We start from the raw sequence: 121896 nt of genomic DNA, 5'->3' as shown, positions 1-121896 counted from the left end.
TGCCTCGCCAACAATCTGTCCGTCCTTCTGTTTTTGTTATTTTAAGTATGTGTTAAAAGTATGTTTTGGTAATTACCATATGGTATGGTAATTGCCAACAGATGTATATTGAAACTATGGAAATCAGACTCTGCTCCTCAGTTTGAGACTTGGTTAAGAGAATTAATGGGCATCTTACACGTAGAGAGGTTGAGATATGAATTGTCTGGCAACCCTCAAAAGTTCTTCAACATATGGAACCCAGTGCTGCAGCATATTAAGGGCAAGTAAAACTATCCCCTCAATGCCACATGTTTTTGTACCTTCTTTGAATCCAGCAGTGAAAATACTGAAATATTTGACTTGTGAAGATTACCTTGCCTCATGTTTTTGTGCTTTTGTCTTGTCACATTGTAGTTATGTTTTTTTTTTTTTTAATGTATTTTTATTTATTTATTTGTTTGTTTTTGTTTGTTTGTTTGTTTTCATGATTATGTAGGGAAGGGGAGGGATGGGGTTTACTGTTGTTATATGCATTGTAATCAATTATAAAAACTAAAAAAATTAAGAAGAAAAAAAAAAAAAAAAAAAAAACAGTATGTTTTCGTGTTTCTTGGTTTGTTTTATGTGGGGGGGGGGGGGGGGTGGGGAATTGGAGGAAACCTTTTTTCAATCTCTTACCTCGACGGAGATGCGATTTTTCTCCGTACCGTATCTCCGTCCCCACTGCGGCCGAGCATCGAGGAGTTGCCGGCCTTTAACATCGCGGAGCTTGCGATCCTTTGCCGGGGATCGACTGGAAAGCTCCAACCCCCGCGGGGCCCGTGGACTCTAACATCGAGAAGCCCGCAGTCTCTGGAAAGAGGAGGCCGACTCGGGAGCTCAATGCCGCGGAGAGTTTAAACCATCCCGAGTTTCGATCATCCCGACGCGAGGGTTTGGACAGTCGGCAGCTGCGACTGTGGAAAGTTCATTAGCCCCGACCACGAGTGAACAAAGAGGAAGGTGATTGAACTTTATTACTTTCCATCACGGTGTGGAATGTGGAATCCACTGTGGTGGATGTTTATGTTAAATCTTATTTTACGTGGCTGTGTGTCTTGTTGCTTTTCACTTAGTATGTCTGTATGGTTACTCAAATTTCACTGTACCTTAATTGGTACACGTGACAATAGACTGATCTTGTGATCTTGAAATCTCTTGAAATCATTCGTTCATTCATTCCTTCCTTCATTCAAATACTTAGATGCAAGATGGATATCTGTACACTGCGAATGGCTCGATTGTAATCATGTATTGTCTTTCCGCTGGCTGGTTAGCATGCAACAGAAGCTTTCCACGGTACCTCGGTACACGAGACAACACACTAAACTGAACGGAGACACTTAAAGATGACGTTGGAATACATTCAAGACCGCCAAGGCCGAATCCACACAGCCGTCAAAATTTGAGTGGGTCAAGCTGTCTCCCCCGATCACAAGGAGCGGCTGGAAGCTGAGGGTCATTTGCCCTGGATCGTTGGGGACGGCCTCAATGACCTGAAAGAAAATCACAAATATATATAGATATATATGTGTGTGTGTGTAAGAGGAACTGCAGATGCTGGTTTAAACCGAAGATAGACCACAAAAAGCTGGAGTAACTCAGCGGGACAGGCAGCATCTCGAGATAGAAGGAATGGGTGATGTTTCGGGTCGAGAACCATCTTCGGACTGAGAGTCAGGGAAAAGGAAAACGAGGGATTATAGACGGTGATATTGAGAGATGGAGGACAAATGAATGAGTGATATATAAAAAAACAACGCTGATAAAGGAAGCGGGCTCTGGGCCAGGTGAAACTGAGTTATACCGACAATGAAACTCAACAGGACGACAGTGAAACTAGTACGACGACTAGGGTGGGGGAGGGGCGGAGAGAGAGTAAGAGCAAGGGTTACTTAAAGTTAGAGAAATCAACGTTCACACCACTGGTAGGCACAAAAAGCTGGAGTAACTCAGCGGGTACAGACAGGCAGCATCTCTGGACAGAAGGAATGGGTGACGTTTCGGGTCGAGACTCTTCTTCGGACTGGTTAGGGAGAAGGGAACCGAGAGATTTCGACGATGATGTGGGGAGATAAAGAACAATGAATAAAAGATATGCAAAAATGTCACAAATATATGTATATATATATATAGGCGTGAGTTCGATGGTACATTATTGCCACGTGTACCACTGGTGCAGTGATATTCCATTTTTGGGATACAGTTCAGCAGAAGACTGAAGAAGGGTCTCGACTCGAAACGTCACCTATTCCTTTTCTCCAGAGATGCTGCCTGAGTTACTCCGGCATTTTGTGTTTACCTTTGGTTTAAACCAGCATCCGGCCAAATACCCGCTCTGTCTCATTGGTGCTTTCATCAGCACTTTTATGCGAAATTGTCAACATCTATATACTAAAACTCTCGTTTGTTTGTTCGTTTGTTCGTTTGTTCCTGCACTACAGCCAAATCGGTACACGATAGCGCGGCAGTTTTAGGCCCACCTTACTCACCGTCGTCCTGTGGTCGAATGGAAGAAGTTTCATTGAAATCGGAGTTATATTTTTAAAGTTATTCACATTTTTAAGTTTAAAAAACAGCGCATGCATAGTTGGGGCTCCGTTGATCTGGGAAGGAGGCGGAGGGAGGGGTGGAGGGACGGAGGGGGGAGGGAGGGGAGGAAGGAGGGTGGGGTAGGGAGGGAGGTGGAGGAGAGGGAGTGGGGAGGGGGGAGGAGGGGAGGGAGGGGGTGGAGGGAGGGGGAGGAGGGGGGTGAGGGGAGAGGGGGAGAGGGGAGGGGGGGAGTGGGGTTTGGAGAGGGTTTGCACCAATGCAGGAGAGGCAACCCTGGTGGGGAGGGGGAGGGGGGGAGAGGGGGAGAGGAAGAAGGGGAGGGGGGAGGGAGGGCGAGGGGGAGGGAGGGGGAGGGAGTGGGGGGAGGCAGGTGAGTGAGAGGGAAGGGGAGAGTTAGCGTGGAGGGGGAAGGGGGGAGTGGGGGAGGAGAGGGTGCTGCACCAATGCAGGAGTGGTTTGGGCCCAACGGGTCCACTTGGTCTAGTAAAGTATATAAAATTGTTTGAGCCCTCAATTTTTGTCAAGTAGTTTAGACGTAGGGATCTGTAGGCCAATTGGCTTGGTACGATTGTAAATTGTCCCTAGTGTGTGTAGGGTAGTGTTAGCGTGCGGGGGAACGCTGGTCGGCGCGGACGCTGTTGGCCGAGCGGCCTGTTTCCGCGCCGTATCTCTAAACTAAACTAAACTAAAATGAGGGCGGCACGGTGGCGCAGCGGTAGAGTTGCTGCTTTACAGCGAATGCAGCGCCGGAGACTCAGGTTCGATCCTGACTACGGGTGCTGCACTGTAAGGAGTTTGTACGTTCTCCCCGTGACCTGCGTGGGTTTTCTCCGAGATCTTCGGTTTCCTCCCACACTCCAAAGACGTACAGGTATGTAGGTTAATTGGCTGGGCAAATGTAAAAATTGTCCCTAGTGGGTGTAGGATAGTGTTAATGTACGGGGATCACTGGGCGGCACGGACTTGGAGGGCCGAAAAGGCCTGTTTCCGGCTGTATATATATGATATGATATGATATGAGAGGCCCAGATTTTATTCCAGATCAGAACTGGAGAGCTCGACTATGGCCAAGTTACCTGTGAGAATCTCCACTTGTGGCACTTGACGCTTGTGGGCGTTGGAAGTCCTGGCAGGACCTTCTGCAGTTGATCGAGGATCAGAGGCTCCACATCGTCCTTGTCTTTATCCACGTTTTCAGCTCCAAATTGAACGGTGGTGTGAACGACCAGCGAGGGCCCAACTTCAGGGGACTCTACACGGCCCATCAAAAGGAAGGGTGCAAACAATTATTGTGCCTGAAGTAAGGGTCTCGACCCGGAAGGTCACCTACCTAGGGCAGCGCAGCGGTAGTGTCACTGCCTCACAGCGTCAGAGATCCCCGGCTCGATCCTTTAGAAGGATGAGAGGGGATCTTATCGATTATTAAGGGGTTGGACACGTTAGAGGCAGGAAACATGTTCCCAATGTTGGGGGAGTCCAGAACAAGGGGCCACAGTTTAAGAATAAGGGGTAGGCCATTTAGAACTGAGATGAGGAAAAACTTTTTCAGTCAGAGAGTTGTGAATCTGTGGAATTCTCTGCCTCAGAAGGGAGTGGAGGCCAATTCTCTGAATGCATTCAAGAGAGAGCTAGATAGAGCTCTTAAGGATAGCGGAGTCAGGGGGTATGGGGAGAAGGCAGGAACGGGGTACTGATTGAGAATGATCAGCCATGATCACATTGAATGGCGGTGCTGGCTCGAAGGGTCGAATGGCCTCCTCCTGCACCTATTGTCTATTGTCTATTGTACCTTCTCCCCGTGATGTGCTTGTGTTTCCTCCGGGTGCTCCGGTTTCCACCCGCACTCCAAAGACGTGCAGGATTTTAGGCTAATTGGCTTCTGTAAATCGCCCCCAGTGTGTCGGGTGGAACTGGTGTACGGGGTGATCGCTGGTTGGCGGGGCGCATCTCTAAAACAAAAACTAAAACACACGAAAACTGAAAATGTACACGTTCTCAAGAGAGGCTGCCTGACCCGCTGAGTTACTCCAGCACTTTGTGTCCTTTTGTGTTAACCAGCGTCTGCAGTTCTTTGTTTTTACACAAATTCTTCAGATAGTCATGATTAAACAAGGATAATTTGTCAGAAGGATCCCGACCCAAAACGTTACCTATCCATGTTCTCTAGAGAGGCTGCCTGACCCGCTGAGTTATTCCAGCACTTTGGATCTTTTTTTTTGTAAACCAGCATCTGCAGTTCCATGTTTCTACACTTTGACTTCTCTGATTTCTTTCAATACGGCCGAAAGATTTGATAGGAACCTGAGGGGTGGCCTATTGACACAGAGGGTGGTTGGTGGGTGTATGGATCGAGCTGCCGCAAGGAGGTAGTTGAGGCTGGGACTATCGCGGCATTTAAGGAACATATAGACAGGTGCAATGACAGGACAGGTTTAGAGGGATATGGGCCAAACGCAGGCAGGTGGGACTAGAGGGTTTTTTTTGTTTTAGTTTCAGAGATACAGAGCGGAAACAGGGCCTTCGGCTCACCGAGTCCGTGCCAAACACGTATGTCTTTGGAGTGTGGGATGAAACCCTCGCAGGTCACTGGAATATAGAAGGATGAGAGGAGATCTTATCGAAACATATAAGATTACTAAGGGGTTGGACACGTTAGAGGCAGGAAACATGTTCCCAATGTTGGGGGAGTCCAGAACAAGGGGCCACAGTTTAAGAATAAGGGGTAGGCCATTTAGAACTGAGATGAGGAAAAACTTTTTAAGTCAGAGAGTTGTGAATCTGTGGAATTCTCTGCCTCAGAAGGCAGTGGAGGCCAATTCTCTGAATGCATTCAAGAGAGAGCTAGATAGAGGTCTTAAGGATAGCGGAGTCAGGGGGTATGGGGAGAGGGCAGGAACAGGGTACTAATTGAGAATGATCAGCCATGATCACATTGAATCGAAGGGCCGAATGGCCTCCTCTTGTCTATTGTCTATTGTCACGGGGAGAACGTACAAACTCCGTACAAACAAGCACCCATGGTCGGGATCGGACTGGGGTCTCTGGTGCTGCAAGGCAGCGACTCTACCGCTGCGCCACCGCGCCGCACTAGTTTAGATGGGACATGTTGGTCAGTGTGGGCAAGTCGGGCTGAAGGGCCTGTTTCCACGCTGTATCACCCTAACTCTAAGCACCATCCGGAGGTGCGGATAACAATGGCGTGGCGCATCTGTTACCACGGGATACCTTTAAAATGTCCGCTCTTCACCTGTTGTTACAGAGAAGAAGAATGGCAGAACTGACCTGAACTGCGCTTCTTACTATCGATGGAAATGAAGCGTACGCAGGGATTATCAACGATGTACTTTGCTGCCCAGGGCACCTCAATCCGAGTGCCTGCTTCGTAGAATAGGGCCAACGCAAACCGTGAGGAGAATCTCACAGCTTCTAGCCTTTGCCTTTGTGACTCGCTGAGAACTGAGGGAAGAAAGATGGGAGAGGTTGTGACTTAAAATCAATTAGTTTGTTGACGACAGATGCAATTAATCTTTAGTTTAGTTTAGTTTAGCAATACAACGCAGAAACAGGCGAGTAGAACAAAAAAAAGATGAAAGCGCTTTATTTAATTTAGTTTAGAGATAAGTTCATAACTTATAGGAGCAGAATTAGGCCATCAGGCCCATCAAGTCTCCTCTGCCATTCAATCATGGCTGATCTGTCTCTCCCTCTCAACCCCATTCTCCTGCATTTTACCCATAACACCTGGCACCCGTACTGAAGGAGCCATTTTGCTTATCAAGAATCTGTCAAATCTCCACCTTAAAATTATCGATTGATTTGGCCTCCACAGCCTTCTGTGGCATTGACCTCCACAGATTTGCCACCCTCTGATTAAAGAGATTCTTCCACATCCCCTTTATAGACAATAGACAATATGTGCAGGAGGAGGCCATTCGGCCCTTTGAGCCAGCACCGCCATTCAATGTGATCATGGCTGATCATTCTCAATCAGTACCCCATTCCTGCCTTCTCCCCATACCCCCTGACTCCGCTATCCTTAAGAGCTCTCTCTTGAATGCATTCATTGAATTGGCCTCCACTGCCTTCTGAGGCAGAGAATTCCACAGATTCACAACTCTCTGACTGAAAAAGTTTTTCCTCATCTCCGTTCTAAATGGCCCACCCCTTATTCTTAAACTGTGGCCCCTGGTTCTGGACTCCCCCAACATTGGGAACATGGTTCCTGCCTCTAACGTGTCCAACCCCTTAATAATCTTCTAGGTTTCGATAAGATCCCCTCTCATCCTCCTTTCGGCCCACCGAGTCCACGCCGACCGGCGATCCCTGCATACTGGCACCACCCTACACACACCAGGTACAATCAACGGAGTAGGAAGGAACTGCAGATGCCGGTTTAAACCGAAGATAGACACAAAAAGCCGGAGTAACTCAGCGGGACAGGCAGCATCTCTGGAGAGAATTCCTTCGACACGAAACGTCGCCCATTCCTTCTCTCCAGAGATGCCGCCTGACCCGCTGAGTTACTCCGGCTTTTTGTGTCTACCTTCGGGACAATTTACACTCATACCAAGCCGATTATTTAACCTACAAAACCTGTACGTCTTTGGAATGTGGGAGGAAACCGAAGACCTCAGAGAAAACCCACGCAGGCCACGGGGAGAACGTACAAACTCCGTACAGACAAGCACGGCTTGGTGCGGGATCGAACCCGGGACTCCGGCGCTGCAAGCGCTGCAAGGCAGCAATTCTACCGCTGCGCCACTATGCCGCCTGAACTAGTTTTGACTAGTTTAGTTTAGCTTAGAACTACAGTGTGCACCTCATATTTCGCTTGGGTAGCTTACAACCCAGTGGAATGAACCTCTAATGAGTATGAATCCTCTAATTTTACGTTACTTACACAAACACTCCCCTCCACCCGACACCTTCATCCGTTGAAAGTCGGTCAACCAGTGCCACGGTTGCGCAGTTGGCAACGAGGTATCGCCCTTGGGATCACACCGTCCAGAGCCAACAATCGTTGCCAGCCCTGTCTTGTCCCCGGCCTTTTCTTGCTTCCAGTCCCTCCCCATCTACAATCAATCTGAAGACTTTTTCCCAACCCGAAAGGCCACCAGTCCATTTTCTCCAGAGATGCTGCTGAGTCACTCTAGCATTTAGTGTCAACTAGACCAAGTGGACCCGTTGGACCCAAACCTCTCCTGCATTGGTGTAGCACCCTCCCCCTTCTCCCCCTCCCTCCACCTCTCCCTCCCCCCGCTCTCCCTCCCCCCGCTCTCCCTCCCCCTCCACCCCGCTATCTCTCCTACCTCCCACCTCCCCCACCCTCCTGGACAAGTTTCGATCGCCTAGCTTGGGGTCGGAGAGGAATTTCCCGGATTTATTTCCCAAATTGGCCTGGGTTTTTATCCGGTTTTTCGCCACTCCCAGGAGATCACACGGTTCTTTTGGGTGGGAAGAAGGGCGATAGTGGGAAGGGGGTTGGGGTGGGATCAGCCATGATCGTATTGAATGGCGGAGTGGGCTCGAGGGGCCGGTTGGCCTACTCCTGCTCCTATTTTCTTGTGTTCTTGTGTATTAGGCTTGTATTCACTGGAGTTTAGAAAGATGAGAGGGGATCTTATAGAGACATATAAAATTAGAAAAGGACTGGACAAGATAGATGCAGGGAAAATGTTCCCAATGTTGGGCAAGTCCAGAACCAGGGGCCACAGTCTTAGAATAAAGGGGAGGCCATTTAAAACTGAGGTGAGAAGGCACTTTTTCACCCAGAGAGTTGTGAATTTGTGGAATTCTCTGCCACAGAGGGCAGTGGAAGCCGAATCACTGGATGGATTTATGAGAGAGTTAGATAGGGGCTAGTGGAATCAAGGGATATGGGGAGAAGGCTGGCACGGGTTATTGATTGTGAATGAACAGCCACGATCACAATGAATGGCTGTGCTGGCTCGAAGGGCTGAATAGCCTCCTCCTGCACCTATTTTTTTTTAGATTTAGATTTAGAGATACAGTGCAGAAACAGGTCCTTCGGCCCACCGAGTCCGCGCCGCCCAGCGATCCCCGCACATTAACACTATCCTACACCCACTAGGGACAATTTAAAAAAAAACATTTGCCCAGCCAATTAACCTACAAACCTGTACGTCTTTGGAGTGTGGGAGGAAACCGAAGATCTCGGAGAAAACCCACGCAGGTCACGGGGAGAACGTACAAACTCCGTACAGTACAGCACCCGTAGTCAGGATCGAACCTGAGTCTCCGGCGCTGCATCCGCTGTAAGGCAGCAACTCTACCGCTGCGCCTATGTTTCTATGTCTTTGGGAGGAAACCGGAGCACCCGGAGGAAGCTCACGTGGTCACGGGGGGAGAACGTACAAACTGCACGCACGCACACGCAGACAGACAACACCCGAGGTCAGGATCGAACCGGGCTCCCTGTGCCTGTGAAGCTGGGGCTCTACCAGCTGCGCCACTGTGCCGTCTGCATTACCAATGCTTCATAGCAATGCATTATCGAGCGCTTATTGATGAGACTTGGGTTGAAATCCAGCCGACAGATGGGGTGGCGACGCCATGCCTCTGATGGGTGTTAAGGGTCAAATATAAATTGAGCTTAAGTACTATCAAGTCAGTTCTCAGGAGACACGGTCTATTGTGCACGATCCACACTGACAATTCACCATCAACACTGAACAACCGCTTAAGCCCATCAGGCCCTTAATGTATTTGAAATAGGTTAGCAACAAATGTACGTCTGCACCGCTAGATTGACTATGAAAGCCCACAGTATTAAAATTTTATTGCAGCAATAAACATCTTGCTAATAGGTGGTGAGATCATAATTGGACAACAAGGATAGCGCAGAGCCGAAGATAGACACAGAAAGCTGGAGTAACTCAGCGGGCCAGGCAGCAGCATCTCTGGAGAGAAGGAATAGGTGACGTTTCCAGTAGAGACCTCGAAGAAGGGTCTCGACCCGAAACGTCGCCTATTCCTTTTCTCCGAGGATAGAACAGCTGATGGAACTCAGAGACAGAGAGAGAGAGAGAGAGAGAGAGAGAGAGAGAGAGAGAGAGAGAGAGAGAGAGAGAGAGAGAGAGAGAGAGAGAGAGAGAGAGAGAGAGAGAGAGAGGTCTTTAGACTTTAGAGATACAGCGAGGAAACAGGCCCTTCGGCCCACCGAGTCCACGCCGACCAGCGATCGCCCCGTACATTAGAAACATAGAAAATAGGTGCAGGAGTAGGCCATTCGGCCCTTCGAGCCTGCACCGCCATTCAATATGATCATGGCTGATCATCCAACTCAGTATCCCGTACCTGCCTTCTCTCCATACCCCCTGATCCCTTTAGCCACAAGGGCCACATCTAACTCCCTCTTAAATATAGCCAATGAACTGTCCTCAACTACCTTCTGTGGCAGAGAATTCCACAGACTCACCACTCTCTGTGTGAAAAAAAACGTTCTCATCTCGCTCCTAAAAGACTTCCTTCCCCCTTATCCTTAAACTGTGACCCTTTGTTCTGGACTTCCCCAACATCGGGAACAATCTTCCTGCATCTAGCCTGTCCAACCCCTTAAGAATTCTGTACGTTTCTATAAGATCCGTTGGCACCGTCCTGTGCACACAAGGGACAATTGACAATTTTAACCAAAGCCGATTAACCGCACAAACCTGTACGTCTTTGGAGTGTGGGAGGAAACCGGAGCGCCCGGAGAAAAACCCACGCGGGTCACGGGGAGAAGGTACAAACTCCGCACAGACAGCAGCCGCGGTTAAGATCGAACCCGGGTCTCCGGCGGCGCTGTAAAGCAGCAGCTCAACCACTGCCCAACCTGTCAGCGTCAGCAAATCTGAAGGTGGCAATTGTTGCGTGAAGGGAATACTGAAACACTCTGGTTCGGTATCAACGGCAAATCAGATCTACTTTAAGCGGAATGGTCAAAGGACAATGGATTCTTTTTTTGCATACAGTCCAGTAAAGTATCGCCATACCCGAACACAATCCCCGATTGGTACAAACTGCTTTAGAAAAGTGGATGGGCGCAGCGGTAGAGTTGCTGCCTTACGGCACCAGAGACCCGGGTTCCATCCTGACCACGGGTGCTTGTCTGTACGGAGTTTGTACGTTCTCCCCGTGACCCGCGTGTATTTTCTCCGGTTTCCCCCCACTCTCCAAATACGTACTGGTTTGTAGGTTAATTGGCTTCGGTAAAGATTGTAAATTGTCCCTAGTGCTTGTGCACGGGGATCGCTGGTCGGCGCGGACTCGGTGGGCTGAAGGGCCTGTTTCCGCAGGTACATGTGGAAACAAGGTACTGCCGATGCTGGTTTATACCACATATAGATACAAAGTGCTGGAACAACTCATCAGGTTCGGGCAGCATCTCTGGAGAATAAGGATGGGTGTCGTTTGGGGTCGGGACGTTTCGTTTCAGTCTGAAGAAGGGTCCCGACCCGAAACGTCACCCATACCTTTTTCTCCAGAGATGCTGCCTGACCCGCTGATTAACTCTGGCACTCTGTGTCTCTCTATAGATTAGTGCGTGGATAGGACGGGTTTGAGGGATATGGCCACATATGCAGGCAGGTGGGGACTCGTGTGGATGGGCACGTTGGGCGGCACGGTGGCGCAGCAGTAGAGTTGCTGCCTTACAGCGAATGCAACGCCGGAGACTCAGGTTCGATCCTGACTACGGGCGCCGTCTGTACGGAGTTTGTACGTTCTCCCCGTGACCTGCATGCGTTTTCTCCAAGATCTTCGGTTTCCTCCCACACTCCAAAGACGTACAGGCATGTAGGTTAATTGACTGGGTAAATGTAAAAATTGTCCCTAGTGTGTGTAGGATAGTGTTAGCGTGCGGGGATCGCTGGGCGGCGCGGACTCGATGGGCCGAAGGGCCTGTTAGATAGCCTGTATCTCTAAATCTAAAAAAAATAATCTAAAACTAAAGTCGAACCGATGGGCCGGTTTACACACTGTACGCCTCTATGACTGTACAACACAGTGTAGCACAGGCCATTCGGCCCACAATGCCCGTGCTGAACATCAGGCCAGGGTAAACTAATCTCTATCTGTGTGTGATCCACGTCCCTCCATTCCCTGCGCATTGAAGTCGGATTGTGGTGTTACAGATTGTGTTGAACAGCTCGGTGAATTTTACCGTTCCTCCCCTGCCAAGCTACCTTTAAATGTTGATTTTATACAACTTGGCAGAGTGACGTAGGAAGTCAGACATTGCTTCACAGCTTGGCTTGAGTATCACGACTTTCAATTAAATAATAAAACAGATGTTTGTGTGGATGAGCACCCAAAGAACGCCGTGCACGACTACATAGGACAGGCACAAAAAGCTGGAGTAACTCAGCGGGACGGGCAGCATCTCTGGGGAGAAGGAATGGGTGAGGCTTCGGGCCGAGACCCTTCTTCAGACTAGCCCGAAGAAGGGTTCTGTTCTCGACCCGCCAGACTGGACCCGAGACGGGTCTGAATAGACAATAGACAATAGGTGCAGGAGGAGGCCATTCGGCCCTTCGAGCCTGCACCGCCATTCAATGTGATCATGGCTGATCATTCTCAATCAGTACCCCGTTCCTGCTTTCTCCCCATACCCCCTGACTCCACTATCCTTAAGAGCTCTATCCAGCTCTCTCTTGAATGCATTCAGAGAATTGGCCTCCACTGCCTTCTGAGGCAGAGAATTCCACAGATTCACAACTCTCTGACTGAAAAAGTTTTTCCTCATCTCCGTTCTAAATGGCCTACCCCTTATTCTTAAACTGTGGCCCCTTGTTCTGGACTCCCCCAACATTGGGAACTTGTTTCCTGCCTCTTAAGTGTCCAACCCCTTAATAATCTTATACGTTTCGATAAGATCTCCCCTCATCCTTCTAAATTCCAGTGTATACAAGCCTAGTCGCTCCAGTCTTTCAACATATGATAGTCCCGCCATTCCGGGAATTAACCTAGTAAACCTACGTTGCACGCCCTCAATAGCAAGGATCTCGACCCGAAACGTCACCCATTCCTTCTCCACAGAGGTGCTGCCCGACCAGCTGAGTTACTCCAGCTTTTTGTGTCTATCTTCGGTTTGGATTTTAGATTTAGATTTAGAGATACAGCGCGGAAACAGGCCCTTCGGCCCACCGGGTCCGCGCCGCCCAGCGATCCCCGCACACTAACACTATCCTACACACACTAGGGACAATTTTAATTTTTTTTTCCATTTGCCCAGCCAATTAACCTACATACCTGTACCTGCCAGCACCTGCAGTTCCATCCTGCACAAGACCGCATGCATGCATGCACATTGTGTGTGCATTTACAATTTTACGTTTTTTTGGAAAACGGAGAGCAGATTCTCACATCGGAATGGCACCTCTGGTGACAGAACGGTGCTGTCAATGAACAACTCTAATTTCATTCACGTTTGTACAGCAGGGAGGGCAGCGGCCAATTTACACACAGCTACGACCCATAAATAATAATGAGCGCATGACCTAATAATGTACATTTCTTATTTGGTTGAAGGATAAATATTAGCCAGGCCACCGGGAAAGGACTTAGGGGGTGGCACAGAGAGCAGTGGTTCTGGGGCCTCACTGCCCCGCCGATCCCGGTTCAATCCCAGGGTGTGGGATTTGCAGGCTATTTGGAGATACAGCCTGAAAACGGGTCACTGAGTCCGCGCCGCCCAGCGATCGCGACTGGACAGCACGCAATATAAAAGCTTTCCACTGTAAGCACTGGGCAGCGCAGTGCTGGCGCAGCGGCAGAGTTGCCACCACACAACGCTTGCGGCGCCAGAGATCCCAGGTTCGATCCCGACCAGGGGCGCTTGTCTGTACAGAGTTTGTACGTTCTCCCCGTGGCCTGCGTGCGTTTTCTCCGAGATCTTCGGTTTCCTCCCACACTCCAAAGACGTGTGGGAGTATGCAGGTTAATTGGCTTGGTAGATGTAAAAATTGTCCCCAGTGTGGGTAGGATAGTGTTAATGTGCGGGGATCGCTGGTCGGCGCGGAATCGGTGGGCCGAGGGGCCTGTTTCCACGCTGTATCTAAACTCAGTACACATGACCATAAACTAAAGTAAACTAAACTCAGTACACGTGACCATAAACTAAACTAAACTAAACTAAACTCATAGGTTTGTACGTTATAGGAGCAGAATCAGGCCATTCGGCCCATCAAGCCGACTCCGCCATTCAATCATGGCTGATCTATCTTTCCCTCTCAACCCCATTCTCCTGCCTTCTCCCCATAACCCCTGACACCCACACTAATCAATAATCTATCAATATCTACCGTTGAGCCACTGTGCCGCCCCTTGTTCGGGTCAACTACCATGTTTCTGTGTAGGAAGGAACAGCAGATGCTGGTTTATACTGAAGTCACACACCACATGCTGGGGTAAGTAACTCAGTGGGTCGGGCAGCATCTGTGGAGAGAAGGAATGGGTGATGCTTCGGGTCTAGACCCAAAACGTCACCCATCCCTTCTCTCCAGAGATGCTGCCTGTCCTGGCAGCAAATCTCTCTCTCAATCTGTCCCTTCTCTGGGGCAAGTAATGGAGAAATGGGGCGTTTAACTCCCCCCTCCCCCTGCCCCCCACCTCTTCAGACTGAAGAAGGGTCTCGACCCAAAGCGTCACCCATCCCTTCGCTCCAGAGATGCTGCCTGTCCTGCTGAGTAACTCCAGCATTTTGTGTCTATCTTCGGTTTAAACCGGCATCTACGGTTCTTTCTTACACATACTTCTATCGGGTCGCCCCTTCACCTCGGACATTTGAGAGAAAACAATGCAAGCCGCCACAACCCCTCCCTATAACTCACACCCTCTAATTCTAGCAGCCAAACCTCTTCTACACCCACTCCAAAGCCTTCACATCCTTCCTGCAATGGAACGACCACAACCGCATACAATCCTCCAAATGCGGCCTAACCAAAGTCCTATAAAGATGCTGTGAATGTCCGAGGAAGAGTCTCGACCCGAAACGTCACATAAGGTGAAAAGGTCATAAGGATTAGGAGCAGAATTAGGCCATTCGGCCCATCAAGTCTACTCCGCCTTTCAATCATGGCTAATCTATCTCTCCCACCTAACCCCATTCTCCTGCCTTCTCCCCATAACCCCTGACACCCGTACTTAATCAAAAATCTATCGATCTCTGCCTTAAAAATATCCACTGACTTGGCCTCCACAGCCTTCTGTGGCAAAGAATTCCACAGATTCACCACCCTCTGACTGAAGAAATTTCTCCTCATCTCCTTCCTAAAAGAACGTCCTTTAATTCTGAGGCTATGACCTCTAGTCGTAGACTCTCCCACTGGTGGAAACAGATGTGCAGCACTTTGGTCAACGTGGGTTGTTTTTAAATGTGCTATACAAATAAAATTGACTTGACTTGACTTGACTCTATCCAAGCCTTTCACTATTCTGTATGGTTCAATGAGGTCCCCCCGTCCCCTCATTCTTCTAAACTCCAGTGAGTACAGGCCCAGTGCCAACAAACGCTCATCATAGGTTAACCTGCTCATTCCTGGTCAGCCATTCCTTCTCTCCAGAGGTGCTGCCTGAGTTTCAAATTATACTATCCATCCCGTTCCCTGACAAGACTCCACTTCCATTGGACTTCATGCTCGGCAGGCAGCAAGTCTCTCTCTCAATCTGTCCCTTCTCTGGGGCAAGAAACGGATCGTTTAACCACCCCTCCTCTCCCCCCCCCCCCCCCCCCACCTCACCCCCTCCTCCCCTCCCCCCACATCCTGTTCCCTTGCCACCTCCTCTAAATATTGAATCCAACCCGTTCTCAGCTGGCCTCACAACAAACAAAATGAAACTTAGATTGAATTTCCTGTGACTGAGTTTCTATGTATATATGATCTCCATCGGGCCTTTCCAGAGTAAACAGCTTTTCGACTCGAAAAACAGGGGGGGAAAAAACGCGACGGGCTCCAAAAGAAGCCGAAAAATTGCATTTTGTTCAACGGGAGAGAGAGAGAGAGAGAGAGAGAGAGAGAGAGAGAGAGAGAGAGAGAGAGAGAGAGAGAGAGAGAAAAAAAAATAAACCTAAATATAATGTCGTGTGGGAAGGCAAATGTTCTTCAGACTGTGCTGGAGAATTTATTTCCTATCCCGAGCTCCCTGGCAGGGCCTAAAGTCAACAACGCTGCCAAATGGACTTGTTGCGTAAGGTTTTCCTATCACCTGTGATGCTAAAATCACCGGGGGCTGCCTCTTGCCACCGCTGAAGTCGAGGAAGATGTCATGTCCCACCCTTTACTGTGACTCCTTGCCTTACAAGGTTGACAAGCCGGGGCTGCCTTGCCCTGGGTGTCACACCAGCCATTGGCCAGCCTGTGCTTGTTTTAACTGCTTGCCAGAAATAAATAAAACTGAGTAAATTGATGTCTTACCAAAGGAAACAAAACCGGAATGCTCCTTTCATCTCAGGCCAGCCGCTGAATACCGAATGATTTTTATTACACACAGGTCCTTATTCAAGGTTTTTTTAACATGGGTGCTCCCACGTTGGCAGTTTTCAGTTCAGCTCGGTTTTCGAGGTGCAGCGTGGAAACAGGCCCTTCGGCCCACCGGGTCTGCGCCGACCGGCGGTCCCCGCACATCAACACTGACCCTGCGCACACCAGGGACAAATCTTCATATTTACGCCAAGGCAATTAACCGCAAACCTGTGAGTCTTCGGACGGCGAGAGGAAACCGGAGATCCCGGAGAAAACCCGCGCAGGCCACGGGGAGAACGTACAAATTGTACAGACAGCACCCGTAGTCATGATCGAACCCGGGTCTCTGGCGCTGCGAGGTGCTGTCACCCAGAAAGCCAATGGAATGTTGGCCTTCATAACAAGAGGAGTTGAGTATAGGAGCAAAGAGGTCCTTCTGCATTTGTACAGGGCCCTAGTGAGACTGCACCTGGAGTACTGTGTGCAGTTTTGGTCTCCAAATTTGAGGAAGGATATTCTTGCTATTGAGGGCGTGCAGCGTAGGTTTACTAGGTTAATTCCCGGAATGGCGGGACTGTCATATGTTGAAAGACTGGAGCGACTAGGTTTGTATACACTGGAATTTAGAAGGATGAGAGGGGATCTTATCGAAACGTATAAGATTATTAAGGGGTTGGACACGTTAGAGGCAGGAAACATGTTCCCAATGTTGGGGGAGTCCAGAACAAGGGGCCACAGTTTAAGAATAAGGGGTAGGCCATTTAGAACAGAGATGAGGAAAAACTTTTTCAGTCAGAGAGTTGTGAATCTGTGGAATTCTCTGCCTCAGAGGGCAGTGGAGGCCAATTCTCTGAATACATTCAAGAGAGAGCTAGATAGAGCTCTTAAGGATAGCGGAGTCAGGGGGTATGGGGAGAAAGCAGGAACGGGGTACTGATTGAGAATGATCAGCCATGATCACATTGAATGGCGGTGCTGGCTCAAAGGGCCGAATGGCCTCCTCCTGCACCTATTGTCTATTGTCTATTGTCTATTGTTTGTCCATCCCGCTCGGTTTTAATTTCTATTGAAAACAATCTTGTTTATTCTTTATGTGTAGGAAGGAACTGCAGGTGCTGGTTTAAACCGAACATAGACACAAAAAGCTGGAGTAACTCAGCGGGACAGGCAGCATCTCTGGAGAGAATTGTCTCGACCCGAAAACGTCACCCATTCCTTCTCTCCAGAGATGCTGCCTGTCCCGCTGAGTTACTCCAGGGTATTTGCGTCTATCTTGTTTATTCTTTACTACAAGCTTGTCAGTGCCTTTCATGGATTATCGAGGTCCATTAACGCGACAAAATAAATGAAGAATTACAAAAGATTTCGAGTAAAATCTTTACAGAGGAGGCATTACGAGAATTATCCCAGGGATGATTTGAGTTAACATATGATGAGCATTGGCCTGCACTGGGCCTGTACTCGCTGGAGTTTAGAAGGATGGGGGGGGGGGAACCACATTGAAACTTAACCGAATAGTGAAATGCTTGGATAGAATGGACGTGGAGAGGATGTTTCCACTAGTGGGAGAGTCTCGGTCCAGAGGCCACAGCCTCAGAATAAAAGGACGTACCTTTCGGTAGGAGATGAAGAGGAATTTCTTTAGTCAGAAGGTGGTGAATCTGTGGATTTCATCGCCACAGACAGCTGTGGAGGCCGAGTCAATCCATATTTTTTTACGGTGGAGATTGATAGGTTCTTGATTAGTACGGCTCTTAAGGGTTACGGGGAGAAGGCGGGAGAATGGGGTTGAGAGGGAACGATAGATCAGCCATGATTGAATGGCGTAGTAGACTTGATGGGCCGAATGGTCTAATGCTGCTCCTACAACCTAAGAACTTAATTTGCTTTAGTAAAATTGTAAATTGTCCCTAGTAGACAATAGACAATAGGTGCAGGAGGAGGCCATTTGGCCCTTCGAGCCAGCACCGCCATTCAATGTGATCATGGCTGATCATTCTCAATCAGTACCCCGTTCCTGCCTTCTCCCATTACCCCCTGACTCCGCTATCCTTAAGAGCTCTATCTAGCTCTCTCTTGAATGCATTCAGAGAATTGACCTCCACTGCCCTCCGAGGCAGAGAATTCCACAGATTCACAACTCTCTGACTGAAAAAGATTTCCCTCATCTCAGTTCTAAATGGCCTACCCCTTATTCTTAAACTGTGGCCCCTTGTTCTGGACTCCCCCAACATTGGGAACATGTTTTCTGCCTCTAACGTGTCCAACCCATTAATAATCTTATACGTTTCGATAAGATCTCCTCTCATGTAGTGTGTCGGATGGTGCTCGTGTACTAGTGTACTGGGTGATTGCTGGTTGGCGCGGACAGGGTGGGCCGAAGGGCCTGTTTCTGCACTGTATCTCTAAATTCTAAAGTCTAAAATTCCAAAGGCTCTGATATTTGGGTCAGTTCCAGTTTATTGTTCTTTTTGTTCTTAATGAACAACGATTATTAACAATGTACTACCACACATATTTCATCTGGCTTCCCTAAGTGCACAACAGACATCAAAACGTGAGTAAACCTCGTCTGGTCAGGATTAAAGGTCAGAAAAGGTTGGAGCTATTACGGTGTGATATTCTTTCAACCACAGTACTGAGGTGTTAACCTATTTAAAGTAACTAGGCTGACATCTGTACCAGACAAGTTAACAAAGGATCAGGCAAGGCAAATCTGCAAGTGCTTCGTCTGTTCTCAGGTCCCAAATTCAAAAATAGATTCTTCAGGTCATAAGGTCATGACTAATAGGAGCAGAATTAGTCCATTAGGCCCATCAAGTCCCCTCCGCCATTCAATCATGGCTGATCTATCTCTCCCTCCTAACCCCATTCTCCTGCCTTCTCCCCATAACCCCTGACACCCGCACTAATCAAGAATCTATCTCTCTCTGCCTTAAAAATATCCACTGACTTGGCCTCCATAGCCTTCTGTGACAAAGAATTCCACGGATTCACCACCCTCTGACTAAAGAAATTGCTCCTCATCTCCTTCCTAAAAGAACGTCCTTTAATTCTGAGGCTATGACCTTTAGTCCTAGACTCTCCCACTAGTGGAAACATCCTCTGCACATCCACTCTATCCAGGCCTTTCACTATTCTGTATGTTTCAATGAGGTCCCCCCTCATTCTTCTAAACTCCAGCGAGTACAGGCCCAGTGCCTGCAAACATTCTTCCCAACAACCATCAGGCTCCTGAACACCACACAACACCAACTGATGAATTATAGCCTGTCTTGGGTTACACTAAGGACTTGGTTTTTTTTTTGCATTAATATTGGGGCTATTAATTTACTGATTTTTTACAATCTATATGCATTGCATTTATGGGCCTGTTATGGAGTGCTGGAGCAACTCAGCGGGACAGGCAGCATCTCTGGTGAGAAGGAATGGGTGACGTTTCGGGTCGAGACCCTTCTTCAGACTAGAGTCAGGGGAGAGGGAAATGAGAGATATAGACGGTGATATAGAGAGATATACAGAACAAATGAATGAAATATATGCAAAAGAATTAACGATGATAAGGGAAACAGGTCATTGTTAGCTGTTTTGACAGGTGAGAACGAGACGCTGGTGTGACTTGGGTGGGGGTGGGATGGAGAGAGAGGGAATGCCGGGGTTTCTTGAAGTTAGAGAAACCTATATTCATATCACTGGGCTGTAAGCTGCCCAAGCGAAATATGAGATGCTGTTCCTGTTAGGCTGCTGCAAGTACGAATTTCATTGTTCCATTGTTGTTACTATTGACAATTAAACACTCTTGACTATTGATAGAGACAAAAAGCTGGATCAGCTTTTTGCTCAGCTGATCAGTGGGTCAGACAGCATCTCTGGAGAAAAGGAATATTCAGTCTGAAGAAGGGTCTCGACCCGAAATGTCACCTATTCCTTTTCTCCAGGGATGTTGTCTGACCTACTGTGTCACTCCGGCATTTTGTGTCTATCTTCGGCTTACACCAGCATCTGCAGTTCCTTCCTACACTCTTGGCTACTGACTCCCTTGACTATTTCTTCACAGCCCAGGGAATATGTGGTTTTCAAAAGCCTTGGTGAGGCCACATTTGGAATATTACCTTCAATTTTGATCACCCTCTATCGGAAAGACGTTAACCTGGATCGGCTGCAGTGAAGATTTACGAGGATGTTGCCAGGACTCGAGGGTCTGAGCTACGGGGGAAGACGTTGAGCAGGCTGGGACTTTATTCCTTGGAACACAGGAGGACGAGGGGTGATCTTATAGAAGTGTGCAAAATCACGAGGAGAATGGATGGGATAAATGCACAGAGTCTTTTATGCAGAGTAGGGAAATGATGAACCAGAGGACATAGATTTAAGATGAAAAGGGGAAGATTTAACAGGAACCAGAGGGGCAACAAGCTACTGTTTTCCTCTGATAGCCTGGCAGAGCTCATCAAACAAGGTATAAGCTAGAGAATCATAGGCACAGGCCCATCGGCCCAACCTGCCCACCCCAGCCAACATGTCCCATTTACACTGGTCCCACCTACCTGTGTTTGGCCCATACCCTCTAAACCTGTCCTATCCATGTACATGTCCGAATGTTTCTTAAACGTTGCGATAGTACCTGCCTCGATTCACCAACTCTGGGCAAGAGACTCTGTCTACCCGATCTATTCCTCTCAAGATTTTGTACACCTCTATAAGATGAGATCCAGAACAGTCTTGTGTAGGAAGGAACTGCAGATGCTGGATTAAACTGAAGATGGACACAAAAGGCTGGAGTAAATCAGCGGGACGGGCAGCAACTCTGGAGAATAGTCTCCAGAACAGTCCCCGTGTGTATAGCTCAGAACCACATCAATAAAGTGTTCACTCGAAGAAACAGAGAGCTAAGCCTCTCTGTTTTCAAAACCTGCCTCAATCCAATATATACGGAAAAATGTGAGGTGTTGCATTTTGGGAAGTCTAACTTGGGCAGGACCTACACAGTGAATGGAAGGGCTCTGGGGAGTGTTGGAGAGCAGAGGGATCTAGGAGTGCACGTGCTTGGTTCCTTGAAGGTCAAATCGCAGGTCGAGAAGGTGGTCAAAAAGGCGTTTGGCACATTGGCCTTCATCAGTCAGAGTATTGAGCATAGAAGGTCATGTTGCAGTTGTATAAAACGCTGGTGAGACCACATGTAGAGTATTGTGTTCAGTCCTGAGCACCATGTTAGAGGAAATATGTTGTCAAGATGGAAAAGGTACAGAGAAGATTTACGAGGATGTTGCCAAGACTAGAGGGTCTGAACTATAGGGAGAATTTGAGTAGACAATAGACAATAGACAATAGGTGCAGGAGGAGGCCATTCGGCCCTTCGAGCCAGCACCGCCATTCAATGTGATCATGGCTGATCATTCTCAATCAGTACCCCGTTCCTGCCTTCTCCCCATACCCCCTGCCTCCGCTATCCTTAAGAGCTCTATCTAGCTCTATCTAGCTCTCTCTTGAATGCATTCAGAGAATTGGCCTCCACTGCCTTCTGATTCCACAGATTCACAACTCTCTGACTGAAAAGGTTTTTCCTCATCTCAGTTCTAAATGGCCTACCCCTTATTCTTAAACTGTGGCCCCTTGTTCTGGACTCCCCCAACATTGGGAACATGTTTCCTGCCTCTAACGAGTCCAACCCCTTAATAATCTTATACGTTTGGTTCTAGTAAGCTAGGCTCTAGTGAGTAGGCTAGGACACTATTCCCTGGAGCGCAGGAGGACGAGGGGTGATCTTATAGAAGTGTACAAAATCATGAGAGGAATAGATCGGGTAGATGCACAGAGTCTCTTGCCCACAGTATGTGAATCGAGAACCAGAGGACATAAGTTTAAGACGAAGGGGAAAAGATTTAATAGGAATCTGAGGGGTATATTTTTCACACAAAGAGTGGTGGGTGTGTGGAACAAGCTGCCAGAGGAGGTAGTTGGGGCGGGGACTATCCCAACGTTTAAGAAACAGTTAGACAGGTACATGGATAGGACAGGTTTGGAGGGATATGGACCAAACGCAGACAGGTGGGATTAGTGTAGCTGGGACATGTTGGCCCGTGTGGGCAAGTTGGGCCGAAGGGCCTGTTTCCACACTGTATCATTCTATGACTCTATGACTATAATATGTCATTGTCATAGAGTCACACAGCACAGGAACAGGCCCCATGGCACAACTAATCTATGCCGACAAAGATGCTCCATCTAAATTAATCCCATTTGCTTGTGTTTGGCCCATATCCCTCTCATTCTTTCCTGTCCATATTCCTGACAATTTTCCCCGGGTGCTCCGGTTTCCTCCCACACTCCAAAGACGTACAGGTTTGTAGGTTAATTTGTCTTCGGCAAATATTGTAAATTGTCCCGAGTGTGTCGGATAGTGCTTGTGTACGGGAATCGTTGGTCGGCGCGGACTGGGTGGGCCGAAGGGCCTGTTTCCGAGCTGTATCTCTAACCTGCCTCAATTACCACCTCTGGCAGCTCGTTCCATTTACCCACCGCCCTCTGAGTCAAGTTAAACCCATGTCCTCTGTTCCTTAAATCCCCTCCCCCTCATTAAGAGATTCTGTTACATTCACCCTATTTATTCCCATCATGATTAACATTGATGCCATGAATTCTTCTTTGGTTGCTGGTTATATCGAGGAACCTATTGGAATTACATCAATATTAATTCTAGGTTTCTTGTAATTTGTAAAAATACAAGAATATAGTTTTGCATCTGTACCCCAGATAAGCTCATGAACTGTACGCAATTAAGTTTAAATTAAATATAGACAGCAACATCTTTAGTCTCCTTTTCACCCCTTTTATCTTCCGACACTTAACCCACACGCTAAAGATCAGCATTATATTTAAACGCCTGCCACCCACACAAAGACTTTTATAGGGCACTGCCGCAAAAGATAAGATGAACATTTTCCAGTCCAGTTAGACCCCACTGTTGCTATAGAAATGAACTGTTACTCTAGATTCAGACGTGTTCCTTAGGACCGGATAGTTTAGAGATACAGGCCCTTCAGCCCACTGAGTGCAATCCCCCCCCCCCCCCCCCCCCCCACACGCTAACACTATCCTGCACACACTAGGGACAATTTACAATCTTTACTGAAGCCAATTTAACCCACAAACCTGTACGTTTTTGCAGTGCGGGAGGAAACCGGAGCACCCGGAGAATACCCACGCAGGTCACGGGGAGAACGTACAAAATCCGTTCAGACGAGCACCCGTAGTCAGGATCGAACCCAGGTCTCTGGCGCTGTAAGGTAACTCTACTGCTGCGCCAACGAGCCACCCTTGTTGTTACAGCTTTAAAAAAAAATTGAAGTGGACATTTATACACGTCATTCAATGCGTGGAAGAAATGCAGAAATACGAGAAATTTGCAGAATATCGGCAAGAAACTCTGGTGCAGGATATAGGAAGCCCACACTCACAAGGTGACGGGGCAACACCAAAATGATCAACATTTTTTGAAAAGTGTCTCTGAATACACTTTTACCAATAAGCTTGCTGAATAATAACATATATCTCCATGGCCCCTTAGGAAAGAAAATCTATTGTCCTTTTTTTTCTGGCTCATATGTGACTTGATATTCTCTGCAATCTGAAATCGGACAGACGGGGTAGACATTCAGAGCCTTTTTTTCCCCCAGCTTGAAAATGTCAAAGACTATTGTGTATAAAATCATGAGAGGAATAGATCGAGTAGACGCACGGAATCTCTTGCCCAGAGTGGGGGATTCGAGGACCAGAGGATTCAAGGTGAAGGGGAAAAGATTTAATAGGAATGTGAGGGGTGACTCTTTCACACAGAGGGTGGTGGGTATATGGAACAAGCTGCCAGAGGAGGTAGTTGAGGCTGGGACTACCCAACATTTAAGAAAGAGTTAGGCGGGTACATGGATAGGACAGGTTTGGAGGAATATGGACCAAACGCGGGAAGGTGGGACTAGTGTAGCTGGGACATTGTTGGCCAATGCGGGCAAGTTGGGCCGAAGGGCCCGTTTACACACTGTATCACTCTATGACTAGTTTAGTTCAGTTCAATTTAGTTTAGTTTAGTTTAGTTTAGTTTAGTTCAGCTCATCTTAGCTTAGTTTAAGCAGTTCAGTTTATTATCAGGTGTACCGAGGTACAGTGTAAAGCTTTTTATTGCATGCTGTCATGTACTGTCTTTCCACTGACTAGATAGCACGCAACTCAGCGGGTCAGTCAGCACATTAATGACTTAGACGAAGGGATTAAAAGTACCATTAGCAAATTTGCAGATGATACTAAGTTGGGGGGTAGTGTGAATTGTGAGGAAGATGCAATAAGGCTGCAGGGTGACTTGGACAGGTTGTGTGAGTGGGCGGATACATGGCAGATGCAGTTTAATGTGGATAAGTGTGAGGTTATTCACTTTGGAAGTAAGAATAGAAAGGCAGATTATTATCTGAATGGTGTCAAGTTAGGAGGAGGGGGAGTTCAACGAGATCTGGGTGTCCTAGTGCATCAGTCAATGAAAGGAAGCATGCAGGTACAGCAGGCAGTGAAGAAAGCCAATGGAATGTTGGCCTTCATAACAAGAGGAGTTGAGTATAGGAGCAAAGAGGTCCTTCTACAGTTGTACCGGGCCCTGGTGAGACCGCACCTGGAGTACTGTGTGCAATTTTGGTCTCCAAATTTGAGGAAGGATATTCTTGCTATGGAGGGCGTGCAGCGTAGGTTCACTAGGTTAATTCCCGGAATGGCGGGACTGTCGTATGTTGAAAGGCTGGAGCGATTGGGCTTGTATACACTGGAATTTAGAAGGATGAGGGGGGATCTTATTGAAACATATAAGATAATTAGGGGATTGGACACATTAGAGGCAGATAACATGTTCCCAATGTTGGGGGAGTCCAGAACAAGGGGCCACAGTTTAAGAATAAGGGGTAGGCCATTTAGAACGGAGATGAGGAAGAACTTTTTCAGTCAGAGGGTGGTGAAGGTGTGGAATTCTCTGCCTCAGAAGGCAGTGGAGGCCAGTTCGTTGGATGCTTTCAAGAGAGAGCTGGATAGAGCTCTTAAGGATAGCGGAGTGAGGGGATATGGGGAGAAGGCAGGAACGGGGTACTGATTGAGAGTGATCAGCCATGATCGCATTGAATGGCGGTGCTGGCTCGAAGGGCTGAATGGCCTACTCCTGCACCTATTGTCTATTGTCTATTGTCTTATCTCTGGAGCAAGGGAGATAGATAGGCGACGTTTCGGGTCGAGGCCCTTCTTCAGACTGAGTGTCAGGGGAGAGGGAAATGAGAGGTATAGAAGGTACATGGAACAAATGAATTAAATATATGCAAAACGCACCGACGGTGGAGGAAAGGTGGAGTCCACAATGCTCCATTGTTGGCTGTGGGGAATGTGATAATGAGTGATACAAACGGAGAAACCAAACTCAAACTCAGTGACACCAGCACTCCGTGTCTTGCCAAGTCAATTCAAGTTTGGTCTATCATCATATGTACAACTAAACAGCAACAACATCTCCAGGCCAGGCTGGCCCCTGAAACTCTAACCCAGTGCCGCCACCAGGACTATCAGCCTTTGTGGCCAAGTTAAGACTCTTAACACTTTTAATAACATTGGACTTATCCTGACCCGGAACATCACCATTCCATGTTCTCCAGAGATGCAGCCTGTCCCCGCTGAGTTACTCCAGCACTTTGTGTCTTTTTTGGGGGTAAATCAGCATCTGCAGATCCTTGTTTCTGCACGTTGTGTTACATAGAAACAGAGAAAATAGGTGCAGGAGGAGACCATTCGGCCCTTCGAGCCAGCACCGCCATTCATTGTGATCATGGCTGATCGTCCACAATCAATAACCCGTGCCTGCTTTCTCCCCATATCCCTTGATTCCACAAGCCCCTAGAGCTCTATCTAACTCTCTCTTAAATCCATCCAGTGATTTGGCTTCCACTGCCCTCTGTGGCAGAGAATTCCACAAATTCACAACTCTCTGGGTTAAAAAGTTTTTTCTCACCTCAGTTTTAAATGGCCTCCCCTTTATTCTAAGACTGTGGCCCCTGGTTCTGGACTCGCCCTAGTGTTCTATGCAAGATTCCCGCATCTGCGGTTGCTTGTTTCAACGCTAAACAGCCACTGCCAAATAAACGACCTCTACCACTGAACCAGAGTAGTGGCAGCTCCAAGTTCCCTTCAAATTACTCACCTTCCTGAATTGGAAATACATTCTCATCCTCTTGCTTTTCTTGTTTTAAGTTGCTGGAACTCCCTATTTAACCACACTAAAGTTGGAATTTAGGCCGCATTTAGTGTGTGGTGTTCAGTTCTGGGCAACATGTTCTAGGAAAGATGTTGTCAAGCTGGAAAGGGTACAGAGAAGATTTACGAGGATGTTGCCAGGTCTTGAGGGCGTGAGCTATCGGGAGCGGTTGAGCAGGCTGGGACTCTATTCCTTGGCGTGCAAGAGGACGAGGGATGATCTTAAAGAGGTGTGTAAAATCATGAGAGGAATAGATCGGGTGGACGCACAGAGTCTCTTGCCCAGAGTAGGGGAATCGAGAACCAGAGGACATTGGTTTAAGGTGAAGGGGGAAAGATTTAATAGGAATCTGAGGGGTAATGTATTGAAACAAAGGGTGGTGGGTGTATGGAACAAGCTGCCAAAGGATGTAGGTGAGGCAGGGACTATCGTGACGTTTAAGAAACAATTAGACAGGTACATGGATAGGACAGGTTTAGAGGGATATGGACCAAACACATATCCCTCTAAACCTGTCCTGTTTAGGCGGGACTAGTGTAGATGGGACATGGTGGCCGGTGTGGGCAAGTTGGGCTGAGGGGCCTGTTTCCACGCTGTGTGACTCTAAAGGACAAGTTTCCCAGCCTAGACTGTGGAGGCTCTGGAGGGAGGTGCTGCACTGTAGCAAGCTGGAATGTGGACAATAATACAAGACTTGACCCCGAAGCCACACCCTGTCAATAAACAACAGAAATCGGCACATCGGTTTTACAAAACAACATCAAAACAAAAACAACCAAACAAGGTGGCACGACGGTGCAGCGGTAGAGTTGCTGCCTCACAGCGCCAGAGGCCTGGCTTCAAACCCTGACTACGGGCGCTGTCTGTGAGGAGTTTGTACGTTCTCCCTGTGACCGCGTGGGTTTCCTCCAGGTGCTCCGGTTTCCTCCCACTTTGCAGAGACGTCGGGGTTTTGTAGGCTAATTATCTTCTGTAAATTGCACCCTAGTGTGTAGGATGTGAAACTGGGATAACATAGTACTCGTGTTCGGGTGGCCGCCGGCTTGCTGGGCCATGCTGTATCTTTAGAAGGATGAGAGGATGAAGGATCATTGAAACATATGGAATAGTGAAAGCATGGATAGAGTGGATGTGGAGGGGATGTTTCCACTAGTAGGAGAGTCCAGGACTAGAGGTCACAGCCTCAGAATAAAAGGACGTACCTTTAGAAAGATGACTTAGAAGGCAATAAGGGGAGAAAAGATGAGGTACGAGGGTAAACTAGCCAATAATATAAAGGAGGATAGTAAAAGCTTTTTTAGGGATGTAAAGAGGAAAAAAATAGTCAAGGCAAATGTGGGTCCCTTGAAGACAGAAGCAGGGGAATTTAGTATGGGGAACAAGGAAATGGCAGACGAGTTGAACCGGTACTTTGGATCTGTCTTCACTAAGGAAGATACAAGCAATCTCAGAGATGTTCTAGTGGCCAGAGATCCTAGGGTGACGGAGGAACTGAAGGAAATCCGCATTAGGCAGGAAATGGTGTTGGGTAGATTGATGGGACTGAAGGCTGATAAATCCCCAGGGCCCGATGGTCTGCATCCCAGAGTACTTAAGGAGGTGGCACTAGAAATTGTGGACGCATTGGTGATCATTTTCCAATGTTCTATAGATTCAGGATCAGTTCCTGTGGATTGGAGGGTAGCTAATGTTGTCCCACTTTTTAAGAAAGACGGGAGAGAGAAAACAGGAAATTATAGACCAGTTAGTCTGACATCAGTGGTGGGGAAGATGCTGGAGTCAATTATAAAAGACAAAATTGCGGAGCATTTGGATAGTAGTAACAGGATTGTTCCGAGTCGGCATGGATTTACGAAGGGGAAATCATGCTTTAATAATCTTCTGGAATTCTTTGAGGATGTAACTAGGAAAATTGACAGGGGACAGCCGGTGGATGTGGTGTACCTTGACTTTCAGAAAGCCTTTGATAAGGTTCCTCATAGAAGATTAGTGGGCAAAATTAGTCAGAGAGTTGTGAATCTGTGGAATTCTCTGCCTCAGTAGGCAGTGGAGGCCAATTCTCTGAATGCATTCAAGAGAGAGCTAGATGGAGCTCTTAAGGATAGCGGAGTCAGGGGGTATGGGGAGAAGGCAGGAACGGGGTACTGATTGAGAATGATCAGCCATGATCACATTGAATGGCGGTGCTGGCTCGAAGGGCCGAATGGCCTCCTCCTGCACCTATTGTCTATTGTCTAAAAAGGGGATGTGGAAGAATCTCTTTAATCAGAGGGTGGCAAATCTGTGGAGGTCAATGCCACAGAAGGCTGTGGAGGCCAAATCAATGGATAATTTTAAGGTGGAGATTTGACAGATTCTTGATAAGCAAAATGGCTCCTTGAGTACGGGTGCCAGGTGTTATGGGTAAAAGGCAGGAGAACGGGGTTGAGAGGGAGAGATAGATCAGCCATGATTGAATGGCAAGGAGACTTGATGGGCCTGATGGCCTAATTCAGCTCCTATAAGTTATGAACTTATCTCTAAACTAAATTAAATAAAGTGCTTTCATCTTTTTTTTGTTCTACTCACCTGCTAAAAGTGCCCACTGGCACAAGCTGAGCTGTGGTTTCAAGTGAGCCCTAAATACATTAATTTACCGAGAATAATATTATTGTATACATTTTCTAATAATGTGCCGTGACCTATAGACATCCTTTCCTGGGTTGCAGCATCAAAGCGGGTAACAGTACGTTGTTGTGGTATCAGTCAGCATTGGTGGTTACCCAGAATCCAGTTGAGCACCCACTTGGGCGGCTTACAACCGTGCGTGATGAATATTGTTTTCTCTAACTTCAAGTAACCCTTGCATCCCCTCTCTCTCTCTCTGTCCCTCCCCCACCCTAGTCGTTGTACTAGTTTCAAAGACGTTCTGTTGTCTGGAGTTGAGGAGTAGAGTGTAGGAGCAAAGAAGTCCTTCTGCAGTTGTACAGGGCCCTAGTGAGACCGCACCTGGAGTACTGTGTGCGGTTTTGGTCTCCAAATTTGAGGAAGGACATTCTTGCTATTGAGGGAGTGCAGCGTAGGTTTACTAGGTTAATTCCCGGAATGGCGAGACTATCATATGTTGAAAGACTGGAACGACTGATCTTGTATACACTGGAATTGAGAAGGATGAGAGGGGATCTTATTGAAACATATAAGATTATTCAGGGATTTCCTGCTAGAGGCAGGAAACATGTTCCCAATGTTGGGGGAGTCCAGAACCAGGGGCCACAGTTTAAGAATAAGGGGTAGGCCATTTAGAACGGAGATGAGGAAAAACTCTTTCACTCAGAGAGTTGTAAATCTGTGGAATTATCTGCCTCAGAAGGCAGTGGAGGCCAATTCTCCAGATGCTTTCAAGAGAGAGTTAGATAGAGCTCAAGGATAGCGGAGTCAGGGGGTATGGGGAGAGGGCAGGAACGGGGTGCTGATTGTGAATGATCAGCCATGATCACATTGAATGGCAGTGCTAGCTCCAAGGGCCAAATGGCCTCCTCCTGCACCTATTGTCTATTGTCTCATTGTAACTCGTTTTCACCTAGTCCACAGCTAACAATGGCCTGTTTCCTTTATCGTCGTTACTTTTTGCATATCTGTCACTCATTTGTTCTATATCTCTCTATATCACCGTCCATATCTCTCGTTTCCTTCCCCCCCCCCCCCCTCCCCGACTCTCAGTCTGAAGAAGGGTCTCGACCCGAAACGTCACCTATTCCTTTTCTCCAGAGATGCTGTCTGACCCGCTGAGTTACTCCAGCGTTTTGTGTCTATCTTTAGACACCCACTCGCCTCTCTCTGAACTGATTCCTGGAAGCTATTAACATCTCATGTTAGCCAGTTAACATCTCATATCAATACTCACCAGATTTGGTTCGACCAATGTTACTTTATTGTCAAAGATGGACACAAAGCGCTGGAGTAACTCAGCGGGTCAGTGTGTAGGACAGTGTTGGTGCGCGGGGATCGCTGGTCGGTGTGGACTCGGTGGGCCGAAGGGGCCTGTTTTCGCGCTGTATCGCGAAACTAAACTAAAACTATTCCTTCTCTCCAGAAATGCTGCCTGTCCCGCCGAGTTACTCCAACATGTTGTGTCTATCTTGGGTGTTAACCAGCATCTGCAGTTAATCCCAGCATCTGCAGTTAACCCCTGCACATCTCGTCGGCGACTGTGCGGCTCGCTACGACTGCAGAGGCTGCTGATACTCGCTGTCTCGGTTTACACTCGAGGAAGGCACACACCCGTGGAATTGCACCAGCGCATGCCTCAGCACCTTTGCAAGAGGAGGTGGGAGACAATTGCCAAAAATGAAAAGGCACCAGTGGAGGCCAATTCTCTGAATGCATTCAAGAGAGAGCTGGATAGAGTTCTTAAGGATAGCGGAGTCAGGGGGTATGGGGAGAAGGCAGGAACGGGGTACTGATTGAGAATGATCAGCCATGATCACATTGAATGGCGGTGCTCGCTCGAAGGGCCGAATGGCCTCCTCCTGCACCTATTGTCTATTGTCTATTGTACACACCGGGAACTCCAGTTTGTCGGCACTGGGCCTGTGCTCGGCAATTTTCCTGTCCTAGCAATTTTGGGGCCCGTACCTGAGGAAAGATGTGCTGGCTCTGAAGAGGGCAAGGAGAAGGTATACAAGAATGATCCCAGGAATAAGTGGGTTAACCTACCATGACCGTTTGCCAGCACTCGCTGGAGTTTAGAAGAATGAGGGGTGAACCTCATTCAAACATCTGGAGTATTGTGTACAGTTTTGGTCTCCCAATTCGAGGAAGGACATCCTTGGAATTGAGGCAGTGCATCGTAGGTTCACGAGATTGATCCCTGGGATGGCGGGACTGTCATATGAGGAAAGATTGAAAAGACTGGGCTTGTATTCGCTGGAGAGTTTAGAAGGATGAGAGGGGATCTTATAGAAACATTGAAAATTATAAAAGGACTGGACAAGCTAGATGCAGGAAAAATGTTCCCAATGTTGGGCGAGTCCAGAACCAGGGGCCACAGTCTTAGAATAATGGGGAGGCCATTTAAAACTGAGGTGAGAAAAAACTTTTTCACCCAGAGAGTTGTGAATTTGTGGAATTCTCTGCCACAGAGGGCACTGGAAGCCAAATCACTGGATGGATTTAAGAAAGAGTTAGATAGAGCTCTAGGGGCTAGTGGAATCAAGGGATATGGGGAGAAGGCAGGCACGGGGTATTTGATTGGGGATGATCAGCCATGATCACAATGAATGGCGGTGCTGGCTCGAAGGGCCGAATGGCCTCCTCCTGCACCTATTTGCTATGTTTCTATCATGTTTCTAAACGTACAGAACAGTGAAAGGCTTGGATAGAGTGGATGTGGAGAGGATGTTTCCACTAGTGGGAGAGTCCAGGACTAGAGGTCATAGCCTCAGAATTAAAGGACGTCTTGTTTAGGAAGGAGATGAGGAGAAATTTCTTTAGTCAGAGGGGTGGTGAATCTGTGGAATTCTTCACTACAGAAGGCTGTGGAGGCCAGGTCAGTGAATATTTTTTTAAGGCAGAGATAGATAGATTTTTGATGAGTACAGGTGTCGGAGGTTTTGGGGAGAAGGCGGGAGGATGGGGTTGAGGAGGGGAGAGATTGATCAGCCACGATTGAATGGCAGAGTAGACGTGATGGGCCAAAATGGCCTAATTCTATTCCTATCACTTATGACCCGTGGAATGTGCGTGGGAGGGCGATGATGGCTGAATCTCTGTATCATTGGTTTATATTTAGACCTTTTCCTTTTAGGTCCCTCCGTCACTCCCTTGGCTGTGCCTCGACCTCATCTTGGAGGAATAGATGGTCTCAGCCACGGAATTCCCCCAGACACTGTTACTGTTACTACGTGATCAGAGGCCAGACAGATGCATTCTGCGGCGCAGCAGATAGGGGAATCATGAGAGGAATAGATCGGGCGGATGCACAGAATCTCTTGCCCCTATTAGGGCAATCGAAGACCAGGGGACATGGGTTCAAGGTGAAGGGGAAATGATTTAATAGGAATCTGAGGCATAACCTTTTCACACAAAGGGTGGTGGGTGTATGGAACAAGCTGCCAGAGGAGGTAGTTGAGGCTGGGACTATCCCAACGTTTAAGAAACAATCGGGACAGGTACATGGATAGGACGTTTGGAGGGATATGGACCAAGCGCAGGCAGACAATAGACAATAGGTGCAGGAGGAGGCCATTCGGCCCTTCGAGCCAGCACCGCCATTCAATGTGATCATGGCTGATCATTCTCAATCAGTACCCCATTCCCGCCTTCTCCCCATACCCCCTGACTCCGCTATCCTTAAGAGCTCTATCTAGCTCTCTCTTGAATGCATTTAGAGAATTGGCCTCCGCTGCCTTCTGTGGCAGAGAATTCCTGCAGGTGGGACTAGTGTGGCTGGGACATTGTTGGCCGGTGTGGGCAAGTTGGGCCGAAGGGCCTGTTTCAAGACTGTGTCACTCTCTGACTCGATGACTCTAAGTATACAATCGTTTTCAGTCTACAGAATATTGTGTCACAAGGGAATTGCTAGATTGTTCTGTAGGCCCTATAAAAGTTTTTTTTTTTTTACAAGTGTTACTTCAGGAAACCGAAGAATATGTCTGGCATCCAGTCAGGATGACATAGAAATAAAACTGGTACCGAAAATGCATCTTGTGGTTTTTAATGCCTTTGGACAGGACTCACCAAAATCGTTTGATGGTTTTTAATCAGAGCTCAGTGTATCACCCTTGCTAATGGGAAACCAGTAATTCGGTTTGGAGACACAACGTACTGCAGATGCTGGAATCGTGCGTAGAAAACCAGAGTCTGAAGAAGGGTCCCGACCTGAAACGTCGCCTGTCCATGTCCTCAAGAGAATTTGCCTGACCCGCTAAAGATACTTTACGTTCTATGCAAGTAATTTGCTTTATTCGACTTCTGTCTTGAGTTTTGTGTAGGAAGGAACTGCAGACGCTGGTTTACACCGAAGACAGACATAAAAAGCCGGAGTAACTCAGCGGGACAGGCAGCATCTCTGGAGAGACGGAACGGGGGACCTTTCTGGTCGAGAAACATCCTCAGTTTAGTTTCGAGTTTAGTTTAGTTTAGTTTAGAGACACGGCGTTGTAAACAGGCCCTTCGGCCCACCGAATCCACGCCGACCAGTGGCCAACCGTTGACGTTAGTTCTCTGTTACCCCACTTTGTCACCCACTTCCTGCAAAGTCGGGGCAATTACACAGAGCCATTGGTCCAACAAACCCCCCTGGTGCGCAAGGAAACTTGGGCACCCAGGGGAAGCCCACTCTGGGAAACTCAGGGAGAACCTGCAAAGGGTTCACGAGAATGATCCCAGAAACCAGCGGGTGGACGTATGATGAGCGTTTTGACGGCACTGGTCCTGTACTCGCTGGAGTTTAGAAGCATGAGGATTGACCTCATTGAAACGTACCGAATAGTGAAAGGCCTGGACATAGAAAATAGGTGCTTCACTATGCTTCACTATTCACTTCACTTCGAGCCTGCACCGCCATTCAATATGATCATGGCTGATCATCCAACTCAATATCCTGTACCTGCCTTCTCTCCGTACCCCCTGATCCCTTTAGCCACAAGGGCCACATCTAACTCCCTCTTAAATATAGCCAATGAACTGGCCTCAACTACCTTCTGTGGCAGAGAATTCCACAGATTCACCACTCTCTGTGTGAAAAAAAACTTTCTCATCTCGGTCCTAAAAGACTTCCCCCTTATCCTTAAACTGTGACCCCTTGTTCTGGACTTCCCCAACATCGGGAACAATCTTCCTGCATCTAGCCTGTCCCAACCCCTTAAGAATTTTGTAAGTTTCTATAAGATCCCCCCTCAATCTTCTAAATTCCAGCGAGTACAAGCTGAGTCTATCCAGTCTTTCTTCATATGGAAGTCCTGCCACCCCAGGAATCAATCTGGTGAACCTTCTTTGTACTCCCTCTATGAGAGTGGATGTGGAGAGGATGTTTCCACAAGTGGGAGAGTCAAGGACCAGAGGCCACAGCCTCAGAATTAAAGGATGTCCCTTTGCAATAGACAATAGGCAATAGGTGCAACAGGAGGCCGTTCGGCCCTTCGAGCCGGCACCGCCATTCACCGTGACCATGGTTGATCATGCACAATCAGTACCCCGTTCCTGCCTTCCCCCCATATCCCTCGACTCTTTAGGAAGGAGATGAGGAGGAATTTCTTTTGTCAGAGGGTGGTTGATGAATCTGTGGAATTCATTGCCACAGACGGGTGTGGAGGCCAAGTCACTGGATATTCTTAAGGCAGAGATAGATTAATTCTTGATTAGTACGGGTGTCAGGGATTATGGGGAGAAGGCAGGAGAATGGGGTTAGGAGGGAGAGATAGATCAGCCATGACTGAATGGTGGAGTGGCCTCATTGGGCTGAATGCTCCTATCCTTGTGAACATGACTTACATAAATAGTAATTTACCATTTTGACTATAAATATGTAAATAATATTTCCTGTTAAATCATGTGATGGGGCTGTTCCACTCCCGCCCCCTCCCCCTTCCCCCCTCTCCCTTCACGGTGGCCCCTTGCTCCCTTCAATCTGCATGTTTAGATACTTTAATAGCAATGTATCTCTGGGGAACTAACTTGGTCGTTGTCCTGTTCTGAGCACTTCCCCTCTGATCTTACTCCCACCCTTTCTCGTTGGCCTTCCTTCAGTCCCTCTGAATTTATAAACATTCCCGAATTTCCCCCTTCCCAATCCCAGCTATTTATTAAAAAATAAAGGCACAATTAAGTTATCTGGGACTGCAAAGTTCCCTCAGACAAACAAAAACACAAGTAACAAAAAAAAAAGGCTTAGATTGTCAAGACTATTGCACATTGACTGTGCCATTCTAACTGAGAACAGATGCTGCCTCGAAATGACACAGAGGGCTGGATAACTCAGCGGGTCAGGCGGCATCTCTGGAGAACGTAGATAGGCGACGTTTCGGGTCGGGATGTTTCTTCAGAAGAAGCATAGAAACATAGAAAATAGGTGCAGGAGTAGGCCATTCGGCCCTTCGAGCCTGTACGCACCGCCATTCAATATGATCATGGCTGATCATCCAACTCAGTAACCTGTACCTGCCTTCTCTCCATACCCCCTGATCCCTTTAGCCACAAGGGCCACATCTAACTCCCTCTTAAATATAGCCAATGAACTGGCCTCAACTACCTTCTGTGGCAGAGAATTCCACAGACTCACCACTCTCTGTGTGAAGAAATGTTTTCTCATCTCGGTCCTAAAAGACTTCCCCCTTATCCTTAAGCTGTGATCCCTAGTTCTGGACTTCCGCAACATCGGGAACAATCTTCCCGCATCTAGCCTCTCCAACCCCTTAAGAATTTTATATGTTTCAATAAGATCCCCCCTCAGTCTTCTAAATTCCAGCGAGTATAAGCCTAGTCTATCCAGTCTTTCTTCATATGAAAGTCCTGCCATCCCAGGGATCAATCTGGTGAACCTTCTCTGTACTCCCTCTAAGGCTAGAATGTCTTTCCTCAGATTAGGAGACCAAAACTGTACACAATACTCCAGGTGTGGTCTCACCAAGGTCCTGTACAACTGCAGCAGAACCTCCCTGCTCCTATACTCAAATCCTCTTGCTATGAATGCTAACATACCAAGAAGGGTCACGGCCTGAAAAGTCACCCATCCACATTCTCCAGAAATGCCGCCTGACCCGCTGAGTTACTCAGGCACAATAGATATATATATGTATATATTATAAATTTATTTTATTGTTTAGTTTATTGTCATGTAAAGGTGCAGTGAAAAGCTTTTGTTGCGGGCTAACCCAATCAGCCGAAAGACAAGATGTGATTCCAATCGAACCTTTTAGTGTATAGATACATGATATATACTAAAACTCTCATTTGTTATCAAGTCAAGTCAAGCCAAGCCAAGTCAAGTTTATTTGTCACATACACATACACGATGTGCGTTGAAATGAAAGTGGCAATGCCTGCGGATTGTGCACAAAAAAGAATTACAGTTACAGCATATAAATAAAGTTAATAAGTTACTATAGTGTAGACAAAAATTTAGTCTCTGGAGTCATAAAAGTTGACAGTCCTGATGGCCTGTGGGAAGTTGACAGTCTTGTTTGTGACTGAACTTCAGCCAGAACAGTACACGATAGCGCGACAATTTTAGGCCCACCTTACTCACCATTGTCACTTTAGTGATAATGCAAGTAGTTTTATTGAAATCGGTCTTATATTTTTAAAGTTATTCACATTTTAAAGTTTAAAAGGGGGAGGGGGGAGGAGGGAGGGAGGGGGGAGGAGGGAGGGAGGGGGGAAGGGGGGAGTGGGGGAGAAGGGAGAGGGGAGGGAGGGTTGAGGAGAGAGGGGAGGACAGGGTACTGCACCAATGCAGGAGAGGTTGGGGCCCAACGGGTCCACTTGGTCTGGTATATATATATATATATATACACAAACACACACACAACACACACATACATACACATATCAGTTATATATTTTATGTTATCAGACTATATTATCAGGTAACTGTTGTCGGGTTACATGGACAGGACAGGTTTGGAGGGATATGGACCAAGCGCAGGCAGGTGGGACTAGTGTAGCTGGGACATGTTGGCCGGTGTGGGCAAGTTGGGCCGAAGGGCCTGTTTCCACACTGTATCAGTCTATGACTCTATACGGAACCATCCTACCAACAACTAGCGAGCAGTCCTGAACTACTATCTACCTCATTGGAGACCCTCGGATTATTTTTGATCGGACTTTACTGGCTTTATCTTGCACGAAAGGTTATTCACATGATTCCCTTTATCACGTATCTGTACACTGTGGGAGGCTTAGACGGATCGTAATCACGTATTGCCTTTCCGCTGACTGGTTGGTAGGTAACAAAAGCTTCTCACTGTACCTCGGGTACACGTGACAATAAGCTAAACTCAAACATAGTAGTTCAGTGTTTATTTGGAGATTGTCGTGTTTTAATAGCCTGATGGCTATTAACAGGGAAGAAGCTGTTCCTGAACCTGGACGTTACAGTTTTCAGGCTCTTGTACCTTCTTCCCGATGGCAGGGAGAGAAATGAATGCGTGGCCAGGGTGGTGTGGGTCTCTGATGATGCTGGCTGCCTCTTTGAGGCAGCGACTCCTGTAGGCCCCTTCGATCCTTCTGTGTATTAACCAGCATCTGCAGTTCTTCGTCTCGGCAGATGGTGCCTTAACGGGTTAACAAGGGTCATTTCTTTGACTTTGTGTGTGTGTGTGTGGGCCGCCGCGAGAGGGGAGAATGGTCAGGTGTTTAAAGCAATCTAATAGCAGCAGCTCGCGAAACCATAAATTGCTCCCCTCCACAAGGTGTTGTGTTGTGGCTGCGATCTACTTTAGAGTGGACCAGCACGAGAAAAGGCCATTTTCAATTTTCAGCTCCACGGCTTTATGCTTTGGTACCAATTTTTCAAGAATTGCCTGCGTCATAGAAATCAATTGGCAAGGGTAATATGCACGCTCCCTCTCTTTCTCAGCAGTCTTTGCTGATGAAGTCACTGCCACCCACAAATTAATGGCTCTCAGCCTTCCCACACACGGTTTGTAGTCCGTGTCACTCCAGAAGGAGTCATTTAATTCCATGAAGTCCCGACTTTATTTTTGTCTTTTGCCATTACCGCTTCCGAACCTTCCAGAATGGGGGCTGCCTGCCAGCTGCCCCAGAGGTCGCATCTGTGCAAAATCTGCACGGACACGATCCACGGTTTCTGCCGCGGGACCTCCGCCTGGTGCTGATATCTCAACCTTTGTCGTTTTCTAACGCGGCTGTAAACATGTTACCGGGAATCAAATGTCCCCTTTGAATGTGCCAGACCTGGTACACTGTAGGTCGGCACAAAAAGCTGGAGTAACTCAGTGGGACAGGCAGCACCTGTGGAGGGAAGGAATGGGTGACGTTTCGGGTCGAGACCCTTCTTCAGTGTGTTGGATTGCCCTCGAGATGTCCGATTTGTTGATCTTGGAACAGGCTTTGCAGCTTCAGATAACTTTTTTTTAGTTTAGTCCTAGTGTTATGGTGGATAGGTGGATGAGTGAAACTAGTGAAACATCGCCTATCCATGTTCTCCAGAGAAGCCGCCTGTCCCGCTGAGTTACTCCAGCACTTTGTGCTTTTCTTTGGTGCAAACCAGCATCTGCGGTTCTCTCGTTATTACCATCAACAGAACAAAACCCAACAAAAGCTTTTCACTGTACCTCGGTACACGTGACAATAAACTAAACGATATTGAGACTAACTAAATCACATGGTCCTGTGCCTGGGTTCGGTTGGCAAAACGGAGCAGGAGACGAACCTAAGGCCCATTGCTTTCCTTTTTTAGTTTTAGAGATGCAGCGCGGAAGCAGGCCCTTCGGCCCACCGGGTCCGCACCGACCAGCGATCCACGCACATTAACACTATCCCCACACACACCTGGGACCTTTTTTGTTAACATTTATACCAAGCCAATCAGCCTACAAACCTGTACGTCTTTGGAGTGTGGGAGGGAACCGAAGATCTTGGGGAAAACCCACGCAGGTCACGGGGAGAACGTACAAACTCCGTACAGACAGCACCTGTAGTCGGGATCGAACCCGGGTCTCTGGCGCTGGAAGAGGTGTAAGGCAGCAACTCTACCGCTGCGCCACCGTGTCGCCCTGAATTGTGTTTTTTTTAAACATCGACATAAGCAAAGTGATTGGGAATCACATATAGTCATGTTATGATATATAGTCTTTCCGATGACTGGATAGCACGCAAAAATAAAAACTTTCACTGTACCTGAGTGCACGTGCCAATAAACAAAACTAAACGACATTGTAAATCAAAAGATCGAAAAAGCAAATGTCACGTTCATTTTTGTGTTATGTTCTTTAGCTGCTTTTTAGCCGCTTAAGGGCGGCACGGTGGCGCAGCGGTAGAGTTGCTGCCTTACAGCGAATGCAGCGCCGGAGACTCAGGTTCGATCCTGACTACGGGCGCCGTCTGTACGGAGTTTGTACGTTCTCCCCGTGACCTGCGTGGGTTTTCTCCGAGATCTTCGGTTTCCTCCCACACTCCAAAGACGTACAGGTATGTAGGTTAATTGGCGGGGCAAATGTAAAAATTGTCCCTAGTGTGTGTAGGATAGTGTTAATGTGCGGGGATCGCTGGTCGGCGCGGGCCCGGTGGGCCGAAGGGCCTGTTTCCGCGCTGTATCTCTAAATCTAAATCTAAATCTAAAGATTATTTTCTAACTATACAATGACTACAAAATATTGTAGTCTCTGCAACAAGAAGGAACTGCAGATGCAGTTTATTCCAAAGATAGGCACAAAGTGCTGGAGTAACTCAGCAGGTCAGTCAGCATCTTTGGAGAAAATGGATAGGTGACTTTTCAGGTCGAGACCTTTCTTCAGACTGAACTGTGTGGAGCCTTCTTCCCGACCAAAAAGCATCACTTAGTCTGAAGAAGGGTCCTGACCTGAAACATCACCTGCCTGACCTGCTGAGTTACTCCAGCATTTTGTGAATGAACCTATCCTTATTGGTCTGAAGCAGGGTCCCTACCCGAAACGTTACCTATCCATGTTTGCCAGAGATGCTGCCTGACTCGCTGAGTTACTCCAGCACCTTGTGTCCTCTTTGGTAAACCAGCATCTGCAGTTCCTTGTTTCTAATAACATCGCAAGCTTGTTCATCGTGAAGAACATCGAAATTCTGTGCTCTTTTTGCTGCTCTCCAAATCCCGTTTGCTTACTCTTGGCACCAAAAACATTATGCTGACACAAACATAAATGTTGGATTCATTATGAGCCTGCACCGTTCACTGCTACATATTGACGCAATAGGTTTTCAATTAGCAAATGGTCACGGCATTTTACACACCATTAAGTATCTGAATGTAAAAAATATGGATCTCTGAAGAAAGGTCCCAATCCAAACCCTTGCCTGTCCATTGGAGGCGGCACGGTGGCGCAGCGGTAGAGTTGCAGCCTTACAGCACCAGAGACCCGGGTTCAATCATAACTACGGGAACTGTCTGCACGGAGTTTGTACGTTCTCCCTGTGACTGCATGGGTTTTCGCCGGGTGCTCTGGTTTCCTCCCACACTCCAAAGACCTGCGGGTTAGTAGGTTAACTGGCTCCTGTAAATTGTCCCTAGCATGTAGGATAGAGCTTGTGCATTGGTGGTTGGCGCGGACTCGGTGGGCCTCTATAAGATCGCCCCTCATTCTCCTGTGCTCCAAGGAATAGAGTCCCAGCCTACTCAACCTCTCCCTGTAGCTCAGGCCCTCTCGTTCTGGCAACATCCCGGGGAGGGGAGGGGGAGGGGAGGGGAGGGGGTGGGGAGTGGGAGGGGAGGGGGAGACGGAGAGGGTGCTGCACCAATGCAGGGGAGGTTTGGGCCCAACGGGTCCACTTGGTCTAGTCTACATTTAATCTTTGACCCCCCCCCCCTCCCCTCCCCTTTCTAACATATTCTTGATATAATATTGAACATTATTTGCATTTAAAATTGTTTAGGGCTTTTTATAGAAAGGCAACAAATAAATAAATGGATTTGTATACTATTTATTTCCAATCCCCCCTTTGGAGTTGTTGATTGTGGAAGTCCTCTCGTCCCCTCAGTGCTTGGAGAATGTAGCTACTTACACAAACACGGTTGTCAGAGGTTATGGGGAGAAGGCAGGAGAATGGGGTTAGGAGGGAGAGATAGATCAGCCATGATTGAATGGCGGAGTAGACTTGATGGGCCGAATGGCCTGATTCTACTCCCATCACTTATGACCTTATGAAAGGTGATCTTCTGTGGCAAAAAAAATCCACAGATTCACCACCCTCTGACTAAAGAGGGTGCAGATTATTCAACCGCAGGCTGGCACGAGATGAGAGGGCGATTGTTTTTAATGTGAAAGAGGTGAGGTGCATTAACCACATGTTTATCACCGGACGTGAAGTCAACAGGTCAGCTAGAGATACCACAGAGCAATGACAGCAACCTAAACGCTATTGAAGAAGTAAGAAGGTACAAGAGTCTGAAGAACCATGACCACTTTGATGAAGAATAACTTCTTCCCAGCAACTATCAGGCTCTTGAACACCACACAACACTAACCTCAGAGACGTGAAACATCGTTTGGTTGCACTAAAGATTTTGATTTATTTTGCTCCATTTTGTTTTCAAGAGTCATTAGTTAAGAGTGTTTTATTGTGACATGTCCCGAAACGGGACATTGAAGTTCGAACTTGCAGCAGCACAGCAGAATATGTAAACATTGTAAAACCCATAATAAAGAACAAAAAAAATCAGTATATACACATATATATATATATAAAATATAGAAATAAATTAATATAGTTTCATTTAGTTTAATTTATATACAGCGCGGAAACAGGCCCTTTGGCCCACTAAGTCCGTACCGACCAGTGATCCTCGCCTACTAAACACTATCCCCCACACACTAGGGACAATTTACAATTTTACCAAACCAATTAACCTAAAAAACCTGTACTTCTTTGTGGCGTGGGAGAAAACTGGAGCATAGTTGATGGAATGGGCTTCCGGTGGAAGTGGTGGAGGCAGGCTCGATTTTATTATTTAAGAGTAAATTGGATAGGTATATGGATAAGAGGGGATTAGAGGGTTATGGTCTGAGTGCAGGTAGATGAGACTAGGTCAGGGAGAGTGGTCGGCGTGGACTGGTAGGGCCGAACGGGCCTGTTTCCGTGCTGTAGTTGTTATATATGCAGGAAGGAACAGTAGATGCTGGTTTACTGGATGAGTTACTGGATGCTGAAGAAGGGTCTCAACCCGAAACGTTGCTCGTTCCTTCTATCCAGAGATGCTGCCTGTCCCGCTAAGTTTCCCCAGCAATTTGTGTCTATTCCAGTTTAGTTCATTGTCACGTGTACCAAGGTACACTGAAAAGCTTTTTATTGCATAGAAACATAGAAAATAGGTGCAGGAGTAGGCCATTCGGCCCTTCGAGCCTGCACCGCCATTCAATATGATCATGGCTGATCATCCAACTCAGTATCCTGTACCTGCCTTCTCTCCATACCCCCTGATCCCTTTAGCCACAAGGGCCACATCTAACTCCCTCTTAAATATAGCCAATGAACTGGCCTTAACTACCTTCTGTGGGAGAGAATTCCACAGATTCACCACTCTCTTGTGTGAAAAAAACCCTTCTCATCTCGGTCCTAAAAGACTTCCCCCTTATCCTAAAACTGTGACCCTTGTTCTGGACTTCCCCAACATCGGGAACAATCTTCCCGCATCTAGCCTCTCCAACCCCTTAAGAATTTTGTAAGTTTCTATAAGATCCCCCCTCAATCTTGCGTGTTAACAAGTCAGCGGAAAGACAATACATGATTACAATCGATCCATTTACAGTGCACAGATACATGGTAAACGAATAACTTTTAGTACAAGGTAAAGCCAGCAAAGTCCGATCAAGGACTGTCTGAGGGTCATTAAGGAGGTAGATAGTAGTTCAGCACTGCTCTCTGGTTGTGTAGGGTGATTCAGTTGCCTGATAACAGCTGGGAAGCTGTTCTTCTTGTGTGTGTGTGTGTGTGTGTGTGTGTGTGTGTGTGTGTGTGTGTGTGTGTGTGCGCGCGTATTTGCGTGTGTGTCTATCTTAGTTGATGTACAGCTGATATGTAACCGACCCGCTGAGTTACGACAGCACTCTGTGTTTTAATTTAACCTCTCCAATTAATTCCTTTGTAGTCGTTGGAATGAATTGCTGGAATAAATTTTAAGGGTCCAGCACAATGGGGCATTGAGAGCTACCGACCACAATGAACTTTGGGGACACCTCCAACAGAACAGTCCTCTGTGCTTCACTGAAGCGACAGCCGAGGAGGGAGACTCAGCCCGTGTGTTATTCACGCTGGAATATGGAGCATAGGCCGCACATGAATTACTAACATGCTTGGGAAAAGAAACGACACCCACACAAAATCTGCTGGAATGAGAGGAGACTCTCAACGTTCGTTGGGAATCGCGTCATGGAAATGAAGAATATTTGAATAAATTGCGACGCAGAACAGAATATGGATTATGGTTCACTTGACATCGACTCAAAAATGTGCACAAAGTCGTGAGGGAAACAGAACGGGCAAATGCGCAGAGTACGCTCGAGGCACGAAACATGTTCCCGATGTTGGGGGAAGTCCAGAACCAGGGGCCACAGTTTAAGAATAAGGGGTCGGCCATTTGGAACGGAGATGAGGAAAAACGTTTTCACTCAGAGAGTTGTGTATCTGTTGAATTCTCTGCTTCAGAAGGCAGTGGAGGCCAATTCTCTGAATGCATTCAAGAGAGAGCTAGATAGAGCTCTTAAGGATAGCGGAGTCAGGGGGTATGGGGAGAAGGCAGGAACGGGGTACTGATTGGGAATGATCAGCCATGATCACATTGAATGGCGGTGCTGGCTCGAACGGCCGAATGGCCTCCTCCTGCACCTATTGTCTATTGTCTATTGCCTGTTTCCACGCTGTAAGAATCTATGAAAAAGACATGGTATTTTAAATCCATTTTCGTTTAAAGATGGGACAAATAAATTCCTAACTAGGAACACAAGTGTAATCAGCCAAGAGCCACATTTTCAACATTCAAGAGTGTTTTATTGTCGTATGTCCCGAAAAGGTACACTGAAATTCTTACTTGCAGCAGTTTAGCTTAGTTTAGTTAAGATTAGTTTAGTTTAGTTTCGAGATACGGTGTGGAAACAGGCCCTTCGGCCCACCGAGTCCGCACCGACCAGCAATCACGCGATCACACTAGTTCTATCCGAAACACAGGGGACAATTTACGGAAGCCAATGAACCAACAAACCTGTACGTCTTTAGGATGCGGGAGGAAACCGGAGCGCCCGGAGAAAACTCACCCAGTCACTTAGAGAAGGTACAAACTCCGTACAGATATCACCCGTTGTCAGGATTGAACCCGGGTCTCTGGCTCAGTAAGGCCGTGCAACTCTGCAGTTGTGCCACCCTGCATTAAAGAGTTTTTATCAGGGGCAGGGCGAGATGCAGATGCTGGTTCATAAAAAGACCGTGGGCGGCACGGTGGCGCAGCGGTAGAGTTGGTGCCTTACAGCGAATGCAGCGCCGGAGACTCAGGTTCGATCCTGACTACGGGCGCTGTCTGTACGGAGTTTGTACGTTCTCCCCGTGACCTGCGTGGGTTTTCTCCGAGATCTTCGGTTCCCTCCCACACTCCAAAGACGTACAGGTATGTAGGTTAATTGGCTGGGCAAATGTAAAAATTGTCCCTAGTGGGTGTAGGATAGAGTTAGTGTGCGGGGATCGCTGGGCGGCGCGGACCCGGTGGGCCGAAGGGCCTGTTTCTGCGCTGTATCTCTAAAACTAAAACTAAAAACTAAGACACAAAGTGCTGGAGTAACTCAGCAGGTCAGGTAGCATCTCTAGAGAACATGGATAGGTGGCATTTCCATTCTGATTGTGGTGGGCGGGGGGGGGGGGGGGGGGGGGGTATGGTCAGTGGGGGGGGGGGGGAGAAATCTGAAAGAAAGGTGGGAGTGGGACAAAGCCAGGGAAGCGATTAGGTGGATATAGATTGTGCAGGCAAAAATAACTGCAGATGCTGGAACAAATCGAAGGTATCACAAAAAGCTGGAGTAACTCAGCGGGTCAGGCAGCATCTCAGGAGAGAAGGAATGGGTGACGTTTCGGGTCGAGACCCTTCTTCAGACTGATGTCAGGGGAGGGCGCGGGACAAAAAAAGGATGCAGTTGGAGACAGGAAGACAGTGGGGGAACTGGGAAGGGGGAGGGGAAATAGAGGGACAAAGGAGCTATCTAAAGTTAGAGAAGTCAATGTTCATACCGCTGGGGTGTAAACTACCCAAGCGAAATATGAGGTGCTGTTTCTCCAATTTGCGGTGGGCCTCACTATGACAGTGGAGGAGGCCCGTGACAGAAAGGTCAGACTGGGAGTGGGAGGTGGAGTTGAAGTGCTGAGCCACCGGGAGATCGGGTTGGTTAAGGCGGACTGAGCGAAGGTGTTGAGCGAATATAGATTGGTGAGGTCGAACCAGGCTAACAGTTGGACAAAGGCCAGAGATGCAAGAACAAAAGATGTAAGATAAGGATAGAGGAGTGAATTAGTTTAGTTGAGATTAGAGATACAGCGTGGAATTGGGCCCTTCGGCCCATCGAGTCCCAGCCTACCAGCGATCACTCGTACACTAGTTTTACCCTACACACCAGGGACAAGTTATAGCCGATTAATCCACAAATCTGCACGTCTTTGGGATGAGGGAGGAAACCGGAGCACCAGGGGAAAACCCACGGGGTCACAGGGAAGGAGCGTGCAAACTCCGTACGGACAGCACCCGTAGTCAGGATCGAACCGGGGTCTCTGGTGTTGCGAGACAACAACTCTACCGCCGCCCTGTTATGTCTGTGGCAAAGAAATGGTTCTCTATGTAGCCGTTGGCCTTGGATGGTGATTAAAGGCTCTTAATCCGCTGCGCAAGGTCTGTAGAAAACCCCTGCTCACTACAGAAGATAGAAACAATCGGCATGGGCCATCCTGTCAAAAAGGCCTTTCATGAGATTCCAGTTAATGGTCGTTAATGAGACGCTGCGTGTTTCATGAGCCAATAGACAGGCCGACAAACAGAGAGACGGCTGTTCACTCTCCTGCCGACGACGAGGCAGCGTGGAAGGTCATGTTTGTCGAGATCTGTTGTAATCCTTCTCGGATTCATTACAGGGGGTCTTTAGGTAATTGATGGGGTTTTTTGCTCCTCTCCCCCCTCCCCCCCCCCCACCGCCTCTTGCGAGACAGAGATGGGAGAAGAGGAAGAATTGGAGATGTGAGACCTACACAAAAACACTTGGAACAGTTGTGTACCGTCGAAGGGACGGCTCCGGGCACTGAGCCCAAAAGAGATCGTTCAAACTCTCTTGTTCTCTCATTAGAAGAAACTTTCCCCAATTTCTTGGCAGAGGCCGGTACCGGCTTCTCCTTAACAATGCAGCCGATTGATGCTTTGGATTGGTTGCTACAGTCAGTCTAATGGGATTTGACCACTGCAAATGTATTTGTGAGTCGTCGCCGCAGTGTCAATGTATCCTTTCATTCTAGAAATCAATCAATCTCGTTCATGAGTAATGAGGAGTACGGAGAATGATGGAGGGAACAAGTGGCAAAAAAGTAAGTATGTGCGAAGGGATCGCAGATGCCGGTTTACACCGAAGACAAGACACTAAATGCTGGAGTAACTCAGCGGGACAGGCAGCATCTCTGGAGAGAGGGAATGGGTGACGTTTCGGGTCGAGACCCTTCCTCAGACCGACCCTCACTCAGTCTGAAGAAGGGTCTCGACCCGAAATGTCACCCATTCCTTCCCTCGAGAGAGAGAGAGAGAGATGCTGCCTGTCCCAGCAAGACCTACTTTATAAGACGTTCCAAAGGGCAACAGGGTTTATCAGGGGTGTGGCCATGTCAAAGCCGAAGGTAGACACAAAATGCTGGAGTAACTCAGCGGGTAACTCAACTCAGCTGGAGTAACTCAGGAGGAGCCAGCGCTGCCGTCGCAGCTGCGGCTTGCCTGCAGTCCGTCTGTCTTTTGTGTTTTTTTGTTGTTTTTGTCTAAATTGTAGTTTTAATATGATGTAGTGTTGTATGTTATGTTTTTGGGGGGGGGGAGGGAACGGGAACTGTAAAATTCTCTCTCCCGAACGGAGACGCGACCTTTGTTTCTGTGTCGTGTCTCCGTTCCCGTTGCGGCCATGCACCTGGGACCACCTGGGGCTCTGGCCGCCTTCGGATGCTGCGGGAGTGGACGTCGGAAGCCCGCAGGCCCCTGGATGGGGGCCGACATCGGGAGCACCGGCAACGGCAGAGGCAGCGTGTTCGCCCGCCCCGAATCGTGGCAACTCCAACAGCCTGACCGCAGGGAGAAGACGGCAGGGGAAGAGAAAAGACATTGTGGCCTTCCATCACAGTGAGGAGGGGACTGGAGGAGACTCACTGTGATGGATGTTTCTTTTTGTTTGGTGTTAGTTTGTGATTGTGTGTGTTATTGCATTTTTATTGATTATTCTTATTGGTCTTATTGTTCAACTGCGGGTAATGTTTCATTTCACTACACATTTATGTGTATGTGACAAATAAACGACTATTGACTATTGTCAGGCAGCATCACAATTATTTGGGAAGAGATTTCCCAAAATACTTCTCAAAACCTGGTCCCTGCAATACCACGCTTTCCACCGGGTGCTCTGGTTCCCTCCACATCCCAAAGACGCGGAAAGCTATGAAGGTTTGTAGGTTAATTGGCCTCTGAAAATTGCCCCCAATGTGCAGGGAGTGGTTGAGAAAGTGGGATTAGTGTTCAGGTGATCAATGGTCGGCGTGGACCGAAGGATGTGTTTCCACGTTGTGTTTCTGAATTAAACTAAACTAAGATTACGTCCCCATGCTTCAGATATCCTCACTACCAATCTAATCAAACTCCTTTTTAATGTTTTAAATGCCTCAAAAACACTCTGTATTCACCTATTCCTAAGAGAAGCAAGTTGGATTCAAGCAACTTCTCTTGATTAATGAGAAACTCCCCAATTTTAGCTCGAAGGGAAATGATGGTCTTTTGGATTATGGATCACCCCAATTAAAAAATGTTTTCCATAACTGTTTAATTAATCTAAGAACCGCGATGATAAATTAGTTTAAATTATTGCTGCAGAAAATCAAAATCTACTTTGTAAAATGACCCACTCTTTCTTGGACAAAGCACAAAGTACTGGAGGTACTCAGCGGGTCAGGCAGCATCTGTGGAGGGAAAGGACGTTTTGGATCAGAACACTTCTTCAGACGGATGGCAGTAGGAGGAAGAAAGGTGGGAAAGGGATGTGGTGGTGGGACCTACCTGATCTCCCGGTTGCTAAACACTTTAATTTCCCTTCCCATACCCACACTGACCTTTCTATCCTAGGCCTCTTCCATTGTCAGAGTGAAGCCAAACGCAAATTGGGGGAACAGCACCTCATATTTCAATTGGGCAGCTTACAACACAGGGGTATGAATATTGATTTCTCTAACCTCAAATAACCCCTGCATTCCCTCTATCTCCATCCCTCCCCCGTCCAAATCACACCAGCTTTTCGTTCGCGCCTAGCTACAGCTAGCAATTACCTGTTTCCTTTATCATCGTTACTTTTTTTGCATATCTTTCATTCATTTGTTCTATATCTCTCTACATCATCATCCATATGACCTCTGGGCCCTAGTGAGGCCGCATCTGGAGTACTGTGTGCAGTTTTGGTCTCCAAATTTGAGGAAGGATATTCTTGCTATTGAGGGCGTGCAGCGTAGGTTTACTAGGGTTAATTCCCGGAATGGCGGGACTGTCATATGTTGAAAGACTGGAGCGACTAGGCTTGTATACACTGGAATTTAGAAGGATGAGGGGAGATCTTATCGAAACGTATAAGATTATTAAGGGGTTGGACACGTTAGAGGCAGGAAACATGTTCCCAATGTTGGGGAAGTCCAGAATAAGGGGCCACAGTTTAAGAATAAGGTGTAGGCCATTTAGAACTGAGATGAGCAAAAACTTTTTCAGTCAGAGAGTTGTAAATCTGTGGAATTCACTGCCTCAGAAGGCAGTGGAAGTCAATTCTCTGAATGCATTCAAGAGAGAGCTAGATAGAGCTCTTAAGGATAGCGGAGTCAGGGGGTATGGGGAGAAGGCAGGAACGGGGTACTGATTGAGAATGATCAGCCATGATCACATTAAATGGCGGTGCTGGCTCGAAGGGCCGAATGGCCTCCTCCTGCACCTATTGTCTATTGTCTATATCTTTCGTTTCCCTTTCCCCCTGACTCTAGTCTGAAGAAGGGTCTTCGTTCCTTTTTTCCAGAGATGTTGCCTGACCCACTGAGTTACTCCAGCATTTTGAGTCCATCTTCGGTGCAAACCAGCACCTGCAGTTCCTTCCTACACACAGGTTTTGAACCGTTTAATTGGCAGATGGATGGATCAAGTGACAAAGGCTAGAGACAAAAATGGTGTCAGATAAGGAGAGAAGAGCTTGTGTTTTGCTCAAGATTCCAGCATCCATTGTTCCTCGTGTCTCCACTCTATCTCGGAAATTCCAAAGGGTACATTCTGAAGGAGCCTACCAACTTTCTAAGTTAGTTTAGTTTAGCTTAGTTTATTGTCATGTGTACAGCGAAAAGCTTTTAAGGTCAGAAGGAATAGGAGTAGAATTAGGCCATTTGGCCCATCAAGTCTACTCTGCCATTTAATCACGGCTGGTCTATCTCTCCCTCCTAATCCTAATGGTATGTTGGCATTCATAGCGAGGGGATTTGAGTATAGGAGCAGGGAGGTTCTGCTGCAGTTGTACAGGGCATTGGTGAGACCACACCTGGAGTATTGCGTACAGTTTTGTATCTGAGGAAAGACATTCTTGCCATAGAGGGAGTACAGAGAAGGTTCACCAGATTGATCCCTGGGATGGCAGGACTTTCATACGAAGAAAGACTGGATAGACTCGGCTTGTACTCGCTGGAATTTAGAAGATTGAGGGGGGATCTTATAGAAACTTACAAAATTCTTAAGGGGTTGGATAGGCTAGATGCAGGAAGATTGTTCCCGATGTTGGTGAAGTCCAGAACAAGGGGTCACAGTTTAAGGATAGGGGGGAAGTCTTTTAGGACCGAGATGAGAACGTTTTTTTTCACACAGAGAGTGGTGAATCTGTGGAATTCTCTGCCACAGAAGGCAGTTGAGGCCAGTTCATTGGCTATATTTAAGAGGGAGTTAGATGTGGCCCTTGTGGCTAAAGGGATCAGGGGGTATGGAGAGAAGGCAGGTACGGGATACTGAGTTGGATGATCAGCCATGATCATATTGAATGGCGGTGCAGGCTCGAAGGGCCGAATGGCCTACTCCTGCACCTATTTTCTATGTTTCTATGTTTCTAACCCCATTGCCTTCTCCCCTTAACTTCTGACACCTGTACTGAACAAGAATCTATCCATCTCTGCCATAAAAATATCCACGCCAACCTTCTGTGGCGAAGAATTCCACACAGTCACCACCCTCTGACTAAAGAAATTCCTCCTCATCTCCTTCCTAAAAGAACGTCCTATAATTCCGAGGCGATGACCTCCAGTTCTAGACTCTCCCAATAATGGAAACATCCTCTCCACATCCTTTCTCTGTCCTCTATCCAAGCCTTTCACTATTCTGTACGTTTCAATGAGGTCCCCCCTCATTCTTCTAAACTCCAGCGAGTACAGGCCCAGTGCCGTTAAACGCTCAGGATAGGTTAACCCACTCATTCCTGGGAACGTGGTGTCCAGTCAGCAGTGCCTGTACACTAGCACTATCCTACACACACACTAGGGACAATTAAAAATGTGACCAAAGCCAATTAACCTACAAACCTGTACGTCTTTGGAGTGCGGGAGGAAACCGGGGCACCTGGAGAAGACCCACGGGGAGAACGTGCAAACTCCGTGCAGACAGCGCAGGTGGTCAGGATCGAACCGGGGTCTCTGGCGCCGCGAGGCAGCAACTCCACCGCTGCGCCACCGTGCCGAGTGGTAGGGGGGTCAGGAACACTTCCTGCCCTGTGTGGAATTCCCGGCAAAGAGCATCCTTTGGAAAAAACATTATCAAATCCCTTCCTACCCATCCCTGGGCACTTTCCCCTGCAACCGCACGAGATGCAACACCTGTCCCTTTACCTCCCCCCTCAATTCCATCAAAGGACCCAAACAGTCTTTCCAGGTGAGACAGAGGTTCACCTGCACCTCCTCCAACCTCATCTATTGCATCCGCTGCTCTAGATGTCAACTTATTTACATCGGCGAAACCAAGCGCAGGCTCGGCGATCGCTTCGCTCAACACCTGCGCTCGGTCCGCGTTGGCCAAACTGGTCTCCCGGTGGCCGAGCACTTCAACTCCCCCTCCCATTCCCAGTCTGACCTTTCTGTCATGGGCCTCCTCCAGTGCCATAGTGAGGCCCACCGGAAATTGGAGGAACAGCACCTCATATTTCGCCTGGGCAGCTTGCAGCCCGGCGGTATGAACATCGACTTCTCCAACTTTAGATAGTTCTTCTGTCCCTCTCTTCCCCTCCTCCTTCCCAGATCTCCCTCTATCTTCCTGTCTCCACCTATATCCTTCCTTTGTCCCGCCCCACCTGACATTAGTCTGAAGAAGGGTCTCGACCCGAAACGTCACCCATTCCTTCTCTCCCGAGATGCTGCCTGACCTGCTGAGTTACTCCAGCATTTTGTGAAATAATTACCTTCGATTTGTACCAGCATCTGCAGTTATTTTCTTATATTATCAAATATGTTTGTGCGTTACTTCAAAGAAAGTTAGCCGGCGGCATCTTGCATAGCTCTGTGCCAGCCCTGAGGTTTCACACACACACACACACACACACACACAGTGGGCGTGGGAATGATTATGAGTTGGCAACTCGCTGATTTACTGCAGGATCCCTGCGAATCTTCAACTGTTTAATCCTTGTCAGTTACGAGTGCGAAAAAATAAAACTATCCCCCTTTTAGTTTAGTTTAGTTTAGTTTAGAGACGCAGCTCGGACACAGGCCTTCCGGCCCACCGAGACCGCGTCAACCTGCGATTCCCGTACACTTGCACTATCCTACACACACTAGGGACAATGTACAATCTTTACCGGAGCCAATTAACCTGGAAGCCTGTATGTCTTTACAGTGTGGGAGAAAACCGGAGCGCCCATGGGGAGCTACGCAGTGCAGTTGGGGAGTTAGACAATCGACAATAGGTGCAGGAGGAGGCCATTCGGCCCTTCGAGCCAGCACCGCCATTCAATGTGATCATGGCTGATCATTCTCAATCAGTACCCCGTTCCTGCCTTCTCCCCATACCCCCTGACTCCGCTATCTTTAAGAGCTCTATCCAGCTCTCTCTTGAATGCATTCAGAGAATTGGCCTCCACTGCCTTCTGAGGCAGAGAATTCCACAGATTCACAACTCTCTGACTGAAAAAGTTTTTCCTCATCTCAGTTCTAAATGGCCTACCCCTTATTCTTAAACTGTGACCCCCAGACAGACTGCGTACAGACAGCGCCCCTAGTCAGGATCGAACCCGGGTCTCTGGCGCTGTGAGGCAGCAACTCTATCGCTGCGCCACCGTGCTGCCCCTCTTGCCTGGAACATATCTCTCAAGCCACTCTCCTTTTCGGTTTCCCTTATACCACACACTAGGAACAATTTACATTATACCAAGCCAAATCTGTTTGTCTTCGGATTGCTGGTCAGCCCACTGAGTCCGCGTCGACCAGCGATCCCCGCACACTAACACTGCTCTACACACACTAGGGACAATTTACTGAAGCCAACTGACCGACAAACCTGTACGTTTTCGGAGCGTGGGAGGAAGCCGGAGCACCCGGAGAAACCCCACGCGGGTCACGTCAGGGGAGAACGTGCAAACTCCATACAGACAGCAGCCATAGTCAGGATCGAACCCGGGTCTCTGGCGCTGTAACGAAGTAGCCCTACCGCTGCACCACCCAATGCGATACTCGTGTCACTGTCTCCACCAAAGCAGGCCTCAAGTGGGAAACCACATCACTCTTCCAAAGCTGCAAGGCTCCACAGATTCTCAGTCCCGGGGCAGTGCAAGGACGAAGCGCAGGAGGAAAGTCCAGTGTATCCGAGACTAATTTGGGTGGCAGGAGAGTGGGGAGTAATGAACTTGACATTTCTGATGAGGGATAGCTAGATCTTGCATTCTGCTTTGCAGCCAGCCAACTGATGCAATGTAGCTTACGGCCCAATGTTATGGACATTGAATTCTCCAATTTCAGATAACTAACGGCCACTGGGAGGCACGGTAGCGCAGCGGGTAGAGTTGATGCCTCTAGCAGTGCCAGGGATCCGGGTTCGATCCCGACTACGGGTGCTGTCTGTACGGAGTTTGCACGTTCTCCCTGTGACCGCGCGGCTTGTTCCCGAGATCTTCGGTTTCCTCCCACACTCCAAAGACCTACAGGTTTGCAGGTTAATTGGCTTCGGCATAAATGTAAATTGTCCCAAGTGTGTGTAGGATAGTGTTAGTGTGCGGGGATAGATTTTTAGAGATACAGCGCAGAAACAGGCCCACCGGGTCCGCGCCGCCCAGCGACCCCCGCACACTAACACTATCCTACACCCACTAGGGACAATTTTTACATTTGCCCAGCCAATTAACCTACATACCTGTACGTCTTCGGAGTGTGGGAGGAAACCGAAGATCTGGGAGAAAACCCACGCAGGTCAGCGAGGGTCAAAGGAGTTTCCCCTGCTCTATCACTAAACTAACCAACTAACAACTAACTAACAACTAACCAACTAAGTCTGAAGAAGGGTCTCGACCCGAAACGTCACCCATTCCTTCTCTCCCGAGATGCTGCCTGACCTGCTGAGTTACTCCAGCACTTTGTGAATAAACACCAACAATAACCCCCCCTCCCTGCGTGTTATAGGGAGAAATGAGAAAGACCAACAACAGACAACATCAAGAAAGGCCGGAGTAAGTAGAAGTTGCATTGCTTTGCAGTTGTTGTTTTCTGGAGTCAATTAATCCCTTACGAAGAGCTCTAAGTATTACAAGATGAGAAATGCTTTGACTTTGGCTGAAAGGCTCGTTTGTATTAGTTGTGCCAGTGAACATTAGTTCAATGGTTCAATGGGACTTTATTTGTCACATATGCAACAGCACAGTGAAGTTCTCTGTGCTTCCACACCTGTTTTGGCGCCGTTATTCAAAGTCCAAAGTGCGGTCGGCCCGTGCGCTCGATGTTCCCGCAGAGCAGTTCCCGAGAACCGACGTCCCTCTCCTCTCCTCTCCTCTCCTGGCCATCTTTGTGTCCCGGGGGGGGCCTCCTGCAGCTGTCCTTGAAGACGCTGGAGGCATGACCTCAGTTCACCGCCCACCCCCACCCCCCACCACCCCCACAGGCCCTTGATCCACGCGTCCGACATCTCCAGCTCCCTCCCGGTTACGCCGACCGACGAGCCTTCGGGTGGGTCCATGGTCCAAACGAGCCTACAGGTGGGGCCCCCCCGCTGACCGACGACCCTTCGCGGCTTCAGGCGGGCACCACGGCCTGTTCTGGGCGGGCACCATGGAAAGGGAGGTGTGAATTGCGAAGAAGGGTCTCGACCCGAAACGTCCCCCCATTCCTTCTCTCCAGAGATGCTGCCCGTCCCGCTGAGTTACTCCAGTTTTTTTTTTGCGTCCGCCCTACAATTCCAATATCAATCACAATCGTGTAGTATAAGAAAATAACTGCAGATGCTGGTACAAATCGATTTATTCACAAAATGCTGGAGTAACTCAGCAGGTCAGGCAGCATCTCGGGAGAGAAGGAATGGGTGACGTTTTGGGACAATAGACAATAGGTGCAGGAGGAGGCCATTCAGCCCTTCGAGCCAGCACCGCCATTCAATGCGATCATGGCTGATCACTCTCAATCAGTACCCCGTTCCTGCCTTCTCCCCATACCCCCTCACTCCGCTATCCTTAAGAGCTCTATCCAGCTCTCTCTTGAAAGCATCCAACGAACTGGCCTCCACTGCCTTCTGAGGCAGAGAATTCCACACCTTCACCACTCTCTGACTGAAAAAGTTCTTCCTCATCTCCGTTCTAAATGGCCTACCCCTTATTCTTAAACTGTGGCCCCTTGTTCTGGACTCCCCCAACATTGGGAACATGTTTCCTGCCTCTAATGTGTCCAATCCCCTAATTATCTTATATGTTTCAATAAGATCCCCCCTCATCCTTCTAAATTCCAGTGTATACAAGCCTAATTGCTCCAGCCTTTCAACATACGACAGTCCCGCCATTCCGGGAATTAACCTAGTGAACCTACGCTGAGACCCTTCTGAAGTCTGAAGTGTGAATTGATTTATTCACAAAATGCTGGAGTAACTCAGCAGGTCAGGCAGCATCTCGGGAGAGAAGGAAGGTTCTTAAAAACACAAAAGAGTACACGAAAGAAAACTAACGGGAAGCCTCTCGACATACAATTCATACAACTATATATACAGGCACTTCACACTTCCATTTTCACATATGTACACTGCACCCAATCCCTCTCTCCCGAGATGCTGCCTGACCTGCTGAGTTACTCCAGCATTTTGTGAATAAATCAATCACAATCGTACTTGATTAGCCGAGTATGTTTTGCAACATGCGAGGAATTTCATTTGCCATACAGTCATACCGATAAGAAGCAACAGAACACACAAAATCCATTTTTACATGAACATCCACCACAGTGACTCCTCCACATTCCTCACTGTGATGGGAGGCGAGAAGAAGTTTAATCTCTTTGTTCCAGGCACTCACCGTCCTGCGTGTAAAAAAAAATTGCATCACGTCTTCTTGATAGCTCTCGTTGTGCCCTGTAGTCTTTGACATACTGTGAGCAATTTTGGGCACCATACCTGGGGAATGGTGTGCTGTCTCTGGAGAGGGTCCAGAGGAGGTTTACAAGAATGACCCCAGGAATGGGTGGGTTAACTAACCTATGATGAGCGTTTGTCAGCACCAGGCCTGTACTCGCTGGAGTTTACAAGAATGAGGGGGGACCTCATTGAAATGTACAGAATAGTGAAAGGCTTGGACAGAGTGGATGTGGGGAGGATGTTTCCACCAGTGGGAGAGTCTAGGACTAGAGGTCACAGCCTCAGAATTAGAGGATGTTCTTTTAGGAAGGAGATGAGGAGAAATTTCTTCAGTCAGAGGGTGGTGAATCTGTGGAATTCTTTGCCACAGAAGGCTGTGGAGGCCAAGTCAGTGGGTATTTATAAGGCAGAGATCGACAGATTCTTGATTAGTGCGGGTGTCAGGGGTTACGGTGAGAAGACAGGAGAATGGCGTTAGGAGGGAAAGATAGATCTGCCATGATTGAATGACGGAGTAGACGATGGGCCGAATGGCCTAATTCTACTGCTATCACCTATGACCTTTTGGCATTACCACCCCGGGGAAAAGGTTTGCAGACGCAACTAGAGCCAGCCAGGTTCTGGACTTGTGAGCGACCCACAGATTCCCATTAATGAATAAACGATGACATCCTCCAGACATTTCATTGGTACCGGATGGTATAGGCTTTGCTATTGATCTTGTCCAGTAGTAATCGGCGATATGTTTTTAGATCGACAAAAATCAATTTAAGTTTGCTCCAGAGTGAACCAATGATAAACGTAAGCTTTTGGTTTCTCTTTCATCTTGTGCATTCCACCACAACTACTATCTTTGGAGCTCATTTTATACTGAAGATTTAATCGTGGAGTCACAGCCAAAGAGCTGCTCAGAGACAAGGCTGTGTGTGTGTGTGCGTGTGTGTGTGTTGGTATGTGTGTGTGCGTGTGTTTGTGTGTGTGTTTGTGTTGGTGTGTGCGTGCGCTTTTGTACATACATGTTTGTGAGTGTGTGCGTGTGTGCGTGTGTGCACATGTGTACGTGTGTGTGCATGTCCGTGTGCGCATGTATGTTTGATTTGTGTGTACGTATGTATGCATATGTGTGTGCTGCAGATAAGAACTATGTAAGAACTGCAGATGCTGGTTTTCAACCGAAGATAGACACAAAATGCTGGAGTAACTCAGGCAGTATCTCTGGAGGAAAAAGGATAGGTGATGTTTTGTGTGGGGAACGTAAGGGGTGGGAGTGGGGGTGGAAGATGAAGAGTTGGTGGTGAGAAAAGTCCAGGGCCAACCTGGGCCAGCCTCAAAGAACCTCAGTCATCCTTCTTGATATCACACCTTCCGCACCGTGGCGCAGCGGTAGAGTTGCTGCCTTACAGCGAATGCAGCGCCGGAGACTCAGGTTCGATCCTGACTACGGGCGCCGTCTGTACGGAGTTTGTACGTTCTCCCCGTGACCTGCGTGGATTTTCTCCGAGATCTTCGGATCCCTCCCACACTCCAAAGACGTACAGGTATGTAGGTTAATTAGCTGGGCAAATGTAAAAATTGTCCCTCGTGGGTGTAGGATAGTGTTAGTGTGCGGGGATCGCTGGGCGGCGCGGACCCGGTGGGCCGAAGGGCCTGTTTCTGCGCTGTATCTCTAAATCTAAAAAAAAATCTAAACCAACAATGGGCCCACCAGGGCCTGGGATCATTTGTTGCTGACCCTGATTTGGTCCTAGTCTTTTCTCCCCTCTGACCTGATCAGTTGCTGACCCTGATTTGGTCCTAGTCTTTTCTCCCCTCCAACTCTTCACCACCCCCCACCCCCCACCCTCTACTTTCAGTCCGAAGAAGTGTCCCAACCTGAAACGTCACCCATCCTTTTTCTCCAGTGATGCTGCCTGGTACCGTTGTGTTACTCCAGCGCTTTGTGTCGATCTTCGGAATAAACCAGTATCTGTTTGTACTGAAGTTCTGTAGTTCCTTGTTTCTAATCTAGAATGCTGCCTGGCCTGCTGAGTTGCTCCAGCACTCTGTGTCAGTTTTGTTTACTGTCAAATCTGTGTCCTCAATATTACTGCCCAATATAAATGACTAATTTGCACTGAGAAAGATCAACAGAGATGCAAAAATGCCGAACAGTCAATGACGCAACTCTGCCTTTTGTTCCAAATGGCGATTAATATCTTTTCACCACATCTTTCTACACAAAATCGTTAAGAAAATAGTTTCATTTTTTCCTAATTCAAGCCCGTTCTTTTGACGTATGTCCTATTTTAATAAAATGCTGACAAAAAAAGTATCATCTAAAGCTTAAACAGATGTTGGACTTAGGGGTGGAATATCACTGGGGTTCCCTGTGTTCTAATGGAGGTAATTACTTGTAGCCATTAGGAACTGCGGATAGACACAAAAAGCTGGAGTAACTCAGTGGGACAGGCAGCACCTCTGGAGAGAAGGAATGGGTGACGTTTCGGGTTGAGACCCTTCTTCAGACTGATGTGCCTGATCAGTCTGAAGAAGGGCCTTGACCCGAAACGTCACCCATTCCTTCTCTCCAGAGATGCTGTCTGTTCCGCTGAGTTACTAAAGCATTTTGTGTCTACCTTCGATGTAAACCAGCATCTGCAGTTCTTTCCTACACATTAGGAACTGCAGATGCTGGATAACAAAAAAAAAACCATAAAGTGCTGGAGTAACTCAGAGGGTGTGGATATGTGACGTGGTGGGTCGGAACACTTCTTTAGACTTCCTCGTTTATTTAAAATGGACGGCGCTTTTGCTGACATGCCAGTGGCACGTTGGCGCAGCGGTAGAGTTGCTGCCTTACAGCGCAGTAGGCCCGGGTTCCATCCTGACTGTTGTCTGTACGTAGCTTGTACATTCTTCCCGTGAACGTGTGGGTTTTCTCCGGGTGCTCCGGTTTCCTCCCACACTCCGAAGACGTGCAGGTTTGGAGGTTAATTGGCTTTGTTAAAATAGCAAATTGTCCCCAGTGGACAGGTTAGTGTAACGCGGTAATCGCTTTTTGGTATGGACTCGGTGGACCGAAGGGGCCTGCTATATCTTTAAACTAAAGTAAAGTCTAAAGTAAAGTAAACAAGGAAATGCCCAAATGAATGGATTCACTATTTGTTTGTTAAAACCCTGAGCAGCCATCCTTAACCCTTAACTTATCCAAGTTACTAATCCTGGAGCCACTTTATGCCAACAATAAAAATAAGATCAGACTACATCTCCTTTTAAGCCACTCCAATACCTGAAAATTAAAACTAAAAATGAACTGGAATTTTGTTAATTATGCATTACTATATCAGGTGCTGGAGTAACTCAGCGGATCAGGCAGCATCTTTGGAGTAACATGGATAGACCACGTTTCGGGTCGGGACGTTCTTTCAGGAAAGAGATGAGGAGAAATTTCTTTAGACAATAGACAATAGGTGCAGGAGTAGGCCATTCGGCCCTTCGAGCCAGCACCACCATTCAATGTGATCATGGCTGATCATTTTCAATCAGTACCCTGTTTCTGCCTTCTCCCCATACCCCCTGACTCCGCTATCCTTAAGAGCTATATCTAGCTCTTTCTTGAATGCATTCAGAGAATTGGCATCCACTGCCTTCTGAGGCAATGAATTCCACAGATTTACAATAGGGCGGCACAGTGGGGCAGTGGTAGAGCTCCTGCCTTACAGCGCCGGAGACCCATGTTCGATCCTGACTATGGGTGCAGTCTATACAGAGTGTATCCAATTTCCCTGTGATCACATGGGATTTAGACAATAGACAATAGGTGCAGGAGTAGGTCATTCGGCCCTTCGAGCCAAAAAGATTTTCCTCATCTCCGTTCTAAATGGCCTACCCCTTATTCTTAAACTGTGGCCCCTGGTTCTGGACTCCCCCAACATTGGGAACATGTTTCCTGCCTCTAACGTGTCCAACCCCTTAATAATCTTATATGTCTTAGTCAAAATCTGTGGAATTCTTTGCCACACAAGGCTGTGGAGGCCAAGTCAGTGGATATTTTTAAGGCAGAGATAGATAGATTCATGATTAGTACGGGTGTCAGAGGTTATAGGGGGAAGGGCAGGAGAATGGGGTTAGGAGGGAGAGATAGATCAGCCATGATTGAATGGCGGAGTAGACCTAGTGGGCCGAATAGCCTAATTCTACTCCTATGCCTTATGACCTTATGACCTTCTTCAGATTGATTGCCAGGTGGGGGGGGGGGGGGGGGGGGGTGAAACAGGTAAGAAAGCTGGAAGAGAGAGGGGGCAGGATCGAACATGGCTGGTAATAGGTGGACACAGGTGAGGGGGGTTATTTGACAGGCAAATTGTTGGACAAAGGCCAGAGTAGAAAAGACAGGTGTGAAACAAAAGGATTGAAGAGTTATAAATTGGCCTGATGAGCCTGTTTCCATGTTGTATCTCTAAACTAGACTAAATAGGTTATAAGTCTGAAGATTAGGTTATCAGTGTGAATAAGGGTCCCGACCCAAAACGTCACCTCTCTATATTACTCCAGAGAAAGACACAAAAATCTGGAGTAACTCAGCGGGTCAGGCAGCATCTCTGGAGAAGAGGAATAGGTGAGGTTTCGGGTCAAAAGCCTTCTTCAGACTTCAGATTACTCCAGAGATGCTGCCTGGCCCGCTGAGTTACCCCAGTAGATAGACACAAAACATTGGAGTAGCTCAGCGGGTCAGGCAGCTCCTCTGGAGACAAGGCATAGGGTGACATTTCAGGTCGAGACATTCTTCAGACTGAGAGTCAGGGGAGAGATATGAAAATGTACATAGAACAAATGAATGGAAGGAACGCAAAAGGACAAATCAAAGCCAGCAACGGAGATCAAGGAAAGGTGGAGCCCACAATGGTCCATTGTTGGCAGTGGGGAAGGTGAAAACGAGCGGATACAGACAGTGAAACTCACCAGGACGACAGTGAAACTAGTACGACGAGCAGGGTGGGGGAGGGACGGAGAGAGAAATCAATATTTAGAAATCAATAACTTGAAGTTAGAGAAACCAATATGCTGGAGTAACTCAGCGGGACAGGCAGCATCTCTGGAAACATAGAAACATCGAAAATAGGTGCAGGAGTAGGCCATTCGGCCCTTCGAGCCTGCACCGCCATTCAGTCTATTCCAGTTTAGTTCATTGTAACGTGTACTGAGGTACAGTGAAAAGCTTTTTGTTGCATAGAAACATAGAAAATAGGTGCAGGAGTAGGCCTTCGAGCCTGCACCGCCATTCAATATGATCATGGCTGATCATCCAACTCAGTATCCTGTACCTGCCTTCTCTCCATACCCCCTGATCCCTTTAGCCACAAGGGCCACATCTAACTCCCTCTTAAATATAGCCAATGAACTGGCCTCAACTACCTTCTGTGGCAGAGAATTCCACAGATTCACCACTCTCTGTGTGAAAAAAAACGTTCTCATCTCGGTCCTAAAAGACTTCCCCCTTATCCTTAAACTGTGACCCCTTGTTCTGGACTTCCCCAACATCGGGAACAATCTTCCTGCATCTAGCCTGTCCAACCCCTTAAGAATTTTGTAAGTTTCTATAAGAAGGAATGGGTGACGTTTGGAGTCGAGACCCTTCGTCAGACTGAGAGTCAGGGGAGAGGGAGAGGCACAGAGGTAAGGAAGTGCAAGGTGTGAGAACGAGACATCAAAGGGGATGCAGGGGAAAGGAAATGTAGAATAGATCATTGTTAGCTCGGGGAAGGTGACAACGAAGCCTACAACTAGGCTGTTGGCTGCCCAAGCACTTTGTGTCCTTTAGTGTAAACCAGCATCTGCAGTTCTTTATTTCGACAACTGTGACCTTGCACACTGATTTGTTTCTTCTGAATGTATAATCTGGGGGGGGGGGGGGGAAACAAAAATGTCCTCAAGTTTATATTTGTCTGCAAGATGCTTAGAACTGGGCGTTCCCCTACGTCAGAAAGCAAGCCACGAGATTGCGATCTCTTTTGTCTGCTTGATTTGCATCTCGCAGAGTCTCTGCCAAAGTCTCTGCCAGGAAGGCCACAATGGCCCCCAGGGAATGGGAGGGGGGCAAATCCCAGGGCACTTACCAGGGAGAACTGTTAAAAACGGCGGCCGCAAAAGACGGACTGAACCAAGAAGGCGTTTTAATCTGCGTGATTTCACCTCATTTTAAAAGCAATTAGAAATGTTTTCAAACAACCGTTCGAGATGCCAGTGGAGACAGGGCCGAGCTTTTGTACAGCATATTTGACTTTTTTAAAAAAATGTAGAGGCCATGATCACATTGAATGGCGGTGCTGGCTCGAAGGGCCGAATGGCCTCCTCCTGCACCTATTGTCTATTGTCTAGAGCAGGGACGTAGCAAGGGGCGGCACGGTGGCGCAGCGGTGGAGTTGCGGCCTTGCGGCGTCACAGGCCCGGGTTCCATCCTGACCGCGGGTTTCCCCTCACACTCCAAAGAAGTGCAGGTTTGTAGTTAATTGTCTTCTGTAAATTGAAAAATGTCCCCAGTGTGTAAAGGACAGTGCTCGTGCGCAGGGATCGCTGGTTGGCGCGGACTCGAAGGACCTGTTTCCACACTGTGTCTCTAAAATCTAAGTCTAAAGTAAACCATCAAGGTCTTGAACAATGCACAACTCTAACCTCAACACTGCATTTCCATGGACTCTCTTTGGTTGCGCTAAGGGCTTGCCAAGTGTACACAAGGAACTGCAGATGCTGGAATCCTGTGTAGACTACAAGAGTGCCGACCTGAAGCGTCACCTATCCATGTCCTCCAGAGATGCTGCCTGACCCGCTGAGTTATTCCAGCATTTCGAGAACACGTCAAAGCTTCAGGAAAACCGAAAGGGAGTCAAAACAACATCAAGAAAATCAGGACTCGAGGGCCTGAGCTATAGGGAGAGGTTGAACAAGCTCGGACTTTATTCCACGGCGCGCAGGATGATGATGGGTGATCTTATAGCAGGGCCGTCTTAACGCATGGGCCTGATGGGCCCCACGAGCATAGGGGCCCCATGCTGATCTGTGTATGTTAAGTGACTTGCAATAAATAAATACTACTTTAAAAATGTAGGTTCAATAAGTGCTTTTTTCGCAACATTTTCGGTCACTAAGTGCTTCTCACAGCGATCTGTAAGTGCTTTTCGCAACAATGTAGCACCCTAAGTCCATCGCTAAGTGCTTTTCGGTAAGTGCTTTTCGCCGGCACGACAGGGGGGGGGGGCTGGTAGGGAAAGGGGGGTGGGGGAGAGTAACGGTAGGGGCCCCAGTACACTGCTTTGCCCGGGGGCCCATAATGCTGTAAAAACGTCCCTGTCTTATAGAGGTGTACAAAATTATGAGAGGAATAGATCAGGTAGACGCACAGAGTCTCTTGCCCAGAGTAGGGGAATCGAGATCCAGAGGACTTAGGTTTAATGCGAGGGGGGAAAACATTTAATAGGAACCCGAGGAGTAACTTATTACACAAAGGGTGGTGGGTTTGTGGAACGAGCTGCCGGAGCAGGTAGTTGAGGCTGGGACTATCGCAACATTTAGGAAACATTTGGACAGGTACATGGATAGGACAGGTTTTAAGGTCATACGTGATAGGAGCAGAATTAGGCCATTCGGCCCATCAAGTCTGCTCCGCCATTCAATCGTGGCTGATCTATCTTTCCCTCCTAACCCCATTCTCCTGCCTTCTCCCCATAACCCCTGACACCCGCACTAATCAAGAATCCATCTATCTCTGCCTTAAAAACATCTATTGGCTTGGCCTCCACAGCCTTCTGTGGCAAAGAATTCCACAGATTCGCCACCCTCTGACTAGAGAAATTCCTCCTCATCTCCCTCCTAAAGGAACATCCTTTAATTCTGAAGCTGTGGCCCCTAGTCCTCGACTTTCCCACTAGCGGAAACATCTTCTCCACATCCACTATGTCCAGGCCTTTCACCATTCGGTTCGTTTCAATGAGGTCCCCCCTCATTCTTCTAAACTCCAGTGAGTACAGGCCCAGTGCCGTCAGACGCTCATCACATGTTAGGGCTTAGAGGGACACGGGATCTGCAGTTCCTTGCGTCCACAAGAATGTAGAACGATAAGTTAGATTAATTAATCAATGAAAAACCTCCACATTGTGCACACTAAGTGAGGGACTCGACCTGAAGCGTCGCCCATTCCTTTTCTCCAGTGATGCTGCCTGTCCCGCTGAGTTAATCCAGCTTTTTTGTGTCTACCTAGGGTTTAAACCAGCATCTGCAGTTCCTTCCTGCACAAGTAATTGAGTCAAATGGCGTATAATACATTGAGGTTCTATCCACTCACTGCCAAACAAGTGTACAGTTATCTATAAACGTCAGCTTCCTCTTTTGCTCTTTAAAAGGAGAAATGACCATGCAGTTTACTCTGCTCGACACCAGATAAAGTGGAAGTAATCTGGTCGCAGAAGCTAATTTTAAATGTCCTCATTCAGCTCTCCTGCAGCACCAGGAAGAGATTTTCAACCACCTGTTCAAAAATCAGATAATGCAACATTCGACAAATTTAACTACTTCTTGGCCTCACGCACACTGGACGTCATTCATTCACATGGCTGCAAAGATCTCATTGATTTCCCTAACTTCAAGTTTTCACGCCTTACCCTTCCATATCTCTATGTCTCCCTCTCTCCCCCGACTCTCAGTCTGACGAAGGGTCTCGACCCGTTTCCTTTATCACTGTTACTTTTCTTGCATATCTTTTGTTCATTTTTTGCTATATCTCTCCACATCGTCGTCTATATCTCCCGTTCCCCTTTCCCGTGACTTTCAGTCTGAAGAAGGGTCTCGACCCGAAACGTCGCCCGTTCCTTCTCTCCAGAGATGCTGCCTGTTCCGCTGAGTTACTCCAACATTTTGTGCCTATCTTCAGTATGAATATTGATTTATCATATCATATATATACAGCCGGAAACAGGCCTTTTCGGCCCTCCAAGTCCGTGCCGCCCAGCGATTCCCGTACATTAACACTATCCTACACCCACTAGGGACAATTTTTACATTTTACCCAGCCAATTAACCTACATACCTGTACGTCTTTGGAGTGTGGGAGGAATCCGAAGATCTCGGAGAAAACCCACGCAGGTCACGGGGAGAACGTACAAACTCCTTACAGTGCAGCACCTGTAGTCAGGATCGAACCTGAGTCTCCGGCGCTGCATTCGCTGTAAAGCAGCAACTCTACCGCTGCGCTACCGTGCCGCCCTCTAACTTCAACTAACCCCTGCACCCCCTCTCTCCCCGTCCCTCTCCCACCCTAGTCGTCGTACTAGTTTCACGGTCGTCCTGTTAAGTTTCACTGTCACCTAACCCACAGCCAACAATGGACCATTGTGGGCTCCACCTTTCCTTGATCATAATTGGCATATCTTTCTTTCATTTTTTCTATGCACCTTTTATATCTCTCGTTTCCCTTTCCCGTGACTCTCAGTCTGAAGAAGAATCTCGACCCGAGACGTCAACTATTCCTTCTCTCCCGAGATGCGGCCTGTCCCGCTGAGTTACTCCAGCTTTTTGTGCCTCTCTTTGGTTTAAACTAGCATCTGCAGTTCCTTCCTACACAAAGATCTAATTGAGATGGAAATGATGCTGTGGGCAGGTAGTGCTGACAAATGTTGATGAGCAGGGTTTTGTGAGGAAATATTTTTTTTTAAAATGGAGCGTTAAAGTGCAGAAAGACAGGAAATAAGACATGTAGGACAAGAGAAAGACACACAGTGCTGGAATAACTCAGTGGGTCAGGCAGCATTTCTGGAGAACATGCATCCAGCACTGAGTTCTTTGTTTCTGCGTAAGGTAGCGGCAGAGTGGCTGCCTTACAGCGCCAGAGACCCGGGTTCGATCCTGACTACCGGTGCATGCCCCGGTGGAGTTTGCACGTTCTCCCTGTGACCGCGTGGGTTTCCCCCTACATCCCAAAGACGTGCAGCTTTGTAGGTTAATTGGCTTCTGTAAAACTGTCCCCGGTGTGTAGGATAGAACTAGTGCACAGGGACCGCTTGTCGGAGTGGACACGATGGGCCGGAGAGCCTGTTTCCACTCTGTATCTCTAAACTAAACTATATGGATTGGTGACGTTTTGGGTCGGAACCCTTTGCAGACCCAAATTCTCTCTAAAGTTTGAAGGAAAGTCCAAAGTCTAAAGCATGGTTTGACCTGTTGGGCATGTGCCACATCTCTGCATTTTGCAACTTTCTAACTTCCTTTATTTGTTTTCTCACACTCGGTGGCTCGATCTCATGGCTTATTTTTTCACGTTCTTGCTCCAACTTCCTCTATTATTCCAGCAACCGAATGACCTCATCTACTCCTTATCCCCATGGCAACCCTGATCTCAGCGCAGCAGAGATATCCCTCCCCCATCCTCTCCACCGCTTTCAACTCAATTGAAAAAGGTTCCCGACCCGAAACGTCACCCATCCATGTTCTCCAGAGATGCTGCCTGACCCGCTCAGTTACTCCAGCACTTTGTCTCTTTCCTTGGCAAACCTGCACCTGCAGTTCCTGCTTTCTACTGCATCTTTCCTTATTTTTCCCAGTTCTAATGAAAGGTCTCCAACCCAAAACATTAGCTGGGCTTGTTTTCCCACGAATGCTGCTGGACCCGCTGAGTATACCCAGCAGTCGGGTGGCACGGTGGCGCAGCGGGTAGTGTTGCTGCTTGACAGAGCCAGAGACCCGGGTTCGATCCTGACTACGGGTGCTGTCTGTACGGAGTTTGTACGTTTTTCCCTGTGACCTGCGTGGAATTTCTCTGGGTGCTCTGATTTCCTCCCACAAACCAAAGACGTACCGTTTTGTAGGTTAACTGGCTTCGGTAAAATTGTAAATTGTCCCTTTTATATCGGCCAGTGGTAGTGTACAAGGTAATCGCTGGTCGACGCGGACTCAGTGGGCCGAAGGGCCTGTTTCATGATTATTTTAATAGACAACAGACAATAGAGAATAGGTGCAGGAGTAGGCCATTCGGCCCTTCGAGCCAGCACCGCCATTCAATGTGATCATGGCTGATCATTCTCAATCAGTACCCTGTTCCTGCCTTCTCCCCATACCCCCTGACTCCGCTATCCTTAAGAGCTCTATCTAGCTCTCTCTTGAATGCATTCAGAGAATTGGCCTCCACTGCCTTCTGAGGCAGAGAATTCCACAGATTCACAACTCTCTGACTGAGATTTTTTTCTCATCTCCGTTCTAAATGGCCTGCCCCTTATTCTTAAACTGTGGCCCCTTGTTCTGGACTCCCCCAACATTGGGAACATGTTTCCTGCCTCCAACGTGTCCAACCCCTTAATTGTATTGTCATATGTCCCAAACAGAACGATGAAATTCTTACTTGCAGCAGCAAAACAGAATATGTGAACATAGTACCCAGTTAACAACATATTCAGTCTATCAGTATAGTGCGTGTGTGTGTGTGTGTGTGTGTGTGTGTGTGTGTGTGTGTGTGTACGTGTGTGTGTGTGTGTGTGTGTGTGTGTGTGTGTGTGTGTGTGTGTGTGTGTGTGTGTGTGTGTGTGTGTGTGTGTGTACTGCAGATGTTGGTTTACACAGTATAACAGTATAACAGAGCATTATTTGTCATTCGGTACCGAGGTACCGAACGAAACTACATAGCAGTCATACAAAAAAAGAACACAAGACACATAACCCCAAAACAAACGTCCATCACAGTGACTCCAAACACCCCCTCACTGTGATGGAGGCAACAAAACTTCCACTCTCTTCCCCACGCCCACGGACAGACAGCTCGTCCCCGACCGACCCGCACAGTCCCCGCAAGGGGATGGAAGTCCCCACGGCCGAGTCGCACCGGGTGCTGAAACGTCTCGCGGCCGAGCCGGGCGATGGAAGGCCCCGCGACCAAGCCTTGCGCAGCTAAGTCCCATGGCCGAGCCGCACCGGGCGATGTTAAGTCCCGCGGCCGAGCCGCACCGGGCGATGTTAAGTCCCGCAGCCGAGCCGCACCAGCGATGAAAAGTTCCGCGGCCGAGCTGCACCGGGCGATGTAAAGTCCCGCGGCCGAGCCGCACCGGGCGATGTTAAGTCCCGCGGCCGAGCTGCACCGGGCGATGTTAAGTCCCGCGGCCGAGCCGCACCGGGCGATGTTAAGTCCCGCAGCCGAGCCACACCAGCGATGAAAAGTCCCGCGGCCGAGCCGCACCGGGCGATGTTAGGCCCCGCAGCCGAGCTGCACCGGGCACTGTTAAGTCCAGCGGCCGAGCCGCACCAGCGATGTAAAGTCCCGCGGCCAAGCCGCACCGGGCGATGAAAAGTCCCGCAACCGAGCCGCACCGGGCGATGAAAAGTCGTTAGGCGCCGCCACTTCCGCTTGGGTAGACACAAAATACTGGAGTAACTCAGCGGGTCAGGGAGCATCTCTGGAGTAGGTAATGTTTCGGGTCGAGACCCTTCTTTAGACTGAGAGCCGGGGGGGGGGGAGGGAGGGAGGAACTGTATTACATATATTCACAATGATGAGCCAAAACATTATGACCATCTGCCTAATTTGCTGTTGGTCCTCCGTGTGCCTCCAAAACAGTGCCGACCCACACTGAGGCATGGACTCTACAAGACCCCTGAAGGTGTCCTGTGGTATCTGGCACCAAAACATTAGCAGCAGCACCTCACAAGCCTTGCCGTTTGAGAGATGCTCTGACCCAGTCGTCTGGCCATAACAACTTGGCCCTTGTCAAAGTCGCTCAGGTCTTTACTCCTGCCCATTTCTCCTGCATTCAACACATCAACTTCAAGAACTGACTGTTCACTTGCTGCCTAATATATCCCACCCCTTGACTGGTGCCATTGCAACAAGATAATCAATGTTATGCATAAATATAAATATATGTGTGCATAAATATAAATATATGTGTGTGTGTGTGTGTACAAATATATATATATATATATATGAGAGAAATATAGATATACATAAAAACATACACATTGGCATATATATATATATATGACACTGACATATACAGTATATGTTGTGCATATATATAAATATATGTGTATATATATGTGTGTGTGTATACAAATATATATATATATATGAGAGAAATATAGATATACATAAAAACATACACATTGGCATATATATATATATATATATATATATATATGACACTGACATATACAGTATATGTGTGTGTATATATATAAATATATGTGTATATATATGTGTGTGTGTGTGTGTGTGTATACAAATATATATATATATATATATAAGAGAAATATAGATATACATAAAAACATACACATTGGCATATATATATATATATGACACTGACATGTACAGTATATGTGTGTGCATATATATAAATATGTATGTGTATATATATATGTGCGTGTGTGTGTGTGTGTGTACAAATATATATATATATGAGAGAAATATGAGAGAAATATGGATATTCCTTTAAACATACACATTGGCACATATATATATATGACACTGACATATACAGTATATGTGTGTACATATATATAAATATATGTGTATATATGTGTATATATGTGTGTGTGTGTGTGTGCATATATATATATATATATATATATATATATATGCACACATGCATACACACAAAAACAAACAATAATAGTGCTGTACATCTCAAATCTAAAATCTAAAGTCAAGTTTCTGTCCTTATCCTAATTTGTACGCTGCCTCTGTGTGATGGCACTATCTTTGCAATAATTAATGCGACGTAGTCCTCGAAGGAGCAAGTGGGCAAGTGGCACGAACTTCCGTTGTCCAAACTCCGAACGGCCCCCACCTCCACAGTGGAGAGGTGGAGCCAAGCTGTCAGCTTGTTCATGGGCAGTCATTCATCACGAGATCTCCCATCTTTCAACCTAAAATTACATTACCACATCTGTGTCTAATTAAATAAGACACAAAGTGCTCCAGTAACCAAAGGGGGCAGGCAGCCTCTCTGGAGAACATCGAGTTTTAGTTTAGTTTATAGATACAGCGTGGAAACATGCCCCTCATTAGTACAGGTTTCTTGATTAGCACGGGTGTCAGACGTTATGGGGAGAAGGCAGGAGAATGGGGTGAGGAGGGAGAGATAGATCAGCCATGATTGAATGGCGGAGTAGACTTGATGGGCCGAATGGCCTAATTCCACTCCTATCCCTTATGACCTCTAAGTCCGCCCCAAACAACGATCCCCCATTCGCACTAGTTCTGTGTTATCCCACTTTAGCATCCTACTAGAGGAAGTTTACAGAAGACAATTAACCTACGCACCCGCACGACTTTGGAATGTGGGAGGAAACCAGAGCACCCGGAGAAAACCCACATGGTCACAGGGAGAAGGTACAAACTCCGTGCAGACAGCACCCATGGTGGGGATCGAAACGGGGTCTCTACCGCTGTTGGGCAGCAACTTTGCCAGCCGTGCCACTGTGCCGCCCACCTTCAGTCATGCCAAATGCAGGCAGGTGGGACTAATGTAGATGGGGCATGTTAGTCTGCATGGGCAAGTTGGGCCAAAGGGCCTGTTTCCACTCTGCATGACTCTACGACTCTCTAAGATCACCCCTCAGCCTCCTGCACTCCAATGAACAAAGTCCTAGCCTGCCCAACCACAATCGCACAGACCCTCAAGTCCTGGCAACATCCTCGTGAATCCTCTCCGTACTCTTTTCAGGTTAATGACATCCTTCCTATAGCCGGGTGACAAAAACATAGAAACATAGAAAATAGGTGCAGGAGTAGGCCATTCGGCCCTTCGAGCCTGCACCGCCATTCAATGTGATCATGGCTGATCATCCAGACTCTTAGGTGCGGCCTCAGCAATGTCTACATATAATCCATAACCCTCCATTCCCTGCATTTCCACGCGCCTATCCAAAAGCTTTAGTTGAGTTTAGATTATTGTCACGTGTACCGAGGTACAGTGAAAAGCTTTTTTCGCTGCGTGCTAACCTGTCAGCGGGAAGACGATACGTGATTACAATCGAGCCGTTCACAGTGTACAGATACAAGGTACAAAGTCTTTTAAATTCTACCATCGTATCTGCTTCAGCCACTACCCTTGGCAGCGCATTGTGGACAGTCACCACCCTTCTGTGTAAAACACCTGCCTGCACATCCACGATAGGCACAAATTGCTGGAGTAACTCAGCGGGCCGGGCAGCATCTCTGGAGAAAAGGAACGGGTGACGTTTCGGGAGAGTCAGGGGAGGGGGAAACTAGAGGTATGGAAAGGCACAGAACAAATCAGAGGCGGCACCGATGGCCATGGAAAGGTGGAGTTCGCAATGGTCAAGGCCCTTCTTCAGACCCGAAATGTCACCTATTCCTTTTCCAGGGAGATGCTGCCTGGCCCGTTGAGTTACTCCAGGTTTTTGGGCCTATCTTTGATGTAAACCAGCATCTGCAGTTCCTTCCTACACATTTTGCCTGCACGTCCACTTTAGACATTGCCCCGCTCTCTAAGCTGCATCTTCTGGTCTTTGATTTTTCCCACCCTGAAGCCTAGATATCAACTTTTGATCAATCCACAAGGGAAGCTCATCTTTTTGCAGCAGCATTTATTAAATTACCCTTTCAAAGCACTTTTGTTAACACCATTCACCACAAATGTAACCAGGCTGATAAAATCAGCCAACGCCCATGAGCATAGACCTCTTGGCATTGCTATCAACGGCTCAATCAGCCCAATGACGCCCAACCATCTTGACTGTTTCAAGACACAGAAAACTTTGGGCCCATCGGCCCAACTTGCCCACGCCAACCAACATGTTCCATCTACACTAGCCCCGCCCGCCTGCTTTTGGCCCACGTCCCTCTAAACCTCGAATCAAAAGACGTTTTCCGCGTCTCAAAACAATCAAGATGGTTAGGGACATTGGGCTTATTGAGTCGGGATATATAACAGGCCCTGGTGCAAGTCCGAGCACAAGTGTCTGGCGAAACGGTCATAGAGTCATACAGTGTGGAAACAGGCCCTTTGACCCAACTTGCCCACAGCGGCCAACAATGTCCCAGCTACACTACTCCCACCTGCCAGCATTTGGTCCATATGTCTCCGAACCTGTCCTATCCATGTACCTGTCTTACTGCTTCTTAAATGTTGGGATACTCCCTGCCTCAACTACCTCCTCTGGCAGCTTGTTCCATACACCCACCACCCTTTGTGTGAAAAAGTTACCCCTCAGATTCCTATTAAATCTTTTGCCCTTCACCTGAAACCTCCGTCCTCTGGTCCTCGAATCACTACTCTGGGCAAGAGACTCTGTGCATCTACCCGATCTATTCCTGTCATGATCTTATGCACCTCTATAAGATCACCCTTCATCCTCCTGCGCTCCAGGGAATAGAGTCCCAGCCCGCTCAACCTCTGCCTGTAGCTTTGACTCTCCAGTCCTGCCAACATCCTCATAAATCTTCTCTGTACCCTTTCCAGCTTGACAACATCTTCCCGAACACGGTGCCCAGAACTGAACACAATACTCTAAATGTAGCCTCACCAACGTCTTATACAACTACAACATGACCGTCCAACTTCTACACTCAATACTCTGCCTGATGAAGGCCAATGTGCCAACAGCCTTTTTGACCACCCGATCTACCTGCGACTCCACCTTCAGGGAGCGACGCACCTGCGCTCCTAGATCCCTCTGCTCGACAACAGTCCCCAGAGGCCTACCATTCACTGCGTAGGTCCTGCCCATGTTAGACTTCCCAAAATGCAACACCTCACTTTTTAACTTTGCATTAAATTCCATCAACCATTCCTCAGCCCGCCTGGCCAATCGATCAAGATCCTGCTGCAGTTTTTCACAACCATCTTCACCATCTGCAACGCCATCCACTTTTGTATCATCTGCAAACTTGCTAATCTTGCCGTGTCTGTTCTCATCCAACTCACTGATATAGGATGACAAACGGTAACGGGCCCAGCACCGAACTCTGAGGCACGCCGCTCGACACAGGTGTACGGGGATCGGTGGTTGGCACGGACTCGGTGGCCTGAAGGGTCGCCGGGTCTGCGCTTGGTTTCGCAGACATGCCCACCATTGATTTGCCACGAGCGGCGGTTTCAAATCACCTGGACGTCCAGCCCCACTTGTCCGCCCACAGCTTGGCGCTGTCGTGACGAGAGACGCCGGAGTTAAAATAGCCCAGTCCTCCTTCTGCAGATGTCAGATATATTTAGCACTCCATCACACGTCACCACTATCCCCCGCCCCGCTGCCAAAATCAGCTGCCAGTTCCAACATCCCCTTTTGTTTAGCTGAGTTTGGTTTAGAGATACGGCGGGGAGACAGGACCTTCGGCCCACCGAGTCCGCGCCGACCTGCGATCCCCGCGCACTGGCACTATCCTACACACACTGGGGACAATTTACAATTTTGGCCAATCTAAAAAACCTACAAACCTGTACTCTTTTGGAGTGTGGGAGGAAACCGGAGCCTCCAGGGAAAACCCACCCAAGTCACGGGGAGAATGTGCAAGCTCCTTACAGACGGCACCCGTAATCAGGATGGAACCTGGGTCTCTGGCGCTGTGAGGCGGCAACTCTACCGCTGCGCCACCGTGCTGCCCGTTTAGCAGATTCTATCGCCTCACAAGATTGCTAGAAATACTATGTTTTCCATCCATCATAATTAGCATCGGGTGATCCCAGAGAATGAAGGAGCATCGCTTCAGAGAATAGGGTGGCGCAGCGGTAGAGCTACTGCCTTACAGCGCCAGAGACCCACCCGGGTTCGATCCTGACCACGGGCGCTGTCTGTACAGAGTTTGTACGTTCTCCCCGTGACCTATGTGGGTTTTTTCCGCAATCTTCGGTTTCATAGAAACATTGAAAATAGGTGCGGGAGGAGGCCATTTGGCCCTTTGAGCCAGCACCGCCATTCATTGTAGTATAAGAAAAAAACTGCAGATGCTGGTACAAATCGAAGGTATTTATTCACAAAATGCTGGAGTAACTCAGCAGGTCAGGCAGCATCTCAGGAGAGAAGGAATGGGTGACGTTTCGGGTCGAGACCCTTTTTTCAGACTGATGTCAGGGGGGCGGGACAAAGGAAGGATATAGGTGGAGGCAGGAAGATAGAGGGAGATCTGGGAAGGAGGAGGGGAAGAGAGGGACAGAGGAACTATCTAAAGTTGGAGAAGTCGATGTTCATATCACTGGGCTGCAAGCTGCCCAGGCGAAATATGAGGTGCTGTTCCTCCAATTTCCAGTGGGCCTCACTATGGCACTGGAGGAGGCCCATGACAGAAAGGTCAGACTGGGAATGGGAGGGGGAGTTGAAATTCATTGTGATCATGGTTGATTATCCACAATCGGTAACCTGACCACACTCCAAAGGCGTACAGGTTTGTAGGTTAATTGGCTTGGTTTAAGTGTAAAATAGTCCCCAGTGTGTGTGGGGTAGTGTTCACGTGCGGGGTGATCGCTGGTCGGTGCGGACTGGGTGGGCCGAAGGGCCTGTTTCCGCGCTGAATCTCTAAACTAAAGCACATAGCTTGCATGTGCGGCAATGAGATACTTTAAAACGCAACATGACATTGCTCTCTTCACAACATCCTTATCTGCAGGATGCTAAATTGGACGCAGAGTCTAATTTTGCTCGTCGATTGGCACTGGGTACCGGAGACATGCAGAGACTTGTTTGGGATCAGTGTGTCACATAATCCAGCCGTGTCTCTGTACCGAGGGAACGGCTATGAGCCGCATGCAAGCCTTGTTGTTACAACGTCGGAGGCAGCAACGCTTTGCATTTTAAAGTGATAATGATCCGGGCAGTGAAGAATTTCCTATTTTGGGACAACTTGCAGGCATTTCCGGATTCTGATCCCAGGAATGAGTGGGTTAGCATAAGATGATCGCTTAACAGCAGCACTGGGCCTGTACTCACTGGAGTTTAGGAGGTCGAAACTTACAGAATAATGAGAGGCACAGATAGAGTGGATGTGGAGAGGAAGTTTCCACTGGTGGAAGAGTCTGGGACCAGAGGTCACAGCCTCCGAATTAAAGGGCGCTCTTTTAGAAAGGAGGTGAGGAGGAACTTCTTTAGTCAGAGGGTAGTTAATCTTTGGAACTCATTGGCACAGAGGGCTGTGGAGGCCAAGTCAGTGGATAATTTTCACGGCAGAGATGGACAAATTCTTGATTAGAACGGGTGTCAGGTTATGGGGAGAAGGCAGGAAAATTGGATTAAGAGGCTGAGATCAGCCATGATTGAATGGTGGAGTAGACCCGATGGGCCGAATGGCCTAATTCTACTCCTATCACTTGTGAACCTGTGAATATCAGGTAAATGTATACAATGAGTATAGATGTTGGGAGGTTATGTTATGTACAGTTATATAAAACATTGGTGAAGCCATGTTTGAGAATTCTGTTCAGTTTTGGTCACCGTGTTTTAGGAAGGATGTTTGCAAGCTGGAAAGGGCGCAGAGAAGATTTACGAGGATGTTGCCAGGACTCGAGTGCCTGAGCTATCGGGAGAGGTTGAGCAGGCTGGGACTCTATTCCTTGGAGCGCAGGAGGATGAGGGGTGATCTTATAGAGCTGTATAAAATCATGAGAGGAATAGATCGGGTAAACACACAGAGTGGTTTACCCGAAGAAGGGGAATCGAGAACCAGAGGACATATATTTAAGGTGAGAAGGGAAAGATTTAATGGGAACCTGAGGGGCAACTTCTTTTACACAAAGGGTGGTAGGTCAGGAATAATATAGGTGCTGTCTGTACGGATTTTGAACATTCTTCCTGTGACCACGTGGGGTTTTCCCGGGATGCTCCGGTTTCTTCCCACACTCCAAAGATGTACAGGTTTGGAGGTTAATTGGCTTGGTAAAATTGTAAATTATCCACGGTGTGTGTAGGATTGTGTAGGTGTGCGGGGATCGCTGGTCGGCGCGGTCTCGGTGGGCCGTAGGGGCTGTTTCCGCGTTATATCCCTAAACTAAACTAACCTAAACTAAATGGAAAACATAACTCATTAAGAGCTAAATCTAACTCCCTCTTGACAACATCCCGTGAATTGGCCTCCACCGTCTTCTGTGGCAGAGAATTCCACAGATTCACAACTCCCTGGGTGGAAAAGCTTTTCAGTCATAAATGGCCTACCCCTTGTTCTTAAACTGTGACCCCTGGTTCTGGATTCCCACAACATGGGGAACATTTTTTCCTGCATCTAGCCTGTCCAATCCCTTAAGAATTGTATATGTTTCTATAAGATCCCCTCTCATCCTTCTAAATTCCAGTGAATACAAGCCCAGTCGACCCATTCTTGGGCCTATCCCCACTATCCCCACCTGGCCTCTATCTCCCACTCACCCCCAGCCCCCCCCCCCCCCCCCCCCCCCTCAGTCAACTTGCCACTTTACCTTCCTTCACAGAATCATCTCCCATCTGTGAGTCACCCATTTCCCCTCCTCCCTGTCCCCTTCCACCCACATCCCTCCCTCCGGCCTCACATTTCACTCCTCTCCTCTCCTTATCTGACACTCTTTTGTCTCCTTTTCGCCTCACAATCCTTTGTCCATCATCAGAACTGCCCACCAGAACTGCCCCCTCCATCGACTCCTTTAAGTCCAGGCTCAAAACCTATTTCTACTCCCTAGCGTTTGAGGCCCTCTGAAGGGGGCGCTGTGAACTGTTTATGTATGTGCTGTTATGTTTGTGTGCCATTGTATGTTCGTTCTTAGTGCCTGAACTGACGTAAAGCACTTTGGTCAACGTGGGTTGTTTTTAAATGTGCTATACAAATAAAATTGACTTGACTTGACTTGACTTTGTCATTCGTCAGCCGATCAATGGAGAGATTTAATGGGAATCTGAGGGGTAACTTTTTTTCCACACAGGCGGTGGGGGTTTTACGGAACGAGCTGCCAGAGGAGAGGACATTTAAGAAACGTTTTGACGCGTGCATGGATACGACAGGTTTGGAGGGATAGGGGCCAAACGCAGGCAGGTAGGACAGTGAAGAAACATAGAAAATAGGTGCAGGAGGAGGCCATTTGGCCCTTTGAGCCAACACCGCCATTCAATGTGATCATGGCTGATCATCCACAATCAGTAACCTGTGCCCAACTTCTCCCCATATCTCTTGATTCCACAAGCCTCCAGAGCTCTATCTAACTCTCTCTTAAATTCATCCAGTGATTTGGCCTCCACTGCCCTCTGTGGCAGAGAATTCCACAAATTCACAACTCCCTGGGTGAAAAAGTTCCTTCTCACCTCAGTTTTAAATGGCCGACCCTTTATTCTAAGACTGTTCTGGACTCCCCCAACATTGGGAACATTTTTCCTGCATCTAGCTTGTCCAGTCCCTTTATAATTTTATATGTCTCTATAAGATCCCCTCTCATCCTTCTAAACTCCAGTGAATACAAGCCTAGGTCTTTTCAGTCTTTTCTCATATGACAGTCCCGCCATCCCAGGGATCAATCTCGTGAACCTACGCCGCACTGCCTCAATTACAAAGATGTCCTTCCTCAAATTAGGAGAGCAAAACTGTACACAATACTCCAGATGTGGTATCAGGGCCCTATACAACTGCAGAAGAACCTCTTTACTCCTATACTGAAATCCTCTCGTTATGAAGGGACAGGTGTAGGTGTAGGTGTGGGGAAGGGGTGTAGATGGGACATGTTGGCCCGATGTGGGCAGGTTGGGCCGAAGGGCCTGTTTCCACGCCATAAGGTTCTGTGACTCTTATCTTTTCCCTTCCCGTTCATCTCCAATCTCTTTCACTTCTTGCCAAAAAAAAAAAGTTGCCAGCTGCATCTGTTTCATGTAGAATTCAGCTACTGTTACAGAGTTCGGGCCTGAGAAAGGTTATAAACTGCACAAAAACGAGGACTGCGACACAGGCCTAAATATAGGTCTGAACAGTCAGGGCCCCGATAATTAAATTGCCGATACATCTGTCAGGCAACTGGGAAGCACTGGGCTAAATGTGGTCGAAATAATTACGGTTGGGGGGTGGGGTGGGGGGGGGAGTTTTTGTTCGCAAGGTTTTAATCGCGCGAGTATTTGCGGGCAGGGCCACCATTATGGATCAAAATTACAATCAACGGGGGATCCAAACAATGCAGAGGAGGGGATAATCGGAGCGTAAGGAGGAGGTGAGGTTGAGCGGGGTGAGAATAGGGGGTTTTCCAACGTGAAATGTCGGGGCATTAAATTGAGGCAGTGTTGCTGGTCTCCAAGATGGGACCTCACCGGAGATCCCACCTGCCAGAAGTTTGGTTCTGGTCTCAAACCCCGACTCAGGACGAGATATCACGAGTCTTTTTCGCAAACGCCGTCCAAGCTACGAACAAGAGGAAGGATTAAACCCCCCCCCCCTCCCCCTCCCCCTCCCCCTCCCGTCGTTTTTGTTTTTAAATGGCCACAAGACTGAAAGTAGCCGGAATCAAAATCAGGGTTTTGTCTCTGTCGCTCTGCACACAGCGTTGGCTCGGACGCAAGTGCCTGCTCAGCAAAGATCGTTCGGCAATGGTCTACCTTTCAAGGCCTGAGGGACTCAACCGAATAGGTGGCAACCTTGTCAGACCAATTTTGGAAGCTGCTTAACCTGGGCGAGTTTCGGTGCAGAAAATTGTTTCCAGACCAAAGTTTGCCCTCTGCCTTGCACTGTAGTCCATCTAACGACTCGCTCGTGCTGCCACCTTGTGTCCTGTGATGAACAACGGCACGTTACTGAAATCGTCTACTTCCCCCTTCTTTCTGCTGGCCATGCAGTCTCTAGGTCAGAGTCGTCAAGTTAACTCCATGCCTTCTGTAGAACGCACTCTGTATCTTTCTGCCCTCTGTATCGTTCCCTTCGCTGGATCGATACCGGAGCGTGGGATTATCTGATTTGAAGATGGACACAAAATGCTGGAGTAACTCAGTGGGTCAGGTTTTAGTTTTTAGTTTAGCGATACAGCGCAGAAACAGGCTCCTCGGCCCACTGATTCACTAGAATAAAGGGGGAGGCCATTTTAAACTGTGGTGAGAAGAAGGAACTTTTTCACCCAGAGAGTTGTGAATTTGTGGAATTCTCTGCCACGGAGGGCAGTGGAGGCCAAATTACTAGATGGATTTAAGAGAGAGTTAGATAGAGCTCTGGGGGCTAGTGGAATCAATGGATATGGGGAGAAGGCAGGCACAGGTTACTGATTGTGGATGATCACAATGAATGGCAGTGCGGGCTCAAAGGGCCGAATGGCCTCCTCCTGCACCTATTTTCTATGTTTCTATGATTCTGCGCCGACCAGCGATCCCCGCACACCAACACTATCCTACACACACTGGGGGCAATTTACAATTTTACCGAAGCCAATTAACCTACAAACCTGCACGTCTCTGGAATGTGGGAGGAAACCGGAGTACCCGGAGGAGACACGCATTTTTAGGAGATCTGGAAAAACCATAGACACAAAATGCTGGAGTAACTCAGCCGGGGCAGGCAGCATCTCTGGAGAAAAGGAACAGGCAACCTTTCGGGATGAGACCTTTCTTCAGACTGAGAGTCAGGGAGTGGGAAAACTGAAGGTGTGAAAAGGTAGGGAACAAATCAGAGGCGGCACCGATGATCGAGGATTTAGATTTCTTTTTTAGATTTAGAGATACAGCGCGGAAACAGGTCCTTCGGCCCACCGAGTCCGCGCCGCCCAGCGATCCCCGCACATTAACACTATCCTACACACACTAGGGACAATTTGTTTTAACATATTACCCAGCCAATTAACCTACAAACCTGTACGTCTTTGGAGTGTGGGAGGAAACCGAAGATCTCGGAGAAAACCCACGCAGGTCACGGGGAGAACGTACAAACTCCGTACAGACGGCACCCGTAGTCAGAATCGAACCTGAGTCTCCGGCGCTGCATTCGCTGTATGCAGCGCACAATGGTCCACTATTAACTGACTGGAGTGGATAGCGCGAAAAACAAAGCTGTTCACTGTCGACACAAAGAAGTGCAGCTGCTAGTTTACAACAAAAAAAAGTCACAAAGTTATGGAGTAATTCAGCGGGTCGGGCAGCGTCTGTGGAGAAAATGAATGGGTGACGTTTCAGGTTAAGACACTTTTCAGACTGACAGTAGAGGGGTGGGGGGGGGGGGGGCAGGAGGGAAGAAAGTTGGGAGAGAGGAGAATCAGGACAAAAGTATTTCGGTCTGAAGAAGGGTTCTGACCCGAAACATCACCTTTTTCTCCGGAGACGCTGCCTGACCCACTGAGTTACTCCAGCACTTTGTGTCTATCTCCTGAAGCATCTGCAGTTCCTTCTTACACTGGACAAAACTTGGCAGGTGATCGGTAGACACTAGTTGGGGAGGGGCGGAGGTTAAGCAGATGGTTGGGACAAAGGCCAGAAGATTCGAACCGAAGGTGTGAGACAAAAGAATTGAAGAGTTGCAAATTGTGAAGCCAGAGGAAGGAATGAGAGTGGTGGGGGAGGGGAGAAATAGGTGCAAGGCATGGAGGGAGGTTAAAAGGGGCAGGGGGTGGGGAGAGAAAGGAAGGGGGAGGGGAGTGGTTGTAGGGGTTAACAAAAACTGGAGAATGGAATATTCAATAGACAATAGGTGCAGGAGGAGGCCATTCAGCCCTTCGAGCCAGCACCGCCATTCAATGTGATCACGGCTGATCATTCTCAATCAGTACCCCGTTCCTGCCTTCTCCCCATACCCCCTGACTCCTCTATCCTTAAGAGCTCTATCTAGCTCTCTCTTGAATGCATTCAGAGAATTGGCCTCCACTACCTTCTGAGGTAGAGAATTCCACAGATTCACAACTCTCTGACTGAAAAAGTTTTTCCTCTTCTCAGTTCTAAATGGCCTACCCCTTATTCTTAAATTGTGGCCCCTTGTTCTGGACTCCCCCAACATTGGGAACATGTTTCCTGCCTCTAACGTGTCCAACCCCTTAATAATCTTATATGTTTCGATAAGATCTCCTCTCATCCTTCTAAATTCCAGTGTATACAAGCCTAGCCGCTCCAGTCTTTCAACATATGATAGTCCCGCCATTCCGGGAATTAACCTAGTAAACCTACGCTGCACGCCCTCAATAGCAAGAATATCCTTCCTCAAATTTGGAGACCAAAACTGCACACAGTACTCCAGGTGCAGTCTCACTAGGGCCCTGTACAACTGCAGAAGGACCTCTTTGCTCCTATACTCAACTCCTCTTGTTATGAAGGCCAACATTCCATTGGCTTTCTTCACTGCCTGCTGTACCTGCATGCTTCCTTTCAGTGACTGATGCACTAGGACACCCAGATCTCGTTGTACGTCCCCTTTTCCTAACTTGAATAACAAATGGAATATGAGGTGCTATTCCTCCAGTTTGCGTGTGGCATCACTCTCGCAATGAAGGAGGCCCATAGCAGAAAGGTCAGTGTGGGATTGGGAAGGGGAGTTGAAATGGTTGGTAACCAGGAGGTCCAGTTGTCCTCGGTGGACCGAGCGCAAGTGTTCAGTGAAACTGTAGCTTTTCACTGTATCTCAGAGCAAGTGACAATAATAAATCTAAACCTAAACGTTGAATTTCCAACAGGGAATACCTATTTTTCTAATGCATCTTATCCCCTTTGATAGATTTAGAGTCATAGAGTATTGCAGCGTGGAAACAGGCCCTTCGGCCCAACTTGCCCACACCAGGCAAACAATGTCCCAGCTATGCTTGGTCTACGCTTGGTCCATATCCCTCCAAACCTGTCCTATCCACGTACCTGTCTAAGTGTTTGTTAAACACTGGGATAGTCCCAGCCTCAATTACCTCCTGTGGCAGCTTGTTAGAGGCAGGAAACATGTTCCCAATGTTGGGGGAGTCCAGAACAAGGGGCCACAGTTTAAGAATAAGGGGTAGGCCATTTAGAACTGAGATGAGGAAAAACTTTTTCAGTCAGAGAGTTGTGAATCTGTGGAATTCTCTGCCTCAGAAGGCAGTGGAGGCCAATTCTCTGAATGCATTCAAGAGAGAGCTAGATACTCTTAAGGATAGCGGAGTCAGGGGGTATGGGGAGAAGGCAGGAACGGGGTACTGATTGAGAATGATCAGCCATGATCACATTGAATGGCGGTGCTGGCTCGAAGGGCCGAATAGCCTCCTCCTGCACCCGTTGTCTATTGTTCCCTACACCCACCACCCTTTGTGATTTAAACATAAAATATGCAGATCCGTATAAAATCAACCGATCTGCAAAATACTTTAAAACAGTTATGTTGCACCTGTCATGTCCTCGTTAAGACTACAGACTTTAAAGATACAGCACAGAAACAGGCCCTTCGGCCTACTGAGTCTATGCTGACCGGCGATCACTCCGTACATTAGCACGATCCTGCACACTAGGGACAATTTACAATTTTTTTTACCAAAGCCAATTGGCCTACAAACCCGTACATCTTGTGAATGTGGGAGGAAACCGGAGCTCCCGGAAAGAAACTTACGCAGGCCACAGGGAGAATATACAAACTCCTTTCTAGAGTTACTAGAGTGTATTCTGAGGGATAGAATAATACAGGGATTTAGGTGAACAAGGGCTGATTAGGGATAGTCAGCATGGGTTTGTACGTGGGAGGTCGTGTCTCACAAATCTGATTGAGTCTTTTGAAGATGTGACCAAAAAGGTCGATGTGGGCACAGCTGTAGATGTTGCACATATGGACCTCAGCAAAGCACTCGACAAGGTTCCACACGGTAGACTGCTCTGGAAGGTTAGATCACATTGGATCCAAGAAAAGATAGCTGAATGGATAGAAAATTGGCTTCAGGGAAGGAAGATGGTGGAAGGTTGCTTCTCGGACTAGAAGCCTGTGACTAGTGATGCTCCTCAGGGTTCGTTGCTGGGCCCTTTACTGTTTGGCATCCATTTCAATGATTTGGATGAGAACATACAGGGCAAGATTAGCAAGTTTGTAGATGGTATGAAAGTGGGTGGTTCTGCATAGTGAAGATGGTTGTGAAAAATTGCAGCAGGATCTTGATCAATTGGCCAAGTGGGCTGTGAAATGTTTGATGGAATTTAATGCGACCATTCCTTATTAGAAGAATAAGGAATTCTTCATTGAGAAGTTGAATGAGAAGAGAAATGTAAGGTGTTGCATTTTGGGAAAGTCTATCATGGGCAGGACCCACACAGTGAGTAGAAGGGCTCTGGGGAGTGTTGTAAAGCAGAGGGATCTAGGAGTGCAGGTGCATAGTTCCTTGTAGGTGGAGGCGCAGGTGGATCGGGTGGTCAAAAAGGCGTTTGGCACATTGGCCTTCATCAGTCAGAGTATTGAGTATAGAGGTTGGGAGGTCATATTGCAGTTGTATAGGATGTTGGTGAGGCCGCATTTAGAGTATTGTATTCAGCTCTGGGCACCATGTTGTCAAGCTGGAAAGGGTACAGAGAAGATTTACAAGGATGTTGCCAGGGTAGAGGGCCTGAGCTATAGGGAGAGTTGAGTAGGTTGGGTCTCTATTCCTTGGAGCACAAGAGGATGAGGGGTGATCTTATTGAGGAGTATAAAATCAAGAGAAGAATGTATCGGGGAGATGCACAGAGTCTCTTGCCCAGATTAGGTGAATCGAGGACCAGAGGACATAGGTTTAAGGTGAAGGGGAAAAGATTTAATAGGAATCTGAGGGGTAACATTTTCACACAAAGGGTGGTGGGTGAATGGAACAAGCTGCCAGAGGAGATAGAAACATAGAAAATAGGTGCAGGAGCAGGCCATTTTGCCCTTCGAGCCAGCACATCACCATTCATTGTGATCATGGCTGATCATCCACGATCAGTAACCCGTGCCTGCCTTCTCCCCATACCTCTTGATTCCACTAGCCGCTAGAGCTCTATCTAACTCTCTTTGTCAGTGAATATTTTTTTAAGGCAGAGATAGATAGATTTTTGATGAGTACAGGTGTCGGAGGTTTTGGGGAGAAGGCGGGAGGATGGGGTTGAGGAGGGAGAGATTGATCAGCCACGATTGAATGGCAGAGTAGACGTGATGGGCCAAAATGGCCTAATTCTATTCCTATCACTTATGACCCGTGGAATGTGCGTGGGAGGGCGATGATGGCTGAATCTCTGTATCATTGGTTTATATTTAGATCCTTTCCTTTTAGGTCCCTCCGTCACTCCCTTGGCTGTGCCTCGACCTCATCTTGGAGAAATAGATGGTCTCAGCCACGGAATTCCCCCAGACACTGTTACTGTTACTACGTGATCAGAGGCCAGACAGATGCATTCTGCGGCGCAGCAGATAGGGGAATCATGAGAGGAATAGATCGGGCGGATGCACAGAATCTCTTGCCCCTATTAGGGAAATCGAGGACCAGGGGACATGGGTTCAAGGTGAAGGGGAAAATGATTTAATAGGAATCTGAGGCATAACCTTTTCACACAAAGGGTGGTGGGTGTATGGAACAAGCTGCCAGAGGAGGTAGAAACATAGAAAATAGGTGCAGGAGCAGGCCATTTGGCCCTTCGAGCCAGCACATCACCATTCATTGTGATCATGGCTGATCATCCACGATCAGTAACCCGTGCCTGCCTTCTCCCCATACCTCTTGATTCCACTAGCCCCTAGAGCTCTATCTAACTCTCTTTTAAACTCATCCAGCGAATTGGCCTCCTCTGCCTTCTGTGGCAGAGAATTGAGGCAGTTGAGGCAGGGAATATCCCAACATTTAAGAAACAGTTGGACAGGTCCATGGATAGGACAGGTTTGGAGGGATATGGATCAAAGGCGGGGCAGGTGGGACCAGTGTAGCTGGCACATGTTGGCCGGTGCGGGCAAGTTGGGCCGGAGGGGCCTGTTCCCACACTGTATCACTTGGGTGGCATGGTGGTGCAGCGGTAGAGTTGCTACCTTACAGCGAATGCAGCGCCGGAGACTCGGGTTCGATCCTGACTACGGGCGCCGTCTGTACGTAGTTTGTACGTTCTCCCCGTGACCGGGCGGCACGGTGGCGCAGCGGTAGAGTTGCTGCCTTACAGCGAATGCAGCGCCGGAGACTCAGGTTCGATCCTGACTACGGGCGCCGTCTCTGTACGGAGTCTGTACGTTCTCCCCGTGACCTGCGTGGGTTTTCTCCGAGATCCTCGGTTTCCTCCCACACTCCAAAGACGTACAGGTTTGTAGGTTAATTGACTGGGTAATATGTAAAAATTGTCCCCAGTGTGTGCAGGGTAGTGTCAATGTGCGGGGGTCGCTGTGCGGCGCGGACTCGGTGGGCCGAAGGGCCTGTTTCCGCGCTGTATCTCTAAATCTAAATCTAAAATCTGATGCCTCTGACATCACCCGTGGTCGGGATGGAACCCGGGTCTCTGGCGCTGTGAGGCAGCAACTCTTCCACTGCGCCACCCTGCTTTGTTCCAAAATTGTGCAGAGCTGTTTCAGCTTTACAGTAACATAATCCTTGCACATAAAGAAGGATAAAAAAAAAAAAGAAAGGAAGGCAGATATACAGCGACACGTACAATCGCAAAACCATGGGATGACTTTTTAAAAATAATTTATCACAGATGTGGTTTATGCTTCCAGTGCCATAACCTTTAGGGATTGTAAATATTTAAGCAGCAGGGACAAATCCTTTGGCAATAACGTATTACCGTTTTGCTACTATTTCAAAATTTGTCGACAGCTGAAAATCTAAAAATGGTAATTATTTAAAAGTATACCTAAGCATTAAAAAAATATTTGTTCGAGCAAGTTTTGCGGGCTGTTAATCTGGATTGCAACTGTGGTGTTGCTACAATACTCTGCACCACTGAACCATTGATGCAGAATCTAGCTTCATTCTTAAGTAGAGGTCGGCGCAGGGAACTGCAGATGTTGGTTTACAAAAAAAGACACGTGGTGCTGGAGTAACTCAGCTGGCCAGGCAGCATCTCTGGAGGACAGTCACTGAAAGGAAGCATTCAGGTACAGCAGGCAGTGAAGAAAGCCAATGGAATGTTGGCCTTGGGGCTACTCACTATCCCGCGGTCTAGGCTTAAGCTCAGGGGTGACCGCGCTTTTGCGGTTGCAGCTCCTAGACTGTGGAACAGCATCCCTCTCCCCATCAGAACTGCCCCCTCCATCGACTCCTTTAAGTCCCGGCTCAAAACCTATTTCTACTCCCTAGAGTTTGAGGCTCATTGAGGAGGCGCTGTGAACTGTTTGCGTGCTACTGTATGTTTCATTTTTTTTAAATTAGTACCTAATCAGATGTACAGCACTTTGGTCAACGTGGGTTGTTTTTAAATGTGCTATACAAATAAAATTGACTTGACTTGACTTGATAACAAGAGGAGTTGAGTACAGGAGCAAAGAGGTCCTTCTGCAGTTGCACAGGGCCCTAGTGAGACCGCACCTGGAGTACTGTGTGCAGTTTTGGTCTCCAAATTTGAGGAAGGATATTCTTGCTATTGAAGGCGTGCAGCGTAGGTTTACTAGGTTAATTCCCGGAATGGCGGGACTGTCATATGTTGAAAGACTGGAGTGGCTAGGCTTGTGTACACTGGAATTTAGAAGAATGAGAGGGGATCTTATCGAAACATATAAGATTATTAAGTGGTTACACACGTTAGAGGCAAGAAACATGTTCCCAATGTTGGGGGAGTCCAGAACCAGGGGCCACAGTTTAAGAATAAGGGGTAAGCCATTTAGAACGGAGATGAGGAAAAACTTTTTCAGTCAGAGAGTTGTAAATCTGTGGAATTCACTGCCTCAGAAGGCAGTGGAGGCCAAGTCTCTGAATGCATTCAAGAGAGAGCTGGATAGAGCGGAGTCAGGGGGTATGGGGAGAAGGCAGGAACAGGGTACTGATTGAGAATGATCAGCCTTGGTCACATTGAATGGTGGTGCTGGCTCGAAGGGCCGAATGGCCTCCTCCTGCACCTATTGTCTATTGACATGGATGGACGATATTTCGGGTCGGGACGCTTCAAGTTTGGATAACTAACCCTTGGACAACAGCCTTGAACATTTGACTCCCTCTCTTGCCGGTGCTCTTCGTGAATGCACAGCCATTTCTCACACTATCCTGCCCCCTTTTGAGTTTAGTTCAATGTCACGTGTACCGAGGTACAGTGAAAAGCTTTTGTTGCGCTAACTAGTCAGCGGAAAGACAACACATGGTTACAGTCGAGCCATTTACAGTGTACAGACTGTGGAGGGCAAGTCAATGAATATTTGTTAGGCAGAGATAATAATAATAATAATACATTACATTTATATAGCGCTTTTCATATACTCAAAGACGCTTTACAGAGATTTAGAGAACATAGGGAAATGAATAAATAGATAAATAAGTAAACAAACAGAGAAAGGAGACAGAAGGTGAGGTGACCTTCAGTGGTTGAAGGCAGTACTGAACAGGTGAGACTTCAGCGATGTTTTGATTGTGGTGAGTGTGGAGGAGTCTCTAACGGTTTGGGGTAGTGAGTTCCATAGGGTGGGAGCAGCGATGGAGAAAGCCCTGTCCCCCCAGGATCTGAGTTTGGTCCGGATGTGGGGGGACAGGAGATTGGCAGCAGCAGAGCGGAGGGTGCATGTGGGAGTGTGCCTGTGGAGGAGGTCGGTCAGGTAGGATGGGGCCAGGTTATGGAGGGCTTTGTAGGTTATGAGGAGGATTTTGTACTGGATTCTCTGGGGGATGGGGAGCCAGTGGAGTTTGTAAAGGACGGGGGTGATATGGTCACGGATCGGGGTGTGGGTGAGTAGACGGGCAGCGGAGTTTTGAATGTATTGAAGTTTACTGATGATTTTTGAGGGTGCGCCATAGAGGAGGAGGCTGTTGCAGTAGTCCAGACGGGAGGTGGATTCTTGATTAGTACAGGTGTCAGGGTTATGGCAGGAGAATGGGGTTAGGAGGGAAAGCTAGATTAGCCACGATTGAATGGCGGGTAGACTTGATGGGCCGAACGGCCTAATTCTGCTCCTATCACTTATGAACAGACTCGGAAATGGATCTCTCCCCTCTCCCTCTCCCAGCGCCAGCGAGATCTGCGCCGCTCCTCCACTCTCTTCCCCGGCCCGTAGGTGCAGCGTGGGTTTACTAGGTTAATTCCCGGAATGGCGGGACTGTCATATGTTGAAAGACTGGAGCGACTAGGCTGGAATTTAGAAGGATGAGAGGGGATCTTATCGAAACGTATAAGATTATTAAGGGGTTGGACACGTTAGAGGCAGGAAACATGTTCCCAATGTTGGGGGAGTCCAGAACCAGGGGCCACAGTTTAAGAATAAGAGGTAGGCCATTTAGAACTGAGATGAGGAAAAACTTTTTCAGTCAGAGAGTTGTGAATCTGTGGAATTCTCTGCCTCAGAAGGCAGTGGAGACCAAGTCTCTGAATGCATTCAAGAGAGAGTTAGATAGAGCTCTTAAGGATAGCGGAGTCAGGGGGTATGGGGAGAAGGCAGGAACGGGGTACTGATTGAGAATGATCAGCTATGATCACATTGAATGGCGGTGCTGGCTTGAAGGGCCGAATGGCCTCCTCCTGCACCTATTGTCTATTGTCTCCCTCTAATGCAGTGAAATAAGAACAAACACAAGTGTTGTAGTTGTTGTTCAGAAGCCCCGCATCCCCGGGGTGAGCGGCGGCGTGCGGCGGCGAGGAGCGAAGTTTCCGTGAGTTTGTTGTTTGCGAGGGGGCGCTGCGATCTCTCGCTTTGTCCCGGCTCTGGGTCGGTGGCGATCCGCTCTCCCGTTGAACCTTCACCGGCAGCTTCTGCTTCCAGTCCCCGCCGCCGCGGCCGCCACGGTTCCACGGCTCCGGGACAAGTTAAAGGGTCCGGGAGAGTTGAGGGGAACTCACCGCATAAAGCAGAAAAAATAAATAAAAAATCATCGTAGTTTTTACTAATTAACCATATATAGAACGGAGATGAGGAAGAACTTTTTCAGTCAGAGAGTGGTGAAGGTGTGGAATTCTCTGCCTCAGAAGGCAGTGGAGGCCAGTTCGTTGGATGCTTTCAAGAGAGAGCTGGATAGAGCTCTTAAGGATAGCGGAGTGAGGGGGTATGGGGAGAAGGCAGGAACGGGGTACTGATTGAGAGTGATCAGCCATGATCATATTGAATGGCGGTGCTGGCTCGAAGGGCTGAATGGCCTACTCCTGCACCTATTGTCTATTGTCTATTGTCTATATACACCAAATTAACAGTTTTGAAAACAGTATTTTCTTACCTATTCGGAGAAAAACTGGAAAAAACGGATGAAGCGAAGGTTTGTTTACACATAGCTGATCAGCTGGCGACAATTCTATGCCCCCGCGACCTATTGCCTATGACCTATGACCTGCGCATGCCCAGTCGGAATACCGAACTCGCTTATTTATTGGTGTTGGCGATAGCGATTCTTAGCTTCATTTGGAAGAAAGTACACTTACGGCTCTTCATGTCTCCTTGTAGTTTAAGAATCTGAGGAACAGGCATCGTCAGGACGACGGCATCAAACATTTCCGCCGGGCCCGAGTCACTGCACACCTCCAATTTTCCCTCTTTGAGGTTGATGCGGGTAACACGGCGACTGTACAGCACGTCTAAATTTTGAAAGAAATTAGGCATGAAATTAGGCAGAAAATTGAGTCCGTCCTCACCTTGTCCATCATGGTCCGGTTTGGCTCAGCCACCAAGCACGACATCCGGAGGCTGCAACGGATCGTTCGCACAGCTGAGAAGGTTGTTGGCTGCAACCTTCCCCCCCATTGACGAACTGTACACTGCAAGGGCCAGGAAGCGAGCGGGCAAGATCATCTCTGACCCCTCTCACCCTGGCCACAAACTCTTTGAAGCACCCCTCCCTCTGGAAGGTGTCTCCGGACTGTCAAAGCAGCCACAGCCAAACATAAAAACAGCTTTTTTCCACGAGTGATGGTTCTACTCAATAACCAAAGTCTGTAGTCTCTTTTTTGCTCTGGTTTATTTTCACCCACATGTTTAGACCGTAATGGTGTATCCTTATTGTTTTGATGTGTTTATGCTTTATTGTTAACTGTATGTTTGTGTTGTCATTTGTGAGCGGGGCACCAAGGCACATTCCTTGCATATGCATACTTGGCCAATAAACCTATTCATTCATTCATTCATTCATTCATTCATTCAAAACAAGGAACAGCAGTTGCCGATTAATGCACTAAAGGGACACAAAGGTCAAGCAGCATCTCTGGTAGTCACGGGCAGGTGAGGTTTCAGGTCGGGACCCTTCTTCAGAAGAAGACACAGAGGCCTGGAGTAACTCAGCGGGTCAGGCAGCATCCCTGGAGAACATGGATAGGCGGCGTGTAGGAAAGATCTGCGGATGCTGGTTTACACCGAAGATAGGCACAAAAAAGCTGGAGTAACTCAGCGGGTCTGAGACAGCATCTCTGGAGAAATGGAATAGGTGCTGGAGTGTCATAGAGTTATAGAGTCATAGCCACAATGTGGAAACCAGGCCTTCGGCCCAACTCTCCCACACCGGCCAACAATGTCCCGGCTACCCTAGTCCCACTTACCTTCGCTTGGCCCATAATCCTCCAAACCTGTCCTATCCATGCACCTGTCCAACTGTTTCTTAAATGTTGGGATAGTCCCAGCCTCAACTACCTCCTCTGGCAGCTTGTTCCATACACCCACCACCCTCTGTGTGAAAAAGTTACCCCCCCCCCCCCCCCCCCCCGATTCCTATGAAATTCCTATTCAAGAGAGAGCTAGATAGAGCTCTTAAGGATAGCGGAGTCAGGGGGTATGGGGAGAAGGCAGGAACGGGGTACTGATTGAGAATGATCAGCCATGATCACATTGAATGGCAGTGCTGGCTCTACAAGCCGAATGGCCTACTCCTGCACCTATTGTCTATAAATCTATTCCCCTTCACCATCAAAAAAAGGTTTACAGGTTAATTGGCTTGGTATAAGTGTAAATTGTTCCTAGTGTGTGTAGGATAGTGTCAGTGTGTGGGGATCGCTGGTCGGCGCGAACTCGGTGGACCGAAAGGTGGTTGTTTCCGCGCTGTGTGTATCTCAAAACTAAACTAACCTAAACTAAACCAATTTAGGAGGATTGCAAGTTAGGATATTAGGATAATTTAAATAATCATAAATCTGGGAGAAATTAAACCCATAATAATAGTTGATGCTGGAAATCTGAATTGAGAACACAAAACGCTCGGCTGGTATCTAGGTAGGAGTGGTGGGTAGTTTAATACACAAAATGTGCTCAGTAATTCACTCAGGCTACTCTGACTCACGGCCTCCGAGGCCAAGGATAACAGCTGCAACAACATAGGAATCCCACCCCCTGCTGGGCGGCACGCCATCCTGCCTTGGAAATTTATCGCCAGCAGGGGGCGGCACAGTGGCGCAGCGGTAGAGTTGCTGCCTCTCAGCACCAGAGACCCGGGTTCGATCCTCACCTCAAATGCTGTCCCGTATGGAGTTTGTACCTTCTCCCTGCGACCACGTGGGGTTTTTTTCCGGGTTTTCTCCTCAGTCTGAAGAAGGGTCTTGACCCGATAACGCACCCATTCCTTCTCTGCAGAGATGCTGCCTGTCCCGCTGGGTTATTCCAGCATCTTGTGCCTACCATCGATTTAAACCAGCATCTGCAGTTCCTTCCTACACATTTTGAGTTACTCCACCATTTTGTTTACTCCAGATTCCAGCATCTGCTGTTCCTTCTGTCTCCGTTAAATATAGACAATAGACAATAGGTGCAGGAGGAGGCCATTTGGCCCTTCGAGCCAGCACCGCCATTCAATGTGATCATGGCTGATCATTCTCAATCAGTACCCCGTTCCTGCCTTCTCCCCATACCCCTTGACTCCGCTATCCTTAAGAGCTCTATCCAGCTCTCTCTTGAATGCATTCAGAGAATTGGCCTCCACTGCCTTCTGAGGCAGAGAATTCCACAGATTCACAACTCTGACTGAAAACGTTTTTCGTCATCTCAGTTCTAAATGGCCTACCCCTTATTCTTAAACTGTGGCCCCTTGTTCTGGACTCCCCCAACATTGGGAACATGTTTCCTGCCTCTAACGTATCCAACCCCTTAGTAATCTTATACGTTTCGATAAGATCTCCTCTCATCCTTCTAAATTCCAATGTATACAAGCCTAGTCGCTCCAGTCTTTCAACATATGATAGTCCCGCCATTCCGGGAATTAACCTAGTAAACCTACGCTGCACGCCCTCAATAGCAAGAATATCCTTCCTCAAATTTGGAGACCAAAACTGCACACAGTACTCCAGGTGCGATCTCACTAGGGCCCTGTACAACTGCAGAAGGACCTCTTTGCTCCTATACTCAACTCATCTTGTTATGAAGGCCAACATTCCATTGGCTTTCTTCACTGCCTGCTGTAACTGCATGCTTCCTTTCAGTGACTGATGCACTAGGACACCCAGATCTCGTTGTACGTCCCCTGTTCCTAACTTGACACAATATCAAGGTATCCTGCTGAGTTCCTCCAGTACTTTTGTGTTTTACCGAAAATAATACAACAGGTTGCATGGTCCTTCCTGACAATGCAGCCCCCATAATAACTATTCCCCCATCCTTAGAGTCATAGAGTGATATAGTGTGGAAACAGGCCCTTTGGCCCAACTTGCCCACACCGGCCATCAATATCCCAGATACACTAGTCCCACTTCAGAGAAGAATCAGAATGGCCTTGATTGTCATCCAAAAAACATGTCTTTTGGACGAATTTCCGTTACCCACAGTCCAACAATAAGAAGCAATAAAAACAAAGCAATAACACACACAATCACAAAACCAACACAAAACAAAAAAGAAACATCCATCACAGTGAGTCTCCTCCAGTCACCTCCTCACAGTGATGGAAGGCCAGAATGTCTTTCTCTTCCCTGCCGTCTTCTCCCGCGGTCAGGCTGTTGAACTTGCCACGTCGGGGCGGTTGGGACTCCCGACATTGAAGCCCCCGCCGGGCGGAGAAAATCCCGCGGCCGATTCCAGGCCGCGCCGGACGGTGAAAGGTCCGCCGCGGGCTGACCCAAGCCCCGCGATTCGGGGTGGGCGCAGACGCTGCCGCTGCCGGAGCTCCCGATGTCGGGCCCCACCCAGGGGCCTGCGAGCTTCCGACGTCCATGCGGCCCGCGGCCGAAGCCTCCGGAGCCTCCGAAGGCGAGACGCAGACACACTCGCAACGCCACCACAGCCTCCGAAGGCAGCCAGCTCCGCAGGTGGCGAGTCCGGGCCGCGGGCTCTGCGAACCAGAGCCCCAGGTGGTCCCAGCTGGAGGCCGCCAGCTCCAGGTGTTTGGCCGATGGTAGGCCGCAGCGGGGACGGAGACACGACCCAGAAAAAAAAGGTTGGGTCTCCGTTTGGAAGAGACAATTTTTACAGTCCCCCCCACACACATAGTACACAACCACAAAAAACACTACATCACATCTAAACATTACAATTAAGACAAAAAACAACAAAAAAACACAAAAGACAAACGGACTGCAGGTGAGCCGCAGCTGCTGCGAAGCTCTGCCACTTCCTACGCTTGGTCCATATCCCTCCAAACCTGTCCTATCCATGTACCTGTCTAACAGCTTCTTAAACGATGGGATAGTCCCAGCCTCTGGCAGCTTGTTCCATACACCCACCACCCTTTGTGTGAAAAAGTTACCTCTCAGATTCCTATTAAATCTTTTCCCCTTCATCTTGAACCTATGCCCTCTGGTCCTCGATTCCCCTACTCTGGGCAAGAGACTGTGCATCTACCCGATCTATTCCTCTCATGATTTTGTACACCTCTGCAAGATCACCCCTCAACCTCCTGTGCTCCAAGGAATAGAGACCCAGCCTGCTCAACTTCTCACACCCTCTCTCGTCCTGGCAACATCCTCTTAAATCCTTTCTGAACCCTTTCGAGCTTGACAATATCTTTCCTATAAAATGGTGCCCAGAACTGAACACAATATTCTAAATGCGGTCTCACTAACGTCTTACAACTGCAACATGACCTCCCAACTTCTATACTCAATTCTCTGACTGATGAACCTTCCTTCTGCCCACCATCCATGTTATAGAGTCATACAGAACGGAAATAGGCCCTTCGGCCCAACACATTCATGCTGACCAAGATGCGCCATCTAAGCAAGTCCCATTTGCCTGCCATTTGGAGGTCCATATACCTCCATTTGTCATTTGCCTCCCATTTGGAGGTCCATATACCTCCAAACCTTTTGTATCCATGTATCCATCCAAGTGTCTTTCAAATTGTTATTGCACCTGCCCCAACTATCTCCCCAACTTCATTCCATATGCCCATGACTCTGGGTTAAATAAACTTTTTAAAAAATGAAATATTTGCCACGTGCTCATATGATTGAACCGTTTTTGTTTAATACAGAATGGAAACCGTACTGATGTTATCTTCATTGGCGGCTTCACGCACAAGTATTCTGTGTAGTAAAAACAGTTTTTGATTGATTGAAAGATGAAGCATGGAAACAGGCCCTTCTGCCCACCGAGACCATGCTCCCCATCGATCACCCGCTCACACGAGTTCTATGTTATCCCACTTTCCCATCCACTCTCTGGGGCTCACGTTGTCGACCTCCCCGTGGTGAGCCCTGTCAACTGACCTCAGTCAGGCGAACGACAACAAACAGAGACAGCAGAAGCCGCTTCATAACTTCTGTTGCCTCAAACGCAAGAGGAAGATCCACTCCCTGCCCATTAGGGGTAATTTTACAGAGGAACAATCAACTGATAAAAACCCGCACGTCTTTGGGACATGGGGGGAAATGGAGCAACCCACGCTGTCACAAGGAGAGTGACAATAGACAATAGACAATAGACAATAGGTGCAGGAGTAGGCCATTCAGCCCTTCGAGCCAGCACCGCCATTCAATGCGATCATGGCTGATCACTCTCAATCAGTACCTCGTTCCTGCCTTCTCCCCATACCCCCTCACCCCGCTATCCTTAAGAGCTCTATCCAGCTCTCTCTTGAAAGCATCCAACGAACTGGCCTCCACTGCCTTCTGAGGCAGAGAATTCCACACCTTCACCACTCTCTGACTGAAAAAGTTCTTCCTCATCTCCGTTCTAAATGGCCTACCCCTTATTCTTAAACTGTGGCCCCTTGTTCTGGACTCCCCCAACATTGGGAACATGTTTCCTGCCTCTACTGTGTCCAATCCCCTAATTATCTTATATGTTTCAATAAGATCCCCCCTCATCCTTCTAAATTCCAGTGTATACAAGCCTAATTGCTCCAGCCTTTCAACATACGACAGTCCCGCCATTCCGGGAATTAACCTAGTGAACCTATGCTGCACGCCCTCAATAGCAAGATACGATAGAACTTTATTCATCCCCGGAGGGAAAATGGCCTGCCAGCAGTCATAACACACAACAAGGTACACGAAAACTTGAAATTAAAATTAAAAGTGAAAAAAAAAAAGACAAGTGACTGTCGGGCTGCCAAATGCACAGCGCCTTAACCGGAACGAACAAACAAATACAGGCTTATCCCCTGGGCAGAGGATTCTGAAACTAGAGACCCCCCCCCCTCCCCGGGCCCCCCTTTGTTCTCCCACAATGACCCCAGGCCGGGTCCCCATTGTTTAGTGCAAGATAAAGCCAGTAATGTCCTAAAGCCACAAAAGATGGTTCGAAAGTCTGCAATGGGGTAGATGGGAGGTCGGGACCACTATCCAGTTGGAGAGAACTGCCCTGATAACAGCTGGGAAGAAACAATCCCTGAATCTCGAGGTAGGGGGGTGCATTTTCAAACTTCTGTAGCTCTTGCCTGTTAAATTATTAACAAGCTGTCGACATCACCCCTTTAATTGGCATTCAGTTTCAGGACTCTACTGGTAAAAGTTTACAACCTGTTCTCAACAGTCTGGCCAAAATGAGTAGGATCGTAAAGTTGATTTCGCTGTCCAATACCTGAATCACTGAGGTAATATTTGACAATCGAGGAGATCCCTTGAGGTGCCACGTAGTTACAGATTCCTTCGTCTTTTATTGTCATTCCTTCCACGGAACCAAGAAAGGGTTTTAAAATGCCTCGCGACACCAATTCTTCATAAAAACTGAGAAAGAAAGAACGTACAGCTGCATTTTCTTTTATTGTTTCCAGATTAACAATCTGATATATTAGTCAAGTGGTAGTTTAGTTTAGTTTAGAGATTCGGCGCGGAAACAGGCCCTTCGGCCCACCGAGTCCGTGCCGACCGGCGAACCCCCGCTCACTGGCACTATCCTACACACACTAGGGACAATTTTACATTTATACCAAGCCAATTAGCCCACAAGCCTGTACGCCTTTGGAAGGAAACCGACGATCTCGGAGAAAATCCACGCAGATCACGGAAAGAACGTACAAACTCCGTACGGGCAAGCACCCGTAGTCAGGTTCAAACCCTTGTCTCTGGCGCTGTAAGGTAGTAGCTCTACCGCAACGCTACCATGCCGCCAATTTATTTTACTATTAAAATGCTGACCAAGATGCCCCAATTCCAATCGTCCCACCTGCTGTGTTTGGCCCATCTATATACTAAAACTCTCGTTTGTTTGTTTGTTCCAGAACTACAGCCAAAACGGTACACATAGCGCGAGAATTTTAGGCCCACCTTACTCACCGTCGTCCCTTTGGTGCTAATGGAAGAAGTTTCATTGAAATCGGTGTAATATTTTTAAAGTTGTTCACATTTTAAAGTTTAAATCCATCTCCTAGAGAAGGAGGGGGAGGGAGAGAGGGAGGGGGGATAAGGGGGGTTAAGGGGGATGGGAAGGGGGGGGAGGGGAAGGAAGGAGGGAGGAGGGGGAGAGGGTGCTGGACCACTTGGTCTTGTGTGGATTTAAAACGGGCCTACTCATAGAAAACAGAGGGTTGTGGTGGAATGGTGTTTGCGACCAGTGGTGTTCCATAAGGGGGGTTGAGGGGGATGGAGCTGGGGGAGGGGAAGGGAATGGGAGGGGTAGGCAGGGGTGGATGGGGTGTGGAGGGAGGGGTGGAGGGGAGGAGGGAGGGAGGGGGGAGGAGGGGGGAGGGGGGAGGAGGGGGGAGGGGGGAGGAGGGGGGAGGGGGTGCTGTTTGTTCGTTCCGGTTAAGGCGCTGTGCATTTGGCAGCCCGACAGTCACTTGTCTTTTTTTTTTTCACTTTTAATTTTAATTTCAAGTTTTCGTGTACCTTGTTGTGTGTTATGACTGCTGGCAGGCCATTTTCCCTCCGGGGATGAATAAAGTTCTATCGTATCTTGCTATTGAGGGCGTGCAGCATAGGTTCACTAGGTTAATTCCCGGAATGGCGGGACTGTCGTATGTTGAAAGGCTGGAGCAATTAGGCTTGTATACACTGGAATTTAGAAGGATGAGGGGGGATCTTATTGAAACATATAAGATAATTAGGGGATTGGACACAGTAGAGGCAGGAAACATGTTCCCAATGTTGGGGGAGTCCAGAACAAGGGGCCACAGTTTAAGAATAAGGGGTAGGCCATTTAGAACGGAGATGAGGAAGAACTTTTTCAGTCAGAGAGTGGTGAAGGTGTGGAATTCTCTGCCTCAGAAGGCAGTGGAGGCCAGTTCGTTGGATGCTTTCAAGAGAGAGCTGGATAGAGCACTTAAGGATAGCGGAGTGAGGGGGTATGGGGAGAAGGCAGGAACGGGGTACTGATTGAGAGTGATCAGCCATGATCGCATTGAATGGCGGTGCTGGCTCGAAGGGCTGAATGGCCTACTCCTGCACCTATTGTCTATTGTCTTTTAAGTGTTGTTATTGTATCTCCATCAAGTACCTCCTCTGACAGCTCGTTCCATAAACCCACCACTCTCTGTGTGAATCAATCAGCATTCAGTTTTGTAACTGTTTCCGCGCTGTATCTGAAATATGAAAATATAAATAAACCTCAACTAGTACCTTTGATGTTTTTCAGCATAGTTCGGGGTCGCTGTGATGTACTGCGCTCCCAGATCTGCTGTGCAGTTTGGGTCATGGGGATCTCTGCTTGTGTTCATTCTTCCTCCTTAAAACACAAAGGTTTTGGGTTTAGCATTGACATTCCTTACGGCTTTGCACACATTTACATTCTTGTAACGCTCTCACTATGAGCAATGGAAGATTACATAGAGTCTCCATCTTGCGTCCCATCATTGACTCCATCTTCACCTCATGCTGCCTCGGCAAGGCCCCCATCACAATCAAGGACCAATCTCACCCTGGACACTCCCTCTTGTCCCCTGTCCCACCAGGCAAGAGGTGCAGAAGTGAGAATACGTTTCCCTCCAGATTCAGGGACAGATTCTTCTCAGCTGGTATCAAGCTACTGAACAGTCTTCTCATCAGCTGGAGTGTGGTCCTGACCTCCCATCTATCGCACTGGAGACCTTTGAGCTATCTTTAATCGGACTTCAATCTTGCACCTAAATGTTGTTTTCACTGTAACTTTCACCTTAGCTCGGCACAGTGGCAGAGTTGCTGCCTTACGGCTCCAGGGACCTGGGTTCGGTCCTAACTACGGGTGCTGTCTGTACAGAGTTTGTACGTTTCCTCCCACATCCCAAAGACGTGCAGTTTTGGAGGTAAATTGGCACCTGCAAAAATGGAGTTTGTACGTTCTCCCCACAACCCCATGGGTTTTCTCCGGATGCTCCGGTTTCCTCCCACATTTCAACGACGTACAGATTTGTCGGTTGATTGGCTTCAGAAAAGTTTGTAAATTGCCTCCAGTGTGTAAGATAGTGCTATTGTACTGGGATCGCTGGTCGGTGTGGACTTGGTGGGCCTGTTTCCATGCTAAACTAAACTATAACCATTAGACCTCCAACTAAAAATGCTGGAGTAACTCCATGAGTCAGGCTGCATCTTTGGAGGACACGCACAGGTGATGTTTCGGGTCGGGACCCTTCCTCAGACTGATTGTAGAGCGGAGAAAGCTGGGAGTGAGTTGCGGGTGGGGGCAACGCCTGGCAAGTGATAGGTGGATACAGGGGAGGGGTTGTTTTGAATGGCAGATGGGTGGACAAAGACGGAAGGAGAAGTGGACAAAAGGACGTGAGATGAGAGAAGAGGCGACATATTTTCCAAATGGGGAGAGAATCCAGAAATCAGAGTTGCAAAGGGACTTGGGAGTGCTGGTGCAGGATTCCCAAATCTGCAAGTCAAATCGGTAGTAAAGACAATAGGTGCAGGAGGAGGCCATTCGACCCTTCGAGCCAGCACCGCCATTCAATGTCATCATGGCTGATCATTCTCAATCAGTACCCCGTTCCTGCCTTCTCCCCATACCCCCTGACTCCGCTATCCTTAAGAGCTCTATCTAGCTCTCTCTTGAATGCATTCAGAGAATTGGCCTCCACTGCCTTCTGAGGAAGAGAATTCCAGATTCACAACTCTCTGACTGAAAAAGGTTTTCTTCATCGCAGTTCTAAATGGCAACCTCTTATTCTTAAACTGTGGCCCCTTGTTCTGGACTTCCCCAACATTGGGAACATGTTTCTTGCCTCTAACGTGTCCAACCCCTTAATAATCTTATACGTTTCGATAAGATCCCCTCTCATCCTTCTAAATTCCAGTGTGTACAAGCGTAGTCGCTCCAGTCTTTCAACATATGACAGTCCCGCCATTCCGGGAATTAACCTAGTAAACCTACGCTGCACCCCCTCAATAGCAAGAATATCCTTCCTCAAATTTGGAGACCAAAACTGCACACAGTACTCCAGGTGCGGAGCAAACGGAATGCCAGCGTTTATTTCAAGAGGGCTTGTATACAAAAACAGGGATGTAATGCTGAGGTTTCATAAGGCGTTGGTCGGGCCGCATTTGTAATATTGCGAGCAATTTTGGGCTCTCGGAGGAAAGATGTGCTCGCTCTGGAGAAGGTCCAGAGGAGGTTTACAAGAATGATCCCAGGAAGAGTAGGTTAACCTACGATGAGCGTTTGTCGGCACTGGGCCTGCACTAGCTGGAGTTTAGAAGAATGTGGGGGGACCTCATTGAAAGATACAGAATAGTGAAAGGCTTGATGTGGACGTGGATGTGGCGAGGATGCTTCGACTAGTGGGAGAGTCCAGGACTAGAGGTCATAACCTCAGAATTCAAGGACGTTCTTTTAGGATGGAGATGAGGAGAAATTTCTTTAGTCAGAGGTTGATGAATCTGTGGAATTCTTAGCCACAGAAGAAATATAAGATTATTAAGGGGTTGGACACGTTAGAGGCAGGAAACATGTTCCCAATGTTGGGGGAGTCCAGAACCAGGGGCCACAGTTTAAGAATAAGGGGTAGGCCATTTAGAACGGAGATGAGGAAAAACTTTTTGGCTCGAAGGGCCGAATGACCTACTCCTGCACCTATTGTCTATTGTCTAAATCCCATGTGATCACAGGGAAATTGGATACACTCTGTATAGACTGCACCCATAGTCAGGATCGAACATGGGTCTCCGGCGCTGTAAGGCAGGAGCTCTACCACTGCCCCACTGTGCCGCCCATGACTGGAAATGATGTTGGTATTTTAGGTTGGTATGAACTGGAAGCAGCTTTGGTTGCTGAAATCTCACATTCTTTAAGCAGACGGTCCACTAAATAGTGTAGATGGAATGACCTTACATGTTCAAAATGGCCCCACCAGAGCCATTTTGCCCTCTTCAGAATCCCTCTCTACAATGTGTAGAAAGGAACTGCAGATGCTGGTTTACACCAAAGATAGACACAAAAAGCAAGAGTAACTCAGCATCTCTAGAGAAAAGGAATAGGTTATGCTTCGGGGTGATACCCTTCTTCAGACTGAGAGTCAACTTAGTCGTCGTACTAGTTTCACTGTCGTTCTGTTGAGTTTCACTGTCTGTTTAACTCCTTATCACCTACCCTACAGCCAACAATGGACCATTGTGGGCTCCACCTTTCCTTGATCGTCATGGCTTTTTGCACATCTTTCGTATCACACTTGTTCTATGTGCCTTCTATAACTCTCGTTTCTTTTCCGCCTGACTCTCAGTGTGAAGGGCCTCGACCCGAAACGTCATCCATTCCTTTCCTCCAGAGATGCTGCCTGACCCGCTGAGTTACTCCAGCTTTTTGTGTTTACCTTCCCTCTCTACAATACTTCTTTAGCTGATATCCGCTCCTCACTGGAGTAAGACTGAGATTATTGAGAGACAATAGACAATAGGTGCATGAGTAGGCCATTCGGCCCTTCGAGACCTAGGATCCTTGATGGTTTTATTTTATACTGTCATGTGGACGGAGGTTAGTATATATCCAAGGTAGAGTACGAAAACATGCCGCTCAGCCCACCGATCACACTAGTTCTATGTTATCCCTCAGAATTAAAGGACGTTCTTTTAGGAAAATAGATGAGGAGACATTTCTTTAGTCAGAGGGTGGTGAATCTGTGGAATTCTTTGCCATAGAAGGCTGTGGAGGCCATGTCAGTGTATAGTTTCTAAGGCAGAGATAGATAGATTCTTGATTAGTCAGGGATTATGCGCCAGAGAGCCGGGTTCGATCCTGACAACGGGTACTGTCTGTACGGAGTTTGTACGTTCTCTCCGTGACCTGCGTTTTCTACAAGATTTTCGGTTTCCTCCCACACTCCCAAGACGTAGGTTAATTGGATTGGTAAATGCAAAAATTGAACCTGGGTCTCCGGCGCTGCAAGCGCTGTAAGGCAACAAATCTACCGCTGCGCCACCGTGCCGCAAATTTCGGGTCGGAACCCTTCCTCACAGTCTGGGCTCAGGGTTCCGACCCGAAACGTCACCTATTCCTTCTCTCCAGTGATGCTGCCTGACCCGCTGAGTTACTCCAGCATTTTGTGTCTATCTTCGGTCTGCAGTTCCTCGTGTAGGAATGTCTGAAGAAGGGTCTCAACCCGAAACGTCTCCCATTCCTTCTCTCCGGAGATGCTGCCTGCCCCGCTGAGTTACTCCAGCATTTTGTGCTTATCCGCAGTTCCTTCCCACACATCAGTTTCTTTGTTTTAATCCGCAGTACAATTGGTTTGCAAGCATGAGCGATGTATCATTTGAAATTGCAAACATCGGCAAAATCGTATTCACAGTAAACACTGCAGAGTAGCATTAACCAGTGCTATGAATTTCTTCCAAGAATCAGAAGATGTGTGGCATAGGTTAGTACCATTTTTTTTTCCTCAGATTGTTTTTTTCCCCCTCAAATTTCCATTCCATCTGCAAATTACGACACGTTCATATATCTGGTTATAAATGATAGGAGTAGAATTAGGACATTCAGCACATCAAGTCTACTCCGCCATTCAATCATGGCTGATCTATCTCTCCCTCCTAACCCCATTATAACCATATAACCATATAATTACAGCACGGAACAGGCCCGTTCGGCCCTACCAGTCCACACCGACCACTCTCTCTGACCTAGTCTCATCTACCTGCTCTCAGACCATAACCCTCCAATCCCCTCCCATCCATATACCTATCCAATTTACTCTTAAATAATAAAATCGAGCCTGCCTCCACCACTTCCACCGGAAGCCCATTCCATACAGCCACCACCCTCTGAGTAAAGAAGTTACCCCTCATGTTACCCCTAAACTTTTGCCCCTCAATTCTGAAGTTATGTCCCCTTGTTGGAATCTTCCCCACTCTCAAGGGGAAAAGCCTACCCACGTCAACTCTGTCCGTCCCTCTTAAAATTTAAAAAACCTCTATCAAGTCCCCCCTTCTCTTGCCTTCTCCCCATAACCTCTGACACCCGCACTAATCAAAAATCTATCTATCTCCGCCTTAAAAATATCCACTGACTTGGCCTCCACAGCCTTCTGTGGCAAAGAATTCCACAGAATCACCATCCTCTGACTAAAGAAATTTCTCCTCGTCTCCTTCCTCACAGAACGTGCTATAATTCTGAGGCTGTGACCTCTAGTCCTAGACTCTCCCACAAGTGGAAACATCCTCTCCACATCCACTCTATCCCAGCCTTTCACTATTCTGTATGTTTCAACGAGGTCCCCCCTCAGTAGTCTAAACTCCAGCGAGTGCAGGCCTAGTGCTGACAAACGCTCATCATAGGTTAACCCACTCATTCCTGGGATCATTCTTTTAAACCTCCTCCAGAGCCAGCAAATCCTTCCTCAGACATGGTGACCAAAAATGCTCACAATATTCCTAATGCGGCCTTATACAGCCTCAGTATTGAATCCCTGTTTTTGTATACAAGACCTCTGTGGCCTTATACAGCCTCAGTATTGCACACACACACACACACCCCTGCAACAGTCTGTTCGAACTCCTTCCATCGGGCAGACGATACAAGGCCTTCTACGCCCGCACCTCCAGACTCAGGAACAGCTTCATCCCCAGGGCCATAGCTGCTATGAACCGGTCCTGCTGAGCCGGATGGTCACAACGCACAGATCAACTTGCACTTTATCCCGTCTAAAACTGTTACAATTGTTTCGTTGGGTTGCTGTTGTCTAAATTAATTAAATTATTGCATCGTATGGGAGGCGCATTCCCAATCTCGTTGTACCCCTGGGTACAATGACAATAAAGATATATTGTATTGTATTGTATTGTATACAAGACCTCTTTGAAATAAATGGCAGCATTGAGTTTGCATTCTTTACAACCGTTTGTTGCCATATTTCAATGAGGTACCTGCGATTCAACCTGTGATGGGTTTGTGCAGCAATATATCGATCTACCTGGTTGCGGTTCCCGCACTTTTCTCTGCACCTTCTCTGTCAGTGCAACGTTATATTCTGCAATCTGCCTCTTCTCCTCTCTTGCACCACCCTTGATGTGTGGGGTGGTACGATTTGCCTCGATGGCACGCAAAGTCTTTCACTCTACCGCAGCACAGCAGGCAGGGTGGTGCAGCGGTAGAGTTGCTGCCTTACAGCGCTTGCAGCGCCCGAGACCCGGGCAGCATCTCTGGAGAAAAGGAATAGGTGACGTTTTGGCGAGAGGGACACTAAGATATGAAGAGGTTTAAACAACAAATGAATGAAAGGCACAAAGTGTATTTGGTTTCCCTCTCCCCAGACTCTGCCTGAAGAAGGGACTCGACCCAAAAATGTCACCTATTCCTTTTGCACCGACCTCCTTTAGATTTAGATTTTTTAGATTTAGAGGTACAGCGCGGAAACAGGCCCTTCGGCCCACCGAGTCCGCGCCGCCCAGCGATCCCCGCACATTAACACTATCCTACACACACTAGGGACAATTTTTACATTTACCCAGTCAATTAACCTACATACCTGCACGTCTTTGGAGGAAACCGAAGATCTCGGAGAAAACCCACGCAGGTCACGGGGAGAACGTACAAACTCCGTACAGACGGCGCCCGTAGTCAGGATCGAACCTGAGTCTCCGGCGCTGCATTCGCTGTAAGGCAGCAACTCTACCGCTGCGCCACCGTGCCGCGGTGACAGCACGGTGGCGCAGCTGTAGAGTTGCTGCCTTACAGCGAATGCAGCGCCAGAGACCCGGGTTCGATCCCAACGACAGATGCTGCCTGTACAGAGTTTGTACGTTCTCCCCGTGACCGCGTGGGTTTTCTCCAGGATCTTTGTTTTCCTCCCAACTCCAATGATGTACAGGTTTGTAGGTTGATTGGCCTGGTGTAAATGTAAAATTGTCCCTAGCGTGTTGGGTAGCGTTAATGTGCGCCGATCGCTGGTCGGTGCGGACTCGGTGGGCCGCGTTCCCGCGCTGTATCTCTAAATTAAAAACTAAAATAAGTACAGAGGTGCAGCTGGTAGAATCGCTGCCTCACAGCGCCAGAGACCCGGGTTCGATCCTGACCTCAGGTGCTGTCTGTGTGTGGAGTTTGCATGTTCTCCCTGTGACCCCGTGTGGGTCTCCTCCAGGTGTTCCGTTTCCCTCCTACATCCCAAAGACTTGCAGGTTTGGAGGTTAATTGGCGCATGTAAAGTTGCCTCTAGTGTGCAGGGAGTGGATGCAGGAAAGTGGGATTGCATAGAACTTGTGTGAGCGGGCAGTCGCTCAGAGAGTTGTAAATCTGTGGAATTCTCTGCCTCAGAAGGCAGTGGAGGCCAATTCTCTGGATGCTTTCAAAAGAGAGTTAGATAGAGCTCTTAATGATAGCGGAGTCAGGGGGTATGGGGAGAGGGCAGGAACGGGGTACTGATTGTGAATGATCAGCCATGATCACATTGAATGGCGGTGCTGGCTCGAAGGGCCGAATGGCCTACTTCTGCACCTATTGTCTAAGTCTCAATGGACCCTCTGTTTCAATACTGTATCTTTCAACTAAACTAAACCGCCAGGGGTAGTGGCTCCACTCCATTCCCCCCTCCCTCCCCCCTGTTCCCTCTCGCTCCCTGCCCCATTCTCCATGACCCCTTTCACCACTACCCCACCTTCTCGCCCCGACCCACCCCTCTCCCTGCTCTCCCCTCAATCCTCTCCCCTCCCATCTCCCCAATCTTCCCCTTTCCTCCCTCCACTCCACTCCATTCTCTCCCGTTCCTTCCCTTCTCTTCCTTCACTCCCCCCCCTCCACTGCACCCCCTCCCCTTTTCGCCCTCTCATCCCATCCTGCCCGTGCTCCTCTCCCCAGCCCCCCTTTTTCTTCCCCCTCACCTTTCTCACCCCTCCTTCCACTCCCCCCTCTCCCTCCCCTTCCTTCCCTCTCTCTCTCTCCCCTCCTTTCCTCCCTCTCTCCCCACCTCATTCCATCCCACTAACTCCCTCTCTCATCTCCCCCTCCCCTTCTCTCCCCCTCCCCTTCCCTCTCTCTCCCTCTCCCCTTCCCTCTCTCCCCTCCCCTTCCCTCTCTCCCCCTCCCCTTCCCTCTCTCCCCCTCCCCTTCCCTCTCTCCCTCTCCCCTTCCCCCTCTCTCCCCCTCCCCTTCCCTCTCTCCCCCTCCCCTTCCCTCTCTCTCCCTCTCCCCTTCCCCCTCTCTCCCCCTCCCCTTCCCTCTCTCCCCCTTCCCTCTCTCCCCTCCCCTTCCCTCTCTCCCCCTCCCCTTCCCTCTCTCCCCCTCCCCTTCCCTCTCTCCCCCTCCCCTTCCCTCTCTCCCCTCCCCTTCCCCCTCTCTCCCCCTCCCCTTCCCTCTCTCCCCCTCCCCTTCCCTCTCTCTCCCTCTCCCCTTCCCCCTCTCTCCCTCTCCCCTTCCCTCTCTCCCCCTCCCCTTCCCTCTCTCCCTCTCCCCTTCCCTCTCTCTCCCCCTCCCCTTCCCTCTCTCCCCCTCCCCTTCCCTCTCTCCCCCTCCCCTTCCCTCTCTCCCTCTCCCCTTCCCTCTCTCTCCCCCTCCCCTTCCCTCTCTCCCCCTCCCCTTCCCTCTCTCTCCCCCTCCCCTTCCCTCTCTCCCCCTCCCCTTCCCTCCCTCTCCCCTTCCCTCTCCTCCCCTCTCCCCCTCTCCACCTCCCTCCCTCTCCATCTTCTCTCAATCCTCCCTCTCGCTCGCCCCCTGCCGCCCTCCCCGGGTAACTGCACCCCCGGGCGCGGTCACGTGGCGCGGACCTGGGCTTCTCGCCGCCTCCCACACGGCGACCCGCAGCCGCCCCCGCAGCAGCAGCAGCGCGGCGCACAGGCCGCCCGTCAGGCCGGCGCCGACCACCAGCACCCGGGCCGCGGCCGCCATCATCACCACCGCCGCCGCCGCCGCCTCAACCAGTCACCCCTCCGCCGCCTCAACCGGTCACCCCGCCGGCTCCACAGCGTAGCACCTGGACCGTCCCTTACGGGCTGGCCGAGCGAAGCTTTGCCCGGAGTTGCTGCAAGACACCACCACACTAGCTAGACACCCCTCTACTCCCAGAGAGTCCACAGTGTTTTATTGTATTGTGTCCCAAAACAGAATGATGCAATTAAAATCTTACCTGCAACAGCACAGCAGAAATGCAAACATAGTATTATGTGAAATCCATAATAGACACAAAATGCTGGAGTAACTCAGCGGGACAAGCAACATCTCTGGAGAGAAGGAATGGGTGACGTTTCAGGTCCAGACCCTTCTTCATACCCCTTCTTCTGCAACAACAAAAAAGTTCAGTACATATATTGGAGTCATAGAGTGATAAAGCTTGGAAACAGGCCCTTCGGTCCAAGTTGCCCATACCGACCAACATGTCCCAGCTGCACTAGTCCCACCTCCCTGTATTTGGTCCATATCCCTCCAAACCTGTAGTATAAGAAAATAACTGCAGATGCTGGTACAAATCGATTTATTTACAAAATGCTGGAGTAACTCAGCAGGTCAGGCAGCATCTCGGGAGAGAAGGAATGGGTGACGTTTCGGGTCGAGACCCTCAGCGAGACCCTCAGTCTGAAGAAGGGTCTCCAGCATTTTGTGAATAAATCCCTCCAAACCTGTCCTATCCACATACCGTCTAAATGTATCTTAAACGTAGGGATAGTCCAACGTTGAGATAGACTCAACTACCTCTTCTGGCAGCTTGTTCCATACACCCATTACCCTTTGTGTGGATACGTTACCCCTCAGATTCCTATTAAATCTTTTTCCCTTCACCTTAAACCTATGTCCACTGGTCCTCGATTCCCTTACTCTGGGCAAGAGATTCTGTGCATCTCCCCGATCTATTCCTCTCATGATTTTATACACTTCTATAAGATCACCCCTCGTCATATTAAAACAATAGTGCAATTAAATTCTTACCAACAGCAGCACAACAGATATGTAAACACAGTATTCCGTGAAACACCATAATAAACACCAACCAAAAGGTCAGAATAAGTAATGCCAACTATCCATTTTTTCCAGAGGTGCTGCCTGACTCAGAGTTACTCCAGCATTTTGTGTCTATCTTTGGTTATAAACCAGCATCTGCCGTTCCTTTTAATTACATTTCCAAACCCTGATGGGATGTAAAAGACAGCTCTGCTAAATCTGGCCAAGATTGTTCTTACAATGCGCAAGTTTTGGTGCCATATATCTTTAATTGTTGTGTTCCTTGAAACTTGTGCACATTGTAACAACTGTAACATGGGCCATTGAAAATACTCTTGTCATTCACCCAATTCTTGCATTAAATTATAATTTTTTTAATTGTTCCACCTTCCAGTGCAGGAGACAGAGATACCATCTAACACCCCCCTTGTGTTCTTGTGTAATGTTGTCCAACTAAGTAGTTACCCGCGCAACAAACTAAATATCAGGCAGCAGTCAAGATAGCTCCAGCTCTTCCTAAATTATGGGGTGAACTTCCAAAAACTGAGCGAATTACAGACAAGGCAGGCAAAACTGCTGGGAAAAAAAGCATATTTAATTTGTTCGTTGCTGTCATTTTCAAAAGTGTGCAGGCTCATAGTTTATGGAAGTGGAGATAGAGTCGTACAGCCAGAAACAGGACCTTCGGCCCAACTTGCCCAACCCCACTAAGATGCACCATCTATGGTCAATGGTACTTTATTTGTCACACGTACTGAGGTACAGTGAAATTCATTTTTGTATACAGTTCATAATAGGTATCACAATACATAACTTGAAACCTCCTTTAACATCACCGGCACAGCACTATCCTGGTTCAAATCTTACCTCTCTGACAGACACCAGTTCATCTCCATTAACAACTGTAAATCCCCCACCGCTCCCCTCCCCCAAGGTGACCCCCAAGGCTCAGTCCTTGGCCCCCTCCTCTTCATCCTCTACCTGTTCCCCCTTGGTCAATTAATCCGCCGTCATGGTCTCAACTTCCACTGCTTCGCCGATGATATCCAGCTCCTCATCTCCACCAAATCAATCTCCCCCACCACACACTCTACACTGACAAATTGCATCACTGAAATAAAATCTTGGCTTCAATCAAATTTCCTCAAACTCAATTGCAACAAATCTGAAATCATCAACATTGGTCCAAAAACGCTCACCAAATCCACCCAAAACTTCATCCTCAACATTGATGGTCTCCCAGTATCCACCTCCCCTCACATCCGGAATCTTGGAATCATCTTTGATCAAACCCTCTCCTTCGACAAACACATCAAACACATCACAAAGACAGCCTTCTTCCACCTTAAAAACATTGCCCGTCTCCGTCCATCCCTCTCCTCCACAGCTGCAGAAACCCTCATCCACGCCTTCATCACCTCCCGTCTGGACTACTGCAACAGCCTCCTCTATGGCGCACCCTCAAAAATCATCAGTAAACTTCAATACATTCAAAACTCCGCTGCCCGTCTACTCACCCACGGTGCTTTTTAGTAAAGGTACAGTTTAAAGGATTAAGAGGGATTTGATTTAATTTGGGGATAAGACATGTCAGATGAGATTGGCCCCGTGGATTGCTCATCCTGCAACATGTGGGAGATCAGGGATATTGTTGGTGTCCCTGATGACTATGTGTGCAGGAAGTGTGTCCAGCTGCAGCTCCTGGCAAACCGCATTGAACGGTTGGAGCTGCGGTTGGACTCATTCTGGAGCATCCACGAGGCTGAGAAGGTCGTGGATAGCACGTACAGTGAGTTGGCCACACCACAAGTAAAAGATAAGCGGACAGAAAGGAAACGGGTGGCCACTAGCCAGCGTAGCAGTAGGCAGGTAGTGCAGGAGTCCCCTGCGGTCATCTCCCTCCTAAACAGATATGCCATTTTGGATACTGTTGGGGGAGATGCCTCATCAGGGGAAGGCAGCAGCAGCCAAGTTCATGGCACCGTGGGTGGCTCTGCGGCCAAAGAGGGGTTGAAAAAGAGTGGAAGGGCTATAGTGATAGGGGATTCAATTGTAAGGGGAATAGATAGGCGTTTCTGCGGCCGCGAACAAGACTCCAGGATGGTATGTTGCCTCCCTGGTGCAAGGGTCAGGGATATCTCTGAGCGGCTGCAGGACATTCTGAAGGGGGAGGGTGAGCAGCCAGTTGTCGTGGTGCACATTGGCACCAACGATTTAGGTAAAAAAACGGGATGAGGTCCTACAAGGTGAATTTAGAGAGCTAGGAAATAAACTAAAAAGTAGGACCTCAAAGGTAATAATCTCTGGATTACTACCAGTGCCAGGTGCTAGTCAGAGTAGGAATAGGAGGATATTTCATATGAATACGTGGCTTGAAAAATGGTGCAAGGGGGAGGGATTCAAATTTTTAGGACATTGGAACCAGTTCTGGGAGAGGTTGTGGGACCAGTACAAACAGGACGGTCTGCACCTGAGCTGGAATGGAACCAATGTCCTAGGGGGAGTGTTTGCTAGTGCTGTCGGGGAGGATTTAAACTAATGTGGCAGGGGGATGGGAGCTGGAGCAGAGAGACAGAGGGGTGTAAAATGAGGGTAGAAGCAACAGGTAGCAAGGTGAAAAGTAAAAGTGGCAGGCAGACAAATCCAGGGCAAAAATCAAAAAGGGCCACTTTTCAACATAATCGTACAAGGGGTAAGAGAGTTGTAAAAACAAGCCTGAAGACTTTGTGTCTCAATGCAAGGAGTATACGTAATAAGGTGGATGAATTAAATGTGGAGATAGTTATTAATGATTATGATATAGTTGGGATTACGGAGACATGGCTCCAGGGTGACCACGGCTGGGAGCTCAACATCCAGGGATATTCTATATTCAGGCGGGATAGACAGAAAGGAAAAGGAGGTGGGGTAGCGTTACTGGTTAGAGAGGAGATTAAAGCAGTGGAAAGGAAGGACATTAGCTTGGAGGAAGTAGAATCGATATGGGTAGAGCTACGAAACACTAAGGGGCAGAAAACGCTAGTGGGAGTTGTGTACAGGCCACCTAACAGCAGTAGGGAGGTTGGGGATGGCATCAAGCAGGAAATTAGAAATGCATGCACTAAAGGCGCAGCAGTTATAATGGGTGACTTCAATCTACATATAGATTGGGTGAACCAAACTGGCAGGGGTGCTGAGGAAGAGGATTTCTTGGAATGTTTGAGAGATGGTTTTCTAAACCAACATGTCGAGGAACCAACGAGAGAACAGGCCATTCTAGACTGGGTATTGAGTAATGAGGAAGGGTTAGTTAGCAGTCTTGTTGTGCAAGGCCCCTTGGGCAAGAGTGATCATAATATGGTAGAGTTCTTCATTAGGATGGAGAGTGACAAAGTCGATACAGAAACAAGTGTTCTGAACTTAAAGAAAGGTAACTTTGAGGGTATGAGGCGTGAATTGTCCAAGATAGACTGGCGATTGATGCTGAAAGGGTTGACGGTGGACATGCAATGGAAGGCATTTAAAGGTCGCATGGATGAACTACAACAACTGTTCATCCCAGTTTGGCAAAAGAACAAACCAGGAAAGGTAGTGCATCCGTGGCTAACAAGGGAAATCAAGGATAGTATTAAAACAAAAGATGAAGCATACAGATTAGCCAGAAAAAGTAGCATACCAGAGGACTGGGAGAAATTCAGAGTCCAGCAGAGGAGGACAAAGGGCTTAATTAGGAAAGGGAAAATAGATTATGAGGGAAGACTGGCAAGGAACATAAAAACAGACTGCAAAAGCTTTTATAAATATGTCAAGAGAAAAAGATTAGTTAAGGCAAATGTAGGTCCCTTGCAGTCGGAAACAGGTGAATTGATCATAGGGAACAAGGAGATGGCAGACCAATTGAACAAATACTTTGGTTCTGTCTTCACTAAGGAAGACATAAACCGTCTGCCGGAAATAGCGGGGGACCGGGGGTCTAAAGAGATGGAGGAACTGAGGGAAATCCAGGTTAGTCGGGAAGTGGTGTTAGGTAAATTAAATGGATTAAAGGCAGATAAATCCCCAGGGCCAGATAGGCTGCATCCCAGAGTGCTTAAGGAAGTAGCCTCAGAAATAGTGGATGCATTAGTGATAATTTTTCAAAACTCTTTAGATTCTGGAGTAGTTCCTGAGGACTGGAGGGTAGCTAATGTAATCCCACTTTTTAAAAAGGGAGGGAGAGAGAAAACGGGGAATTATAGACCAGTTAGCCTAACATCGGCAGTGGGGAAAATGCTAGAGTCAGTTATTAAAGATGTGATAGCATTACATTTGGAAAGTGGAGAAATCATCGGACAAAGTCAGCATGGATTTACCAAAGGCAAATCATGTCTGACGAATCTTATAGAATTTTTCGAGGATGTAACTAGTAGAGTGGATAAGGGAGAACCAGTCGATGTGTTATATCTGGACTTTCAGAAGGCCTTCGACAAGGTCCCACATAGGAGATTGGTGTACAAACTTAAAGCACACGGTATTGAGGGTTCAGTGTTGAGGTGGATAGAAAATTGGTTGGCGGACAGGAAGCAAAGATTTAAGAGGGAGTTAGATGTGGCCCTTTTTGCTAAAGGGATCAGGGGGTATGGAGAGAAGGCAGGTACAGGCTACTGAGCTGAATGATCAGCCATGATCATATTGAATGGCGGTGCAGGCTCGAAGGGCCGAATGGCCTACTCCTGCACCTATTTTCTATGTTTCTATGTTTCTATGTTTCTACCCCGATCCGTGACCATATCACCCCCGTCCTTTACAAACTCCACTGGCTCCCCATCCCCCAGAGAATCCAGTACAAAATCCTCCTCATAACCTACAAAGCCCTCCATAACCTGGCCCCATCCTACCTGACCGACCTCCTCCACAGGCACACTCCCACCTGCACCCTCCGCTCTGCTGCTGCCAATCTCCTGTCCCCCCACATCCGGACCAAACTCAGATCCTGGGGGGACAGGGCTTTCTCCATCGCTGCTCCCACCCTATGGAACTCACTACCCCAAACCGTTAGAGACTCCTCCACACTCACCACATTCAAAACATCGCTGAAGTCTCACCTGTTCAGTACTGCCTTCAACCACTGAAGGTCACCTCACCTTCTGTCTCCTTTCTCTGTTTGTTTACTTATTTATCTATTTATTCATTTCCCTATGTTCTCTAAATCTCTGTAAAGCGTCTTTGAGTATATGAAAAGCGCTATATAAATGTAATGCATTATTATTATTATTATTATAACCTCCCGAACAGCGGTCGAGTGCAGTTCCTTACGGGATGTCCCGGCTAATACGGGACAGTTGGCAACCCTAGATACAGCACAAGTGCAAAGCAGTAGTACACTGTACACAGAGTCACCAGATTTGGCCCCATTTTCAAGTCCCAGTTGTTTCAGTTCAGTTTTAGTTTATGTCACGAACACCGAGGTACAGTGAAAAGCTTTTGCTGTGTGCTAATCAGTCAGCGGAAAGACAATACATGATTTACATGATCTAGGCACACCCCACCTTCCTGCGTTTGGCCCATATCCTTCTAAACCTTTCCTACCTGTCCAAATGTTTAGCTTCACTTTAGAGATACAGCATGGAACCGGGCCCTTCGGCCCACCTGGTCTGCACTGACCAGCAGTACACTGGTTCTACCCTACACGCTGAGAACAATTTACAGAAGCCAATTAATCTACAAACCTGAACGTCTTTGGAATGTGGGAGGAAACTGGAGCACCCAGAGAAAGCCGACGCCGTCACAGGGAGAACGTGCAAACTCCGTACAGACAGCACCCGTGATCAGGATGGAACGCAGGTCTCTAGCGCTGTAAGGCAGCAACTCTACCGCTGCGCCGCCATGCGTGCAAGAATTTCACTGTGCAGTGCATACGTGACAAGAAAGAACCATTAAAAACATTGAAGTGTGTCGGAAGGAACTGCACTCGACCGCTGGTATCACAAAATGGTAGAGTAACTCAGCAGGTCAGGCAGCATCTAGGAGAGAGGGAATGGGTGACATTTCGGGTTCAAGACCCTTCTCCAGACTGAAGAAGGGTCTCGACCCGAAACGTCACCCATTCCCTCTCTCCTAGATGCTGCCTGACCTGCTGAGTTACTCCAGCATTTTGTGATACCTTCGATTTATACCAGCATCTGCAGTTATTTTCCTGCTGTGCCACTGTACCATCATTTAAATGGTGTTATAACTGCAAATGACTGTGGGAAGACTGTTCTTAAAGTCGCAGAATCCAACAGGAAGAAATGCTTAAGTTCTTTAAAACAGTCAAATAGTGTCATTTAATCGCGTATGTGCTGTGCAACGCCCAAGTAACTCAATTTCCATGCACATTCCCTTCGGCAATACAGATAATTGATGCAGTTCAGGGACCTTTGGAAGTGGTGTTTAAGAGGCTTTTAGACAGACACATCTGGGGAATAAAAGGATAGAAGGTTCTCGATCGGAAAATAGCCAGATTTAGACAGGCACATGTGCAGGAAATGGAGGAATTGGATAGAGTGGATGTGGAGAGGATGTCTCCACTAGTGGGGGAGTCTAGGACTAGAGGTCACAGCCTCAGAATTAAAGGACGTTCTTTTAGGAAGGAGATGAGGAGAGATTTCTTTAGTCAGAGGGTGGTGAATCTGTGGAATTATTTGCCACAGAAGGCTGTGGAGGCCAAGTCAGTGGATATTTTTAAGGCGGAGATAGATAGATTCTTGATTAGTGCGGGTGGCAGAGGTTATGGGGAGAAGGCAGGAGAATGGGGTTAGGAGCGAGAGATAGATCAGCCATGAGTGAATGGCGGAGTAGATGGGCCGAATGGCCTAATTCTACTTTCCTTATGACCTTATGAATATGAGGAACTACAGGTGATTGTTAACAAAAAAAAGATACAAGGTGCTGGAGTGACTCAGCAGCATCTCTGGAGATCATGGATAGGTGACATTTTGGATCAAGACCCTTCTTCATATCATGTGGAGGCAATTAGTTTATCTTGGCATCATGTTCGGCAAAGATATTGTGAGAAGAAGGGCCAGTTCCTGTGCTGTACCATTCTATGTTTTACAAACGTACTTTTAGACTTTACTTTAGAGATACTGCGTGGAAACAGGCCCTTCGGCCCACTTAGTCAATGCTGACCAGCGATCCCCGTACACTAGCACTATCCTACACACTAGGAACAATTCAGAATTTAACCAAAGCCAATTAACCTACAAACCTGCACGTCTTTAGAATGTGGGAGGAAACTGAGCACCCAGAGAAAGCCCACAGCTTTTCACTGTACCTCAGTACACGTCACCTCCAGACTCAGGAACAGCTTCATCCCCAGGGCCATAGCTGCTATGAACCGGTCCTGCTGAGCCGGATGGTCAAAATGCACAGTGATCCGGCACAGATCTACTTGCACTTTATTCTGTCTTAAAGCTGTTACAATTTGTTTCGTTGGGTTGATGTTGTTTAAATTAATTAAATTATTGCATCGTATGGGAGGCGCATTCCCAATCTCGTTGTACCCCTGTACAATGACAATAAAGATATATTGTATTGTATTGTATTGTATTGTCACAATAAACTGAACTCAACTGAATATGGAAAAGCAGGAGGAATAGGAGGGCTCACAATCAGTGATTCGGAGTACATAACCTTGCAGAACAACCAAAGGCATCACCAGCAATGTAGTTCATAAAGATTGCTTTGTGGGCTTGAAATAATCAGCTTCTTCTCCTATCACAAGATCCTGCGAGGCTCCCGTGACTAAATAATTTCTTCTGGTGCCGTATTCTTACAAAATAATAATCACGAGACAGATGTAAGTCTCAGTTTTTCCTCGGGGATTATGACTTGCAGAAAGTGCCTGCATTAACTGTTTACTTTCTTCTTGTTTTCAATCTCCCAAAAAAGCAACACCAGGGTGGCACAGTGGGTAGAGCCGCTGCATAACAGCTGCCTGACCCACTGAGTTACTCCAGCATTTTGTGTCTATCTTCGGTTTAAACCAGCATCTGCAGTTCCTTCCTACCCAGATGTAGAGTGTACAGACATGTTCCCCTGCGCACAGTGCAAAGCACGTTCAGAATAAATGCACACCAGTATCCTAGTTGCAATGCGAGGTATTTGCACCTTGAGGGGATCTGAAAGAAACATCTAAAATTCTTTAGAGATTGGACAGACTAGATGCAGGAAAAATGTTCCTGATGTTGGGGGAGTCCAGAACCAGGGGTCACAGTTTAAGAATAAGGGGTAGGTCATTTAGGACTGAGATGAGGATTTTTTTTCACCCAGAGAGTTGTGAATATGTGGAATTCTCTGCCGCAGAAGACAGTGGGGGACAATTCACTGGATGTTTTCAAGAGAGAGTTAGATTTAGCTCTTAGGGCTAAAAGAATCAAGGGATATGGGGGAAAGCAGCAACGGAGTACAGATTTTAGATGATCAGCCATGATCATATTGAATGGCCTATTCCTACACCTATTTTTCTATGTTTTTCTATATAGCTATGAGGATGTTGGTGTGGATTTATACTGGACTCAAGCGATGTGTGCCCTTACAATGTATACAGTGCATGTAACAGACCCAGGTGTACAGCTCCAGGTATACAGACATGTCCCCCTGTGCACAGTGCAAAGCGCGTTCAGTGTAAATGCACAGCAATATCTTCGTTGCAATGTGAGGTGTACAGCCCCAGGTATACAGACAGGTATACAGAGCTCTTCAGCGGGTAGTCCATAGAGCTCAGAAGACTATCGGAACACAGCTACCAGCCTTGGAGGGCATCTACAACACACAATGCCTCAGAAAAGCCACCAGCATTCACAAAGACTCCTCACACCCCTGCAATAGTCTGTTCGAAATTCTACCATCAAGCAGACGCTACAAGGCCGTCTACGCCCGCACCTCCAGGCTCAGGAACAGCTTAATCCCCAGGGCCATAGCTGCTATGAACCTGTCCTGCTGAGCAGGATGGTCACATCGCACAGCGAACTGGCACAGACCTACTTGGACTTTATTCTGTTTTAAAACAGTTTCTAATTTTGTTTCACTGGGTTGTCTAAATTTATGCTGATTAGCTAATTAATTTATTGCATCGTATGGAAGTCGCATTCCCAATCTCGTTGAACCCCTGTACAATGACAATAAAGATATATTGTATTGTATTGTATGTGCCCCCGTGCACAGTGCAAAGCGCGTTCACGCGGGCCCGCCAGTAAATCCCCCCCCCCCCCCCCCTCCTCCGGCAGCTCACTGTGACGTAGACAAAGGGGTGGGCGGAGGGCGGCGAGCGCTGATTGGTCGGGGGGCGCCGGCGTGTTGCTGATTGATGGTGGGGGGGAGGGGGTTCGAGCGGAGCGCGCTGGCGCGGGCGCGACATTCGCCAGAGCGGGAGCGCGTCGCTCGCGGGGCCGCGCGTCGTCGCCCCACCCCCCCAACCCCTCTCCCGCAGCTGTCGCTTCCGCTTGTGGGACGCACTCGCTCGCGCACCAACTGCCGCCGGGATCCGCCGCGCCGCGCGCCCCGGGACCGTCCCGTCTACCCGCCACCACACGGTAAGAGTCACCTCCTCCTCCTCCTCCTCCACACGGTGAGAGTCGCCTCCTCCACCTCCACACGGTGACAGTTGCCACCTCCTCCATCTCCTCCACCACACGGTAAGAGTCGCCTCCTCCATCTCCACACGGTAAGAGTCGCCTCCTCCATCTCCACACGGTGAGAGTCACCTCCTCCATCTCCACACGGTGAGAGTCGCCTATGAGTTGCTTCCTCCTCCTCCACACAGTGACAGTTGCCTCCAACAACATGGTGAGAGTTGCCTCCTCCATCTCCACACACGGTGAGAGTTGCCTCCTCCATCTCCACACGGTGAGAGTTGCCTCCTCCACACAGTGAGAGTTGCCTCCTCCTCCTCCACACAGTGAGAGTTGCTTCCTCCTCCTCCACACAGTGAGAGTTGCTTCCTCCTCCTCCACACGGTGAGAGTTGCCTCCAACAACATGGTGAGAGTTGCCTCCTCCACACAGTGAGAGTTGCCTCCTCCATCTCCACACGGTGAGAGTTGCCTCCTCCACACAGTGAGAGTTGCCTCCTCCTCCTCCACACGATGACAGTTGCCACCTCCACATGGTGAGTGTTGCCTCCTCCACCTCCACACGGTGACAGTTGCCTCCTCCACACGGTGAGAGTTGCCTCCTCCACACGGTGAGAGTTGCCTCCAACAACATGGTGAGAGGGTGTTTGGAGTCACAGTGAGGGGGTGTTTGGAGTCACTGTGATGGATGTTTGTGTTGGGGTCATGTGTCTTGTGTTCTTTTTCTTTTTTGTGTGACTACTATGTAGTTTCGTTCGGTACCTCGGTACCGAATGACAAATAAAGCTCTGTTCTGTTGAGAGTTGCCTCCTCCACCTCCACACAGTGAGAGTTGCCTCCAACAACACGGTGACAGTTGCCTCCTCCACACGGTGAGAGTCGCCACCTCCTCCTCCACACGGTGAGAGTTGCCTCCAACAACATGGTGAGAGTTACCTCCTCCATCTCCACACGGTGAGAGTTGCCTCCTCCACACGGTGAGAGTTACCTCCTCCACACGGCGAGAGTTGCCTCCTCCACCTCCATACGCTGAGAGTTGCCTATGAGTTGCTTCCTCCTCCACACGGTAAGAGTTGCCTCCTCCTCCACATGGTGACAGTTGCGTCCTCCATCTCCACACGGTGAGAGTCACCTCCACCTCCACACGGTGCCAGTTGCTCCCTCCACCTGGTGAGAGTTGCCTCCTCCTCCACATGGTGGGAGTCGCCTCCTCCACCTCCACACGATGACAGTTGCCTCCTGCACACGGTGACAGTTGCCCCCTCCACCTCCACACGGTAAGAGTTGCCTCCTCCACACGGTGAGAGTTGCCTCCAACAACATGGTGAGGGTTGCCTCCTCCATCTCCACACGGTGACAGTTGCCTCCAACAACACGGTGAGAGTTGCCTCCACCATACGGTGACAGTTGCCTCCTCCACCTCCACACGGTGAGAGTTGCCTCCTCTTCCTCCTCCACCCGGTAAGAGTCGCCACCTCCTCCTCCACACGGTGACAGTTGCCTCCAACAACATGGTGAGAGTTACCTCCTCCATCTCCATATGGTGAGAGTTGCTCCTCCTCCACACGGTAAGAGTTACCTCCTCCACCTCCACGCGGTGGGAGTTGCCTCCTCCACACGGTGGGAGTTGCCTCCTCCACTGAGTGAGTGTTGCCTCCTCCACCTCCACACGGTGGAGTTGCCTCGTCCTCCACACGGTGAGAGTTGCCTCCTTCACCACCACATGGTGACAGTTTCTTCCAACAACATGGTGAGAGTTGCTTCCTCCATCTCCACAAGGTGACAGTTGCCTCCTCTACACGGTGAGAGTTGCCTCCACCACACGGTGAGAGTTGCCTCCTCCACACAGTGAGTGTTGCCTCCACCTCCACACGGTGACAGTTGCCTCCTCCACCCCCACTGCCACACGGTAAGAGTTGCCTCCTCCATCTCCACACGGTAAGAGTTGCCTCCTTCACCTCCACACGGTGACAGTTGCCTCCTCCATCTCCACATGGTGAGAGTTGCCTCCACCTCCACACGGTGAGAGTTGCCTCCACCTCCACACGGTGAGAGTTGCCTCCTCTTCCACACGGTGAGAGTTGCCTCCTCTTCCACATGGTGGGAGTTGCCTCCTCCACCTCCACACGATGACAGTTGCCTCCTCCACACGGTGAGAGTCGCCACCTCCACCTCCACACGGTGAGAGTTGCCTCCAACAACACGGTGAGAGTTACCTCCTCCATCTCCACACGGCGAGAGTTACCTCCTCCATCGCCACACGGCGAGAGTTGCCTCCTCCACACGATAAGAGTTGCCTCCTCCACCTCCACACGGTGGCAGTTGCCTCCTCCACCTCCACGCGGTGGGAGTTGCCTCCCACCTCCACACGGTGGGAGTTGCCTCCTCCACTGAGTGAGTGTTGCCTCCTCCACCTCCACACGGTGGAGTTGCCTCGTCCTCCACACGGTGAGAGTTGCCTCCTTCACCACCACATGGTGACAGTTTCTTCCAACAACATGGTGAGAGTTGCTTCCTCCATCTCCACAAGGTGACAGTTGCCTCCTCTACACGGTGAGAGTTGCCTCCTCCACACGGTGAGAGTTGCCTCCTCCACACAGTGAGTGTTGCCTCCACCTCCACATGGTGACAGTTGCCTCCTCCACCCCCACTGCCACATGGTAAGAGTTGCCTCCTCCATCTCCACACGGTAAGAGTTGCCTCCTCCACCTCCACACGGTGACAGTTGCCTCCAACAACATGGTGACAGTCGCCTCCTCCACACGGTGAGAGTTGCCCCCTCCACACGGTGAGAGTTGCCACCTCCACCTCCACACGGTGAGAGTTGCCTCCTCCACACGGTGACAGATGCCCCCTCCACCACCACACGGTGACAGTTGCCCCCTCCACCACCACACGGTGAGAGTTGCTTCCTCCACCTCCACACGGTGAGAGTTGCCTCCTCCACCTCCACACGATTACAGTTGCCTCCAACAACATGGTGAGAGTTGCCTCCTCCATCTTCACACGGTGAGAGTGGCCTCCTCCACACGGTGCCAGTTGCCTCCTCCACACGGTGAGAGTTGCCTCCTCCATCCGGTGGAGTTGCCTCGTCCTCCAAACGGTGAGAGTTGCCTCCTCCACACGGTGACAGTTGCCTCCAACAACATGGTGAGAGTTGCCACCGCCACACGGTGACAGTTGCCTCCACCCGGTAAGAGTTGCCTCCAACAACACGGTGAGAGTTGCCTCCTCCACCGCCACCTCCACACAGTGAGAGTTACCTCCTCCATCTTCACACGGTGAGAGTTGCCTCCTCCACACGGTAAGGGTTGCCTCCTCCACCGCCACATGGTGAGAGTAGCCTCCTCCACCTCCACACGGTGACAGTTGCCTCCTCCACCTCTACACGGTGAGAGTTGCCTCCACCACACGGTGACAGTCGCCTCCTCCACACGGTGAGAGTTGCCTCCTCCTCCACACGGTGAGAGTTGTATCTTGTGGTCATCACCTCCAAAGAAGAGTCCACCAGGGACTATACTGGAAGTTGACGAGAGAGGGTTTGGTCCAATGGGCCTGGATGGAGGTCTTGTAGGTGGGCATGTCAACAGAGCATTATGGGGGGGCATTCCAGAGGGAAATTGCTTCAGGGGAAAAAAGCTTGGATGTAGGGAATATACACAAAATGCTGGAGTAACTCAGCGGGTCAGGCAGCATCTCAGGAGAGAAGGAATGGGTGACGTTTCCGATCGAGACCCTTCAAGCTGATGTCAGGGGAGGGGGCGGGATAAAGATAGGATGTAGCGGGATACAGGAAGACAGTGGTTCTTGGTCCTCCAAAATATTCCAAATGGAATTTAAACTGGAGGTGGGAGAACTGGGAAGAGGGAGGGGAAAGAGAGGGACAGAGAAACTATCTGAATTTGGAGAGATCAATGTTCATACCGCTGGAGTGTAAACTGCCCAAGCGAAATATGAGATGCTGTTCCTCCAATTTGCACTGGGCCTCACAATGATAATGGAGGAGGCCCAGGACAGAAAGGTCAGACTGGGAGGGGGAGTTGCAGTGCTGAGCCACCGGGAGATCAGGTTGGTTAAGGCGGACTGAGCAAAGGTGTTGAACGAAACGATAGCTGAACCTGCGTTTGGTCTCGCCGATGTAGAGAAGTTGACATCTGGAACAGCGGATACAATAGATGAGGTTGGAGGAGGTGCAGGTGAACCTCTGCCTCATCTGGATGGACTGCTCTTCGTTGAACATTTTGAAGAACATCTTTATTTTTCTTGGTACCGGGGTTCCAAGCAGCGGAGGCATACTCCAAGTGCGGTTGGACTATTGTTCGGTCCAATTTTTTTTTAACAGTTTTGGAACAATGGTGACGTTTCTCTGGACAAAGTTGAGCATCTTTGTGGCTTTGTTTGCAGCATAATGTGACTGGTTATCCCACTTCAGGTTGTTTTGTATTAAGACACCAAGACATTGGAGACAGTCAGTGAGACATGTTTTGTAAGTTAATTGGTGTAATAATAGCGTGTGTAGGATAGTGTTGGTGTGCGGGGATCGCTGCTCGGTACGGACTCGGTGGGCCGAAGGGCCTGTTTCCGCACTGTATCTCTAAACTAAACTGACCTAAACACGGACACTAACATCGTCGCATTCAGACTCTGAAAACTCAAGACTCCCATCCCATCCCCGGTCACTGTCAACTCTCCCAAGTCGCTGTATCATGTAGGGAGGAAGAAACTGTAGATGCTGGTTTAAACCGAAGACAGACAGACGCACACAAAATGCTGGAGTAACTCATGCGATAAGGCAGCATCTCTGGAGAGAAGAAATGGGTGATGTTTCGGGTCGAGACCCTTCTTCAGACTGGTTAGGGATAAGGGACTTTTAAAGGGTCACGAGTGATAGATCACGTGATTGGAGCAGTGAGAGTTGCCACCTCCTCCACACGGTGACAGTTGCGTCCAACAACATGGTGAGAGTTGCCTCCTCCATCTCCA

The 121896-nt window shown here is 48.4% G+C and overlaps 2 protein-coding genes across 11 annotated transcripts in view; one reads left to right on the top strand and one right to left on the bottom strand.

Annotated features, from left to right (window-relative positions):
• Positions 1-826: 826 nt before the first annotated feature.
• Positions 827-106658, bottom strand: rnls (renalase, FAD-dependent amine oxidase). Of its 9 annotated transcripts, XM_078413156.1 has the most exons (9): positions 103390-103615; positions 101847-101922; positions 97628-97733; positions 95652-95797; positions 89144-89296; positions 23190-23366; positions 5857-6030; positions 3651-3826; positions 827-1517 (listed from the first exon to the last, which is right to left on the bottom strand). In XM_078413156.1, exons 3-9 carry the CDS (start codon positions 97723-97725, stop codon positions 1365-1367), a joined length of 1077 nt encoding a protein of 358 aa, XP_078269282.1. In that variant the 5' UTR covers positions 97726-97733; positions 101847-101922; positions 103390-103615; the 3' UTR covers positions 827-1364. The 9 variants fall into 9 exon arrangements, with proteins under 9 accessions (XP_078269282.1, XP_078269284.1, XP_078269281.1 ...); XM_078413158.1 differs by lacking the exons at positions 101847-101922; positions 103390-103615 and adding an exon at positions 106534-106658; XM_078413155.1 differs by lacking the exons at positions 101847-101922; positions 103390-103615 and adding an exon at positions 106175-106384.
• Positions 106659-116759: 10101 nt separating this feature from the next.
• lipf (lipase, gastric) overlaps positions 116760-121896 on the top strand; it is a 35869-nt gene continuing 30732 nt past the window's right edge. The window contains exon 1 of one of the 2 annotated variants that reach the window (XM_078413143.1): positions 116760-116875. The gene's annotated coding sequence lies outside the window, so the exon portion shown is untranslated. The remainder of the gene's footprint in view (positions 116876-121896) is intronic. The other variant, XM_078413145.1, reaches the window with a different exon arrangement.

This window comes from Rhinoraja longicauda, chromosome 16 (assembly GCF_053455715.1).
Source record: "Rhinoraja longicauda isolate Sanriku21f chromosome 16, sRhiLon1.1, whole genome shotgun sequence".
Taxonomy (NCBI): Eukaryota; Metazoa; Chordata; class Chondrichthyes; order Rajiformes; family Arhynchobatidae; genus Rhinoraja; species Rhinoraja longicauda.
This window is presented reverse-complemented; position numbering and strand designations above follow the sequence as displayed.

Bases quoted from the DNA above. Each gene is read 5' to 3' on its own strand.
- rnls (XM_078413155.1), bottom strand. From the start codon at position 106,298: ATGATGGCGGCCGCGGCCCGGGTGCTGGTGGTCGGCGCCGGCCTGACG. The intron at 97,734-106,174 runs GTCCGCGCCACG...TTGTGTTTTAAG, and splicing joins GGAGGCGGCGAGAAGCCCAG to GAGGAAGAATGAACACAAGC. The intron at 6,031-23,189 runs GTTTGTGGGTTA...TTCTTCCCTCAG, and splicing joins CGCACTGCAAAAACGTACAG to TTCTCAGCGAGTCACAAAGG.